This window comes from Channa argus, chromosome 14 (genome assembly GCF_033026475.1).
Source record: "Channa argus isolate prfri chromosome 14, Channa argus male v1.0, whole genome shotgun sequence".
NCBI classification, from domain to species: Eukaryota; Metazoa; Chordata; class Actinopteri; order Anabantiformes; family Channidae; genus Channa; species Channa argus.
Window position 1 is genome coordinate 9460597 of NC_090210.1, and position 123864 is coordinate 9584460.

The following is a 123864-nucleotide window of genomic DNA, read 5'->3' on the forward strand; positions in this document are numbered from 1 at the left end:
TTCCCACCCTAAATGTGCGCAAGGAAATTTTAAAATTGTGACTTTAATCAGTCATTACTATCACACATTGTTCATAGGGCAGGAAGTAGTCTGGAGGAAAATCAGAGCTGAGGAGTCTCCTTGTCCTCCCACACATCTAGTTTCATTGGCTGAGAGGTTTGATGTCACAGTGTGCACTACCCTATAAAAAGTCACTCTGCCACACTGACGGCAGAGCTGCTCAGAGCTAACTCGCTCACAACAAGGAAGGAGCTGTGTAACTTATTGCACAAACACTTGTTAAATCTTTGGAAATATCCACCAGTGAGCAGAAAGCAGCTCATCATGTGCAGAGGACTCGAATCACTGCCCCTTACGTGCCTGGAGAGGTGAGATCAGTCAGGGTGGTTGCTTTGTTGGTGTGTTTAATATTAGAGGAAAAGTCTTTATTTTACATTTCTAGACTAATTAGACATTTGGATTTAATTGACCTTAAATTGTATCCGTGCCCAACATGTTGTCTTTATGTTTGCAGGGCAAAGGAGCTGAGAGCCTTGTTGGGAAGTTTACTACAGAAGTCAGATCACAGCCTCCCTGGGCAGTCAAAGAAAAGTGATAAACACAGGTAAGACATAGATAAAAATTCCCTTTATGAGCATGTCAGAGAAATCACTGTGAATAATGGTGATTTTTGGAGCTTCTCCTAATGAAGTTTTTTTCTGCCGCTACAGGTTAAGTGTTGATGAGCCTCTGAAATGGAAAGAGTCGTTTGACAATCTGCTGTGCAGCCAAAGTAAGTACTGTCCTCCAAATTACACTTAGTGTAAATGTCTCAGTCACTGCAGATGCTTTGGGATGTTAAGCTACTATCTTTTCTCTCTTCCACCTGTTTCCAGATGGCCTGTGCCTGTTCCGAGCATTCCTCGTCTCAGAGTTCAGTGAAGAAAACATTGCCTTCTACTTGGCCTGTGAGGACTTCAGAGCAACCAAACCCACAAAACTCTCCACCAAGGCTAAAAAGATTTACGACGAGTTTATTGGATCAGATGCACCACGGGAGGTAGATATCAAATAACACACTGGAATGCTCTGGGTTTTTCGTTGCTTTCGTTGAAGTGCTGATAACCACTTTTCTCCTGCAGGTAAATCTGGACCACGTAACCAAAGCAGCCACCAAGAAGAACATGGAACAACTCTGCCAGTCCTGCTTTGACCTGGCTCAAGCCAAAATCTACTCCCTGATGGAAAAGGACTGCTACCCACGCTTCCTCAAATCCTCCACTTACCTGGAGCTCTCCAGAAAGGCCAAGACAGGCTAAAAGACAGTGTCTTGTCATAACTGCCCAGCAAGGAACGTATGTGATATGATCACTCGTCAAAGGACAAAACATGTTTACTGATGCACAGCGAAGACTGGAAAGGTTCATGCGGAACAAATACCTCAGTCTAAGGAGTTCCATGGCAGGCTGTGGTTATTCTGTTAAGGTTCCACACAGGTTGGAGTCCAAGCTGGAAGCTAAAGAGTTTATGACGCTGTGGGAGGAGACTGAGCTAGAGACAATGTCTGTCTCTGAAAGAGACACGTGTCTGTATGTGCAGCAGCCACACTGGCACAAAATGTAAAATTCAGAGAGACAAAAAAGTTCACACAACACAACTACCACTGGAAGAGACTATATGTTTTGTTCTGTAATGTTAATGATTATTTATTCTTTATTTATTTTAAATTAATTTGATTGTGAATGTTTGATGTGCAATATTTGTATTTTATATGTTTTCTATCTGTGCAGTATACAGTCTGTAAGACCTGTATCTGAAAATAAGTGCATGGAATAAATGATGAAGTATTTTCCAGAGACAAAAGATTACTGTTCTGTTCCTTGCAAAATACAGTTAGAGACGTGGATATGCAGGGATCTGGTTACTCAGGGTGGGGAAAATGTAGCAGGAATGAAGTGGACGGGTTCCTCTTGTCCACTGCGGTGGGTGCTGTCTCATCCTGTATGTGGCCTCAGTCGCTCCACTTCACATCTGGGCTAATGAATGACTCTGTTTTGCTGGAGTTGCAGTGAATGGGAGATAGGAAACAAGCGTGAACATGTGTGAATATGTGTCAGCTCTTGTGATTTTATCAGTGTAAGATAAAATATTTTTGAGACATGAAGAAGGATAAAGGGAGAGGTCATATTTAGGGAATTATGGGAGATACGTATCATAGGCAACACCTTTTCTATTACCACTTGGAAAACAACTTTGGTCACCTAGCTACAGTCACAAACAGGAGACAAGTCAGGCTAGTCATAACAGAAGGCATATAAATGACAAATTTACAACACAGGTAGGTGGATTTTGGGACCTGTTTAAATTTTGTGCTCCTTGTTCTAGTTTCATGTTTAGTAGCTTCATAAGTGGCATCAGTCTTCTCATCTAATGAAACAAAACACCAAACTATTTACTTGGGAAGTAAAACAATAATCTAATGACAACATGTTATAGTCCATCTGTTAATGAAGTTTACAGCATGTGAAATATTTAAAAGCTCCAGTGCAGTTACTAAATAGACAATGAAGACTGATTAAACAATCACACTTAATGTTAATAACATATTTGAAACATAATTATGTTATAACATATATTTATACAGTCAGGGGAGAACTGATGGGCTAAAAAATAAAAGTTGAATAGGAAGAAGATTTTTGGTTGTACTGTAGTTACATTTACTAAGGTATATACTTGAGAATGGCATTGATATGTGCTTGTAAACTATCAGCAAGAGAACAAACAACCAAATTTCCATAAATGTTAAACTATTCTTTTAGGATTAGTAGATTTAGGTAAAAATATATGAAATATATGCATAGATTCAGTTCTGAATTAAGGCATGGAGAGAATGAATATGGAAATATAAAAGTGTGAGTGTGTGTGTGTGTGTGTGTGTGTGTGTGTGTGTGTGTGTGCGTGTGTGTGTGTGTGTGTGTGTGTGTGTGTGTGTGTGTGTGTGAGTGCGTGTGCATATGCGCACGTGTGTGTGTCCAGAAAAGTTCATTTTGCCAGGAAGCATCTGAGTATGAAGGCCAGTCGTCATGGAGACAGCAGCCACCTACTGAGAACCTCCACAGGCAGGTTTGTTTACTACCTGAGCCGCCACTCACAGCCTGTTACTCACAGCAGCCTCTTCTCCCTTTTTGTAAATCAGCCCCTTTCCTTTATTCTCATGCCATCCATCATCTCCACCTCCTCACCTCTCTTGTCGAACACTCATTTTCCTACGCTCTTTGTTTTTTACAGCTATAACTGAGGACTGTTTAAAGACACAAACCCTAAAGATAAGAGGGCAAAGTCATTACGGCCTCTCTCACACTCGTTGGAAATGAGGCTATCTGTCCTCTCTGGCATTGTCACCCAGACATAATGTGCAATAAGGTCTCTTCTGAATCTCAGTATACAGTAAACTAATTGAAATTAACTGAAGAAACCCCCGGGTGTCTTTTTAGGCTCAGCAAAGTAAAGCTCGTTTCGTCGAGAAACACATGGTTTTTAACTTTTTTTCAGTCTCATTGTGGATTCTTTGTGCACTAAAAAATTATTTTTATTTTGTGTGCAGCATTTTGTTTGGGCAGATGTTCATGATTCATTCATAGCTTAAGCTTTTAAATGTCAGATCATACCCTGGAACAGTAAGAAGGAGGCGTGTAGAGACCTGATCAGGCAAGGCTGCGTGTGGATGAAAAGAAATTATTTTAGGCTTCTTATTTTAGAGTAACGTGACTGTCCCATCACGAGGAGGTAATTTTGGACATTTTGACCTTTTGGAAATACTGTATGTGAAAACTAATAACACTAATAATCAAATCTACCCAGATGGATTAAACTGATTTTGTTATGCCTGGAGGAAAACAAGTTCACTGTGGCAACAAAAATACCTAATAAAACCAGAAAGCTGAACTTCTGGCTGTAGGATTCCTGCACTAATAAATCCAGGGAGGAAAATTACGATGCCAAACAGTGAATATTTGTGTGGTGTGTGTAACTGCATACAGATGGGTGGACAAAAGAATCTGAAAAAAGTAAATTGTAGGTGAATCATACTGACTTAAATGCCAGCTTGTGACTGGACTTTCAGCTGATTTCATATCCTCCGCTTGCTGTTTTTTCATCTCTTTTTCCAGCCATATTGGCTAACTAAATATGTCCATTTACATACTTATAACAAACTAACTTTGGACTTATATATAGGAAAATCACCCAAAAACAAAAATACACTCTACAATGTACACGATTGGAGCTCAGTGTTGTTGGCCTATTTTGAGCTGTTGGAGTTTCTGCTGGCACAAGACATCATCTGCCAAGCCAAATTAAAAAAATGGAAAATCCATTTGGGGCTTTTCATAATTACTTACAGTAAGATGTGAAGGCAGATGACTTTTTATGGACAGCTTTACAGTAGCTGAGTGTAGTTTACAGATTAAAGCTGATAACAATAATATTTTAAAACCAAAACACCTGTTTATGTAGGTGTTACTAGCTGAAGGGATTTATTTCCCCATACACAAAGCTACATAAACTAGAATGAATGCATAATGTGCCAACACAGTGTTTTAATGTTGGCTGAGATTTCATACAAAACATAATCTTCATAAATGCACAAAGCCACAATCAAAGGTTCTAATGTACAATAGTGGTCCAGTGTGTTTCCATGGCAGACTGGGTGATAATATTTAGTTCTAAGATGATTAATTAGTTTGTTATTTAAATCGCCATAATGTGCGGACATGGTGCGTTTGCATAATTATAAAAAACAAGAAGAACAAGTTTTTCTTCAATACACGTGTTCTAAACAATTTGGATTACACTGTTAACATAGTCAGGTCCCACACCTGAATGAGCTGGCATGGGAGAGGCTGTTTTTTTCGTTTGTTTTTTTTTTCCTTTTCCTTTACACTAGTGTTTCTGAAGCATGGATCAGTTTAAATGGACTGCTTTAAATGTCACAAAGGCAGGAACATAATGTGGCACAAAAAAGGTGGGGTTCTGTTCAACTGTGGCTCTGGGTCTACTTCACTGGTAGAAATGAGTCAGTACCATCATATTAAAACATATTTCCAGTGTGAGTGGTGATTAATACTGTCGCCAACAGTGCTTGAACTTGGTAGAGTGGTGTAAAAACAAAGATCTGCAGTCATGGTTACCAGGTTACCAAGGGAACAAACCCATCATGGCTAAGTGGTCTCATGCCAAAATTCACTCTAAATTATGCTACGGGTGCTTAAAATCATTTACATTTCATTTGGTTTCCCAAAGAAAAAATAGGCTACAAATAAACTCCTTTACGTCCACTTGCTGGAAATAGCCTCTTGAAACCTCTGCTGTGGAATAACTACTCACGTATGTTGTTATGTCAACATCTGGTCTGCATTATGTCATTACCTGATATCATATGAATATTGCTTGACAAATCAAGCAATATACAGTAAATAAAGATGACTCGCTTCATGGTGAAGCCACATGTTTATTAGAAGTGTAAACATCTAGGAAAATGATGCAGATGGAGTTCCTGTGTTGGTGAAGTCTTCTTCTGGACATGCTGATACAGTGCAAAGATCTGTAAACCAGATGGACTGGACAGGGGAAATTAAGAGGTACGAATAAAGGAGTACTGTGTGTGATGTGGTTGTCTTTTTTGCCCGTGCAGGGGGTCTCCCTCTCTTTCAGAGTAGGCAGAAATCCTAAAAGCATTCTATGACACATTTATATTTAAAACTATATGCATGCAAAGCATACAAACCTTAAGATGAAGTGTTTGTTTTTAGGAGCCTTTCATGTTAGAATCTCCTGATGTGGTAATTACCGTGACCCAAGCAGATGTTCTGTCTCTGTAATTTATATGACTTCCTTATGGTAAATTCAAGAAGCAATGAAATAAGCAAATGTTCTTCTTTTCTACTAAAAACAAACTTCAAGACAAATGACTGCACCGACCCCTTTCCCACAGTCTTTCTGAGGAGTTTACTTTAAACATTCAAATAATTAAGTGAGTAACTGTTACACTAACTGAACTGTTTGCCTGCAGAAACACTTCCCAGCATGTATTTGTCTAGTTGTTTACTATTTCTTTACTTATTATCCATTAGTAGGATTTGCCTTGAAGTAATACAGTGAAAGTCATGAACCACTAAATGTCCAATGACAACAAAAGAGGTTCATGTGACACTGATTGAGAGTCCAGTTAATAGTGTTAGGATCAAAGTTGGCTGATGGTGTCCTCATCAGCAGATTATTTAAGTGGGAAGATAAAGCTCTGAGTTGAGAACAGCCACAAATGAAACTATTTGCAACCAGTAAAACTAAGGCCAACATGCTCACTAAAGGAAAAATTTGACATTTTGGGAAGATGTTGAAAAATAGATTTACTCGAGTGCTTATACATCAGATTATGACTGATGAGGATGTGTTGGACCATCTTCTGACTGTGGCTAAATATTTGTCATGCAAATTGTATGTAAATAAGATGCAAGTTCATGCAAAAGGTTATTCTGAGCACAGTGTCCTCTACCGTCTAAACTTTGTATGCTTTACATTTCCCCCATTCCCCATGACCAGACTCCTCTGACTCCTCTGACACTGACAGATTTTTTTTCACAAGGGCTGATGTCTCATCCATCCAGAAAAGGGAAGCAGCGTCATGCTGCGCTATAAAGGAAATGTCTAAGACTACTGCTACTTTGAAGATTCTTAGGAAAAGAGAAGCATGAATAAGCAGATAGTCTTAGATACCCCACGCCCCCTGCAGTTTGTTTATTATAACTACTGTCAGTGTTTGTTTATTGTAACTATTATAACTACTGATGTAGTTCTGTTACTTCATTACTGAAAGTTATAGTGCGCATCGGACGGTCTCTTCTGTATGTGGAGCACACTGAAGACACAGGAAATACGTCCACCACAACTAAGTGAAGTGTTTTGTGGCTATACGTAACTGTGTGGCTTCCAGAGTAACCAGATAATTGAGTTTGTGGGAAGGGCAGCTTTGTACTCAGCAAGCTGAGTTAATGACCTACAAAGAGCAACAAATGCCTCAAAGCAGCTGATCTCATGGCAGCCAGTTTGTAGATCTCAACACCTGATTCGTGTTTGCTATCGTGTCAGTAAACACAAAGAGAATTTATGTCCACTTTTGTGATACATCTCAAAGGGCAAAAATATGTTTCTGACAGTCAGCACAGTGAAACCGATTCAGCACCTTCCCTACACCTGAACAAGTATTAGATTTGTAGTAGACAGACGTTAATGTGACATAAGAAGAATGGATTAATGAAACACGAAGCATTTCTGCCACTGGCATTTGTTCATTTACAAAACTAATGGGCAGAAAGAAGGTGTTACAGTACGTGTTACAGTACGTGAGTGCACGCCCACCCAGCGGTGTACACCGCTATACGAACACATCATCAGTGATGAAAAACGTAAATCTCTTTCCTCAGATAGCGAGTAGGCAGCATCACAAATGAACATAAAATATAAATACGTGGCATCGTCTCTCCAGCCATTATAGCTGTTCAGACAAGATGGGATGTGCAGAAACCATTCAGGTTGCATGAACTGGATGCACCGAGCAAACACTGGTAATAAGACAATTTACTTCCTCGAGCACATGATGCAGTATCTCTGCAACATGACCTTGGGACACTCTGTGCCCACAGAACAGTGATTAAACACTTGTAGTCTGAAAACACCAAGTCAGGGAGGTGATTTTCTAAGGTGACAGAGCACTCGGAGTATTTGGACATTATGGAGTCTCTTTGTGCCTTAAAGTGAGACAGGGAGTACAACAATATCACTGAGTAGCCCCTGACATGGGTCAGTGAAATACAAGCAGCACCAAATGGGAACGAACAGGGAGAATAAAGAGGAGCAGGCTTAACACATCAAGGGGATGATTGACTTTGTTCAATTTGGGTTTGTGCTGCTACATCCTCTATAATGCAAAGAGTTCTGTTGCCACCTGCTGGACAGAAAATGTGACTGACGTTTGATCACACTGCAAATGTGTTAGCACACTGACAGGTGAGAGCAAAGCAAGCATCATCTGGAGGGAAAAACTAATTTTCTACAGTCTGAGGCTGAAATAATCTGGTTCAGTGGGCTGAAAAGAGATAATGGGAAGCACACATGGCAATCAACTCATGTATTTTCCTGTATCTAAATACTTTCCAACAGCAACAGGCAGATGTTTTCAGTGAAAAATAACTCACCATGGTGCCCAGTATGTCTAGCTAATAGGCATTCATACCATTTAGCCACTTAAGGGACAAATACTTTCCTCAGAGGCTGATGCAAAGCTAAGAGAGTGAATCCTCTTCCCTTCATGTGCAGTTGTTTATTTAACAGTGAATACAAATGGAGCAGCATAATCTTTTAATTCATCTTTGTAGCCACCTGATGAATGTCAGTCCAACAGTCGCAGTCTTTTTGTTGATCTGGTTTTGGTCTTTTAAAAACTCCAGTATCAAATATCGTTCTCTTTGCTACTGTTCCAAAATCTGCACAAAGGGTTTAATTTGACAACAAGCCAGTTCAATGCTTTACTGCATTGCGCTGTAGAAACAACTGACCCTGTGGTATGTGGACGAGTGCCTTATCAACTGAGCTACAGCCGCCCCCATCTTTATATACATTTAGAAATGTATATCTTTCTCTCTTTTCCAAAATTACCTCTGATCTATTTTCATACCATTTGACCTAAAGGAGGTACACTGTTTCAGCTCTGCTTCTTAATAATTTCCCTCCCTTCCGATGGAGCTACAGATGCAGACTGTGGCAGCCCCGATCCACACCACAAAATGTGCCTTATAGGTTTGGGCATCACCAAGTTAGATCCTGCCGTTCTGTGTCAGCTAGAACTTGTGTAATTGAATCAACATCATCTGTGCTGTGCTGTACTTTCTGGATATATTAAATGTTTATTAGGTGCCCTTTAAGGACCCCTGGGGGCTCCTGGAATTAATTGGGGACAGTGATGTGGGGATTTGTCTATTCCCTGTGAAGCCACTAGATGTCACACAACCAAACACACCAGCTGAAGCTGCCCTGTTCAGCCTGTCTTCATCTCTGAGATCTTAATGACAAACATGCGCCCACAGCATATGCATATTGATTCCTCTCCCCGATAAACCTCTTCACACACCGACAGCTCGGTGCTTCAAGAGAAAACAACCATGTGTTGAGAACCTTGCGTCATCGCGACCCCGGCGGCGGTAGCGGAGCGCATTGGTTCTCCGTCGTGCCTCAGACCGGAGTAAAGGAGTCATTGACTGGACACACCTGATCATCGATCAGCGTATTTACAGCATCCATCAGCCAATCAATCTGTCGCGAGCGGAGAGCCTCAACCCGAGTGACCTCCGGAGTGACGCGTTGAACAGAGCGTGGGGAGCGGTGCCGGAGGAGATGCGCATATCTGCAGGTCTCTAGCGCTGTCGTAAAACAAGAGTCTGGAGCAAGTCAGTAAGCTGTCGTCTGAGCGATGCCAGGGGTAACCAAGTACAATTTAGTGGATGACGCGCACGATTTGAGGATCCCCATGCACAACGAGGAGGTGTTTAAACATGGGGTCTCCTTCGAGGCAAAGGTAAGGACGCTCTGCAACAGATATTTCTGAGTGGCAGGAGGCTTGGGAACCAGTATCATTGTGATTTAAAATACTCACTACCAACAAATTGGACTGTGTTTTTCTTGTGTCATCCTCTTTTTCATAATTATGTTTTAACTTCTGTGCATGCGTGATCTCAGAGGATCTCTCTGACCTTACAACCCTTGGATTTTTGTCTACTTTGAATGAGTTTCAAATGTTTCTAATATAATAATTCTAATCGTGTTTAAGGCTGAAGCAATCGTGTGATGAATTAAGTGGTTCAAGCACAAGATTGAAATGAATATGTGAATCTCTTGTCTGTCAAACTCCGATGGTCATTTTTCTCCATTTTTAATTCACTTGATTTATTTGAAGCATAATTTAAAACCAGCAGATGAATCAATGATGAAAATCATTATCCCTAAATGTTTACAATAATTGCATGTGAAAATTATTGTATAGCTGATGACACAATTTATTTACCTTTTTATATTATACAGAGAACAAGACAGTATGTATATTTAAATCAGTGAAAGTTTTAATGTTTGGCTTCTGGTCCCAAGCGTGTAGTCAGAATTCTCCATATGAAGGGGAAAATTGCCAAGAATGTAAAAAAAGGTTGTGAACACAAGAACAATAAAAATTCTACCAGTCCAATATCTTACATATGTGTGGAATAGCAATGGCAAAAATCTCTGACTTCATTTCTTTAACATTTTGCAGTACATTGGCAGTTTGGAGGTGGGACGCCCCGCCAGTCGGATGGAGATAGTTGCTGCAATGAGGAGAATTAGAGTAAGACACTTACACCGAAGAACTGCACCACTGAACTTGACCCTTGTGATAATTGCAGTCCAAACGCATTAACAATGACCTGTAAGGTGGGGCACATACATCAATCCTCTGTCTCTTTTCCTCTCTCACCTTGTGCACGGTGCTTAACTCCAGTGCCTCAACCTCCTCTTTATAGATAAATCACCAGTCTGCGTAAAACCACACACTTGGCAGATTCAGTGGGCTGTCAGGAGAGGTTTCACTCATTGCAGGATTCATGGGGCAGATATTTTATTTGTATTTATTTATTTATTTAATAGTTGAGGCGAACTACGACACACAGGGTTATATGTGATACATATACAAAAACGAACATCACTCGAGCCCCCTATTTAGACCAGACAAGGCCACTGGAAACCCTGTGATGTTCTGTCACTATACATCGTCGCAGTTTTACTGAAGCACAGGGAGAGGATTTAGCTGCTTGTCAGCTGTTAAATCTAATCTAACAACCAAGTTATCGTGTCACTCAGAGGTTGGCCATATCCTCAGTGACACCCAGGAAGAACTTAATCCTCATCCCTCGAGTACAGTGCAAAACTAATGTCCATTTAATTGCATTGGCATAGATTTAGTGGTGCTGTGGGTTTGATTTTTTTTAGATGGTTTGTATATTGTACCTTTTTCACCTGTGCTTATACAGATTTGAATTACGTATATGTATTATGTACCTCTCATCTACAGACTGTGCTTTTTTTAAAAGGAGATAAATGTGGGGAAAGAAAATACATTGAGACAAATATTGCTTGAAATAAATTGCACAACACAATATTAAACATGGACTTGATTAAAACATATAAACAAAAGGAGGTATATAAAAGAGTCGTGGGTGTTTGTGAGCTCTGTAATGGAACATTAATAAAGACTCTTGGCTCCTGGAGGACACAGACTCTAAATATTCAAAAGCTAACTTGCCCTCAAGTACTCAAAGTGGTTTTGCGATAAGACTTTTCAGGAGTTGAACTGTAGACCATTGGTTGTGTTCTGTGGCTGTGTCAATCTGAGGTGCTGAGGCTGACGTGCATGAAAATGTGGCATGAACACTTCCTGTGCTCCATCTCAATGCCCTCTGACAACTGTGTGTGTTTGTGTGTTTGTGTATGCAGATAGATTACTCTATTGCCCCCAGTTACGTAGGGTTGCATTAGCCACACTGTGTGTTTTGAACTGGATAAGAGCGTATGACAAGAACAGTAACTGAGAGCTGATTTTTCTGTTTCCATCCTTTTCTGCTGAGTGTGCAAGCCACAGTCTTGTAAACTACAGGAAATGCTCCAGATTCATTCAGGCTAACATCATCAGTTAAAGACCATGTCATGTTTTAAAACATGAAATCGCTAAAAATTTATGAAAAGAAGGTAAAAATAAAAAAGCACCACTAGTTTGTTATTTTTACACAATCCAAAGTAAAGACAGACAGAGACGATCCAGCTCTGTTGTGCAGAGCCTCATTATTTCACCAAAAACCTCGTTCTTAGATCTCTGCGTCCTGATATTTGGAGTCTGCGCCTGCGGTGGAGGCACAGGGTACAGGCTTTAGCATTAATCATGGAGAAGGATGAAAGTGTCCCACACACGTCTGCCTCCCTCTGGGAAGTCTGCCTTTGAAAGCTTAAAACGCTCCCAGAAACTGACAGCTTCTCAGTGTTTACTCAATCACGTATCTCCCCTGAGAAGAAGATCTCCCTGTCTGTATGATCCCTTCTCTCGTTTCCAAAACATCATTTAACATGTCTACAGAGCTCCATCTCAGCGGCACGATGTGATATTTATGCAAGTCAAACCACATAGCAAAATAATCCATTTGGTTCACTTGAACTTTTGCATCACTTATTTGGCCCACGTTGAATGTTAATATGAATATCTTTCATCCTCCACAGTATGAATTCAAACTGAAGAACATAAAGAAAAAGAAGGTAAACATTGTTGTATCCACCGATTTTGTCAAAGTCCTTATGCGCAAAAAGAAAAAGGTAAGCTGTAAAAATGTACAAATCCTTTGAAATCATATCTTTTTTTAATTTCAAAACACACCTGATGCTGTCAAGACTTTGGTTTTGTGTTGTAACAGAGAAAAGGGTGGTCATGGGATGAGAACACCATCTTGGTGACCCAGGATCCCATCTACAGGTTAGTGTGGGCCCCCTCTAACGGTGTTAAATCAGAAGCTATGACACAGAAGGCAAAAAATAGACAGTTTGTGTCGAGGACAGCCCCAATAAAGACCCACTAACTTTTCACGTATTGTCTTACCCCAACAGGATTTTTTACGTTTCTCATGATGCTCAAGACTTGAAGATTTTCAGTTACATAGCGAGAGAGGGACAGAGCAACATATTCCGCTGCAATGTTTTCAAATCCAAGAGGAAGGTAAGTTTACATACTTGGATCCCATTAAGTGGGCCTACTTAAAAGATGAATCCATCTACAAACTACTGAAAACACATTAATGAGTCAATCCTTTGCACTGTATGACAAGTTGTTTGTTTAGCTTAAAAACACAGGAAGTAGCTGCTATTTGTAGCTACAGATATGGGAGTGGTATTTGGTCATTATCTAACTCTTAAAGTGATCTTACATATGACGGAAATATTTGAAATGGTTTAATGAAGGTGGCCTGGTGGCTCAGTGGTAGCATGGGGTTGGGCTGCGGGCTCGAAACCCACCCCACCACCAAGGGCCACCTTGGTGCTGGGAGGGTTGCGGCATGAAGGGCATCTAGCATAAAAACAAATGCCAAATCAACGTGTGGAACACATTCCGCTGTGGCGACACCTGAAGGGACAAGCCGAACGCCGTAGAACTTTTGATCGTTCAAAACGGTTTAATGATTTTGAAATGATGTGTACACTAAGCTATGGAATAACAACTAAAGCATGTATTTTCTTCAACCACTCTATTGTATTTTTTGTTTAAAACTTAATTAAAGGTACATTTAAGGTAACTTCATACAGAATCACCCCCTCCCCATTTTTATAATATTTTATATTACAAAATATGAAGGAAGAAACATGTTAATGTAAGTGTTAACATGGATTTTGTTGATTTTAGCACAGAATATCTCAAGCTTTATCTTTAAAGTTGACTGCAAAGAACAGACAGCATCAAGTCTGTCACTGTATTTTGTTTTGAGCTCCATGCTTCATACATAGGCTCTAATCCTGGTATTTATGCCCACTGTTGTAGTGATGTATTGTAGTAGCACTGCCCACACAAAAGACAAATTCATCAGAGAGTTGGATCCTTTGTATCTTGTGGTAACATGCTTATGAAAATGAAAGACATTTTTTTCTCCACATATCTGCACATTAGGCACAGACCCTTTTTTCCCTCCATGACAAAGACAGAGCATCCGTAAGGTTGACTCGTGTCCCTTCACCATGGATACCAGACAGTGTCTTAGTGAAGTTGAATACTAATCATACTTGTGAAGAGACAAAAGAAGAGGGGCTTTTTTCCATCATCACTTAGATATTTTCACTGGTGCTGAATGAAAACACCCACCACATTGTCAGGGACATGGCCAGTAGTGCTTTGTTACCTCCCCGGGGATCTGGTGCCTTATCTGGGTGCTGCAGACCAAGCATGTGTGCTGAGTAGGAGGAGATGGACCAAATGATAAAAGGAGATTTGATTTATTTTCATCATGGCATCTTGCAGCCCAGCAGGGCTTAGATGTCAGCTCAGCGCACCAACACAGCCTTTTGTTGTTTGGCCTTGGGAGAGCTGGCTTTTTCACTTGACAGTTTTAAAACAAAATTATGTTTTGTATTTATGGAGCAAAGAAAATCCATCTCATGACTTCATTCCTATTTTTTTCTAACTGTTGCACTTGATTGAACTACTTTCAAGCTTGAGTTACCTTGGCATATTGACTGAATGCCTATAGAGGCAGGCTAGTTCTCCTGAGGCAGACAGCAATAAATTTATTTCAATTCTGCTTCTGCTACTATTCAATAAAGAAAACACAAAAACTCACCTTTAGTGAGACTGAGGAAGGACACACTGGATAAAGTTTAATTTGAGAGGATTTAGGATGCTACGAGAGGATGGAATATTAAAGCTTTAGGGAAAAAGGGAAACCCTGAAATTGATCAGCGAAGTCCTGGTGCCTCGAAGGCCTTAATGAAACACACTTAATTTGATAACCACAGTGAGAAAGATTTGTATAGGACTTTAATTCTTTACAAACAATAAAGAAAGAACACAAACACCAACACAAAAAGACAAGGACTTAAATCTGTTGGTCTGTGTAAGTCATCAACAGTGAAAAATAAACAAAAATGAGCCCAAATTAATTGATGTTATAAATTGTAAATTGTTTATTTAGTCTGATGAACAACTTTAACACTAAAAATTTTGAAAGTTTAACAACTCATAAGATAAAGAAAACCAATAATGATTCACTTAAACTTAACATGTTTTTTTCTTTTGACCAAATCCATGTTTCCTCTTTCAGTGTGTATGTAGTATCTATGTCACATTTTTTTAAATTAAGTTAACCACGTGAACAACATTCTGGTGGAGGTACACTCTCCCAACACAGCAAGAAAGTTCTGACCACTGGCAAACTTTTGAGTTAATGCAAATCAAACATTCTTTTATTGATCATTTGATGATGCTGATATGCCTGCTGAGCCTCCTTCAATACCAACAAACTTTATCTTCACTCCCACTGCCATCAAAGTTACTTGCCTCTGAAATAGACCAATCCATCAGCTTGACGGCAGAGTAAATACAGAGCAGGACAAGCAGCTAAAGCTCATGATATCTTCTGCTGTTATTTGGTCCTGGTCTCCCTTGTTGTTTTCCTCTCTCTTCATTTTCACCTCCCATTCTGTTCCAACGTCCCCCTTTTTCTTCCTTCTACTGTTGTGTCTATTTTGTATCTTCTTTCTAGTTACCTGTGCAGAACTACAAACACTGTGCAACTCCTCTGACACCTCATTTTCTCTCCTACTGTGTTCCTTAATTTTTGCACCCTCCCTTACTGTGCTCCTGCTGCTGCTTTCATCCAGCCGGGCTCTTACACAAATACAAAAACACATTAACACAGTTTCTCTGTGTACTTACTTGCAGTCTCAGGCCATGAGGATTGTGCGTACGGTGGGTCAAGCATTTGATGTGTGTCACCAGCTGACCCTGCAGCAGACAAACAATGACCAGGAGGATAAGGAGAAGGGGAGGGCAGAGGAGTCTGAGGCTGTGCCAGGTGACTCACACCTCCTCCCCACAAACACACAAACACACACACACACAGTCCCACACTAAATTCAAATATCCAGTCCGTTCCCTTCTCTGTCTCATTTTTGTGCTGCCTCTGTATCTCTCTCTCTCTCTCTCTCTCTCTCTCTCTCTTTCTCACACACACACACACACACACACACACACACAAACTCACTTTCTTGTATTCTACTCACACATAAACTCCCCAGGACCTCTCTTCCTCTCTCACTCTTGCTTTACACAAACAAAAACCCAGAGCCTCCTGTAGAAATAAACACTGGCAAAGCACACCTCTCTGAGAAAAGATGTCATTATCCACTGCAGATTGTTTTCTTAGTAGCTTGCCATGGTGCCACTGCAGATTGGTTTGATGTGCCATGTGAGCCATTGATCAAAGACCTTGCTTATGGTCTTCTGCCAGCTCTTTGCCCACTTCTGCAGCCCCTGTCACTGATTGTAGATGTGTTGTAAACCATAAAAAGCACACAATACAGACAACATCCCCCCCCACCCCCTCATATATATATATGTATCTGGTTTCTCTGCAGCAAAGAAGAGATTTGCACTGTCAGAAGAGACGGACCTTGAAGCCACTACAGAGGAGAGCATTGAATGTGCTTCTTCATCTGACCTGGAGAAGAACAAAAAGGACGAGGCTCTCGTTAACGATGGCAAGGTAGAGTATAAGGGCTGTCCTTGATCATTTCTGTGTCGCGCACACAAAGCTGTTCTATTTTCTCAATCCAGCAGGAAAAGGTTTAGAAACCCTGCAGAGATAAAGCCCTGCAAAGTGTAGCACTTATCATAATCAATTACTCTGCTTTTATTTTAACAATTACAAAAAAATAGCTAGTTTCTCGGTCAAGAAAGTCTCCAAAGGTCAATAAAAAGTACACTTTTACAAAGCTCAAACACATTTTTTAGATCACTAATCAATTGTCCAAAAGCCAGAAATCTTTCATTTAATTTCATAGACTATTTCACATTTTTATTTTTCCGACAACTACATTTTTGCTGTTAAAAAATTATGGTCATTCCTCCAATTTTACCATCATTACAACAGTGTTGTAACAACAATTGTTTTCAATTGTTTTTTAATTGAAAACAGTTGTATGATGTCTTCTAGTTCTCAAGCTCTAAAGCTTGATAAAATAAGCCTGCTGATGTCAGGTCAAATAAAAGATGCTATCAAGTTGTATTATGTTAGAATCCAGTGTTTTTGGAGCTTGAGCCATACTCGGGACTGATCTGTCTCTTCTGACTGCCCCATCTCTATGATTTCAGCTGGTTTGCCAGTTTAAAGGAATAATGAACAAAGCTGCAACATGTCATACTCAAGTTTTTTAATTTCAAACAGGACAAAAGGATTGATCTATGTTTAACTCAATTAAATAATTTCTGAGGACATACAGGGGTTATTTTGCCGCTGCATAGTTTCCAATATTTTATAAATGTTTGACCTTAAAGTTAAAAATGTCCACTTAATAAATACTTCTGGGAGACTCACGGCTCACAGGGGACATGATGAAAGTTTTGCTTCATTAAAAGTCGTGTGAAGATCTGAAGACACCACTGAGGGATGTACAGTACAATGAGTCTTATTAAGTCGCTTATTAAGAATGTCCACAAAACTACACAAATTAATATTTTGTGTGTGTGTGTGTGTGTGTGTGTGTGTGTGTGTGTGTGTGTGTGTGTGTGACAGCAAGGTTGCCTGCTAATCCTGCCATGTCAAACAAGCAGCTGTGTTGCCTGACATGTGTCAACCTATTTCCCAAAGGGGTCTCTGCAGCACGGTGAGCTTCATTACTCGGGAGACAAAACTAGTGTACTGATAAAGACTAAATTAGTTTGAATTTACTGGATATTACATCTAATTGGAAGGTTAACAGAGAAAATTAGCTCTTTGTTTTCCTTGCCTAAAGCAATTCTACCACATTAAAACAATAGGTTCACATGCCACTTCTCCTGTTGAAGGTCAAGTGTCCTTCACAGTCTAGTACTAATGAAAAGACAGTTCACAGTATTGATCTCCCATCTCAGATAGCAGAAAAAAGTATTGATGCTCCCAGCTGCTCTTCTCACTGTAACAGTCTAAAAGAACTTTGTGGTTGCACCATCCAACAGCCCGTCCAGTCAATCTGTAGCTATAGTTGTAGCTACACACCCTTTAGATTCTGTGTGATGCCCATATTAGCAAACTGCTAATATGGAATCAATGGAAAGGATCCACATGTCTGTTCAGGAGTCACCTATAAGAAAATGATTGAACAGACAAACGGTGTCCATGGCAGGACACCACTGAGGAAGCTGCTGCTTCCAAAAAACACTGAAATTTCACTCCACAGTGCTACTGGGTTTTTTCTTTATAGCTAAGAGTTCACATAGTTTTTCTTTATATTGTACAAATGGATGCTGTGTATATGTTCTAAGGCCAGGCCCAGGCAGTGATCATGTCTATAATACTAAATCAAAGAAACAAACAATACAGAGAAAAATGAAAATGCACCGTTATCATCTAGTTATCATTCTGTGATTCCCTTTAGCCCTACACACTGTTTTTCAGCTCATTGTTTTGATTTTATTTTACTGTTTTGGTTCAATGTCACCGCTCTCTATAGAATCAGATATTTTTGTCAAGAGTTAATGGAGAGAAGAAATAAAAGAAGCAAAACTATTCCTCAGATCACCAGACGCATAACTTCATTCTGACACTTTGACTATACTTTACTATATAAATCTGACCTTAACCATATGTCAGCATTGTGTTTGCAGCTGCCCCTATGTACCTGTATTGTAGGATTATGTACTATATGTTTGTGACCTAATGTGATGTGATTGTGGCCGCAGAAAGGCCTGAAACATCATTACATGTCATTCATCAAAGTCAGACCCTCAAATTCAAGCTCTATACTCATCTCACAGTTTACCTGTAATTGAAGTAGACATCTATTTCAAAAGCATTCAGCAATACGGTCCTCTGTCAAACAGCAACCACAGTTTATTTCTTGAGTTTGGTTTGAAATTCTTTATTTACACAGCTTGACATAGTAAATATAGCAGTGAGCTGTCTCTTCTCTCTTCCTAAAAGCTCACTACACTTTACTGTGTCGACCTTCACTACAGTAGCATTGACTTTGGTGCTTGAGTTGGAGCAGTGCATACATCATAACGATTCATCACTAAATTATAGCTCAAAGGCATCAAACATCAAGAAGGGATGATAGGATCTTGTAGAGATATCTGTAAGTATCCATCTGTGGATTTTTCAGCTAAGAAAAAAGAAGAGCAGCTTGTTGCTGCCAGCACAGCGTCTCGTTGCAGTTGCTTCTTAGAAGAGGTCCAAGTGACAGAGAGCAGCTGTTTTTTTAAATCACTTTCTTAAACGCCATATATTTTTCTTTGTACTTTTAATTTACATTTAATTCTGCATAACATACAGATCATCTCATGTTTGCTTTATTTAAATATTTATCATAACTTGCAAGCTTTGATAGCAGCATTGCCCTTTGCTGTGGAGGTTTTCTGTAGCAACCAAGAACATTTTATTTATTTATTTATTTTAATCTTTGTACTTTTTTTATGAAACATGAGCTTCTGTCAGTGTTACTGTCTGGTTGTGGGGGCTATCGTTACAACAGCTGCCAAGACCATCTTTTGTAAAACAGATATTTGAAGAAATTTCACAATGCTGTTTCATAGAGTAAAATCCAATTTGCTGTCACCTCTGTTATAGGTGTCCAATGACCCGACACCTCTACTAAGCTCTCCCATCCTTGGAGCCTCTGTGCTGGTTCAGGTGGCAGCAGAGGGCCCCTGCTCTGCAGAGCACCAGGTCCAGCTCCTCCAGAAACAGCTCCAGCAGCAGGAGCAGCAGGCCCTGGCAGCTGCAGCACAGGTACATCTACTGTTTTTTTTCAATAAATCAAAGCTTTATGCCACAATTATGAATGCAGATAAAAATGTCTTTTAAGCTACCTCTGGTACAGCACATCAAATTGAATGATTTATATTTATGCTTAATATTGCACAAAATATAAAAAATAAAAATATTGTCCATCAACAATGGTTGCACCTACTAGTCATAGACAAGAATCTGAATTTAACAAACATGTTTGATGGAATTCCCAACAGACAAGTGGCAATAAAATGCACAAAAACACCCTAATTAAGATCATTGGAATCTTTCATTGCTTGAAATGAAATTTTTCAAGCACATAATGAAGAACAAATCTGGTATCCTAAAAAAACACTCAGGAAAGAGTCACAGTTTCATTTAAATTGGAGAAGGATAATCATAATGATGCACTACTTCCATTTTCAATCAGTGGTGTGTTAAATAGGATGTGGCTAGGTATTTTAGGGTGTTAAATTGTCAGCACTTTGATTCAATGTTTGAACACTCTCACATCAGACTAAATGTGCATAAGCAGTGGTTTTGAGGTTTAGAAAATGATTTGGAAGAAAGTCCTTTTTGGTTTCCAGCTTATTTTGGCCAATTTCACTGTAAGGTGGTTCGTATAAACACGGATGAGTTCTCTTCCAATGTGGCTTCTAAACTAAAACCCCGAGCCTTACCTAAAAGTCATAGTGAAACATTTTACTTAACAAACTCTGAACTTAACAGTCACTGTGGAACTTTATTAATCAGTTTCCAACAGGATGTGTTCTAAGGTATGATTCACTATATAAAAATAATAAAAATTAATAAGAAGCTATAATGAAACTTTACCTTTTACTTTCATTTTTTGGTTTACACACACCAGCTAATGCCTACTGTGTGTGTGTTTGTGTGTCTACTGGTATGTTTAGGTTAATGTACTTCAAGACCAGTTGTCAGTGGAGGTATGTGCAAGGACCGAAGCCCAAGCCAGAGTACAGAGGCTGCTGCAGCAGAACACGGACCTGCTGCAACATATTTCCCTGCTGGTCAAACAGATCCAGGAAATGGAGCTCAAAGCTTCTGGCCAGTTAACGTCTAGTGAGTGGAAATCAGCTTTGCTCCTGACTTATCATTCTTCCTCCCCTTTTCATTTTATTTTGTTCGCTTTCCTTGGATCTTTCTCTGTTCCATTAATTTCTGTCATAAAATCTTTTTTTTCATCATCTCTTTTCTCTTAATCAGTTTCTTACCTTGCTCTTCTCGCTCCTGTCTTTACCACTCCTTTTTTCATCCATTTCTGGCACGCAATTAATTATCCCATGGCAGCCCTCTCAGAGGATTCAGTTCTCTCCTCTCCCCTCCCTGAATTTAGCCTCTAGCAAAGTGCTGCTATATAGTGATGAATTATCAAATCCTCTCAGCACATCCTCCTCTACATAATCTCGTCTGCTTTGCTCAGTCCTCTCTTCTTACATGTCTCACATCACTGTTTACATGTGATAGCTTTAATTCCATCCATTATCTTTGACTGCTTATCCTATTTAGGGTTGCAAGGGGCTGGAGTCTCTCCCAGCTGTCACTGGGTGAGAAGCAGGGTACGCCCTGGAGAGGTTGCCAGTCTATGCAGGCTAGCTTTCATTCTTTCTGTGGTTTGTTTTGATTCTATAAATCTGTCTCTTACTGTTTGTTTTTATCTCTTTTTTTTTCATCTGTGCTCAGTGGGCTCCCAAGACAGTCTTCTCGAGATCACTTTCCGCGCCAAGCCCCCAAATGCGCTCCTTGAACCCCTCACCCCCTCTTCATCAACGGGCCCATTAGCAGCTCAGTCCCCACTCCAGAGTAGTAACAGGGCTTGGGTCTCTGCCCTCCCTGGACCCTGTTCGCCTGGCACCATGGGCACTGACACCAGCCCTCTGGGGCTCACCGGCAGTGGAGTTCGTCTCGAATGCTTCCGTTTCTCTTTCCAGAGGCCAGACAGCCAGGAACAGGGCCAGGACACGGGGGAGACCCCCACTGATGGAGCACCAGATGAGTGCTCAATGCTGGGGGAGCAAGTGTTGGGAGCCCTGGAGCTGCTTCGGTTTAGGGAGTCAGGGATTGGATCAGAGTATGAATCCAACACAGATGAGAGCGATGATCGTGACAGCTGGGGACAAGCAGAGGGTGTAGGGGCCGACAGCGCAGCTCGACTCCTAAATGTGCTTAATGTAGAGAGTCTGTCGGACTGCTTAGGGGATGAGATGGCTGTCTAGTTTTGCTTATACAGTTTCACTAGGGAGCTGTATACTAATGCCAGTCTGCCCAATCTGGAGGACTTCATCACACAGGAATCATGTACAATGACATCGTTATACTGCATTGTCTGCAGGTATAAATCATTCAATTCACAGAAAACCGACAACCATTCTGGGAAAAGTTTAAACTTTTACTTTTAAGTTTTGATGTATCACTTGCTTTGCTCTCAGAATATGTTCCATATGAGTGGACCTCATGAAAACCGAAAGGTTGAAGGTATACAAAAACATTAACTGAAACGTTTAACGTGGCTTCATTTCATAACATTTTTATGATTCATCAGGTTCCTGTGACTGTTGCCTAAAATGAGTCTACAATCATGTTAGCAGTGAGCTCAATCTAAATGCTAACATCACATTAGCAACATGTACATACAATACGTACCATATTTATCATTTACTTTAGCGTGTCAACTGAACAAAAACAATTAGCACTAAACCCAAAGTGCAGTTATTAAATATTTGTTTTGCACAAATAGAAATTTTGAGCTGAGAACTAATTTCTATGTCAATTTAATGTAGAATTTGACAAAGATTTTCATGTTTAAGTCTTTTTAGACACATACATTCACTATAATTGGAAAAATATAAAGTGTTCCACAGTGCATAGTGGTGTAATATCAAAGAAATAATGCAGTGATGTAGGGGTAATATCGAGCTAAAAGCAGTGAGTAAAATCGTATCTATAACAAAGTCATAGGAGATAATATGTTTGTATTTACAAGACATTAAGCCATGGTTGCTGCATGAGTCATAAACCCCGTCCCTTCCTGTTTTAACTTTTTAGATAAATATTATTATGCTGAATCGAATTTTTGTGGCCGTTTTTCCACTCTGTATTCCACTCTGGGAACAGTTGACTACTGTGTCATGTCAGTTTACAGTGTTTGCAGCAAATAAATGAAAATGTAATTGATTTAGGTCTTGCTTTGCTCTCACCGTTCCTGTTGTGGCTTGCCAATCAAAATAGTCAAGATATAATACCAATACCAATACCAACATACACCCTTTTTATATCATCAGATAACTAATCCATCTGTGGATGGGGAGGGGTTTGTGACCTATACAGCAAAAGGGTCACAATTACAATGGCTTGATTTCTTGGGAGCTATCATGTTGTTCACCTTTTTCAATGCAGATGTTACCATGAAATTAAGTACAACCCCAATTCCAAAAATGTTGGGAAGATATGAAAGCGTAAATAAAAACAGAATACAATGATCAAAATCTCATCAACCCATATTTTATTCACAACAGAACACAAACAATATATCAAATGTTGAAACAGACAATTTATTAAAATATTAGCTCATTTTGAATTTGATGGCAGCAACACATCTCTAAAAAGTTGGAAGAGGGGCAACAAAAAGCTGGAAAACTAACTGCCATAAATCAAAACAAATGGAGGAGTGTTTGACAACAAATTAGGTTAATTCAGGGACACTTCCAGAAATCACTGTCTGTGAACACAATTTACTGTACAATCCACAAATGTTAGTTAAAGCTGTATCATGCAAAGAAGAAGCCATAAGTTGCCGTATTCTCTGGGCCAAAGCTCATTTAAAATGGTGTGAGGCAAAATGGAAAACTGTCCTGTGGTCAAGTGAATCAAAATTTTAAATTGTTTTGGAAAACATGTTTGTCCTGTCCTGTGGACTAAAAAGGAGAGGGATCATCCAACTCATTATCAGCGGGCAGTTCAAAGACCGTCATCTCTGATGGTGTAGGGGTGCATTAGTGCCTATGGTGTGGGCAGATTACACATGTGGAAAAGTTCCATCAATCCTGAAAAGGACATAGAGGTTTTAGAGCAACACATGCTCCCATTCAGGCTTCTGTTTCAGGGAAAGCCTTGCATATTTCATCAAGACAATGCTAAACCACATACTGCATCCATCACAACAGCATGGCTTTGCAGGAAAAGAGTCCGGGTGCTGAACTTGTCAGTCTGCAGTCCAGAACTTTCACCTATATCATTAAATAAAAAATCCAGCAACAAAAGTCCAGGACTTTTGAGAAGCTCGAACCCTGCATTAGAAAAGAATTCTCCAGCCACTGGACTCCTCACTTCCCAGACATTTACAGACAGTTGTTAAAAAAAGAGGGGATGCTACACAATGTAAACATCAATCCGTTCCAGCTTTTTTGAGAGGTGTTGCTGCCATCAAATTCATAATGAACCAACATTTTTCATGAAATGGTAAAACCTATTAGTTTCAACATCTGATGTGTTGTTTATGTTCAATTGTAAAGAAAATATGGGTTGATGAGATTTGCAAATCATTGCATTCTGTTTTTTATTTACATTTTACACATCTTTCCAACTTTTGTGTGGGGTTGTAGAAACAGTTTAATTTTACAGCTCTGCTCATAGTTATTACACAGGAACTACTATTAGTGTTTTCAGGTAATTAATGTTCTTGGTGTTTCCACTTATTATCCATGGGTTTTAAGAATCATGTTACATAGATATATCCATTGCTGATACCAAGCTATTACTATTCAATAATTAGCATGATTTTACTATATAATTTGTATTATCTACATAACCCTGTTACACTCTTATTACAGTAATATAACACCCCATTACCTTGCTATTAACAAGATATTGCCCCATCCATTATATCTACTACCTAATATTCAGCGCCATCTTCAAGATGGAATAGCAGCCAGTAAAAGAAGCTCTCCTCGCTCTTTGCTTCTTTTTAGCTTTTTTTATTGTTTACTGTAGTGTCTTATGGTTTTCATTAATGTGGTTCAATCCTGTTACTGCTGTGCACACAGGGAGACTACTTTTACTACTTGGGAGTTCAGCTTTTTAATGTTTTGTGAACTTTTGGGAATGATGTGGCTGATGTGAAGTGTTAAGGAACAACTCTGCACTAAGGACATTGAGGTACTCGCTATCGGTATATGACATTTTGACACATATAAACTACTGCTCGCAGCGGTGACTCGCATGCAGACTTCACACTCCCTTCTTCTGATCAGTGGGGAATTTAATCACACCTCGCTCTTTGCCACTTTTACCCAGTATGTGAAGTGCCATACCAGGATGAACAAGATGTAGTTCAGCATAACAAGGAGAGTTCAGCATAAACTCAAGTACAAGATCAGGCAGGCCAAAGATATCTACAAGAAGAAGCTGTTGGAACAAGGAGCTGTTGGAACAGAAAAACAGTGGAGATGTCCATCTCTGGTCATTGACAGAGCAGAGTCAAAAGGAACAGCTGAGGCGCTTGGCCAATGAACTGAATCGGTTTTTCAACAGATTTGATTCGAAGCCCACTCCCTGTGTCACCCTCCCTCCCCCCTCTGCACATATGTCCAATCCAGTGGATTCCACCACCATCCCCCAATCTTCTTCACCTTCACCTCCCTCCACCTCCCTGTCTCCACCACCCTCAACAACCAGCCTTTCACAGCCCCTTGCTGTCCATCTTTGGCACCCCCCTCACTCCCCCTTCTCCCTAACATCAGACCAGGTAAGGAGAGAACTGAGACGGCTGAAAATCAGGAAAGCTGAAGTACCAGACGACATCAGCCCCAGACTGCTCAGGGATTGTGCTGATCAACTCGGTGAGGTTGTCAAATCATTTACAACCTGAGCCTCAGTCTCGAGAAGGTCCTGGTTCTGTGGAAGACCTCCTGTGTGGTTCTGTTTTCGAAGACTGCATACGCCAAGGAGCCAAACCAATATAGACCTTGGAGAGGTTCATCCTCACCCATCTATGCTATGTGGTAAGCACAGTGATTGACCTGCTGCAGTTTGGCAACAGGACAAACATCGGGGTGGATAATGCTGTCATCTACCTGTTGCACTATCTCACCTGGACAGTGTTGGAACTGCTGTGAGAGCATGTTCTTTGACTTCTCATGCGTTCTCAACAACATTCAGCTGGCACTACTATGAGGGAAAAGGGAGGGAGTGGGAGTGGATAGCCAACTTGCTAAATGGATAATTGATTATCTCACAAACAGGCCAAAGTACGTCAGGCTGCATAACTGTACAGGTCAGTCATCATGGACTTTGTGAACTGATGTGTGCACCACCACTTGTGCTTAAAAACCAGAAGGAGATGATGACAGACTTCCAAAGAAGGATGCTTCCTCAATCACTGGGGAACATCCAGGACTTGGACATTGAGATAGTGGACTGGACTGGATTGGTACCCGGGTGTACACCTCAGCCAGAAACTGGACTGGTCTCACGACACCATTTTTTATTTATTTTTTTGTTCTTTCAGCTTATCCTGTGAGTTCAGGGTCACCACAGCAGATCATTCTCCACATATTGATTTGGAAAAGTTTTTTTAAGCCGGAAACCCGCCAGACAGAAGCCAGGACCGGGATCAAACCACTGACCCTGTGGTCCGTGGACAACTGCCTTACCAACTGAGCTACAGCCGCCCTGGTCTCACTACACCGATGCCCTATAGAAAAAGGCAAAAGTCGCCTGCACTTTCTGAGGAGACTGATGTCCTTTGGAGTATGTAGGCCTCTGCTAAGGACATTTTATGACTCTGTGGTAGCTTTGGTTGTCCACTTCGCTGTTGTCTACTGGGGTGCAGGCAGCACTGCTCTGTCCTGGGCTGCCCGCTGGACTCTGTGGAATGGGTGGGTGAAAGGACGAAGTTAGCCAAGCTGACATCCATTATGGAAAATACCTCTCACCAATTGCATCTGACAGTGGAGGCTCTGTGCAGCTCATTCAGCAGCAAACTGATACACCCTCAGTGTAGGAAGGAGCAATACCGCAGATCTTTCATTGCCACCGCTATGAGGCTATGCAGCTCAACAGTTCAGCTGAATATCTCTGGTCAAGCTTGATTACTGTATTCTCTTTTTGGTTTTTGGTTTAGTTTCTGTTTCTTTTGTTTTTTGAAAAGTGTATTCCCCTTTTCAATTTTTGTAAATATTCCAAAAACTGCTTTTTGCACTCTACACCATCGCTGTGAGCTGCTTAACAAATGAATTTCCCCACTGCAGGGGTCTGCAGGGGTCTTATCTTAATATTGGCCCTACCGTACCTTGTTATTTCTATGGTATTATCCCACCACTAGGCTGCTATTACTTAGCTGTAAAGTAAAAGTGCTACAATTAAATGTACCCTCAGAATCTGTTGCTCAGCTTCAGCAACATGTACTTTCACATAATTTGGCACAAGCTCGTTTTAAACCTGTCAGATACTTTAAACATTATGATGTTTCAGGCTCTGTATCACTGAAAAGCTCTGCTGTCTCTGTGCGTTACATATTGTGTGCGTGTCAGTCTGATAACTGTGTTTGGTTCCCTGATTCGATGCCATTGCCACTCGCTGGGCTTGTTACACTGTGGTTGTTCATGTGTTTATGAATTTGTGACACATTCAGCATGGACATGTTCATGATTGTTGTTTTTAATGAAGATCTATAGAGTAAAGACTTTTTTGGCAAAATTGTTGACATACTAACATCTTCTTTGGAGTGTGAAAATTAAATCCTTGCTGTGCTTGTTCTGATGGTCATTATCTGTAAAATACACATGGATTTAAATTGAGCATGTATCTCTCACTGTCTGTCTTTTCCTCTTTTCCCACGTTATTAGTTTGAATAACTTTGTTGCATTACATAAAAACTTGATGTTATTTGTATGTTTCTTCATCCCTTTATATTACTGAGGAATACCTGTGATTAGATGATCTTGAGTCTCAGAGATAAAAATGTCATTAAACAGGTGCTGTTACATTTTTGCCTCTGCTGCTTGTAGCCACCCAGTACTGTAAGTATTATTTAATATTGCCGTACTGCGACAGCAATAAACTGCACTGTCACTGTTGCTCCACTCCCTTGGCCTTCAGGAACACAATCCTGAAGGACCAATTTAAAGAGAGATGGAGGCATATTGGAAACTTTAGCTGTCGCACCAACACCACCACACCGAGTGAGAGCCAACTATTTGAATCACTGAATTGGGAGCATGTTTTTGAGCCCTTTCCAAAATCAATTAATCTCTTCCTGGCCCCCCTTCTCCCTCTTCCTCTCCCTCACTTACATTCCTCCCCTATTTTCCCTGAAGCTTGTCACCTATTTCCTGCTCCATTGCACTCACAATCTGTCTGCTGCATCCATTTATCTATATTTCTTTGTCACTATGGCATTTCTCTCCAACATGGTGTCTGTTCACAAGAAGCATACTGAAAATGAAAGTGCGCTTACATCAGTGTTTCTTCTTTTGGGATTAAATGCACTTTTCCAAATGTCATCTGGTGTCATGGTACAGAAATCCACTTAATTCAGTATGACTTACTAATTGCCCAAATTTGCCCAAGGGCTATTTAAAGTGAAATACTGTATGTATCTAACATAAAGAGGAGCAGCAATGATTCCTGGGCTGACCTTTTCAGAAGGTGTTTCTCGTTAGTATTTATAACTGCTTGAGAAAATGAGATGTGGGCATGTGGAAGGTCTTTTGTGAGGGTGCTGGCTCTCTGTTATCATTAGCAATTCACCAGCTGTGGTCATAAAACAGGTTCAGCTCCCATTAAGCTTGCTGTGTGTGCTTACAGCAGCAGCTTGATGAAATGCTGAAGATAAGCTAGAAAATATGAATAACATCAGCCATTTACCCACCCACATCCAAAAACAACACCCTGCAGCTTCACTAGTACAGCTGCTGCTGACGCTGATTGTGGGTGGCCTCCGGAAGTTGGCCTGTACTTTTCATTTGCTTAATTATAAAAAAATAATGATCTGGAGTTTCATTGTGGTCACCCCCTCAGTGTCTTTTTAACTAGACTGTCCAGACTCGAATATCTCAAAAACTAATTTCTTACTTGCAATAATCCTGTACAAATAATATCGACTTTGACAGGATCAAAACTAATAACTTAGTTTGACTTATTGCACTTATTGCAGTGTATCCTTCAGCTCTAACAAATGTGTTGGATTGTGATAAACTGATTTCATCTACAGTTGTTTGCAAAAGTTTGGTCACCACTTGGCAAGTTACATTTTGTTGTTTGTGAAGAAATAAATATAAAAAAGCAGTAAGAGGAAAAAAAATTAAACTTCATTCTTTACTCAACACTTTATTGATTGTTTTTTTTTTTTCATTTGAAACACTCGTGAACCCTTTATTGATTGAGTAGGACTAACAACGAAAGAAAGGAAAATAAATTGAAAATATGGTCTTTTGAATTGACAGATGATGACATTTCCAGATTCTGATAAATTCTCTGTGCTAAAACTCAACAACCATAGGCTCAGTGGCGATCCTAGAGTTTGTTGGGCCCCTAGGCAAAAATGTATGCATCATAAAACCGCTATGCTTAGTATATGGAAAATACAATAAAATACACACCACAGCACACTGCACATAGCACAATAACTTACAGCAATACACTTGTGATTTATAGATCACTTGTCCAAAGTCTAAATTTCATAACTTAGCATTCATAGCGTGACAGTTAGCGTAGATGGACACAGCTTTGATCCGTTTACTACATAAAAAGTATTGTCCGCATTAGCTGATTATTGCAGCCTGCTAGCTAAGCTAACAGTTGACTTCTGGTGACTCCAGAAAAGCTTGACACATCAGGCTGCTCTGCTAACTTAGTTCGCTAAGGTAACTCATGTTAAATGTCAAAGTAAACAAAAGAAACAATGCGATACCAGTGGAAGTTCTGTTATTCAACTGTCTCTTTACCACGTGTACAGCTACACTAGCAGTGTTTAGCTAATGTTACTTAGTTTATTATATTTAATCATCATTTTCGTTCTTCTTTTTTCGCTCCCAGAATCATAACTCGTCTTCATTTTCGTCAGCTGGTTTTCCTTGTTTCACCTGTTTGTTTACGTTGAATCATGCGTTACCTGCAACGGAGTGAGAGTCGGGGTCCTCTTAGGGAGGTCTGTGACTGGTACTGTCATTGCAAATTTTGCACACCCTCAGTGCTGTACATAGTTAAAATTTTATCATCTTTCGAAGGCCCCCTACTGGCCTGGGGCCCCAAGCAGTTGCCTGCCTTGCCTGCTGGCATGGAGCACCTCTGGCTCTGCTAAGTAACTGACTGCAGATCTGAAAACGAAGCTAATTGAGGACTAGAGAGCAGGAGAGGCTCTAAAAATATATCAAAGCCTTTCCAGATTTCAACTTTCCACTGTCTAAAATGTCGTTAAAAATTGCATGATGGCAGAAGGGAAGCTGTGGAGGTCAGGAGAAGATCTGTAACACTGAGAAAGCCTTTAGACAAAACTGCATGTCTGCAGGGCACAAAGGCAAAGCAAAACCCTAATCCAGCTGCAGAAATGATAAGCTGACACTAGAGTAGTGGTTCCACTCTCCACAGCACAGCAATGATGCACAAACAAGGTTCATGTAGAAGAGAAGGAAAATGATACCTGTGACTACATCTCATAAATCAACATCTGAAATATACAAAGCAGTATGTGGAATATAGGCCAGATTTGTTTTGAAGTGAATGTTATTAGTTACAATTGAGCTCCCTGGCCAGAGTCAACAAAGGTTTGTTCGCAAGGAAAGCATTTGATGCAAAAAAGATGTTAAGCCAGCCATTAAATACTGCAATAATGGAAATACTCAACTTTGGAGTTGTGTTGCAGCCAGTGGCACAAGAAACACTGCACAAAGAGGGAAAAAATAAATTTCCATTATCAGTCAGCACATTGTGGAAGCAAATGTCCTGCAGCCAGTTAAGAAACTAAAAACTAGGACCAGGACATGAATCCAAAGAAAACTTCTAAATTAACCCAAAGCTCCCTGATTTGGACATCTGAAGGTAGATCTTAAACATGTTAAATATGCCTAAAGTATCTCATTATTTAAAGTTACCTGCAAGACAAAAAACAAGAAACAGACTCTGAAAATGTGTTTGCAAACTGTGATATCTGTGGTGCTCACATTCTTTCACATGTCACAGTTAAGTTTTTCTGTTTTGAAGCTCTTGGAATAAAAAGTCACAGTGCAAAGTACTTTTTAAAGATTTGTTTGTTGTAGGGGCTCCATTCACTTCTTTTCATTATAAAAACCAACAAATTATGCTCATCATCATGCTTCTATAGTTTCACAAAGCCAATACTCAACCATAGAATTACACTGATTAAAACTCAAAGTTCTTCTATGGACAAACTATAACTTCTTATACACTGTGTTGTTTTCTGGTTGTTTGTTCCTTTTGACCAACAAAATGTAATGAGGTCATTGTTTTTTCCTTGTGGATGCTTTTGCCAGATTTGAAGAAATACCATTAAGGTTGTGACATCCCCCACTGGTGGGTATATGTATATAATGGAATTATGTGTTCTGCTGCTGGTCTCTCAGGCCTCTGCTGTTGCTGTTCCCTCCCCCATCACTCTCATTAGCCTATCCCTGAGCACTCAAAGTCCATCATGGTCCACTGAGACATGTAAGGACTATGGAGCTGCACTTCTGGGTCTGTAGTCCACTAATCTTGCCTACAGAATGTGCTTTTTGTTTTCCCATCAGTTTTAATTACAGATTAGGCTGTTTGGTTGGTTGTTTTTCCCTGAAGTTAACTTATTGCTTCAAATAAACAACACAATACTAGAGTGTCCAACATTTTCTTTGGCTGGGCAGTCTATGTTCTCAAGAATGGGAGGGAAATTTAAATGTATCCTTGACTTCAAGTGGATGTTTGCAGAACATTTGCAGAAAAGTAAGATCACACCGGCCTCCTAAATTGAGTCAGTTCATCCTTGAGTCCTGTTAGATGTTTGTGTTAATATTGAAGAAATTCTTTAAAAGCATTACCGCAATATTGCATTCACAAGAATGGAATGGAGAAAAGGGACAAATTCGAGGAAATTCACTCAAGATATTTCTGAGATATTATGTTCACAAGAGTAAGACAGACTGACTCCGAACCTAACAACACAATGCTATACAGTACACCTACTGACCAAAATGTCAATGCCTTTATACCAGTTATCTCTTACAAGATGTAACAATTAACATTAGGATAGTAAATGTTATCTTCAACAATCAGCAATTACCAGTCAAGAATCAGAGGTACTAAAAAGCTATCATTACTGCAGAATAACGTGTGTGGTCTTGAATATAGTGTAGCAGCTACTGAAAGTCTTTAGTCCTTTTACTTTGCTCCAGCCATTTATTTCTCTATGGAAACTTTTTATTGCTGTAGAAGCACTTGTGAGTTCACTGTTTTTATACTGTGGTAAAATGAGGAGTCCTTTAAGTAACATTGATGTCAAGTGTCTGGACAAATGTTTATATTGTAAGTTTTATTTTATATATGCTGCTTTGTTCATTTTACTACTAATCCCTAGACATGACTCATATTATTTGTATCCAGTGATAGTTTTTTTATGTCTCCTTCAGTAATTATCAGGTTCTCCTTTACAGGAAAACGAACACTACTTTGTTTTTTTTTCAGTAACTCTTGGTGGACATTGCTCTGCTGCTCTCAGCTACCCTGTGGGCTATAATTGAAACCATTTGTGGATCAGGTGGAATTCTATGATTTTGGTCTCATCTGAAAATCCCAAAGGGTGTTATTTTCTTTTTTCTTTCCTCCAGTGAGAAAGACTGTTACATCAGCCTTGGTTGCCCTCTCCTTCTCTCTCTCTCTCACTCTCGCTCTCTCTCTCTTTTCCATTTCCAGAAAGACTTTCCAAGGAAGAGGTCAGCGACTTGCAGTGCTGAAGGCATCAACTCAAAGTAGATGTGGAATATTCCTTGCGACAGATGGTGTCATAACAACAAAAGAAGAATTTGTAGACGTAAGTCAAATCCATATTGCTCTCATGTGACCGTTAGCCCCAGTGCCCAGGTTGAATTCGAAGTCACTTACCTTAAAAAGTATAGAGAGTGACAGCAAACAGGAATATTCATCACAAAACTTTAAAATAAATAGATGTAATTGGCACTATGAGAGTTAGATTCATACTTGCATTTTTAGCTGTATAGAAATGGTAACTCATGTAACAGTTTCAGACAGTTTTGACTTTACTGGTGAGATACAGCATGTTTAGTTCAGGGTACATTTTTCGTCTCTTTTATTTCCTTCATGTTTATAGGTTAAAACAAGTTACACACAGTCATTTTAGTGAGTTTTCTTTTGTGTGTGCATATGTTTGTATTACTTCTGTAATGAGTTAAATAAATCCAGGTACTGTGTTGGGAGAGAGCTGGACTCCTAGTTACAAGTAGGACTGTGTTTGCATTTAACTATGTGGAGTCAACAAGGCTTTGTAGGATATTCAACTCTAAAATCAGTGGTCACATCCTACTAATGTTATTTATTGCAGCCTAGTCTTATATTTCAACCTTACAACCATACAGGTTATTAACAACTTTCTTGAAACTTGTAGGTTTGCTGCTCCTTGAGAAAAGAGATGAAGGTCAAGCAGGTTAAACTGATCACATATGATATCTTCTTTGCTCTACTGGCTGCCACTGTACGAACTCAAGTCAACCCAGGTAGATATGTATTTTTTTACAATTATGTCATATTGGAACCTTTTGGTTGTCGCAACGAGCAAACCTCAAACATTTTCAACTGCGGGACAATTTCACAAACCATTAGTCCACCAAGCTCACTGCACATGTTGCTGGTTAATCCATCCTAGAATGAATCATTTTAGTTTTTAGTGTATGATCAAAGCAAGAAGTATGATTCACTCATGGTGGATATGACATATTTAAGCTTACAATACACTAACTTCTTTATATTACTGAGGTAAAGCATCTTGCCAAGACTGCAAAGGAAAGCAATTTTAGGTGGGTGGGCTTAAAATGTAAGAATGTGTATGTTTGTGTTTATGCCTGTGAGAGTTTGTGTATGTGGTTTACCTAATGGTCAGACAGCAAATATCCTCAGAACAAGCAGACCTTTCAGTAGTGAGTGAGCATTCAAGGAAAGAAAAAATTTGTAGGCATAGTTGTAGGTAACACATACACACACATGCACTTATTTTACTTGCCTACTTAGAATATTTTCACAGTAAAAGGCTTATTTGTTCTGCTGCTTTCTCAGAGTACACATCAGGGAGTTCAGTGGGAAGGCGAACAAAACACAGACATCCCTAAATACCAGGTATAGATGGTAGGAATAAACTGTGACCCTCTGGTAGATGCAATAAGCAGCTGTTCTCCATGGTCACTTAAGGTTGTTGCTGTCCAACTTTTTTTTTTTTTTTTTTAATAGGAATGTTGGTAAAAAAATTCCGAGGTTTTAAACATTTCTCTGGTAGAAATTTTGAAAAGGGTTGAAAATTGAAGAGCAGGCTGGTTCCGAGGCCACTCCCGGCTCATTTTGCTTAGACTGGCACATACACAGTGATGCCTCTGTTTGGCTTTAAGGCCTTACAGCACTGCAGGAAGGGGGCTGGGATGAACTGACAGGCCCTGACCACGCTCACAAAAACACTCAAATATACAAACATATGAAAGAGATTTTCATAATCTGAGTGGTAGGTGTATCAGTGATTCTTTGTCTGTGTGTAGAAATTTGCCGTTATCCTCTTGGTATGACTGGAGGGCAGATTCAGGATGAGGACATCTCTGCATCCAGTCAGTGGTCTGAGTCAACTGCTGCAAAATTTGGAAGGTTTGATTGTAAATTAATTTTCTAATTAATTGTTTTGTTTTGTTTTATTTTGTTTTGGGTTTTTTTGCACTGGGCAACATACTACAAACCTGCTAAACCTCAGACAGTAGGCTGAGTTTGTTTAACAGCATGATAACTGAACTTTAGTCCCAATTATTACTATACTACAATCTTCTTCCTCAGTGCTGATCTGTTCTATGTTCAACCATGGTGGCCATTGCTGCTCATATCAAACTTCTTATTCCTAGCTAAGCACTGCTGTGGTTTCATTGCATCTTTTATGCACAGATACTTTTTCCAGCCTGAAACCTGCCTTAGATTTGGCATTGTGAAAGTTAACAAAACAACTTCATCTCCAGTTTCATTTAATACCTGCTATGGAGTTTTTGATCAAATTGTCTGATCTTCATTAGTAGATGAATTTGGCTCAGTTGTCGTGGAACAGTAGAGCAAAGTCAATCTACTGATTAAGATCATATTACTGAAACAGCGAAGGATGACCCTAGGGTGAGATTGTTTGGTCCCAAGGTCCCAAAATTATAATTTGGGATTTTGATACATGTAGTTAAGTTGTTTATTGAGAAATAAACAATAAAGGCTCCCACATTTCAGTAGAGTAAAAATGAAGCCAGAGCCAGCAGGAAATTAGCTATAGCTATATGTTGAATGATAATAGAGCTGTTTCACAATTTGACCAGCAGCAACATGAAGTAGTAGAAGCTTTTCTCATGCAAATATGAATACATTAAAATTGAAAAGAACATACATACTGTGGTATATACTTCTCCAACTCTTATTTTGTCCCTTCTCATCCTCTCAGTGTTCATGCTCCTTCCCACTCTACCTGAACTCCTTGCCTTTCCAATCCTTCACTGTATCCTCTCACATTTCTCCACCTCGCCTTCAGACTTGACTTTGACAACGGAGATGGCGATGGGGCCTGGTGTCCTGGCATCATGTCCAACGCAGATGGGCTCAAAGAATACCTTCAGGTTGATCTGCGTTCACTGCACTTCATCACGCTAGTGGGCACCCAAGGTCGCCATGCCGACGGAATGGGTAATGAGTTTGCCCAGCGATACAGGATTAAATACAGTCGGGATGGCAGCAGCTGGGTGGGCTGGCATGATAGGAAGGGAAGGCAGGTGAGAATCAGTATGTCTTACTGTACAGTATTGTCTGTCGACTGTTCTCACACTTCAACTCATTATTGTTACATGTTGAGTGGATTAGGTGTAGAACCGGAGGAAACCCTGATATGATAACTACGCCTCAGTGGCTTGTTTGGTTTTATATCACAGTATAGTTTTAAACTGTTAAAGGAACTGATAAAGGAAAACTGATCCATTACTAATTTAATTTATTAACAGACCAGAGGCGGTATGTAAGTACATATTTATTACATTTACAGTATTTCTCAAGTACTATATTTGAGTAATATTTTATCCTACCTGCACTTAGCTGGAGTATTTCTATTTAGGGCGACTTCAACTTGTTTCATGTGGTTATAGTTTGGTAGGATGTCATCTGAAGTAAAGTAAATAAGCTACAAGTAAAGAGATATTTTGACATAATGTACACAAAGAGAAGTTTAATATCATGTGTCTTATTGTACATGTACTCACATTTACTCCACCACTAATGCTAGACAAAAAAAAAAGAAAACGACTTAAAGACAAGATCATTAGCAGATAACAGTTAATGGGAAAATGTCAACGGCTCACAATTTATTTGATCACACTGATGATTTATTAAACTGCCTCACATAGCAATTTTGTCATCAACACCAGTTTTCTGCAGCTTTGTATTAACAGTATAGTATTAGGTGCACATATATTTACATTAGGTCATTATCTGTCTTACTACTGTCATCTCACTCTTCTCTGTCAGGTAATTGAAGGGAACAGGAATGCGTACGATGTGGTCTTGAAGGATCTAGAGCCTCCCATAACAGCTCGTTTTGTTCGCTTTATGCCTGTAACAGACAACTCCATGATCGTGTGTATGAGAGTGGAGCTCTATGGCTGCGAATGGCTGGGTTAGTCATCACTTTCCATTTTATAGTTATCTTTATGTGTAAATCATCTAGCAATGTCTATTTATTTTTTTCATTACTAAAGTCTGTATTCATTTTGCTTTTGACATACTGGGAATTTGGTTTAGTTTCATCATATCCGACATGCATCACTAATCTTTAAATTGCCTCTTTTAGATGGCCTAATGTCTTATAGTATCCCAGATGGGCACCAAATGATATACAGGGGTCTCGATGTCTTCTTTAACGACTCTGTATATGACGGAGCATCAGCTGAAAGGTCTGAGATTGTAGAACTTTTATTCAAAACTCATTGAGGATATGGATTTGTTTTAGCCAAAATTAGAAGCCATGAATCTTTTCAATTCCTCCATCCACTAGGCTGTCAAAGGGCCTTGGTCAGCTGACAGATGGAACCTGGGGTCTAGATGATTTCCTCCACAGCCATACCTATAGCATGTGGCCAGGCTATGACTATGTGGGCTGGAACAACAAGAGCTTCCCCAGAGGTTACGTGGAGATGATCTTTGAGTTTGACCATGTCCGAAACTTCACATCCATGAAGGCAAGAAGTTCAGGGAAAACTTTATATGCAATTTGTTGAACAGCTTAGTGGTGACAAAGTAGAATATGTTAAAAATTGCTGAACCAACACTCTGCTGAACTTTGCCATGCTGGGCAAGTATCCATTCTCTATAGCTGCCGCAAATTTAATTGGGATATAAAATGCATTAAAAAAATAAAGCAAAATGGCCTAAATGGCTTTCCTTTTCTGAAAAGTACATTTTCTGTATAATAAGTCTATTTGTCAGTGGAAATTACTGTGAGTAGAGATCCGGGATGTAAGATAATGTTTTGCAGTGGCAGAAAGATTGATTAGTGACCACACTTGCTAGTGCTTTGTCTTTCTCTTTAGAGTCTGACTTTGTATCTTTTAATTGCATCCGTTAACTGCAGCAGAAAAACACATATTTATAGGTAGATATGACAGATATGAATTAGAAACTGGACTATTTAAAAAATATTTTTTTTAAATCTTTAATAATGCTTACCCATTTAATCCACAGGTTCACTGTAATAACATGTACAGCCGAGGGGTGAGGATGTTCAGACAGGCCACCTGCTACTTCCGGTCAGGATCAGACTGGGAGGCTGACCCGGTGACCTTTAGGCCCACTGTTGACCGTGCAAGCCAAATTGCCCGTTTTATCACCGTGCCCCTCGGGGACCACACAGCCAGTGCCATTAAATGCCGTTTTCACTTCAGTGACCTTTGGATGCTGTTCAGTGAGGTGGCCTTCCAATCAGGTAAGAACATGTGAGGTGTGGGTTTCGTCTTTCAGTCAGAGCTTCATTAGACACTTTAATTTGATACATTAATGTTAAACCATAGCTACTTCCTGTTGGACTGTGTTTTTCCCTCATTTGTTCTTTCACTTAAGGCTCAGCAGTGTACAATACATCTCGGAAAGGAGGAAACCCCACAAACACAGTACCAGGTCAGCAGATGAACCCTTTGTGATGTTTTTGTTTTGTTTTTTTCTTGAAGCAGTAGCTATAATTTTTTGTGAAGTGCAGTGGGAAAAAAATCCTGGCAAGAGAGAGTGCAGTCTGGTTTGATAAATGGCTGCTGGGAAGTGGTGTGGCTGTAAATGAGCTATGGACAGACTTCAGTGTACAGTGATCCACAAAGACAATCACAAGTTATAAGATGTAGTCAGAAGATTATTCATTTGTGATTTTTACTAATTTGGCTTGAATTAGTGTCAAACATGGTAAGCCTAATGATTGCTGTCATTCTAAAATGTGGGTTACCACCCCATTTTTGATTAAACAGTGCCCTCTTCTGACAACACCAGAAATGTCTTATTATTGTGATAATAAATGCCCTGATTCTATGTGTAGTTGTATTCAAACATGAGGCGGATTATGCAACAACAATAGTTTTTATTTTGGGATATACTGTAATAAGAATTTAAACTGTGATCTAAACAAAATCTATCCCAACTTCTTTGATTTAACAGGGGATGATCCTACTCATAAAGTTGATGACAGCAATACCAGGATTTTGATTGGCTGCTTGGTGGCCATCATAGCCATCTTATTGGCCATCATAGTCATCATCTTGTGGCGACAAGTCTGGCAAAAGATGCTTGAGAAGGTGAGAAGCGTTCTTTTTTTTCTCCTGTGTTTGCATTTTTACTATGTTTAGGGTTGATAGTCATTTCTTCGTGTTCAATTCACTCAACATGTTCTTGTCTAATCATCAATGATTCAGTTGCAGTTGCTCAATTAAAGGAACAGTTGTCCACATATGCAGTACACATAGAGAAACAATACATACAACATAGCGATTATACACAAGAAGAAATAAATAAGTAAGTGGTCAAGGCTTTGGGTTGGCTCCATTGGAGGCATATTATCAAGGATGGGGTAATGGAAAATTCATTTTTACTTTTCACACGAAAGTTTTTACGTGTCATCAGGGGGCTGGCAGGCAATGCCACCGACATACCATAGTATATGATGTACCTGCTGAAAACTTTGCATCGTTTTAAGAAATGCTGTATTTTTTGAATTTTAGTGGGAAGAAAGTCTTTCTGTTTTACAAATTTGACATCTTAGAGTGATGCCTCAACCTAAATTCACTTTCTCAGGCTTCTCGACGCATGCTGGATGATGAACTCACAGCTCGTCTTGCGGTCCAAACCCAGGCCTTCTCCTTCCACCATTCCTCTTTGTCCAGTGAGGGGGGCTCCGCCTCCAACTCCACATATGAAAGAATCTTTCCCCTGTGTGCTGACTATCAGGAGCCCTCACGCCTCATCCGAAAGCTGCCTGAGTTTGCTCAGTCCACAGAGCACTTGGAAAATATGGAGAAAGCCCTTGCAGGTGGTGGTTCAGATGGTGCCCCCCACTATGCAGAGGCAGATATCATTAGCCTGCAGGAGTCTTCAGACTGCAGCACCTACTCCATCAACATCAATCTCTTTGCTGGCACAGATTCATCCATGAAAGAGTTCCCCAGACACAAGCTCACCTTCAAGGAGAAACTGGGAGAGGGCCAGTTTGGAGAAGTATATTCCTTTTTGTTGCCAATGATTTACAATTTTGGAAACATTTTTTGAAATGTGTATTAAATTCATTGGGCTCTTCTCTCTTTGCTATCATTATGTTGATGGTGCTTTATAGATCACATTTTAAAATAAATGACAGCTATTGCTCTGTGGCAAAAGCACCAGAGTGTGAAATGCAGTGACTAAACAGTGCATGCTGACAAATAAGCAACACTTAGTGGTATTAAAGCTAAACAGATTGTTTGAAGTGGTGCCAAGTGGATGATGGACTGACAAAGTGCCTTTTTAAACAGGTGCACTTGTGTGAGGCAGAGGGCATGCAGGACTTTTTGAATGAGGACTTGTCTATAGAGGGAAACAATGAGTCACCTCTGCTTGTTGCTGTTAAAACGTTACGGGAAGATGCCAATAAGAATGCAAGGTAAAGACACTAGTGAACAGCTTTGTTTGTTATCTTGATAATTTACCCATCAAAGAGGCAGAATATTTGTAGAATTTGTACAGTGCTTGTGATTATGCACATCAGTCTCCAGCTGGTTATTATTAATTCCCCGTCAATCAAGTGATAAATTACAATTGTTTGTCCTTGGTCTGCTGCAGGAATGACTTTCTGAAGGAGATACGAATCATGTCTCGCCTGAGAGACCCCAACATTGTCCGTCTGCTGGCGGTGTGTGTAGACACAGATCCTCTGTGCATGATCACTGAGTACATGGAAAATGGTGACCTGAACCAGTTCCTATGCCATCTCAGGCTCAAGGAGGCTGCAGATGAAGACAAGACAGAACAGGAGGAGAAGGAGGGGAAGAGCATTGTCTGGTAGGCTCATATCTTGAATTAGATGGATGACAAAGGATGGGATATACAGATCCAACAAGACAACCCTGTGTATAAGTACACAATACTTTCTTTGTCTCCTCTGCCCTTTAGCTATAGAAAATTGATTGGCATGACAGTGCAGATTGCATCTGGTATGAAATATTTGTCCTCTCTCAACTTTGTCCACCGTGATCTGGCCACCCGCAACTGCCTGGTGGGTAAGAACTACACCATAAAGATTGCCGATTTCGGCATGAGTCGAAACCTGTACAGAGGAGACTACTATAGGATCCAGGGCCGGGCTGTCCTGCCCATTCGCTGGATGTCCTGGGAGAGCATCCTACTGGTGGGTGATGTGCAGAGTTGGGAACATGTTTCATGTATGTCAAGGAAAAGTTTAAGTCAGTCCAGCTGATTTCTGTTCCACAAAGGGTCATTGTGAGGAGCTTTCCTCAAAGTATAATTTATTTGTTACTTTGGACTATTTATTTTTGTAATCAATATATAAAAGTTTTTCTACCTGATTTGAATGCCTTATCTAGGTAATATGGTAATATGAATCACATAGGAAAGGCTTACAATTTTGATGTTTGGAGTTTGGAAAGCCAGATAATGCATTACTATAAATTACTACTAATTGCTTTCATGCTTTCTGAAAGTGGCTGCTGATCAGTGGGTAATGTTGTTGAAAAAAGAATACCTTAATGATGGTGAGAACTCAAATAATGACTAAGACAAGAGAATTGTCTTTTTTAAGTTTTTTCTATGCATGGAAGGGCAGAAAGTCATACACAGTGCTAAGCAGTCTGCAGAGTGAGACAACGTTTCAGTGAAAGTAGTTTCCTTTTGTAATAGCAGAAAAGCATTCCAACAGTTTTGGTTCCTCCCTACAGAAGAGTACAAGCTTGGCCTCTATCACATTTGTGGTTTCATCCACAGTACATACAACTTCAGAGGCATTGAAATGAGCCATATTACCTTGAATACCAGGCAGAGGAACTAGAGATTACTGCAAGCACGAAAAGCTCACATAGAGAGATGACAAGAGTGCACAAAACAACAAGTGTAACAAGTCATATTTAACTATGTTCATAAACATTTTCCATTACAGTAATCAAGAGATTTTTTTTCTTCTTTCCATGCAGTGTAGAACAATACATAACCACAGGGGAAAATAACTCAAGCTGTGTATGTCTTGACCTGACAACACTATATATAGTACTGATTTTGTGTGATGCCACCATCCTATGTCAAGTCCCTTGCTATGCCAGACTTTATTTAGATAAAGTTGTCTGTTCTCTCAGGGTAAGTTCACCATGGCCAGTGATGTGTGGGCATTTGGTGTGACTGTGTGGGAGATTCTGACTCTGTGTAAGGAGCAGCCCTACTCCCAGCTCTCTGATGAGCAGGTCATTGAAAACACAGGGGAGTTCTTCAGGGACCAGGGCAAGCAGGTAAGCATCATGTGGGTTTAGGCTACCAGTATAGTCTGTTTAGAATATCAGCTATAGTCAGTCATGCACTGTTTACAGTGATTACACAAAGTATCATGCAATTGTAGTGTGTCATACTGTATTTGTAGTAAATTTCTCATCAATCTAACTAAAAACAACATCCATAGCCCTCATAACATTACACCTGCACTGTGATTATTTTGTCTCATGCTCATAGGTGTACCTACCAAAGCCTCCCTGTTGTCCTGATAAAGTCTACAATGATCTGATGCTGAGCTGCTGGAAGAGAAATGCCAAACATAGACCAAGCTTTACGGAAATACACACTCAGCTGGTGGAGAGTCTGGAATAGCAGAAATAATAGATAATTAATGTTATACACTGTTAAATTTGCATTATGTTTTTTTATACATTTAAATTAAAAACTTTTAAACTTTTTTATTGAGTAGATACTTACTTGCCCCAGTTGTGCTGTAAATAATGAGAACTGATGATAATGTATACACTTCAATAGAGCCTTATAGTAGTAGCACTACTCAGTCAGTGAATTCACACAGCTGTTTATTTATTGCCTTTGTTTCATTCCTATGCTGTGCCTATTTATAGCTATTTATATCTATTTATATATAGTATTCTATAGTAATTCTAGGTTTCTAAATAATAATTGTGAATGTTTTCAAAATGTTTACATGCATTTAGCTATTTCTAGCTATAGCACGTTTTTCCGATACCAGTAGGGATGTGTGTGTAAATGTTTTGATTTTTGCTTTGTAACAGAAAGTTACTATAATTAACTTTTCTTTATTGTGTAGAAAATGTTGCCTGATGATCTTTGTGCTTTTGAAAAAATAAATTAACTTATTGGAGTAGCAAAGAGAGACGTTTATAATCGCTGTCAGACCAAAGATGCCTGTGCATGAATCAAAATAGTTGTTATCTAGTGTTAGTGTGATTTTACAGAAAGTGTTTATTTTGTTTTTTGTTTTGTTTGTTTTTTTACAGAAAATAGTTATTAGACCATTTTTAACACTAAATATATTTTCTAAGCGACTTTTTCTAGGCGTTCTTTTTCTTGGGCCTCCCCGCTCTCCGTAGTGGAAGCTGATTGGCCAGCTGTTTGCTGACATCCAATCACACCACGGATCTGCTTGTGTATAGGCTGGTTTGTTTTCTCGGGTATCGGACGAGGGGTTGTACATTGCCGGTTACAGTAAAACCATAGCTGGTTTAAAACTTTCGCCTGTTTCTGCCTTATCTGCAGCCTTGGTCAGACATGGAGAAAATTGTCATTGTAACCGGCGCGAACAGGTGGGTGCCTTAAAGTGGATTCTAGCGAGTTTTATCCTCGGTTTCCCAGTTTGTTACATCGTGACAACGTTAACATGAAGTTATTCCTTTTGTTAAGACATTAAGTGATTTTTGGGATAAGCTCTGCGCCCAAACAGTAGAAAAACGTACCAGTTGTTTTTATGTCTTCCTTTGGTCTTTTGTGTGCGCCGGACATAACGTTAGAGAAAACGCACTTGTAAATAAACAATTATTGTTAATTAAGAAAACAAAATCTATTATTATAGAATCAATTACAGAAATGGCAAAAGATGTATAAAAACAAAATAAATGAAAAATCTGAAATTGCATTTTGTCCATATACAGTCATGTATTCAGTCCCCTTCTCTGTTTGCACATTTCACTGGGTTGGATTTTAAAATGGAAAAAGATCCTATTTGCCCACCAATCTACACACAATAACACATAATGAGAAAGCTGAATATTTCCAAAATAATGTGCAATACAATTGAATAAAACCTTTAAAAAACTAAAATTTCTCAATACCACAAGTATTTATAATTCAGTACTTTATAAAAAGCCTCTTTGGCAGTAGTCTGATTCTTCATGGGTGCATCTCTACAAGCTTCTCATACCTGAAATTAGACAGTTTATCTCATTCTGAAAGATTCTCTCAGGTTAACAGATTTTTCTTTTCATGTAGTAATAGTTATCAAATTAAAATAAAATGTAAATCTATAAACTTACTAATCAGGCAGAAATTGTTGCTCTTTTCTTATTGGTCAGTAAGGTGAGCCTAAAGATGCTTTTAGAAGCAAATACATCTGCACCACTGCCATTTCTCTTCAGTGAATCTGTGTCACAGTAGACTTCTATAGCACCACTACACATTTAGATAAGTTATGTAGCATAATTCTATTTAAAAAGATCTGATTAATGTTCCACACTGTAACATTAAGTCTGGGCTTTGGTTGGTCCATAATACACCGGTTGTTGCCCCTGTCCTAAAGTGAAAAAACACAACAATTGTGTGTTTGGCAGAAAGATAAAAACTAGGCAACCATATTCCGCTCCTCAGTATGTGACATTATAAGGTAATGTGTATTCTTTACTTACGTGAAATAAACAGGAGAGCCATAATCAACAATAACATATATAATCATATCAATAACCTCGACAGCCAGCACATGTTTCTTGTCTGCTATTGTGTTTTTTTATGTATCATTAGTCCAACATAATCTCTTGTGTGTACCAGTGGAGTTTTCCTCTTCTTCCCTGGGAACTTTATTTACATGGATGTACTGTCTGCTATCTGTCCTTCTCACTCTCTCTTTTTCTGCAGTGGCATTGGCCTGGCCTTGTGTGAGAGGCTGCTGACTGAGGACAGCCAGCTTCGACTGTGTCTGGCCTGCAGAAACATGCAGCGAGCTGAGGCTGCCCGCTCTGCTCTGTTGACCTGTCACACCAATGCCAGTGTAGACTTATTACACCTTGATGTGGGCTCTGTGCAGTCAGTGCTCACTGCTGCTCAGGAAGTCAAAGCCAGGTAAGAGACGGTTAAAACACTGACCCCATGAAGCTGCTCTGTTAGCTCCTTGTTCTTTATTAACCATTAAATTGACTAACCATGTGAAATGGAAATGTATCTGATTTGATTTGTGTCTTCCATAGGTACAGCAAAATTGATTTTCTGTATCTAAATGCAGGAATTATGCCCAATCCACAAGTTGATATCAGAGCTTTCATCAAGGGGCTGTTCTCCAGGTAAACTATTTGGATTTGTTTAATATTAACTTGAATCTAAATGGCTGTTATAACATATTGTACCCTCTCACTGCAGGAATGTCATCAACATGTTTGCAACAGCAGAGGGGCTCTTAACTCAGCAGGACACGCTTAACTCAGATGGTCTGCAGGAAGTTTTTGCAACCAACCTGTTTGGTCATTTTCTTATGGTACTGTCTCACACAGACTGCACACTTACATAAAATTAAATCTAAAATATGATTACAAATCCCATAATCATACATAATAGCGTAAAAACTTATTATTATATGTATGTGTTCATACAGTGTACAGTAGACAACAAAACTGAGTACACATTTTGTGCAATATCAGTAAAACACTTAAGTTGAGGTGTGAGTTATTTGATTGCATGTGTAAATAACTACAAACAAGTGGAAAAGTGATTTACACCAGTGATTTTCAGTTAAGGCTATTCGCATGTATACATTTGTAAGAGTACCTACCTAAGTAATGAATGAATAAGCCATTAATTAAATGTTGAGGCATAAAGGAAGAGTTTTATGTTTACACTTGAGCAGTGGAAAGTAAATCTATATAATAGAAAGAAAGAAGAGCAAAATGCCAAAGACAGCTCTGGGACCCTATACTGGGTATTTCACATCAGAAAATGTGTTGTGTTGTTACGAAGTACACTGTGTTCTCTTGGATAAGTAAGACTTTAATCCATAGGAACCATACCAGAATACGCAATTTGTTTTCAGGCTTTAAGTTTCACGTAAACCAGTCATGATTTTTAGCATCAAAGATCAGCAGGACAGGAATTATCTAATATGACAACAAACCTCAAAAATGCTGCAAACATCCCAGTTCAATAAAGAAAAGAGTGAAAATTATGAGCTGGCCTACTTTCCCCCCTGGCTTGAATTCAACAGAAAGACCAATGTTTTGTAACAGTTCTTATGGTAATTTTGTCCTGTGGACGTTGATATTTATATCTCTGTGTTACAGATCAGGGAGCTGGAGCCTCTGCTGTGTCAGACAGGTCACACATCCAGGGTAGTGTGGACCTCCTCAAGTAATGCCCGCCGATCGGCTTTCAACATTGAGGACATGCAGCACAGAAATGGGACAGAGCCCTACAGCTCCTCTAAGTATGCATCAGACATGCTTAGCCTGGCACTCAACAGACACAAGAACAGCCAGGTTTGTCTGTCTTACCCCCTGCAGACAAGTGGAACAGTCTTCAGTGTGTCCCTGCTTTCACTTCACTCAGTAGAACACATGGACATAATGGACAACACAATGAGCTCTTTTTTCTTTACTGGTGTATATAAATATGATGTTTGTGAGACTGTGGCGCAGGAAGGTAGAGCGGTTGTCCACCAATCTCACAGTTGTTGGTTCAATCCCCGGCTCCTCTGGTCACATGTCGAAGTGTCCTTGAGCAAGACACTGAACCCCAACTTAGTTGCTCCCGGTGAGTGTTGGCCAGCTGCATAGCAGCTCCCCCATCGGTGAATGAATGTGTGTGTGATTGTGAGTGTGAATGGGTAAATAAGAAGCAGTGTAAAGCGCTTTGAGTGCCAATAGGTAGAAAAGCGCTATATAAGTGCAGAACATTTACCATTTACATTTAGCAATTGCCACATTGAACTAGATTGTTCAACCTTGTAACTTTGTTGTTGCTGTGAGAAGGTGCTGTTGAGTTCACCACTCAGTAAGGAACCGTCAAAGCTTTGGCTCAGCTTCAAAGACTACAACCTTGGAAACATTGAGTTGAAGATGTCTTTCTTTTGTCCAACTTCAGACATCAGAGAGACAGGCAGAAATGCCCTATGTGGCAGCGAGGTCATGCGCATAAGTGTTATTAGCATAACAATGCTCAGAAAAGCCATGTGTGCAGATAATAGAAGAGGGTCATGAACAAAGCCCTGGGACACACCTGTGCAGAGATCACGGGAGCTGGATAATTGCCCTTGCCAAGATACCTTAAAGGCTGGCGACTTGCCCAGGCTGTACCTGCCTCTCACTCACTAACAGCTGGGATAGGCCCCACCCACCAACCCTAAAAAATGGATAAGCAGTTGATATAATGTATAGATGGATGGAAGATACCTTGAAAGTTTGTCCAGATAGGTAAGACCTAAGCCAGCCAAGAGCTGCAACAGAAATGACCAGCTCAAGTGGTTGCAGAAAGAAGGATCTAGCGGTTTACAGTGTGAAAGGTTTATTACAATCCACATTATCTCTGTAGATGCTCTTCATACTTTTGAAAACAATGTTTCTGATCAAGACTCTATGATTAACTTTGTTATTTATAAGAAAGAACCAGATAGTGCACAGTGAGAGTGGCTTTTAGCGTCATCACATCTGTTATTTGTCCTCTTTACAATAATAACAGTAAGCTATATTTTATTATTGGAACGTCAGAAAGTCCAAATGTATCGTTTCGTGTAAAATTCATCTGTTATATTAAAGATGTCTTTTTATTTGTCTTTGTTACAGGGGCTGTTCTCCTCAGTAATATGCCCAGGACTGGTGATGACTAATCTGACCTATGGTATTCTGCCCTCATTCTTCTGGAATATCATTATGCCCATCATGTGGTTGGTGGGTTGTTATTGATTGACTAATTTAGTAACTAGCACATTTGTTCATGTTTTTAAACATTTTTGCAGTTATGTATGAACTGTCTAATTTCCTTGTGTGCTGAACAGATCAGGATTTTCACCAACACATTCACACTGACACCGTACAATGGAGCAGAGGCATTGGTATGTTTTAAGCTTGTGATATTTATGTTTACAGTATATGAAAGATGTGTATAGGATTGCTATCCCTAACAAATAACACACTATAAACATAGCTTCCTTATTTATTTCACAGCACTGGCTGTTTCTACAAAAGCCAGAGTCTTTAGATGCAAGAGCAAAGTATCACAGCTTAAAATCAGGACTTGGAACAAATTACACTCAGCCTAGACCTGTGAGTAACTAGTAACTTCTCAAATTTTTCTTGTAGAGAAAAATGATAAAAACAATGTATATGGTGCTAAAGATACTTTATTTGCATTTAATTAATTCTGATTTCTTTGTATATGTGCATTTCAGATGGATGTCGACGATGAAATGTCTGAGGTCCTTTATAAGAAACTTCTTAAACTTGAGATAGTAGTCAGAAGGCAGCTGAGTGAGAAGAATGCTGATAACCAAGCTCATCAGCAGTACCTCAATGAGACAAAGTAAAAGTAGAGTCTCTTGTAATGGTTTTCCAAAAGGGTGAGGTTTAAATTTTTCAGCATCACTGACACAATTATCACTGATCCACTTGTCTTATTTTGAAGAACTGTTTGAAGGCCAGTGCTTCCAGAATATCATTGTAAAAGCATTTGAATACTAACTCTAATGGACACATTATTCATTCATACATGTTCATTAAAGCGCTTAAGAATTATTACTAATTTGGTAATGATTTGTATTCATTTGCAGTGTTTTTAAATAAAATAAAAATTAGTGAAAATGTGACCTCCCATGCTAATCTTCACACAAGCTGCATTCACAGTACTCCAACATAACTTGGTGGCAAAAAGAGTGTGTTTTCAGTTCGTGTGTTAATAAAACATCCATCCGCACCATGTGGTTATGTACTAGGCTTGAAGGCTCAATTCTCAGGAGTTGCTGTCTGTTTTTATTGTCAGTCACCTGGCAACAGTGCTCTAATAACAATGGTTACGTATTGTAACCGTAGCTTCTATGGCTCTGGCTGTAGCATAATAAACCAATCCCTGTACGTGTTGCGCCAACTGAAGCAGTGCAGTTCATGCCAACTTGGAGTGGGCCAAAAGTTCCTACTTTTCGCTCTCATGGTGCGTTCAATTACATCGACAGTCGCACCATAAAAGAGCGGTGATTGTAGCACTTGTTCCCTCAAAGTGACCTTTTACCTTAAGCCAGCAAGAGGTACTAGCTGTGCCAAAAAAGCCAGAGGGCTGCGCAACATAGTCATAGAAGCTAAGGTTACAATAAGTAACCATCATTAATTTCCTATGTTGCTTGACCTCTGCCAGTAGCATAATGAATAACATGCTACAGCAGGATGTAGTTCACAGTCCATTAATGCCATACAGCAGCTTGGAGCAGAAAAAACAGCTGGAATGACCCAAACCGCGAAAAGCACAAACATCTTGAAGATAGAACTGGACGAAATAGTAAGTGGAGGACCATGATGCCGCCAGATAGATGTCCTCCACCACTGGTGGAGTGTGCCCTGATGCCCCGCCCCCAGAGGATCAATAAGCCTGAAAAATGGCTTTACACAGTCAGTGGGCCAGACGCTGAGCGGAAAAAGGGAGTCCCACACAGCCCTCCCAATCTGCACAAGAAGGGGCAGACAATCCCCTATTTGAGCACCAGCGCTGAAATGATTACCACTTGGCAACATAAGAGGAAGTGGTGGGAACCACTCTTGTGGCCTGATTGGTAATCACCACCCGGGGCAAAAAGGTGCCCCCAGTTGCCTCTGGGCTATAAGAATGACAGTGTAATGCTCTTCTCTCATGTGGCCCAGCAACTGGGAAATAAAGGAGCCGTCTGGGCCAAGGGAAATGGAAGAATGCATCAACCCCTAATGGTGGAAAATTCCAAAGGCTGAAGGGGGCACTGTCATTGCCCTGGGCTGCAAAGAGGTCCACCTGCTGAACCTGCACCAACCCTGTTGGACCAGTTCTGTGTGGCAAGGATGGTGCTGGAGAAATTGCTGATCTCATCAGCGTATTTAGTGGGAAGAGCTGGCTCGGAGGTTGCATTTCACTCCGAAGAGGGCGGTAACGCTTAGTTCCAGGGTTGGGACTGGCAGATAGCTGTCTTTGGTGAGGTCCTTCACCTTGGTGATGGGGCAAAGATGAAACGTGTATGATGATGTCATCAATTACATCACCTATCTGCCTTTAAAGTTTGCTAGTCAGTTGTCAGGGAAACTGTTTTGTTTACAGCTAATGGTGTGTCAAGATACAGCTACTGGTACTACATGGTAATGGAGGAGCACAACAAGGTAGTGGTGGAAAGTTGAGTGTGTAGTTGTGGAGGTAGGTACACAGTTTCTTGTTGTGTTTTGTGTACTTAATTTGTGGAATGTGAATGTTTTGGGGTTTTTTTTTTGGTTATCATCTCAGCGTTTTCTCTGGAATTACTTTATCTGTTATCAGCTCAATTGTGGAACTGGGAATAGAACAAATGCTCAGTGTTTGTAATACAACAATGTCTGGCGTGGATAGTTTTTGGCCTCTACAATGGGTTTGCTCACTCAAATGTATTTATTTAGTTCAGATGGTCACACATTATTTACGTTCCTGCTCCTCCTGCTGTTTTCTAAGAGTTAGTGAACCAAATAAGTTAAAATTAGCTCAATTTCAAACAGCTACAGCATTAACAAATTGCTATGCTATTTCTATTTTATTAAAATATTAATGCATTGTTTGCAACCATCTGATCTTGAGTGCAATAATCTCTAAATAACAAATCACTTTAAAGCAATAAAAATGTATCACGTGGAGTTTACTAAGTACTACTTTGCGAGAGAGTACTCTTTTTTTTTTTTTTTTTTTAAACCGTGGAGTAGTTGTTCCATGTATCCATTGTGTAGTTCTTACTTATCCCATCACGTCTTAACAAAATGATTTGGTTTTCTGCAGCCACATAAGTCACTTGCCTACTGTGCTGACTACTCTTGCACTTCGCATCCTGTGAAGCATTAAAAGCCGGATTATTGCAGGACGACACGAGCACGTCGTTACATAATGTAAATAAAAACATTAGAGCCACGGTGTGCTCAGATTGGTGTGCGCGGCACGATGTCCCGGATGGTGCTCGCACCGGAAGAGAAGGGGCAGCTCTCCCAGCCATCTTGTGGCAGCATCCAGCGAATTGTTCGCATCAAGCCTCGTAGAATCGGAGGTGAATCCCGCAGAAGGGGCGCCATCATGCCCGGACACCTGCAAGAAGGCTTCGGCTGCGTCGTAACCAATCGATTCGACCAGTTATTGGACGATGAGTCCGACCCGTTTGAGATCCTGAAAGCTGCTGAAAACAAGAAGAAGGAGGGGGCCGCCGCTGGCTCCACTAAGACCGCGGCTCAAGCCGCCAAGCAGCCGAAGAAGGAGTCGCAGAAGGACAGGAAGAACCCGCTACTGGACAAGAAGGAGGAGCCGCAGGCTCCAGTCCCCCTGAAGAAAGAAGGTACGAATTTCACCTGTTCTTTCGCTTGTGCGTTGCGTGTTTATTTTCGTCTGTTTGCTGTCATGTGCAGCTCCTGTTAGCTTCGTTAGCTGATGCTGGTCTGTACGAAACCCAGCGTGAGGTCAAAACGGACCCCAGTTTTTGCTTTTAGTGGAAGGAGCAGTTAATTCCACACGCGAGAGTGTCACTACAAAGCTCATGTGTAGCACACCAGCGAAGTCCTGTGTCGCAGAAATGTTTTCCACTAGCATCCGACAGAAAGGTGGTGTCGTGGGTCACTGTCTCCATGCACCGGCTTTGCAGCTCCATCACCAGCTGCAGGCTTTGCAAAGCAAATGTGCTTCAGTCACTCGTAACGTTGTACTGGAAAGACTGGACAGATCGGTCTTTGTTTGCTACATGGAGACATCACCTATCCAAATATTAGACTGCATTTTAGAGTTTAGTGCTGCCAGAAACGATCAGACGTAGAACTGGGTAAGGGGTCTTTAAAGATTCGTAATTGTGGAATAATTGAGTTAAAGATAAATAGGGCAGCTACCTTGGTAGTTCTTTTGTTGTTCTTTTTTAAGCTCCCAACTAGAGATGGGACTGGAAGTACATCAGGAGCTTAAGTAACTGCAATACATGGCAATTGGTGTGTCCCTACATGCATATGCAAACATGAAATGAAACAGACACAGACAATGAAAGTGAGTTTACTGTTGACAGAAGTGACTAATTTTGACTTTGACCTATGTATTTGCAAGGTATCAGGCGAGTGGGCCGAAGACCAGATCAACAGGGCCAACCTGGTAGCCAGCACCAGGGTGGGCAGGGTGAAGGCCGACCTGGAGACAAGAGGCAGGACCGGAGACCTCCTCGAGAGCGCCGTTTTGAGAAACCAGCAGAGGACAAGCCTGAGGGTGGTGGAGAGTTCTCTGTAGACAAGTGGGTAGCAGTGATGAATAAGAATATTTAACATGCTGATAAAGCCGGGGCTGTCTGGTGTGATCAGTATGGGGGTGTGTGCATGGATAAAGTGTTTGCAGCTGCTGATATAATTTTAGTTCGCTCACATAAAAAAATTATAGTTTTTAGTTTTGAGGCTAAGCTGGTCTTTGATATTTGTCTGAACACCACTGACATCAGGAGAATACAAGTTTGTTTTAAAAGGATAAATATTGATCACCCTCACATGCTTCATTAATGATGTGTCTGTCTGTGTCCATTAGACCCTCTGGAGACAGGCCCCCGAGAGGGCGTGGTGGCGGCCGGGGCGGGCGTGGTGGAAGAGGACGGGGCATGGGGCGAGGAGACGGCTTCGACTCCCGTGGAAAACGAGACTTCGACAGACACAGCGGCATTGAGAAATCGTGAGTCAGGTTGAACGTGACACTGTTAAAACTTCTGTGTTTATTGGAGATAAAACATTCAAGGCAGTGTTTCTTTCTGATGTCTCAGATGAGGATCAGTCCTTCAAGTTCTTTCCACTAATCCATATTTGAATATAGACTTGAGAGTTGTTGGTTTTAGAATTACTCCTGATGTGGGCTGTGAGTATTTTACACAACCATGTGTGTTTTTTATGTATTTATTTATTTTCTGTCTGCTCCAGCAATCAGAAAAGTGAGGAGAAACGCAGTGGCAGTGGCTCACACAACTGGGGCACTGTGAAGGATGAAGTGAGGTGAGTTTTCATGAGCAGGCACATGGCCTGTTTATCTGACAGTTACTGTCTACAAGATAATGATGCACAAGTGATATTTGCCCAAACTTTGCTCACTGCATGTAGTCTAAGTAAAGCCCGTTGTCACAGCATACTATTTGGTGAATACCCTGTGTTTGTGACGAATGTTACACTAAATAATATCATTCTAAAATGTACACACATTATTGTTCGTGAGCAGTAATGTTACTTAAAATGAATGCAACAACCTTAAGTGCATTTCTGAAACTCTTGGCCAGCTTGGTAAGGTAATACGTATAGTAGGAGGTGCTGTTTCAACTGAAAACAATATGTACTTATTTACCAAAATGCCAATCTTTGTTGCGGTGGAATTGTGGTGCAGCTTGAAGCCTATTTCAAAAATGAACTGTCCAAACTGTACTGTTTAATATAAAAATGGCAAGTCAGCTGCGTGTCTCTGTTCCCAGTGAGGCTGAACAAACAGCAGCTCCTGAGACGACCCCAGAGGGAGAGGAAAATACACCTACCAGCTCTGAGAACAAGTGAGTGTCCACTTCCTTCCAGGTGATATCTTGCTGTTAAGTAAATGAATCTTACAGTTGTCTTTCAGAAAAAACAGTAGATTGAATCTACCGAACTTTGTCAGCACAGAGTAATGCTTCCCTTTGCGTTTTTACAAAAACAGAATTTCAGCTTGTACATTTTTGTGACCAAAGCGTTGGTGCAAATGGGATAAACATTTCCGTTGCCCTTTTGGCCTCAGGATTAGAGAGCATGTATAGAGCTAAGAGGATTGTCATTTGAGGCTTTAGTTCCTACATTGTTGTGTGCTGTCTTTACAGGGAGAATGAGGTCGAGGAGGTGAAAAACGAAGGCCCCAAAGAGATGACCCTAGACGAGTGGAAGGCCATGCAGGACAAAGAGCGTACCAAGGTGGAGTTCAACATCCGTAAGCCCAATGAGGGAGCCGACAACCAGTGGAAGAAAGGATATGTTCTACACAAGTCCAAGAGTGAAGATGTAAGATTTGTTGTTATGAAGAACGGAAACATTTTTCTCTGATATGACCAGTTTTCTCTTTTGTTTCTGCTGCATACTGTTACTGACAGAAATGCGAATACTGGTGAAGAACATGACTTCTACTGCTCATGTGCTGATTCCAGGATACAGGTTTTAAATTTTAAGCCTAATGCAGTGACCACTAATATGAACAGATAAGTTTGTAAATGCCACATACAAGCAATTTAAGATGGTTTATTTTATCAGTCAGAAAGTAGCGGTTCCCGACAAGTTTGTGCAATTAAGAGAGTTTTGAGAAGCTGACATGGAGCACTCGATAAGGAAGAAGCCGAAAATTAGGTTAAATCGTAAGATAAACACCTGAAAACCGTCTCTCATAAAGCTCAATGTGCTGATTTAAATGAAGAACGTGTCGTTAAAAGTTGACACCATTGGGACTTTGTTGTCTTTTCCTTTTAAGATATTTTAAAGAGCTAATCATTATAGACTTCACTGATATACTAGTATCTTTTCTGTGTGGTTTAAAGTCTGTCAAACATGCGTAACCTGATAATAACCATTTACATCTGTTAAGTAATTTGCTTGTATGTCTTGTGTTGATTTTGCAGAGGCCTGTTGGCGCTTTGATCGACGCCTCAGAGACGGAAGCAGAACCACACACTCTGTACAAGGTGCCTTTATTTATTTTTTATTTTTTTTATTATTTTATTTATTTATTTTTTTAATCTTTACAGTCCATGGTAAAGTTGTGTTAAAAAATCTATGTAGAAAGTAGTGAGTTGTTAACAATGACGTATGAAGATGTCCACAGAAAAGGAATCGGAGAAAAAGCACAAAAACACTTTTGCCCCTTCATTATTGTTTTCAAAATGGTCTCTGCTGTGCACAATGTACAATTAATCTCCAATCATTCTTTTCAGCCGGGCACCACTGATGAATCTAGTGACCACCATTTCCGCAAACCAGCCAACGACATCACATCTCAGTTGGAGATCAATTTTGGAGACCTTGGTCGCCCTGGTCGCGGGCGTGGTGGAGCACGCGGAGGGAGGGGGGGCCGCAGTGCAGGAGGCAGCAGGACAACACGCGGGGGAGGACGCTCCGAAAAGGTAACAAAAGAAAAGCTGTTGTTGCTGCCAACAACAAAGCTTTAGTGTCTCTCACAAAAGATTCGGCCCAGTGACTGAACAGGCTCTAAAAGTACTGACTTGGAAAACCTGCTGTGGAGCACTGAGGCAACAGCAGCAGACCAGTGACCTCATCCTCCATGAAGCACATTTCTGCTTAGTTTTAGGAATGAAAGCCCAGCAGCAATAGTTTGTGTTGTGCGAACAGTTGTCAAAATCCTAAAAAAGTTACAATCATTGAAAATATGACAGGAAGCTGGATGCAGTACACAACTAGCATTTGTTGAAAAAAAAAGATTATAAAGTTCTGTTTTGTGGTTTGTCACAGTTGTTGACAGCTAATTCTCTTATCAAAATGTTGACATGACAGCTATATTTTAATCAAACACATAATTATAATTCAATATTATAATTATAGTATAAACATAGTTATACATAAACATAGTTATAATTAAACCAATTTTAAGTCGTACTTTTTATTTGTATAGCTCCTGTGGAGAAAGTAAACTATAAAGGTGTTTAATAAGAAAATGTTGTATTTAGCACTAAGATAAAAGTACTAAAATGCTGAGAGGAAATGTAGAATAACTAATGTGAAAATTGCTTATACAAATATATTGACAATAGCTATTTTAATATAACCACTTTGTTGTGGGTCTTGTGTGTGCGTGTTTTATTCATTCTTTCTTTTTGGTCCAGGCTAGTGGAGTGTCAGTCCCCAATGTGGATGATCCTGAGGCTTTCCCTGCCCTGGCCTAATGGCTCCTTTTCCACCACCAGCCCACCCATCAGCCCTTCCGGGCCCCTCCTCTACGAGGCTTGCATGCTTACCACATCTTCAAGTATATAAGAAAACAGAGAAGAAAAAAAAAAGATTTTATTGATGAAAAAGACTGTCATCCCATACCACTCCCACCAACAGGGGACTAAATTTTCACCTGTTTTAAAGAAGAACAAAAGACAAAAAGGCGGAAAAAGGACCTCTTGTTACACTGAAATTTTGTATTTAGGAACATGAAAGCAGGGATGTTTTCATACATTTTTTTTCCTCCAGAGATTATGCATACTTCATTGATATTTTTTGTGCTGCTTGAATTTATGCATTTCTGCAACTAGATTGAAGTGTGTCTATTTCTTCCCCTGAAGCTTTTGTGCTTTTTTATTTTTTATTTTTTCCTCGATTTCAGCTCAGTATTATGGGGTCGTCTTAGATTTTCTACGGGAGTTGTTTTCCCCAGTAATACACACTGATGTGGTAGCACTACACTACATAGAAATCTTGTACTAGATACATTAAGTATGGCTTAACATGGATTTTCAAGTGTAATTACTCAGATCCTGACTGCCCATCCATTTGTGAGGTACAAATTGAGGATGGGTAACCAGGCAAAGTGACTTCCCACTAAAGCTTGGTATTTTTCTGCTTATTGTGCAGTGAAAAGTGAATGCCTCATTTCCCTTTTTTGATAGCTTGCCTTTTTTGGTGGACCAGTGGTTAGTAATGCTTTGTATCCCCTGATCCAGATGTGCTACCTGTGTTTCAGGGTGTCCCAGGGTCTAATGTTTATCTTTAGGCTGGTCCTTTTAGGTCATATAGACTATACTACTTGTAAATTCAGGACCACTAAGCAAATATGGTATTTTTTGTTAAGTGTGTGCGTGTGTGCGTGCAAGGCTGGGTGTATGAACTTGACAAGTAGTTACTTAGAATTTTAGGGTTTAAGTAATCCTCTGCAACAAATTTGCCATTTTCAAACAAGACTGCAACTACTGCACCTAAAGTAGTTCTTAATGTGTTTGAGATGTGATTGTTGAAATTTAGGTGAGATTGATACATACACCGTGAACATATCTTGCTCTTTGAGTATCTGTAATGTCTTTCAGATCTGAAAGCACTTGGTTTTATCAGCGCTTGTCCACTGAAGATTTTTTTTCCTCCTTTCCTTTTTTGTAAGCAACACACTGATCAGCCTCACATTGAAACCCCTCAGAGGTTTTAATGTTGTGGACAGGGGACCCATTGGGGAAAAATGTAATGCTGAAACAAAATATCCACACAAAATTCTAATCTCCAAGCCAGTTTTATAATAAAGCAACATTTCAGTCTAATATAGAACTTTGTCAAGCAGTGTGGATCTTTTTGTGTTTTGCCTTTTGTGTAAATTTTGCACCTGCAGAAGTTAATTTAAATGTGCAGGCCTAAGTCTGTTTTAAAATGTTAATGCTAGCCATGATCGGCAGGTGTCCGAATGCACGGTGCATTGAGCTTGCTATGTAGCCGTAGAACATTCAGAGTGCCCATGCTGACCCCTGTCCACCACAACATTAAAAACACCTGGTTGTTCAAATGCTGTGTCAGATCTATGGATTTATTGTTATTTGTATTTTATCCGCTCAGCAACACCAATGCATAGTTTTTCTGAAAGAAATGTGAGCTGTCATTGTGGAACAATCATGAGCTACAGAATGTAATGTGAGCTAATGGTGCTTTTAGCCACCTGTGTCACCATATCCAGTAAGCATTGGGGTTGGGTGGGAGGCTTGTACTGAATTGAGTGAATTTGAAGCTTTACATGCTGCGTTCTGCAAAGACTTCCTGGTGATGCACTGATACAGACAGCTGGAGCAGTTTTTTGTAGGACTGTTTGAGCCACATGACGGTGAAATGCTCTCTGCAAACATCCCTGTTCTAATAAATTACTTTAGAGGTGTTATGTCCTGCCAATGGCTCCTGGCTTGTTTAAAATCGTAACGTTTTTTTAAATTTAATTTAATTTTTTATTTTAAAGGTGTAAATTGACGTGAAGTTATTTATTGCTTAAACTTAACAAAGCTCCAGTGTTTTGAGGGCTATGCTATTCGTTCATCATCAACACTCTGGAAAGGTTTAAATTATGCTTACTGGGTACAACTAACTAAAACTAATGTATGTAATGCAAAAGCCCTGCAGTAAACCTTACCTCTGTAGTTGGGTGGCTATGGTTAATGAGGATGTATTTTGAGGTGCCTTAAATGTTCTGTTATACTGAAAGGTGTGTGTGTGTGTGCGTGTGTAACATTTAGGTTATCATTTACATCAATTAACTGTATAGCACAACTCTAATGAACTTACAACTTAAGAAAACAGTACCACAGACTACATCCTCCATAATAACACAGTTATTAGCTTTTAAACTGAATCAACAAAAGCAATTACATATTTCACAAAAGGAGGGTAACTGACAAATTGGTTTTATTCCATCTTCCATGTGTATGTAGACTGTAGTTTAACTATTTTTTGACAGAAAATATAAAATTTATAGTGAGTAGGTAGCCTTACCTGATACAATGTGACTGAGTAAATAAAGTTGAGCTGGATGAAAATCTTTTGAAAAACTTTAAACTGATGTAAAAGTAAAAAGTCGTATTCCATTAAAAGTTTTTCTTAAACTTGTTGAGGCATTGTCCATTAGTTTATGGGGTTACGCCGTAGATCAGTGGTCAGAAGTATGCAGTACTCATTTACTTGCCTAAAATTCTCTGCTTCAAATACCACAATCAAATGTAAGTACTAAGTACATGCTTTAAATTTTACTTTAAGTACAAAAATACAAGCATTCCACAAAAAATAAATAGAAACTAATTAGATGACAAATATAAAAGATTTGTTAAACACGTGCCTCTTAAACAAGAAATGTAATGTTCAGTTTGAGTACTGATTCAACTTTACATTCAGGAATTTAATATGAAAACTTTCCTTTTAGAAATTGACTCTTTGGTAACAGAAAAATCATAAGTTGGAGCTATACGTTATGAAAATAATCTTAATATTTGATTTAAATTATATTACACTTGCAAATAAACGCACAATATAAAGGGAAAAAAACAAATTAAATGTAAGAGCAAATATAATTGGTGCCAAACAAAAATGATGTAAATGTGGACCTCGTAACCACTTTGTACGTTGCACTTTGTACAGAAGTGTGTTTGATCTAAAATTAAGTATAATATCTTGGTGATATTATACAGTATATAGTATAATATCTTGGTGATATTATACTCATCATATTTCCTGAGAATCTGAAAATAATAAGTAACACGCTGTGAAGGTCCTAAAGGTAGTCGTAGGTAAGTATAAACACCTGAAAATCTGTAGTAAAAGTCACATAAAATGGGCGTAATAAAGTAAAATACAAGTGTTTTGACTTTGTATAAAGGTACATTACTTAACCACCTCTATTTTCATAGATCATTTTACAAAGAGTAAATGCTCCTCAAAGTTGATTGTTCGAGATGTTTCACTACTTTGCTTTTCCGCTATCGTCATTTAAGATTGTTGGACGCATGCGCAGAGTGACTCGTCGGTTTCCGTTGGAAGTTCAGGGACACTCGTCGATACGTAAATTATGGCGGCGCTCCCTAAATGGCGAGCGCAGAGCTCTACAGGCGAACTCGGCGACGGAAAGTTGTCGCCTGAAGGAGCCTCTTCCAGAACCAGAACAGAAACATCCGGTGACAGCTCTGCGGTGTTTGTGAAGCTGTTGGCTGCGGGATTTTACGGAATCAGTTCGTTTTTCATCGTTATAGTCAACAAAAGCGTCCTCACCAGTTACAGGTAAAGGTCCAAAGTCCAACGTCCAGGTACCGGACAGTGATGCAGCTTTCTATAAGGAATTTTCTCATCCTTTGAAAACGAAGCTGTCTTTACTGTGTTTGGATGTGTGTACAAAATAGGAAACGCTGTAGCTTTAAAAAAATTTAATCATAAAATACTTTCATTTATATATTATATTAATATGTTTCAACGTTTACCAAGGTTTATCTGAAAGGTAAATCGTTTTCCGTGTTCGTATAGTATTAGATTAGTTATAATAAAAGTGTTTATTTAATCTTTATAGTTAGGATTTTAATGTTAAGAGTTTAAGATAACCTAATTTGGGCTATTTTAAAACTGTTATATCGTGTATAAAAAGGCAATTTATTATTTGTAAATTGTAAAGTGATCAACAACAAATTAAAGTGTCAGAAAAAAAGCAACGTGCATGGTATTTGCCACTGCACTGCAAAGTATAAAGCTGTATCTAGGACAGAAATCAATTAAGGACCCTCAGAAAAGTACATTAACCACAGGTTCCATCACTAGTCCTTTATATTCTGTTGCCTGGTGTACAGCGTAGATAAAGAACACAAAAATATTTACATTTCAGTTTTAAGCTTTTGCCCGACAGTCTGATTTTAAATATATTCTATATATAATCAGGTCCAAACAACAACATAGCTAACATTGTTATCAAAGAATGTAAACTCATATATAATCAAATAAGAGCAAGAGCGTGATTGCCTGAAAGAGGACCAAGGATTGACCTACAGCTAAAAAGCATGTGTTTTTGTATTTTTCCTCCCCCCTCATTTCTTTCCTCATTGTCTACTTGTTTTTCAGATTCCCCTCATCAACATGCGTCGGAATCGGCCAAGTAAGTTTTTCTGAGGTGCACTCAGCACTACTTTATGTTGGTGTTTGATTAACAACAGAGTCGGACGTAGTGTTTGAACTGTTCCTGCTTCAAAAACTTTGCAGATGCTGGCCACAGTTGTAGTTTTGAGGATTGGGAAGATGTTGGGTGTCATTTCATTTCCAGATTTGGATCTGAGTATACCACACAAGGTGAGGGGGATATGTTTTGGGTGAAAACACAGACAATGACATAGTTCTCGTGGCAAGGATAAAAACTTGACATACAGTATCTCCTGTCTTTCCAGATGTTTCCGCTGCCTCTACTGTATGTTGGAAATCAAATATCAGGTCTGTTTGGGACCCAGCGACTCAAGTAAGAGCTTGGTAACCCTCGCTTCCCTTATCATGCTGAAACATAATTATATCAAATATAAGTAGCAAAGCCGACTGTTTTTCCTTCCTTAGTTTACCCATGTTTACAGTATTGAGGAGGTTCAGTATTTGTCTCACCATGGTGTTTGAGGGATTCTTGCTGAAGTAAGTTAAGCTTCCTCTGCACCATTTAATGGTGTTGCACCTGCCAGGAGTGATTTTAATAACAGCAACTGTTTCCTGTGCTGACAGGAAGACTTTCTCTACATCGGTTAAAATGACAGTGTTTACCATGATCTTTGGTGCTTTTATTGCTGCCAGGTAAGAAAGCCACATACACCTATGTACATTTTATCAGATTGCCTGCTTGTTTTTGTAAACATATTTGTCATTCTCTTTTAGTGCTGATTTAGCTTTTGACCTTGAAGGATACATATTCATAATGTTGAACAATGTTCTGACAGCGGCCAGCGGCGCGTACGTGAAGCAGAAACTTGACTCAAAAGTGAGAAGAGCAGCTAGTCCTACCTCATTGTGATGCTTTGTTTTGACCTAATTTATAATTTTTTTTAAACTGCTGCTGTCACAGGAGCTGGGGAAGTTTGGGCTTCTCTACTACAATGCTTTGATCATGATTTTCCCTACTGTGGCATATGCTTATTTGTCAGGAGACCTTCAAATAGTAAGTGCATTTGTTTAGCACAGATTTGTGTGGAAAATATAGTGTCTCACGTCTTGATTTCTGTTGTCTGTGTAAGGGGTTGGAGTATGCCAGCTGGTCTGATCTGCTTTTTGTTGTGCAGTTCGTGCTCTCCTGTATCATGGGGTAAACTAGATACCTAACGCCTGTTCACTTCATTTGTTAATAGCCATAACCCACCATGGCTGCTTTTGTCTAATTCTTCTTAAATATGTGTTACAGCTTCATTTTAATGTACTCCATCATGCTGTGCACTCAGTACAACTCAGCACTCACCACCTCCATTGTAGGTTGTATAAAGGTGAGTTATTAAAATCTGGTTCTTCTCACATTGGCTAATGTAGATGAATCCAGATGTGTTCAGTGACTCTCACTCTCTGTGACTCCTGCAGAATATCATTGTGACATATATTGGAATGATGTTTGGTGGGGACTACATATTCACCTGGACTAACTTTATAGGACTAAACATCAGGTAATATAGCTGCACTGTATAAATATCTGTGTTAGGCCTTTGTCTGGAAACAGATTTTGTCATCCTTTCCCCACAGTATTGCTGGGAGCCTGGTGTACTCCTACGTCACCTTCACACAGGAGCAGACAAGTAAGAATAGAAACATTTTCATAATTGTTAAAATCAGGTTTTTCTGCAAGGATAGAAATATCTGCAATGTACTGTATGCAACAAACATGCTTCCTGTTTCTAATATGATTTGTATCATATTAAATAGAAAAGGCATAAACAGTGGAGTCGTGAACCAACTCTGAAGAGCTAAGACTATCAAGATCACATTTTATATTGTGTATGTGGAGAGAGGTTTTTAGAGCATGTATCTGGTGCTATGCAAATGTATTCACTTTTTGCTGAAGTTATTGTTTCCTTTCCCACTTATTTTTTATGTCAATATATAAAACCTTATATTTTTTAACTTTAGGATAATTTTCTATTCTACAAAGCAATTAAGTGAAATAATTTGGATTTTTCCGATTTTAACACATTGACCCATAAATCTAAATGTGTATTAAAACAGACCAGAATGGCTTGTTTTCTATTTGAATTTTTCACTGTCGACACTAATATATCAACTTCATTAATACATGTATTAAATATAGCCAATGTTGTTCCATTCATAGCCAATCTCGGAATACACTTCATGTTTATTAATGTTTTCATTTACGAAGAAAAAAAGACATTGTCAAAAGAAAAAAAAAACAATTATATAGACTAAGATTTGAGACAAACCTTTCTTAATTTATGAAAGTAAGAGTACAAAGTAAAACACGTAAGCATTAAGTTCAACAGTTACTGTACCAAAACAAGTTAAGGTCTTTCTAGTCACCTCCCTGGTCTGATTCACTGTTAGAGAGAGCCACTTACTGAGAACAGATGCTAAATGTTGGTGAAATTAAGCACTTTGATTAAACAGTTTCTAAAACCTAGATAAGCAGTGCAATTAACAATTTTGGGTCCAAAAAAGGCTCTTTGCTACAAACATTTTGGACTGTGCAGGGCCACACAGGAATGGGAAGTGCTGCCAAATAGAGAGCAGAAGAGGAATGGCTACTCATTTTATTACATCCACCCCAGAGCAACATAGGTGAAAGGTTTCTCAACAAACAGCACAGCCTACAAGGAAGACCAAAAGATACAGAGATGAAGAGAGTTATTAAAAAAATTACCAACTTCTCAAGGTAAGAAATCTATACAAACTTTACATTAAAAACCATGGACATTCTGTCTAGTAAAAAGAAAGCGTCAAGCAAAGCACTGACTATGAAAATCCGAAAATACAGCAATCTTCTACATGGTGAGTTATAATACAGGACATCACTGATGCCAGCTGCTTTACACAAAACAAACCTTCAAGGTACTAACCCAAGGGTTTATTTATCATAACAAAACAACGCCGTGATCAAGGCCAGAGCAGGTTCAGGAGAAAAGGAGTAAAAATGCAAATCTGCTGGGTTTTCTTATCAGTAAAGATGTGAAACGTACAATCAAAGTGCAACTAAAGTGAGCCGCTGACAACGCCATCCTACTCTTTGTGTGTCTGCCTACTTTGTCTCCGTCCTTATTGAAAATGTGAGCACATGACCGTTTAAAACATCCTGTTTCATCAAATAGCTCAAACAGTAATAATAAGCCACCTTAGATTTTCTGTTAAAAAATATAAATATCTCTTTGTGTAAAAAAATATCACAGGTGATTTATTCTTTTAGTACAAATAGAAAAAGAAAAATCTTGGAAAAATGTCTCCAAAAAGTGAAAAAAAAGACAATGGGTAGAAGATCTTTCATGGGACACGATGGAGCTGTGGTACTTTGGGATGAGCTTTGCAGGCAGTCAATACATGGATGGAATGGAGGGGCATGAAGCTGGGAAAGCCACTGCCCCTCCTGGACGACCAGCTGCAGTTTGGTTGGCTGTGTTCTTCAAGGTGTGATTTTCAGTGACCTTTGAACTTACTTTAGAGTGAGTCTTTGCTCTTAGGAGATGCCGCACTAGCATGAGAAGTAGGGATCACCCCCCCCCCCCCAAACTCTACCCGCTAATGGGTGAAGGAGGGACAATCGTTCCCACCCCAAATTAGCATCTATATATCAACTGCACCAAGCACAGGAATCTTCAGTTCTCCTGTGTTCTGGATGGTTCCACCTCGCTTTGGCCCAAAGAATCTGCCTCCGTCCTGCACCTCTTTGCTAGTCTTTCATGTGCCATCGCTGCCATGTCTCTGTGGAGTGGTGGAGGCTCAAGAGAACCATTTCTGTCATGGCTGGGTGCAGTGGGTTGGCTGCAGCCATTGGAGTTGTCTGAAATGGGAGGAGGAACTTCTACTAGTGGATGCGAGGGACCATTAGACTGAATTGACTCGGGTTTGACTTGGTTTGCTTGGGGCAACTGAGCACCATCCACTGATTGGCTCATATTGTGGCTCGCAATACCTGTCCACAAAAACAAAAAAGGGCGCAGTTAAGTGGTTTTATTTGTAGAAGTTGCAGATTTCAGTACAAATAAATAGCCAACACAAATGTGCTGATAATGCTCGGTACCCACTAACAAATTCACAGCTAAATGAAAGAGACTCTGTTGCTGAATTCCCGAGTTAATTGTTAATGTTGTGAGCGCCACATATTAAAGTCTGTTCAGTTTTACTACTAGATAGTTGTGGAAGAAAGAAAAGAGATATTTTAAAATTAGTGGGAAAACCTAAATTGGTTATAGATACCAGTAGTGGCAAATGACAAAAAAAAGGAGTGTTACCGTATTTTTGTGCACTGCACTAATTATCACATAAACTGTCTTTTTTGTAGCTTTAAAAAAAACAAAACAAATATGTATAATTATTATTATAGTTTTACTTGTAAGCATAATTGATATTTATTAGATCACCATTCTGACTGCTGCTGTCCTCCTTCTCAGAGTGACTGGTGCTGCTGCTGGAGGTGGTGGGCGGAGGTGACGCAGCTCTGCTGGACGTTGCACTCTCTGTCTCATCCAGTAATCTGTCCATGTAGTCCCTGATTACACACAGCAGCACAGGGCCCATTACACACAATCTCAAAGTATATGTGGTCTGGTGTATTTTATAACCACTGGTTGCAAGTAGATTGTAGTTATAGTCTGAATCTATACTAAATTACACTGTTTTATACACGCCTCATTTCATGTAGTCAAAAAAAAAAGTGCAGCACTGTAGCAGCCGCCACATCCTCTTTTGTCTAACAGGCCAAGAAAGCCGAGCTCTGCTCGGCCTAACCCTCCCGCCCTTCCTCTGCTATGTTCTTCCACTGCCTGGTACACTGTACAATCTTTTACTTATTACTCATTATTGAATTACAATTATTAAGAATGGTACAAAATAACAAACTGAATGGATTAAAACTGCGCAAACTGAAGCATGTCTCTGCACTTTAAGTTTTATCAGATTAGTCACAATTGGGCACAAACTGCCAGTTAATCAGGTAAGAGCTACCCATGGATTTCCACAGCAAGAAAAGGACACATTTTAGGAAAATGTTTTTTCCAGCTTTAACATAACTTCATTTAAAATATTACCCACAAATAAAACAAACAAAAAAAAGCATACTATTTCTTCCATTAAAAATTTGCAGTTTATATACTAGCAACACCTTTCACAACTATATGTACAAAAAAATAAAACTCACGTGACACCAGGGTGAAGGTTGTATTTCCTTTTCCCAAGTCTGGTTTGCTGTGCAAAGAAATCATAACGCTCAGACTTCTTCCACATGTAATAAAAGGCCACACATTCTCCTACAGACCTAGTTCTCACCTGAAAGATTTAATTCAGCAGACATGAAATGACAGTTATTATCGTCTGGAAAGGCACCGTAGGTACAATTACAAATATGAGACAAAAAAAATAATTGTCTGCGACTTTGACAAATCATTGGATTTACTGTAACTAAAATAATAAATACTGTATTTGATTTGTCGTAAAAATACAGCTAGGTTGAAACGGAGCACATTGCAGCCTTTAGCATATATACAAGCCACAATACAGGAAACGCATTCATATAATTTTTAAAATGAAAATAATGTTCACATTATCAATAAAATCTGAAAATGAAATGTTATCAATGTAGTATGGTTGTGACATATTCATCTTAAATGGCACTCTTACCTTATTGGCCTGTATTAAATGAAAGTCTTTCCCATAAGCTTTTAATCCTTGTTCAAAGTTTCTACATTCCTCTTCAGTCCAGACAGATAGTTCCTCTGTTATAGAGAAGTTGATAATTAGTGTTGCATCTGTATTTAGAGCCTCTTAAAGATAAAAATGGAAAGGGGATTTTAGCAAAAGCCAACTTACCTCTGGCTGCTTTTACATTGAACCTAAGTCTTCTTAAAGCTTCTTCCGTATCAAAGTCACATTTTACAAGTTCATACAATGCCTGCAGGGAAACAATTACGCATAATCATATTAGCCACATGGAAAGTTTTAAATTCAAAACAAACAGGAGCATCAGTTTTCAATATAACAAATAAATATGTCACTCAGTGCAACTGTCCCTCACGGATGTGTGTTTGGTAGTTTTTTAAAAATAACTATGGCAATCAGGAATAAACTAAATAAGGTTTTGGCTATGTAAGAAATACTTGTCATGGTCAATTCACTCTTCATTTTATTATTTTTATTGAATTTCATGAAAATAAAGAGAAAATACAGAAAGTTGTCAGAGCTATCCTTCAACATGTTAAAGACTCTACAGTTATTTTTCCTCACCTGTTCATTATCTTTGATATGAGATCCCTCTGGTATTGCATCTACTCCCTTCTCATCTCCCGTCCGCCTTGATGCTTCTGTCAAGAACTCTACTACTTTGCCTTCAGGAAGACACTCTGGATTCCACAATAACTGGTCATCATTTTCATAAACTGCAGTACAAATTCATAAAGAACAGGAAGTAACAAGTTATTCTTGTGTCACCTATGTGTACTTTACTTAATGAACTTTGTATCTTTGGGTAACTCACAAAAAATAAGGTTCAAATTATATTAAGTGAAAGACAAACTTGCCAGTCCCCTCACCTTTTTCATTATCTTTATATTTACACAGACCAACAGGGGTTTCTGCTTGATACATGGAGCCCACCATAATCTCCTGATGGAAGGAGACGCACACTTTAGATTTGGTGAAGACTGGCAGACAATTACATTTAGTATAGATGTAAAACTATCAGTGCCCTATAAAAAGGATTTGACTACAATAAATTGTATTTACTATAAAAACTGCGCAATTGTTCAGAACACATTTTTGTGAACCCACCTGCACTGTAAATCTAATTATTGACTTAGAATATCTCTTCTCTAATTAAAAAGTTCAGTATAGTATTCTTGCAGTTGGCACAGTATTTTGACATATTCTCAAGCCAAAAATCCACCATGACAGTCAACTCTACTAGTCGTTTCTAAACAAACCTGAAAATGACATTTTATAAATTGAAAAGGCTTATATACACCCATCAGTCACAACATTAATATTGTGGTGTACAGCAGGTCAACAGCTACACAACCCTATACATACACATAACACAGCTGCGATGCACTGTGTATTGTGATGGCTGGAGATCCAACATTATCGTGCCCACCACCACATTAAAACCAACAGATGAATTTATTGCTTTGACTGATCAGAATGACTAAGCAGTTTGCAAACCATAATTTCCTAGTTCAGACAAATATCTGCAGCGTGATCTGACAACACAAGTGTCTGACAAGCAAATGAATGAAGTTGTTACGTACCTTTTTCCAGTCTTCAGATGGAACATAGTCTTCATCTTCATCTGACTCCTCCTCAGCATAATTATTACCTGAGACACAATGTGATATATATTTAACCAACTAATCTTTAGAGACATCAACACAAAATTTGCAACAAAGATGCAACAAAAGCAAAGATAATTGAATGGCACATACTTTCAAAATATATTAATTTCTGGGGATGAATAAGTTCTGCTGTACCAAGAGACCTGACTGAGCGTGTGCGACCCTCAGAGGTTTCCTGGACTTCGTCATTCTGCCCTGATGAATTCTTTATACCGTCCCCCTAAAAATACCAACAAAAAGTCACAAAGGTTACAGATTAGGGATGTCCTGACACCAATTTTCCCGAGAATGAGTACAAGTACCTTTATTTCAGTACTGGCCTACACCAAGACAATAATATCCTTGTCAATCCACAGCCCAGTTCAGATGATGAGACATTAAACAGGCACTGCTGGTTCAAACGGCAATAAGACTAAAAGGTAAGGACACACCTGAAGACTAAATCACAATAAAACCAGCTTTTTCGGGGTAATCAGCCACAAGTTTATATACACGCAAGAAACCATGTTGCTGGAAGTACACATATACATGCATATTTTTAAATTATGCCTCAAAGATTTTAACTGCACAGAGTTTGTGTTGGTGCAGAGACACAGCACAGGGGACAGCCGAAAAAGGAGGGGAGAACCATAAAGCTGATACACCACACAAACTGTCTAAATAAGTCGCGTTCTTCCTGGATATTTTTTATTCAGTTTAATTTTTAGTCAAACTTTAAGACGGCATCGCTCTGTAACTGATCACTCCTTATATTTAGCCCTTCACTTTTCTACTTGCCCTGTCTGGAGCCTTTTGTCATATATGCTGTTATGTGCATGTGCTGTTGTAGAAAGCTGATTATAAACCTAGTTATGCATATACATGGTTGAGTCTACATGGAAATGGAGGTAAAATAACTAAAATGAAGCAAACTTCAGCTAAAGGTGAAGATCTCCCTTGGTTGTCGCAGATATCACTCAGAAATATTAAACATTTATGTGTAAGCGTTATCAGAGAAGCTACACATGAGGGAACATCTGAGCTGATACTTTGTATTGATGTTAGGACATCACTATTACAAATGTTGATGAATTTACATAGAACAGTCAACACAACAAAATATATATTAGTATATGGAAACGATGGTATTCATCAAAACTGTGCAAGCAGCAACAACACACACTGTCTTATTAATTGCGAACAAACAAGCTAAAATAATCTTACAGCTAAGCAGCATATACTTTATTCTATAAAATGACATGTTAGCATTAGCATATCTATGGACAAAGAAGTATCAAGAAATTCAAAACAATATCATCATCACCTCATTTCTTTTCAACTCGCCAGTGCTTCTGCTACTTTCATCATTGTCAAGGTCCTCTTCATCATCCTCTTCCTCATCATCCTCTTCTTCCTCAGGTTCCTCCTCCTCCTCTTCATCCTCATCGGCTGGTGAACCACCCCCATAACCATACAGACTCAGCAGCTCATGAATGGGCATCTCCCCTTCCTGTTATTGAAAAAGTGGCACTGCTTTCTCAAATAAATAAAAGCGGGAGAATGCACTACTCTGCAGGGCTAGTAAAACCAAATGTGTTCTCAAAGCCAGAAATTCACCCGTGCAAGATCTTCAATCTCATTGGCATTGGTCTCATCTGCTGCCTCCAACATTTCCTCTTCCTCCAGGGTACGTTCATCGTCGAAATCATGAACAAGCATATCTGCTGATGGGTCAAAGTCATGGTCATCGGAACCTGCTGAACCTCCTAGAAAAAAGTCAGTAAAGCATTTACTCATGGAAATTATTAATAAATCCATGCTTGTTACTGTTCAAGAATATCACAGATATTACCTACCTTTACACCTCAATTCATGCAGAATATATTCTATTCCAGTTTTGAATTTTTCGATTTGCAACCTCTATATAATTTATGACATTTAAAAATAAATCAAGATTCAACAAAGGTAAACTAATCAAATTAGCAATTTGTGCTTTGGCAAATCCAGCAACCTGACAAGCAATATTGAAAAACCTTTTAAGCCCCAATATAGAAACTTTTGCAGTTCAAAATTGTCTTGATGGTACACCGACTTGTACCAAGGCAAATGACATCCCTCCTATCTACGCCAGCCACTCCACTATGCCACTTTGAAATTCTATCCCACAGTTGCATAAGACTTTACCTCACCACAAAGCTTGTTATTCTTGTAATATATTCATGGGTTTTCTTAGAATGGCTCAATGCAGATGTGGCAAGAAGTCGAATAAGCAGGGGTGCGAAAAAAGAAAGTGGCAAAAGACAACAAAAGATCAGACTGTTACTCAATGGCTTGCTTTTGGGAACTAAAAGATATAAGGATGCAGAACATGTGCAGTTCTGGTGTTGTTGCTGCTGGACTACTATCTTGTTAGCTGGCTTGCTAGACTTGCTAGGTTTCACATTGATGGGTTATCTTGGTGTTGATGTGGTTGTGTTAGTGAGGTTTTAGTATTTGATAATACACATGTCCACAAAGGTTCAGCAAAGCTAGCAAACTTAATAGACAATAGGCTAACATTCACTTTAAATTGTGTTCTCGCCTTGGTTGGTATTTAGCTGTCTAGTTCTCCAATCAAGTTTCACTTTTTGTGAAGGTGATTCAGGTTTTGTGTGGTTATTTTAGTTGGCTGGTTGTTCTGTTTCTGAAAATGCATGGGAAGAAAATTGCCCCATACATATATTTACTTCAAGATACTTTGTTATTTACTTTTCTACACTTTTTAATGAGATTTTTTTGTGGTTATCACACATCATACAATTGATAAGACTGTTACAGAACACTGGGATTACATCATAGTGTCACAAATAAAATTATGCATCCTCATTTCTGCACAAAATTCTGTACTTCTTCTGACACTTTCTTTGCCTGGCTCAGTTATTACATAAAGCAGTCACTCGTGGCTAAACTGCATTTCCCACAAATTTTATCATCTCTGACAGTATACATATGGACTCACAATTATCTTATACTCAATCCTATCCAAATTTTTGTTATTTTAACATTTAAAATAATCAATATCAAAAATATGTTTAACAATTTGTTTATATATATATATATATATATATATATATATATATATATATATATATATATATATATATATATATATATATATATATATATATATATACATACATATACACACACCATAAACCACGGACAACTAATTTCAAACATATGCCATGGACCCAAAAAACATCAAAAAATACTTTTTATGTACCTGGGCTCGAATTCCCGAGGGAGGGCTAGAAAACGGAAAAAAGACACATAAATAAAGTTTGAGAACATGTTCAGACAAACATATCAATGGTTGTACTTATAGAAGCGGATCTCCGCTGCGCATTACAAGACAAGCTGCTATTGAAGAGGGGATATAGATTGGAATTCAGAAAAAGCGCGCCCGACCTTGTGCTCCAAGTCCTGACTGCGGATCAACATTAAAAAAAGAAACAAAGAGGGCTTTCGCCACTTCCTGCAGCAAGACGTTGATCGCCGCTAAGTAATGTGAACACCGTGGAATAGTGGACCTTACCGCTTGCACTCGATATCACATTTTTCTGGAACACGCGAGTGCTGCCTATGTTAGTTTACTCCACTGGCTAACTTACAATACAAGTTGTAAGCTAATTCTTCTTTATACGTTTAGCTAAGGCGCCCAAGTTAGGCTTGGGATAAAGCCCCTGCAAATAATCAACAAGAACCAAAATATCTCTAGCCACAGAGTCAGCGCTCCATATCTAATTAAAAACTTTAATTTGGCCAGTTAAGTATTCTCAAACGAACCCGCAAAGTAGCATCGCTAACGCCGCAGCTATCGTCCGTCAGGGCTAGTGCAGCTAACCTAGCTAAATCCGAACTTTACTAAACATGTTTGTGACGGAATATGGCTATTGTTTAGCATTGCAAAAATCTGATTGTTAATTTTGTGTACCAAACCTACAATACACACATACAGAATACATACAAATGAACCAATTCTGCTCCAGTAAAATTTTATCTTTAAGAATTATTTATTTCGCTTTCTTACCTCCGCCATGTTTGCAATCCTGCAGGGTCACGTCAGGGGTCAGCAATAGTTCCCGGATGTAGCAACCCCGCCCACCTGCAGTATGGAGACCACTACTTTTCAACGGAGCGGCGAGATTTAAATCGAGGATATTCAGTAAGAAATAGGAAGCCTCGTTTCTATATAGTAACTCTACTCTAATGCTGTGTTTGGAATTCATTCTAGTACAAACTATAATAGTTCTTCGCATTGACTAAACGTGTTTTATCTTTTTAACAATTTTGTTGTTCCTGTGTTTTATCTCACAGATTGAGGTTAAAATGGGACCTGTTTACAGGTTTTAATTAAACACAGGTGCCTCATCTTTGAATGACTTGGTGTTTAGATAACGTTTACTGGAATAGTCTACATGTGAGGTTTTAGAACCTGAGAGATAAAGAATAAATTATTCTAGAATGTGAAAAAAATAGAGAAGTTACTGTGGGAGAACAGTCAGATTCTGATATATCTGAAGTGATACAGTACAAGACCAGATCTTAGTCTTTTATGGCAGCATGTACAACATTTTTTTAAGATACAGTATAAAAACACAAATTATCTTTGCATCCATCCATCCACTAGCTTAACTGATCACCCTGCTATAATAGAAACTATAATTTTGGTTTAGGTTTTTAGCCCTACCGGTTATATTTAGACGTGGGCAGTAATGACTATTTTGAGGTCAACTCTATTCCATGTCACAGTTTGCCGGTTAATGCAGTCATCTTTTCTCAGAATTACTGATTTATGTTCATGATAGTGCCCAACCAATCCATTATGTTGCTATGTAGAAAGCCATCTCCTCAGTTCGTCGCTGTAGGGATATCTGAAGTGTACCATTAAGAAACACTTTGCTAAATCCATGGCAATAAAATGTGGACATAAAGGAACAATTCTTTCTCTTTAACATTTACGAAAATGTAGTCAATCAGTGATTAACACTGTGGCCTGGATTCCCACACATATCCAAAATGGCCTTGGTGACATCCGTTGTTAAAAGCACATGATAGTTACCCAAGATAACACAGACCATTTCCTTACCTGGAACAGTGTGTGACATCACTAAGGATTCAACATAAAAGGGCTGATCAGCACAGATGTTTTCTGAGGATTAAGAAGAGGATATTTGTATCTCTGTGCACTATCACAACATTTTGCATCTCCATGAGATCCCTAGTCTTGCTTGCAGTGCTGCTCTGTGCATTGTGTATGACAGAGGTTCAGACACAGGATAACACAGACACACTAAAGTTGTGTGGCCGGGCATTTATGCGGGCGCTGGTGTATACTTGTGGAGGATCCAGGTGGAGAAGACTGATGGAAGAGGATAATTTGCCAGATGGTCAGTACATACTGTCTTGCATTTGTTTTAGTAACTGTGGTGTAAATACCATAACTCTAGACTAAAGCTTGTTATCTCTTCACAGGCAAGAAGCCAAACCTCCAAAAGACGACAGAGATGTCAGCCGTGAATCGTCATTTGCGTGATCAAGACCAGGTCTTAATAAAAGTGTGCTGTCAAATAGGATGTCGACGGAGTGACCTGCTTATGATTTGCTAGAGGGAAACATCCCAAGAAGGTCCTATCCTTCATTAGTTTGAGAAATAATCATCAGAATTGTCAGGCTGATGTAATTTCATTTTCCATTTGAGCATAAATAAAAACACCATGAATTTTGGTTACAAATTCTTTGTAATGTTTTATCATTTTATGCTTGGTAAAATGAACAATGTATGAAATGTTTTTACACAGCAGCAATTTATTTATAACTAAAAAATTCTAAGCTAAAATGCCTTATGTGTAATCATCAGATTACATGAAATGTCTATGATTCACTCGAAGTATACAGCAAAGACAGTTGCCAAACCAAACAGAGAGCTGTTCTTGAAGGAGTACGATGCAAAAGTATCATTAGATGCATCCCATAGACAGCGGCTGCTGATTTGCATGCTCTGTCCAGTGAGCTGGCCGATGTGGACCAGGACGACTATCTTATATCTGGGAATCATAAGGTCCTTCACACGAGCTCTTATTACCTGTGAGGTTAAATCCGAAGAATTGACTGTGATAAAAGCATAATTTTAAAGACTTTTGGAAAGTGTTCAACAAATGAGCATTTGATTTCAATTTACCTCACTTAATGTTTTTGTCATTTTTTGTGACCACTCAACTTCATATTTTTCTTGTTGGAGGTAAGTGGTAAGTACATCCTTCAGTATATCTGTGACAGCAAGGACAGGGAAACGTTTGTAGGGTCCTGTGGTACAAAAACAAAAACAAAACACAATGCCATAAGGGAATAAAATTGCTTAAGTAATTGCTTTCATTAACCATAGAAGTTAAGGTTTGGTATTTTATACCAAAACCTTTGCTCGAAAAATGTCATTACTCAAGCGAAGCTGAAATGCCAACATGTTCTACTTGAAATATATATATTCAAATTATGGCTCAAATCTAATATATTTGATACAATTCATGATAAAAGAATCTAATACGAACTGGTGTTGTGTTAAACTGTTACTAAAGTAGATGAGGATAATGATGCTGTTGTGTATAATTGTGTCTCACCTAGCTGGTAGGTATTCTCCATTGTTACAGCCATGCGAGCATTGTCATCTTGTTGCACTAGTTCATCTATGCATGACACAGTACTTATAGAGCTGAAAGACACGATCAGGACACAAATGCAGAAGAGACAGAAAGGAATACGGAAAAAATGACTGTTGTAGCTTACGCTTTTTTTGATTGACTTACAAATAAATAATATTTTTAAACATCTGTCTAAAACTTTTCAACAAATCATGTGATATTTGGACTGGTTTTTTACATATCCGTGGCAAAATATGCTTGTCAAGTATTATTCATAAAGACGAATGATGAAACGTGGAATGTGTTTTATCTGCATAGACAACTCACTCCTTGGTCCTTGTTTCTTTGCCTCTGGCTCCATGGCCTCCTTCTGAAGGCACCTTGCTTATCCTCCTCTCTTTTCTTTGGAATTTGTCTTTAAGCAGATCAGACATGACAGCTTCCCCCCTCAGGAGAACCTTTACGTTAAAATAAAAAAAGACTTCGCTAACAAACGTTAACTACTAAATCCACTGCTGACATTAACTGTACAATGCTTTAGTGTTAGATGATATCTTTTGTTAAACCGGGTCACTTGGAAGTATTATTTAAGAAAATTAAAAACATTTTTACCAACTTCGGGACTCTTTAAACGAGGCAAAACAAATTAGTTAGTTAGCTCCACGGCGCTTGATGTCGTCATGGCAACCACAAACCTCAGGGTAAGGACTCAAGCCTCGTGAGAACTTAGCTGCTGCAAAGCTGCAACGTGAATTCAGGAAAGAGCCGTTTGCCATTATATGGAGGTTAGAGGTCTAAATTGCTAATGGATTGTGATTTTAGGACGTGTCCTTTATGAAAGTAGGACAAAACTATGCTATGGCATATATTTCTATTTTTTTAATTATTATTTATTAATCCCACGGGTACATGCGGTAGTAGGTAAATGGTCCTTACAGATGTAAGGTACGTTTTTCAGGCCAGTTCCCACTTTACTTTAAATCCATTAAAGTGAACGGTAATATTTGTAGAACTTCTTTTTAGTACACATCTTAACCCTAGTACAGTATTAAGGAAATGATTCACATAACTAGCCCACTGTGATTTTCTCCCAAAGTCTGCGACATTTCACTGTGGTTCAGCATTTGTTTAGCTGTCAGTTGTGATCGTCATACCGTTTTACTAATTTATCATTCATTATTCTGTGTGTCAATAAAGGTGATAACATGTGGTAGACATCAAAAAAGCTATTTATGTATTTTTATTAACTAGTAATGCAAGGTTCATAAATCATTATTTACCTTCAAAATAGATATTGAAAAACATTTTTCACAAATGCCTGTTTTGCAGCTTCCAGTCATAACATATAACCTTGATGAACATAGTTTTGATGAAATTAAATAAGTTCAAGATATTTAATTGTCTTTATTTCCTGAGCACTTTAAAGACTTCGTCTGACACTAATAAAAGGTCAAAAAAAAGAACTATGAGCTTTTAACCTTGATTAAATCCACCCTGTGCACCCTGATACTCTCTGAAGTGGCAGTTGAGCTGTTATATATGGTTTAGTAGAATGTATAAATCACTACAAATAAAATAATTACAAAGTAAGTAAGGTTTTATATTTTTATAGAAAGAATTGGGAGATAATAAGTTTATATTTCCTCTTCTTTATTACCAAGTAAAACAGAAATTACATTATATTGACTTTTTTATAGATTTCAAAATCTTTGGATGGGAAATTTACATGAAATGTTTGCATATTCTGTGTCTAATGCAGTGAAAAGAATATAGCCAGGACATTGTAGAAAAAATAAACTTACAGAAACCCTCCAATAAGGAGATCTTTGTGTATGCTATAAAATAAGGCAAAGAAAAGCATAAGCATTGTTCAAAGAAATACTATAATGTCCTCTTTCTACAAACCAAATGAAACATTAGATCCAGGACCAAACTATGAGTCATCACATCAAAACATTCTATAAAATGTGATGTTCAAACCCATATCAACATGTTACATGTGACATAAAGCCATGAATTGTTTTATGAATGGCAATTAAGGTTGTATTTCGTGTGCAAGTCAAACACAACTGCATGGAATGGGAATATCAGTGAACACATGCCAAATTTACTGACAGTGACTTTCTGCATCAATGTGCATCAACAGCAAACAGAGAGTAGAGGTTTAAGTGAAGGCAAAAAATCTCCTCTCTTGTCACGATTATACAATATCCTACAACACATATCCTATCCTTACTGAGATGGATAAATTGGTATTGCATTGATAAGACTGGTGATGGAGAAATGCAGATTTCATGCGGCACTGTTTGGAGTTATTTATCAACAGTAACACTTGTTTTGTACAAGAAACCCACATGTAAAATAATTGATGAAGAAAGTTGTGTGGTTGTTACATAGAATCAAATGCATGAGTGTTGACATTAAAGAATCAAGAGACAATTACAGACACATCCATATGCCCAAACAAATAAACATAGGTTTTATGTACACTTTTTACATTTAAGATTTTAAATATTGCTATTAGAAAATGATAAAACATTGGTGGAAAAGGAAGAAAATATAACAGGGACATGAATAATGCTGACTTCTGACATTTTTTTTCCATTACCATGATCAAAGGAATGGGCCAAGTTTTAAAGCAGCATCAATGGCAACTCGCATTATCGTCAGCACAGGTCCCTCTAATATAATATACATATATTTTGGGTTTTTTAATGTTTTTTTAACCTTAAACCCCCTATACTGCACAGTATGGCACTCACATCTGGCTTTGTAAGTATTTGACATCTTAAGGGCCTTTCAAGCATAAATAAATTCTGCAACATTAACAGAATAATTTACCCAGACTGTTGCAGTGATAACACCAGCTTCCATTACAAAAGTTTTGTCTTGTTACAAAATCTGACCAATCCCACAGTGCCACAAACACCACTAAAGTCCGGTGACGTGTCTTAGCGTTACACTTACCCAAAGTTTAATGCTTTTGTTCTTCAGCAGGAAAAAGGGCTATAACTTTATATGCAATAGTTTCCTCACCCTTGTTCACATGAATGTCAATGGCAAAATGCCATCAGTAGTAGTAGTATTGGTGTTAAGAGCTGCATATGTAAAAGGCATAATGGCATTATATACCTGCTTCAATCCTAAACACATATATTATATTTTGTAGATAAATCATCATCATACAAAGAATACTTTAATTTGAGCAAACAGAAAACATTTTATGTACTATATATGTTTGCTATTGGCAAGAGAAAATTAGCTACTACTACAGGAAAGCAGAAAAGGGCGGAGTTACATACAGTGTATTTTAAACAATGGTTAATGGTAATTATGGCAAAACATGTACAGTAATTAGTAAATAAATAAGAATCACTGTCGGTAAAGGTGGAGCTGATTTTAAACACTGTGTGCTGGCAGCTGGGTAATCAGTTATGATACATCAGCATTTATTAGTTCATATTATTTTGATAAAAACATTATATTTTTATAATAAAACAGATATTACCGTTATGGCTAATCACTGTAACTACTAACCTTAATAACCAACTAATAACCTTAAAAAAAAGACCATTTGGAACCTGATGTATTTAGTCTTGCTATTTTTGCTGTCCTCTAACTCCTCAGGAAAATAGCCCCTTTAGTGGCTCAAAGCCACTAAATGTTCACCTCTGTTTGCTCAAATGTAATTTTTATTTTTATGACTTTGCAAAGCATAATATATGTGGTAGTAGAAAATTGTTTCCAGGCTCAAAATATCCCACCAAGCAATCAGGATTGAGGCACAAATATAATTCCATGTATAAAGCACCTTTAGATTAAGTGCGCTGACTTTCAACGCTGCAGGTCATTTTGAACTGTGAACTAACTGGGCACCTTTAATCATAAGAGTGATAGAACAGGCTGTGACATATGCAAAGCTTGTCTAAACAGAAACATAAATTCTGCTTATACAAAAATAAAGATCGGGCACACATGATGGGAAAAAATAGAAACTAAAATTTGAGGTGGCAGTGTAAATCAGCTTTTAATACATAACCGATAACTTATTAGAAAAAAGCTGCAAATAAACTCTATGCTATATATTTTAAAAAATATTTCCATTCTTTTCCACCTTTTTTAAGATTGTTTTAATATTATATAATCTATTCACATTATCTTTTACAGTGCATTTGCAAAGACGACCATTTAGATGAAAGATACTGAAATGAATAAGGCTGAATCACTGTATAAATCCACAATTATGTCAACAAACACAAAAAATCAGGACTCTCCTATTTTTTACTCCATCTAGGCCGATAAGTGGTCCAAGTGCACAAAACTAATGATTTGTATTTACTTGCATAAACTCAGCAGCAGTTAGTCTACTGAACATAACGTGATAAAGTCAAATATCATCTGTTTGTTTGTGTGTTATAATCCTTTATTCTCTTTAATCTTAACCATTATGTATAGAAACCAAAAGAATTAAAGTTTTAAATGCACTAAACATGGGATATAACTATAATCATATTCACAGTCAAAAGCCATTGATTTTCTTGCTTTCGTTCACAAACAGGTCCACTAATTATCTGCCAAATATTTCCCTGTGAAGTAAAATGAAACATATCAAAAAGTCAGAAAACATATCAAGAAAATCAGTCTTTGTGTTTACATGACTGAAGACAGTCAGTCACTATTAGGTCTCATACATTTCATACTGACCTGCAGCAAATCTCTTCTTGACCAGTGACAGCCGGTAGCCTGTCCCGACTAGCTGGATGTCACACCCTGACAGAGTGCTTCCCTCACTAGTGAACTGGACTGTCAGCTGTGAGGGTTTACATAAACCTTCTGTCATCTGGAACCGGCCCAGGAGAGCCCCTACTCCTGTAGGACATACAGTGCAGTAGAAAGCTGTTAGTTGAGTATGCTACATGGTATTGTAAGATAACAAATTTAAATTTTGTTAAATTAAAAGTATCAACCAATTTAATTTATCTACTAATCCATATAATCAGGCACGAAGGATGTTGATCATAGTCAATAATACTGGCAATGGTAAGTTTTTAATTTTACAAAATCAGGTTTTAAAGTAGGCATCTTGTCAAGAGTGGTATACAGAAGCTTGACTGATGTGAGCAGATAAAGACTATCAAACAATAAAACTCCAGCAAAAGTTGTAACAGTATCTCTAATTTAGGAATCTAAAGGAGAGATAAGACTGTTTAATTAAAGGATTTTATAAGAACATGACAGAAATAAAAACTTACCTCCATTTTCAGACCTATGAGAGAGGCTTTTAATCTTCCATTGTATGGTCTGCTGCTCTGGATTCCTTTATGAGATAATATTCCATGTTACAGAAGATATTCTGTATGCATTAAACTAGTCCATGTCCAAGCTGATACAGAAAAACTTGAACAGTTTACTCGTACAAAGGCTCATGTCTACAGTTATACAGTTTACATACCATCTATACACCACATAATTTCAGTGCAGGGGTGGGAAACTGTGTCTTACTGTAAAGAATTCTCACCAGGTGGCAGGTGGGATCATGGCCTGTACTTTGGCTGGGCCTCCATCAACAGGAACCAAGAAGTGGATGTTGTGAAGTGGTACTGGGCTGGCCATGGCCTCGGTGTTGTATTTGTAATCTATTCTAAGGTCTGTGTTGGTGGCATCTCCTCGCCAGCTCACTGCCAGATTCAGTGGAGTGGACTGAATCCCCTCAGCTGAGACCTGAGGCACAGAAAGAGAAGGGAGTGATATATTTTGATAGGTGGATACAATTGAAGACACATAGTCAAAAAGATAGTTGATACCTGATATTTGATCATATCCACATTGTAGTATGTTGCCTGAGGCTTCTGTTCAGCTACTTTCTTCAGATGGCTCATCAAGTTTGGCATATTTACCCAGAACTCCTTGGTGTATACACTGTCTGCTGTGGAATCGCTGAGGGATAGGAGGGAAGCATTTGATTAGGAACTTCTCAGCATGAAATTGCTCCACAAATCTATGAGCATCACACTTAGATACATGTACCATTCAGGTATTATAGATAATACTATTCCTACCAGCAAAGCAGCTGTGGATTGGGGAGGACCTGCTCCAGTCGATTATAGTTGCTTATGCTAAAGGTGAGGACAGGTTGAGCTGGGTGGCTGGCAAAATGCCTGGTTATGCCTGCAGGGAATGACAGCACCATCTCCCCAGTGATCTTCACAACACATCTGGGACAGCGGAAAAGAAGAGGCAGAATTCATTGCCAGAATCCTTTACTATCAACATTTGAAAGGTAAAAAAGACTTGTGGATACCAATAAGAATTCAAATTGTCATAAAGATTTAAAACTTTTTTAATCTTTAACTGCCAATATTATTCTCACATTTTGATACAGATGCTTCATGTGCCTAATCACAATAAAATAAACTTGAGTTGCATTTAATCAGTACTTTAATTCTTATTTACATGAACAAACATGTACTTATTGCTTTTGTTATGTGTCAGTGTCTACAGGTGCTTTCACACCCAAAATGTTTGGTTTGGTTCAATCAAAAGTCTAATGTGTATTCGGTTAGCTTGGCTTGTTTGAGCTGGTGGAAAGCAGCTGTTCAGTGAACTTTGGTGGGGTCTGAACAACCAGACCAAAACAAGATGCAGTTCAATTGTGGCAAGAAAGCCAAACAAACTACCTACAGTATTTTAGAGCACAATGCAAATCTAATAAAAGGGGATCTCCCGCCTTGTATAAGCAAATTATATTCTACATTTCTTGTAACCATGGTAACGCAGGTGGATTACTTACTACAAGTCCAACTTGTATGTGGCTGTTCAGAATAAATGAATGAAATGAATAAATGAACCACAAATCAACTACTGTCTTGTAATTTTAAAGAACAAGAATATGATGATCCAGTTTGAAGTAGGCAAAATGATGCAATCACCAAGTTAATCTGTCAGACAATATAATTTCATGTTTACATCTCACTAATTAAACCCAGGGCAAAAACGAGACTACAGATTTAAAAAAATACTGCAGGTGTAAAGGCAAGAGAAAATGTGGGCCTACTTGCTGGGATCAGCGCCTTTAAAGTAGGCATTGATGGTTTCTGTGAAGGCAGCTGCCACTGGCAGAGTATCCTGGGGTCCCATGGTTAGTGGACTGGGTCCTCTGGAGCATCCTGAATAAACACACATACACACAAAAGGTTCTTCTAAGTAATTCAAGTCATAAACTGTGTCTGGTCTCCTTGGTTGCTCTTTATTTATTCAATATGTCAGACATGGGTTACGCACAGAGGATGGGAAAGTATAAACAAACAAAAGCAAACAGATAAAAGCAAAATTGAATCCTCCATTATGAATCTGGTTGTAGGTGAGTGAGCAGGACATGGGACGGGAGAGGCAGCAATAGTCTTGCTTGGTAATCAAAAGCATAAGGTGGACATGAGGTAAACACGGGGCAGGTGCTCTCAGTACATGCACTAGTGGGACTACAGTCTGTTCTGGTTCAACTCACCTTCAAAAGCTAAATAAAACCTGCCATGGTCAAACCATACCAGAGGCAGTGAGACCTCTGAGAGCAGTCATGAGGAGGAGAGAATCATGGAGAGGAACAAGACTGTGAGGCAAGGAGGCAATGATGTGCGACAACATGGACTCAGACTGAGATGTAAGAAAAATGAAACTGGTAGTGTACCTGTGGTGGACATGTTAAGGTCCCTTCCTAAGGTTGGAGTAGACGCTGCACTCTGTGAGGTAATGGAGGAGATGGAGGAAGAGCTCTCTGCCCGGGCTAGAGGGGCAAAAGGTGGGGGACTGCCTGAAACTGGTGGACTGAAGGGCCGAGTCTGGAGACAATACACAAACAATGTGCTGCATATGAGTGAGAGTGAACAAAAGGAATTCATAATAAAGTATCATCTACTTAGTAAAACATAAGAGAATAGGTTGTCATGTCAACGGAGAGGAAGTAAAGGATGACAGTCAGAAAATTAAAAGGACACTCGACATGTACCAGATCGGTGATTGGTTTCCCGGGGGGCAGCTTTGGTCGTGAGGATGGTCGAGGAGGAGGAGGTGGAGGGACTGGGCTGCCTCGAGACTGAGGTGTGGCAGGACGAGCAGGAGAGGAAGGGCCTGCAGCACATACCAGTGTCTGTTGTTAGCACTGCCCTCAGATCATAAAGGAGATTTTTATTGTACTTCAGCACCAACATTTTTAGTAATGTTTTCACAGAAGTATCAGGCTAACAGCCTAATGAAAATGTGATTTGGATTAAATTTATGATCAAAATTCTATGTATTCAGTTCTATTAACTCAACACAGCTCTGATATTCCCAGCGTCATAGAAATCAGATATTTGTGCATATTTACCTTCCACTGTCAAACTGGATCACAACTGGTAGCATTATTAATACATTTTAGAAGCAAAATATAAATAAATAAAAAACTAATCAAGTTTTACACTCAACCTGCTCTCACTCTCTTGACTCTGTAACATTTGGATCAAGAGGTAGCTTTATACAGTTTACTTAAAGTCCTGATGTGTAATCCAACTAGTTGTTTGGTAATTTCAAGTTAAGCTTTTTGTCACCCAGGAGTATACATATCGTGTTCATATCCTGTGCACTCTATAAAGATACCTTGAGTTAATAAAAAAGAATGTCCCGTGTCCTTCCATTAACTAAACTAAAAAGCAGAATTACACCTTTTGATCATGCTACTAGATGTCAGTAAAAAAAACTATTACCTTTAAGCAAAAAGTTGACAGTAACTGACAATATGTCAGACAGTTTAAACCTTTTGACAGCCTGGCTTAACATTAATTTACATGGTCACATTTATTGCACCCTAAAACTTGACATGTAGTCACTAGGCAAATGATCATATCCAAAGTGACTTACAAATGAGTGACGTAAACACAGAAGCAACTTGGGGTTCAATAACTAGTCTAAAGACTTTGGACCAGTGGCGCTGGAGATTGAACAGTTAACCCAATGGCTAATAAACCTGCTCTATATCCTGAGTCATAAAGGGTTGCATCTGTCAGGATGCAGCTATATTTAGCATATAACTAATTCATGAAATGTTATTTAGGTTTACACTATTTTTTAACATTGTTATCAGCGTTTTCCAATTATGGGAATTTTGTGTTACGTTACCATTAAAACATTTATCTTTGTTTACAAAAAAGCTGGATTATATTACATTAGAAAATGATGTTTAAATGATGTTTAATGTTTAATTTTAAACAGGGTGGCCAAAACTGTAGAACCACCTCTTTTGTACACTCCAGTATGACTCACCTCCGTCTATGACCTCAATAATAAACATATAGTAGTATTATTACTTTTCTGACAGTTTTAACCCAAAAACTAAGAAATTACAACCTTGTAATAGCAGAATTTATAGCAGATTTATTATTCACAGGTTTACCTAATGAGGTGGCCAGTAAGTGTAAATATTCAAATTATCACTTAATTTCCATTCATGCGAGTTAGATGTTGTAGTAGTAGTGAGGATTTTGTTTGCATCATTAGTTAAATGTTACATTGCATTTGAATCAGTATTTTTGTTGACTGTAATAATATGTTATTTAAGTATTCAAAATAAAATCATGGTAGGAGGCTATATTACATTCTAATTTACTTCAAAAGGCCATTTTATCAGGGTAGTAGTTGCTCAACAATGAGTCAGTTGAGTCACAATAAAGTTTTAATCTAAAAAACCAAAAAAGCGAGAAAAGATTAATTTACTGAGAAAATAAAAACAGTCTTAGAGCAGAGAGTGTTGTCATGGAGCTAATTGTAAAGCCCATCAGATTATTTGATATGACACAAATATTAAAAGAGTGACTGTGAAGGGTTGACCAGCGTAACACTCCTACATTTCTGTAGCTGGCTCAGATTACTTTCAAACATCAAACAAATTTGATTTCCAAAGAGAACTTGACTTTCAACCATTTCTGTGACTTTTCGGTGGCGTTGAACACATTTTCAAACAACACAAAATAAACCAATTAAATGCTTCAATCACACTTTGTTTAAAGGCAGTATAACTGACCGTTGTAAACATTTAAAAAGAGATCAGCGTACTCACTGCTGCCTGAGTACGGGCCTGGTGAAGACATAATAGATCTGTAGGTGGTCGGAGGGAGAGGAGGAGGTGTGCCCCTGAAGCTTGGCGTCAGCTCTCTGGGCGAACCCATGAAGTCTGAGATATCATCTCTGAAATATCCACCCTCTGGAGTCCTCTTTCCTCCAACACCCCCCAGAACTAGGGGAGAAGTGATTCCTGTGCGAGGGGATCTCCGTTCTGCTGGCAGAGGAGGCACGGGGCTGATGGGGGCAGGGGAAGAAGAGAACTCTGCAAAGTGCAGCACTTCTTCATCTATCGCCTCCTCGTCAAGGCAGATTGGGGGTGAATTAGAGTGGGAAAAGTCAGGTGGCAGGGGGGGAGCTGGTTCATCTGGGGGAGGAGGTCCAAGAACAATAGAAGGGGGTGAGTCTGGTGGTGTAAAAGGAGGGGGAGACCCAGGAGAAAATGGTGGAGGCAAAGGAGGAGGCTCATTTGGTGGCGGTCCAGGAGAGAGTGGGGGGGTGGAGGGGGTAGAAGAGGGTGTATCTGGGGCAGGAGAATCCGGTGGTGGAGGGGGAGCAGGTTCATCAGGTGGCGGAGGTCTGTCATCAGTAAAAGTAACCCATCTGGGTGAAACTGTGTCCTCGCTGGTGCGAGGGCTGTCCACAGGGCCAAACACGTCATCCAGGTCAGGGGCCGGAGAGCCTCGGTAAGAAGCAGGGGACAGGACATTTAGGTAGATGGGGTCAGAACTGCGAGCTGTCCTTCCATTGGGTAGATCAGCTACAAGGAGTGTGAAGAAGCTTAATATAATAACTCTCATAGGATTGAACTGTATTAATGATGTACAACATTATTTTAAAAGCTGAAATTACCAGAGTAGTCTATAGAATAGCTGTAATGACTTCTTGATGGAATGTTTTTTGGAGGAAGTGGAGGAGGAGCTGAAATACCAACAACACATCGAGTCACTTCAACACTACTGCATAATTACACATGCCAGGGTATTTATGAATAAAACAAAGAGGTTCAATAATGCCAGCTCACCTCCTGTTGGGAAACTTCGACTCAAAGGTGATTCTGACTGCAGTCTTGATTCCCCGCATACATCCGTAGGGACTACTGTGTGTTGAGAGAGAGAAATAATCAGTTTACCTCAGTAAAGTAAATCTTATATTTCAGTAAATGTATGTCCTATTAATAGAGGACAGACCATCATATCTGGCATATTTGGTCTCTGAAGGCAGCCCAAAGAAGGCAGAAACATTCTGCGGCAACCTGTCACTGCAAGACGAGACATAAAACAATCAAAAGCAATCCCTAATATACCTTTTCTGTCCTAGGTGTTACTGAATGCACATCTGCAGCAAATGACTTTCAAAATGTAGCCAATATTGCTAGAGGAATTGCAGTACCTTGGTGTGTCTGGGGCAGGACTTGGTGTGGGGGTAGAGCGTCTGGGTCTAGCCATCTCCTCACCTATAAGACACATAACAAATACTTAATTGCTGCTCTGATATACATTTAAACTAACCAATACCACAAAAAAGCTTTTTTCATGTTCCCTTACAAATTAACTTAAATCAGCAGCCAAACCTTAGCTTTTCATAACATGCCATCATCAGGTAAAAACTCTGTCTGTCCAAAAATCTATCATGAAACAACTGAAAAGACTGGTATCAGCATCAGCTGTACTTTGTCTTTAGCTATGCTTATCAAATGTTAGCATGCTAACATGATAAACTAAGATAGATACGTGAACATAGTAAACACTCTACCTAAAAAACATCTGCATGAAGAAATCAGATTTATTTAGGCCAAAGCATGGCTGCAAATTAAAGTGCAGGGTTACAGGCCATACTTTTATTAAAAACAAACAAAAAAATCCAAATAAATGTACTTACAGGACAAATTCCTTTTTATCTGGCACTGTAAAAGATAGGACCCCAAAAAGACACAGATAATATGTTGTTGAAATGTACACAACAAGCAAATGTTCATCTTAGAATTCATGAAGTAACAAATATAATTTATTTTCACCTTATATAATAATATTATAATATTGTAATTTCCCGATAAAGACAGATCACTTCAGTCATATCACAATAATATAAACTTGAAACAAGTTTATTTGCATTGGAAATATATAAACCACCTTTTTTGTTTTAACATTTTTGAGACTTAATGTTAAATCGTGATTGAGTTAAAGGGATTATTCTATATTTATATGTAATTCGCCAAATTTGGGGATTTTCAAAACAAGTCAGACATCAGAGATCAGAAATGTGTGTGTAGGCTGTCTGACATTAAACAGCCAGCAGAGGGAGAATAAAACTCACCGGGCTGCGTCTCTGAGACCAGCAAAAAGGAAGAGAGAACAGACCTGGGTCAGAGAGTGAGTGACAAATCAGTCAAATGGACACCAACTAAAAATGCACACACCGGACCTCTTTACTTTCACTGCAAAGTCTTAATAACGTATAATAAAACCATAACACCCTTGAGATAATGAAGACAATACCAGCATGTACTGTGACCAATGCCCACAGAGCCACAAAGTGAATGCAGGATGTTGCTTAGGATGTAAGCTCCATAGAAATCAGATCAATAAGTATGGTGTGTGTTATGATTACTGTGAATTATGTAACACAGGCTTTGCCAGAAAGGTTCAAGTAAAGCAAGAAGTAAGTTCACAAAGGGCACAAAGACAGAGGGTGAGACAACATGCAGAAATGCTGTGAGGCCATTCTGTAAATACGGTTAAGAGGTAAAATATGACAGGATACACATTAAAAAGCGTTTTCACCATGTTAACTCATGCCATGGAACTTCTCTTGGTGGTGATACAAAGATGAAAATCAAAACAGGCTTACCGGACTTCTCTTCTGCATGATGCAAACAGATGAGTGAGGGTAGAATAAGACAAACACAAAGAGAGTTAAACAGGCTGGACACATAAATGATACAAATGGACAGCCTATAAAATATCTAAAATTCTGATGCGTGTGTTTTGTTTCCTTTCATTGTGTGCAGCACAACAGTAGTGCCGATCAGCAGCACTCACCAGAGATGGCGAGAGTGCCAGGCCTCCAACTGAGGCTTTTAACTCATCCATTGATGGAGGGACACACTTGGCACTGTCTGACACCAGTGGCTTGATCTTTATTTTGAACTTTTTCTTGCTGTCCTCATCGTCCTCTGAGTCGCTGGAGGAGAAAAAGTGCTTTCCTTTGGAAGCTGGTGAATGCTTGTCAAGGACAAAATGGAATAAGTACATTATACAAATGGATGGAGGCCAAGTCAACCTCCAACCAAACATGTAACTTTGTCTGAAATACATAGTGTGCACGTGCAGAGCAATGCCGCATTAAAGAAATGAGACATCAACTATGTGTCTCTGTCTGCTGTGTCCCAGTTAACAATATTACACCTGCTCTAAATGGCACTGGTGCTCCGTCTCAGCTAAATCATCCAGCTGAGTGGATGTTTCCACAGTGCAAGCTCTCTGTGGCTGTAGCTCAAACATATAGCTACTGACACTTGCGGGAGCAGAAACTTAAAATACCAGTGAAGTGTGGGTCCCTTGTTAATGAGAACAGTGGCTCAGTGACAACTGACAGGCCAACCCAAATGTAACATGCCTCTTTCCAGTTGCCCTCATCCTCCTTTTCTTTTTTTGCTGCTGCAGGGACAGACATGTGATGTGGCAGGAGAGGGAAGTACTATTGATTTGGCCTATTTAATGCTAAGAAGCACTCGTCCAATAAGTCACTCTGCCAAATTGGTCAATAGTTTTGCAGCAATTCCAAGACTGCTGCCCCCACTGCTTCTGCTTTTGACTAAAAGAATATCATCACCATCATCACCGGGTCGGAGGCTGAAACCCTCCTCATCCACGTCGGGAGAGGCCTGCACAAGAGAGAGACGAAAGGTGACAGTAATAACCAGTCAATCACATGCTGTAAGAGAGGTACAGATAAAATCTACCCTATGAGCAATGCTGCATAGAAATGTGGATCAGATTTCACAGCTTCCTGATTGAAGGTCCTGCTGACTCACAAAATATGCAGAATGACACGGTTTCCACAGTAATTTTAAATCTAGTGTTACATGATACCGATTGCAACAGCACATCGTATATTTCATGCACATAGCTGCAGAGTCCCTGATCGGTCTAATCAAAACAACGAGTAGGCTGTGGGTACTTACATATCTGTCCCAGTCAATCTCCCCATAGAAACCATTAGGTGCCCCATTAGCCTTTTTCTACCAACAGACAGACAAGCGATAATGCTACATTCAACATTAGTCATTTAACAAAGCCTTTAACAAATATAAGTATTTAATGAGTGAGTGAAGTCTTAAAATGTATAAATGCAAAATGTTGAGAAACTATTAAATCCTAAAAAGAAGAGTCTAATTTGCTATAACAGACGTAGGTCTTAATTGATAACATCTAGGGAAGCAGCAAAATTCCATTAAATAATTTAGGCAGGGGCACAAAACACTAGCAGTTAGAGGATTACACAAGTTGTTATCAAAGCTCCAGGTGAGCATAACACACCTGAAAGAACAAAAAAATGGTAAAGCAAATAGTAAAATTATTACCTAAACTTTTACCTACCACTTACAAATTGACTTAACTTTGACCTGCAACCTGTGTGCACACTTTTCCGGCTCATTAAGACACTTATACAATAAAACACTGGCTTGTTTTTAACCGTGATGATTGCATAACATAAGGTAATAGATTAAAAATGATTTTTGAAAAACTGTGAATTAGTAGTAGTGGTAGTACATAAATTTTTATCGGTACGTACATTTCCTTTTTTTCCACTTCCAGTTCCTACTTTGTCAGGTGAGCTCCTGTTTGAAGTGACAAGAAGAATGGACATTTTTTTAAAATATGCATCAATCTTTATTGTTTGAAACCATAATTATTAATGAATATGTTTTATTCTGAAACGTTAAATATTTGAATGCAAGTAGACATATAAGAACGTAAAAAAAATGAAATATAAGATGAGCAAAATTAGGACTGAGTTCAAACATTATCTCAGAGAAAGAGTAAAATCTTGTTCTTTTCAACTGTTCTCTTTCAGGAGTCGCCACAGCGAATCATCTGCCTCCATCTAACCCTGTCCTCTGTATCCTCTTCTCTCACACCAACTAACTTCATGTCCTCTCTCACTACATCCATAAATCTCCTCTTTGGTCTTCCTCTAGACCTCCTGCCTGGCAGCTCCAACGTCAGCATCCTTCTACCGATATATTCACACTCTCTCCTCTGAACATGTCCAAACCACCTCAATCTGGCCTCTCTGACTTTATCTCCAGAACATCTAACATGAGCTGTCCCTCTGATGTCCTCATTCCTGATCCTGTCCATCCTCGTCACTCCCAAAGAGAACCTCAACATCTTAAGCTCTGCTACTTCCAGCTCTGCCTCCTGTCTTTTCTTCAGTGCCACTGTCTCTAAGCCGAACAACATCGCTGGTTTCACCACCGTCTTGAACACCTTTCCTTTCATTCTCGCTGATACTCTTGTATCCAACAACACACCTGACACTTTTCTCCACTGGTTCCAACCTGCTTGCACACGTCCTTTCACCTCTTTTCCACACTCTCTGTTGCTCTGAACCGTTAACACTAACTACTTAAAGTCCTGCACCTTCTTCACCTCTGCTCCCTGTAACCTCACCGTTCCCCCTGGGTCCCTCTCATTGACACACATGTATTCTGTCTTACTGCGGCTAAGCTTCATTCCTCTGCTTTCCAGAGCAGACCTCCACCTCTCTAGTTTTTCCTCAACCTGCTCCCTGCTCTCACTACAAATCACAATGTCATCTGCAAACATCATAGTCCACAGACATTCTGTCTAACGTCATCTGTCAGCCTTTCCATCACGAGAGCAAACGAGAAGGGGCTTAGAGCCGATCCCTGATGCAGACCCACCTCCACCCTGACCTCCTCTGTCACACCTACAGCACACCTCACCACACCTAACATACTTCTCTGCCACTCCACACTGACTGCTCACAAATGCTCACCTCTGCCCTTAGCCGAGCTTCCACTACTCTTTCCCACAACTTCATTGTCTGGCTCATCAGCTTTATTCCTCTGTAGTTGTCACAGCTCTGCACGTCTCCATTTTTCTTTAAGATTAGCACCAGTACACTTCTCCTCCAGTCCTCGGGCATCCTCTCACGCAGTCCTCTCACTCTCCAAGGTCTTGTTAAACAAACTAGTCAGAAACTCTACTGCCACCTCTCCTAAACACTTCCATACCTCCACAGGTATGTCATCAGGACCAACTGCCTTTCCACTCTTCATCCTCTTCATCCTTACTTCACTCTTACTAATCTGCATCGTGTGTACAGCTGCTTCTCCCTGTACTCGTGTCTACTCTCTTCAGTCCTCTCAGTGTCCCACTTCTTCTTATCTAACCTCTTTCCCTTTATACACTCCTGAACTTCCTTGTTCCACCACCAAGTCTCCTTGTCCACTTTCCTCTTTCCTGATGACACACCGAGTACACTCCTACTTGTCTTCCTGATCACATTAGCTGTACTTGTCCAGTCATCTGGAAGCACCTCCTGACCACCCAGAGTCTGTCTCATCTCCTCCCTGAAAACTACACAACATTCTTCCTTTTTCAACTTCCACCACTTTGTCCTCTGCTTTGCCTTAATCCTCTTCATCTTCCTCACTACCAGAGTCATTTTACACACTACCATCCTGCGTTGGCTGACTACACTCTCGCTACACTCACCAATACTTCACTGTCATCAATCTCTTTGAGATTACAACAGTCAGATTCGGTATGGATGTCATGATTTGCATTTTAATTTGGCATGTGTTTTACATTGGACAAAACCCTCTGCATTTATCCAGACTTGGGACTGGCACAAGAAGACACTGGCCTGTGCCCCCTTGTGGTTGCATTAGAGAAAGAGTAGAATACACTAAACAAATCAATGCTTAATTCTATAGGCACAGTTCAGTCAGTGTCCTAAAAGTATTTGGGTTCATATTGTGTCGTACTGATTGACATTCTCAAACTCTCTCAAGCTATATTCAGAGCTGGACAGTTACAGTACAGTCCTGCATATTCATTGTGTTACGAGCGTGTCTTAGCAAACTCACGTTGTGTCTGTTTCCCTCTCTTTCTTTCGTAAGCCCAGGGCTTTCCTTGTTCGGTTTTTCAGTCCTAACATAGAGAAGGAGAGAGTAAGAACAGCATCATGGAGTATTAGAGTCTAACATAAAATTAGCAGTCTTGTCATTAAAGTGCAAATAACATAAAAGAGTAACAGGCTGATGCACAGTATCCCTGTGCATACAGAAAACACTGTGACCTCAGGACACTGATCTAAATTAATGTATAAATTCAGGATAAAAACATGCAACCTGGAGATAGAGATAACATAAAATGAAACACTGTAGATCCAATCCCTTCAGGTGTCACCTCCCGGACAACATATATTGGAAAGGAAACAAAAGCAAAGGCTGATCAGCATGTACACTTCATTAGCGAGATGTAAGAGGGGGCAGGGAGAGATCCCATATAGCAGTCCATCAGACAAACTGGATGCCAAAGCCCCTGCAGCACTGATGGTTGGCACCACGCAAAAAAACTAAAATCAGGAGCACTGGGAAAACCAACAAAGAAAAAAAAGTGTGTGTAAAGCCGAAAGGTTTCTTGTAGAAGTAAATAATCCTGGATGGAATTTAAGTGTTAAATTCATCTCTCATTTTCAGTGTTAATGACGACAAATATTGAGATAAATCAACAAACATTTTGAAACTATACAATAAATAAAGTAAAACTAAGCATTTAGGTGGAGAACTGCATTAAGTTAAAACATAGAAAATGAATCAGAAATCATTGGTTGATGAATCAAAACTGATAAATTGTTGTATCAGAAGGTGGTACGTGTTAAAATAACTCCATGCCAGGTCCCAAGAACCCCAACAAAATGTGGTCTAGATCATTATATCATGTTCACATGATATAAAAAAAACATGATTCATCAGACCAGGTCACCTTCTACACTCATGTGACCATTATACGAGCTTTCTGTGGTTTGCAGAGGTCAGTACAGGCACACTGTTGATCATAACCAGCATTCAATTTTTTAATAATTTGTGCTTCAGCAGCTCTTCTGTGGGATCAGACCCCATGGGCTACATTTCACTCCCCGCATGCATCAATGAGCTTTGTGCACCCACACCCTTCTTCAGCACAACCAAAAAGACGTACTGTTTTGGAGACATTCTAGATATATCACAATCTGGTTATTCTCATTTTTCCTGCTTCCAGCACCTCAACTTCAAGAACTAATCGGCTGGCTAATATATCCCACCCTTAGACAGATGCCATGTTAACGAGACAATCAGTGTTATTCACTTCACATGTGGCTCATTTATGTGTTGTGTCTGAAACAGACAGGTGGTTTGCATAACAGGGGTTTAGTAGCCAAGTGAGCACAGTTTATTCTCACATCCATATAAGAGCAACAGGGACACGTGTGATTGACAATTGGGTGGTTGAACATTTTGTGCTATTCAGAAGCAGTTTTTCTTCATTCATTATCTATCTTTACAACAATGATTAGACTAAGACATAATGTGTGCCCTAAACAGACACTTTTTAATGTTCATGGCTCCTTTATGGTCAGATTAATGTCTCTACGTCCTGTGTCTCTATGTCTATGTCCTATGTCCTCTATGTCTATGTCCTGTACTAAATGGTATATGGTTTAGAAGCTCAACTAAAAATGAAAGTGACTTTGAACAGTTGGTTTACTTAATCATTACACTCACATCAAAATCAAAATAATAAGTAATAGATAAAAATAAAAAGAAGTAGACTGGTGCTCAGTACCACTGTCATGGGAGGAAGCTCTCCTGGGTCCTGCAGGACATGTCAGGGCCCCTGATATATTAGTAGCTAGCTGGGCTGCTCAGTTGCTCACATTATTACTGCATCATGGCTCTTCATCAGCTGGGAAAGCTCTGTAGAACGAGCCTTGTTTCTGGCCATAGCCTGAATGGGTCTTGTGTGATAAGGACTAAAAATTGTGAATCGATCCTGACATTGATAAGGAACCAACCTGCCGATCTACATGGTAATGCAGATCACGTAGTGCATCCGAGAAGAAGTTTTGTTTTTGTAACCCATTTACAGTTTGCCTGAGGAGAGCCCTCAAACACTCATTAAACAGAGGGATCAGAGTAATTAAGCATATTAGCTGTAAATAAGTCTAAAATAGAGTTTGGATCTTTTTCAAGCTACTTCACAGTAACAAGACCTTTAGTTACACTTCTGCTAAACCTTTAGTAAGAGCCATTATTTCACATTTTCCTACAAGTAATGTGACACTTTTGATATAGTTTACGGAGTGTAAAGTGATGGTCAGAATCGTGTCAATTTAAACTAAATATACAACACTACAGAGTGTGTGCAAAAAGTCAGTGGGTGTAAACACTTCTTGAAGCAAATGTTGACCTTTTCTCACTACACAGTAACTTTGGTATATGATATCCAAGATTTATCCATCCAAATATTATCTAAAATCACTTATCCTCTTTAGGGTTCTGGGGAGGGGGGACTGAAAAGTACAGATAAAAATGTATAGTAGTGAATGAACCTCCATTTAGGATTTTATTTCTTTTTTTGCTAAATCATTATTAGTAAGCTCAGGAAACCAGCTTAGATATGTTACGCTTTGTATGCTGTTTGGTTTTCTGAAAACACAGGTCATTAGCAGCACGCATTTCAGTGGCCGACAAGTTTCTAAGAACAATGCAGCAAGAAGACCTCGGAAAGTGGTCCCTTTCTCACACTGCTTCAACAGAAATGTGTCGCACATTTACAATACAACAAAAGTCAGCAAAAGTTAGCACGATATAGTTCTGAACAATGTCCACAACAGATTTTCTAAATGTGGTGAAACATGCATTCCAGTACCTACTCTTCATTTCCACATCAAAACATACACCAAGAAATGAATGTGTGCGCTTCCTGTAACTACAGTGTGACTTGTATTCTATTTTTAATTTGATTAGTTGAAACTGTATGTTGCAGCTTAACATCTTCACACTCCTACAGGCATCTATCCGCTAAACCTCTTCATTTGGCAGCTGGCAAGTACTGTAAATGTTACTTTACCATAACTATAGTTTAATTGTGCCAATAAATATTTTTGGTTTATAATATATAATAATTCAGAGTTTTTTATAGAATGCCTACCCTTTTAAATATGATCAGATAATGCATTGTACAGTCTTTCTTCTTTTTAATATTCCCTGCAATGGATCTCCTATGATGATTTTAAGATGGTTTTCAACAAGTAACACATGTACTGCAGCCATGTTTGAAATAACGTGTAGCATATATCGTAACCACACCTGAAAGACTTAACTGTTTAATTAGCAATGCACGTGTAGCTAACAAAGGCTACGATAAGCATGTGACATCTGTGTTGAGTGTGGATTTCCTCGAGCTCATGAACTGAGTACAATATCACGGCAGGCTGACTGCAGGCCTTTTGCTAATAATAGCCAACTTCCATTACCACGTTGGCATTAATGGATGATAAAGGCCCCGCATCTGTCATGCAGGGTCAGATCTATGATTGAGATTCTTTCTATCATAGTGTAGAATGCACTTTACTTAATTCCACTACTGTTAACTTTGGTTCCTTATCATTTATGCAACACAGGTGCCAAACAATGTATGGTTTAAGAATCACTTGTCCTAATATCATGATGTAAGATTATGCACAATTAGCAAGAAATGATAGAGCGCAGCTTCCTGAACTCCTCAAATCTCTCTTCAAATATACATTTATAGACTGTGTGGTGACTAATCTATAATCTGCACATGCAAACAGAGACACTGACATATATAAACACACACACACAACAGGACATCAGCAAGTGCAGAACCACACTGCTGTGAATGTCTCTTCTTCCTACTTTACACTCCTTTACTTTCACCTCACATACATTTTGTCGGAATCTGTCCGACACAAAAATCATCACACAAAAGCTACGCTGTCACACCGGTCATGCATATAGCTCAGCTGTAGCCCAAGTCCTTCCAGCACAACAGATCACATCACTGGATTTACTAGCTTTAATAGCCCAGCAGGACACAAGAGGGCAGAAGGAGGACGCAGGGGAACAAAACATGGAAAATAAAGGATTACACGGTATGAACAAATGATTTACCTTGCATCATGACTGCAGATTTTCATCCTATGTTGCCTCTAGTGTACAGGCAGAAAGAAATTACGAAATCCAGCCGGTCTAAAGATGCCTGGGCAGGGCATAGCTAATTCTGCACAGCTTCCCGGAGAAGCACGATGTTGATTCCCTCCACCCCCAAGGGCCCAACCCCCAGACACCCGTACAGGAGGCGCAGGGGGAGAGGTTTAAGCAGCAGCAGTGGTGGAGGACACAGATACCCAAGGAATATGCAGCAAATTGAGGGAAGAGGGGTCTTCTGTGTGTGCGAGTTAGGTCCAGGATGCCTGAGCACCACCAACACACGCCATCTCTTAGAGGGGGGATGCTGAGAAAAGGCAAAGGAGAAAAAAAACTCAGTGGCACAGAGAGAGTGAGAGAGACAGAGAAAGACTAGAAGAGAGAGGGGAGGAGGGAGGGTGTGGGAGGCTTGCTGATGTCACATCTGCACTAAACCAATCCCTGCAACCATGGTCACATGGCTGCTGTCCCCTGATGTCTTAGCACCTCTCGGCAGGCCTCAAGCAGACATGCCACAGACGACTGCATACATATTATACAAGATGTCACATAAGATAACCACTATTTGATCAAATGTTTTCATGCTTTTAAAGCAGTTTGTTTAAATGTTCCCTTTGGTGTATTTCAAATATCAATTGTATAATCCTCCATAGTTCACTAAAATTTAATAAGATTTATGCTTATGTTTTAACAGAACTTCGGCTCTACAGGACAGTGGTGAACAGGGACAAAATACCAGAATCCAAAGGGAGGGACAAATACTTCACAACAACAGAAATATAGACCAACAGATTGATTGAAAACTGAAAAAGTTTGACACACATATAAGGAAAGAGGAAGTCGTTTCAATAATTTTCAGGGAAACTACAGAATCATACATTTTTGTTGATGAATCTACAATCTTTATTTGGTCTTGTTAGAGGTCATGCTGCAGTGTTCTATTTGCAGAGGCTGAACAGAGAAGCCTAACGGGTACCAAAATATACAGTACTTGATTAGATGAGAGACTCTAGATATAACACTTTTCTGAGTGAAAAAAAGCCAATTCTAAACAAATTCAGCTTTAACAATCTGCATATGCATTTTTGTACATGGTTCAATGTAAGGTACTTTCTTTAAAGGTACCATGTGGAATTTGTGATCAATAGCAACACTATGAAGCTATGTTTTAAGAGTGCAGCCAAGGATCAAAGACTGGAGACAAAATGGTTGAGTTTTAATCTCACTCTACCTCATTAACACAGCCTAACCATAAACAGCTTTGTCTTAAGCTCTAGCTTTTGCCGAGTCTAACAACTTCCAGCTAATATTGATTATTTATTACTTATTTCACATCACACTTCTTTCTTTGAATCAATCACACTTTACTGTAAAAACCCATCCAATAATCAAAGAGCTTTACAATGTTGCTTCTCATTCACACACTCTCACACCATTGGCAGTGAAGGTGCTCACCTGACCCACCAGGAGCAACTTGGGTTTCAGTGACTTGGCCAAGGAGACTTGGACATGAGCCAGGACCAGGGATTGAACCACTGACCCTGTGGTCTGTGAATTACTGCCTTACCAACGGAGCTACAGGTGACTAATGTCCAGTGCACAGTAAATCTGTTATGATCAAAGCTCACCAACATGATCCTGAAGACATAGGCTTTTTGAGTGTTAACTCAATAAATCTATTCTAAAATACTTTGTTTTGACTGACTTTTGCTCATCTGGGCATGATTCATTTTTCAGAGCAATACTTTGGAACCAAGTGTTCAGCAGCTGTAAAGAGAGATTAAATTGGCATCAGCTTAATAATGGAGAAAGATGTTGAATAATAAGGACAAATAGGGAAAAGATGGCAGATTGAAGTGACAGTAAAGCCTTAGGGTAGTCTGCTGGATATGGACGATGAGGACAAGCAAGAATTCCCTGAGAGGCCTGTATGAAAGGTTTTTACTGGCTACATACAAGGAAAACCAGTCAAAAGGAGGACCAAAGGATACACTTGTGCTTTGGCTGATATGTTGGAATATTGTGGTCAGTGCTGTCAAAGTCTGAAGTTATGCTTTGCAGAAGAGTTAGCCAGGAGGAGATCATTTGTCCAATTTTAGTAGGATGGATTCAGTTCTGTGGAAAAACTCTGAGGACAGAAATGATTTTTTAAGTTAAGCTGGGGGAAAAAACTACTTTCTCTCACTGTCTCTTTACTATTTTGGAGACAAAAGAGGAATGGACTGATTATACACAACCGTATCTTGTAGGAGTGTTTCCATTGTTAACGATGTGTCACACTGAAGGACAATAGTGTGGTAACTACTGCAGAGCACACACTGTCGGATATAATTCTAATGCAAGGTTCACTTTGAGGAGGGGCCTCACATTTTAGCCTGGAAAAAAGGAAGAGAGAAGAATGGTCTGTTTCACGTACTGTTATGGGAACGTTAAAATTTAACAAACTGAACACACTAAACAGAGATACTTCAGTAAAATCTATGGTATGATTATTCTGCTGCTTTAAGGATGAATACTGGACTACTGGAGCAGAGTGACTCATCCTCACTGACAGGGAAAGGACAGATGGAGGAAGGCAGTGAAAGGATATTGTTGTGGTGTGTGTGTCTGTGTGTGTTCGGGGGTGGAGAAGTTTCTGCTGTGGAGGTCATGTAAATTTAAAAAAAGGACAAATGTGGCCATTAGCCTTGCACATGCTTGTGTTTTCTCTCTCTGTGCTGTTTTCCTTAGGAGAGGAACTGTTAATGAGCTTACCCAACCCAGCACAACAGTCCATGGACTGCTCCCGCGTGCCTTCCTTTACCAGCCACTTACATAAGATGACATCCAGAGGTCAGAAGTCAGGTAGGCTGGGATTAGCAAAGAAGAGCCTGGACACAAGGAGAGAGATATGATTCTGAGTCTCGCATTTCTGTTACCAATGCCGTCACATACACACAGGTAAATGGAAAGTAAATAATATAAATGTAAATAATCTTGAACATCTCTGGGATAAGATAACGGAGACAAGCAAAAGAAGTGTAAGCATTAATTATGTCTCCAAGGTAGCTTAGACAATATTGATACATTCTCAAATACCATATAATGCAAGTTCTTTGATATAAAAATGCATTACACTAATAACAATGGCCCTCGCACAGACCCACAGTGCCTGGATTATGAGGCACCATGAATTCTTTAACTCTGTGGCTAAACACTGCCACCTAGTGAGTGAAGGTACTGAAGGTTTACAGGTCCAAGCACGCTCACTTGGAAGCTCATTAGGTATACTTTGCTAAAACCAAAACAGTCTATCCTTCAATTACTTTTCTTTCATGAAGGTGATAATGTTCAGTTTTTAAAAAACTAATACAAAAATGTAAAAGCCCAACCTACCCTAGATTGCATTGAATTTCTTAGTTTAGATCAAAATATCATTAAAGCATAAGAGTCATTGTCATTTGCTCATCCGTTTTTGACACATGTCGTGATAACATTTGTTGCAATTAGCAAAAAATCATAAAGTTCTCCATTGTATAGGACAATATTTTAGTGAAAATATAAAGACTAAGTAAGAAAGTATATTACATTGCTTAGTGTTTAGAATTTGTCATGGGGGGTTGTGCCAGTTGGTAAAGCAACTTTCCATGAAGCACAGGGTCATTGGTTCAACTCTGGCTTTCTTCTGCCCACATGTTGAAGTATCCTTGGGTATGCCACATGTGTAAGTTGCTGCAGAAGTGTCCGCTAAATGACCTATTGTAAACATACAGAATATCTTCCAACAGCTCATGTTCATGTCTTTACCAGGTGCAACAAGACTACCCACAGGCTGACAGAATCATTCTAGGTCATGTCGGTGCTGTCGCCCATAGGTACCTGGTGTAACCTTGCGACTGCACCTCCTGTGCTGTCGTAAAAGTTGACTGTCACTTCAGAGTGACACAAAGAATACAGAATGAGAATTTAGATAAAATTAGCGTAGGTAAGGAAGCAATACAACATTTAGGTAGTAATGGGACACTTGCTTGGTACACTTGAATATGACACATATCTTACCAATGATGTGAGTGCACTTTCCGCTCTAACTTTCTCTTTATACTGTTTGGTTCTATATCAAAAGAGAAATATGTATTATTTCCACTTTACTGCATTTGGAAGTTTGAGCTAAGAAACATCAAAAGCTACACAACTGTCTACAAAGCATTTCTGTACTTCTCCATAGGTAGGATAAACCAAATGAAGTCTACTTTGCCATCAAAGTACTTCGCACAAAGCAAGGATCCAGTGATTTTTGCAGCTGCATGGTAAGTTACATTATGAAGGTAAAAAGGCTATGTTAAAAGAATAAAAAAATCAAAGGGAATTTCTTTCACTTTACATTTTATTTGTTGGCATTATGGTAAAGTTGGGTCAAAAAACACTGATTACACAATAACTGTATATTGTTGTTGTTAGCTAATTTAGAGTGATAATCAAGGGGCATGATCACTCTAAATGAGCTAACAAAAATATACGGTTAATATACGGTCCCTTCTCATAAATGCCTTTGTGGAAGTATTCTTCTAAAATGTGAGGTCTAAAAGCTTTCCTTTGTCAGATATGATAGCAAACTGAATGTCTGCAGTTTTCCATTGATGGTACAGTAAAACTTGAAACAAATTCAATACATCAGTATTTGTACAATATGATAGGGTATTCCTACAATTGTGTTGGACAACTTAAATTATTTAAGACTTATTGAGATTCATTATGAAATAAAACGTAAGTTTCTAACACATATTTCCCTTTCTTGAAAGTTTCCTAAACAACTTCTATCCTCACATACCACGTTTTACAAAAAGACAGAAAGAAAAGATCACAGGCAACTTTGTTTACATTGTAAAGGAAAACTGTTCTGAAACAAAGTTTCTCTGTTAAAAAAACGTCTCCTCCATCACAGTAAGTGTTCAAGAAATTATGACCATATCATAAGTCACAGACTGCAAGAGAAAGAACACATGAAACATCATGTGCCTGTGTGACCTACACATAAAAATGAAAACATTAAACGTTTACGTTTATCAATAAGCAATAAACTAAAGTTTTACACCGCACATTTTGGCTGAGGATGTTACAGTATTCGTGGATAATAGGTAAACTCATTCATAGTATGACTCCAGGGAATGGTCCGGTTTTCTTACTAGCTTCCTGCCATTAGATGGCACAACAGCACTATCAACACACACTGTGCACATTAACGTCATCTTCCAGTCAACCCAGAATGGGTTGGTGATGAACATGTGACAGTTCTATCTGTTCCACATTTTCTTGAGCACAAATGATCATCATTTGATGATAAAAACTACAACCAGTATGGACAGCTGTCTCTCTATTGTGACCTGGTCAAAAAGGTGTGACAAATATTGTTAAATGTCATGACAAACTAAATGTGGCACTGGACAGTGGGCTTCACAGGCAGCGATAGTGGATCAGGAGGTGGCAGTGTTATACACTGGTGAATTAACCAATTGTCTCTGGGCAGAAAAGGCTGAACACTGAGAAATGTGGTGGAGGAGAAGAAAGGGGCAAAGAGGATGATGTAATGCTTTAAAGGGCCATTGCCAAAAAGAAGGAAAATGGCAACAAAAGACACAAAGACTTGGTATAGCTGGTACAACCACAACATACAGCTGTTGATGGCAATGTACGGATGCTAATAGCGAGTGTTTTGTTGATTAAAATGTCAGAAAACTGTAAAAAATATCCATCAGTCTTTCCTAGATTCCTGAATGACGTCTTCATATTGTGCTTGCTTTGTCCAACCTGCGGTTCAGCACAAAAAGACACTCACTTTACAGTGATCTGTGAGAAAAAGGGGCAAATCTTCACATTTAAGAAGCTGAAACCTGGAAATTACCTGCACATTTTGTGTAATAAACTATTAACAGAATAGTTGCCCAATAAAGTTAAGTCTATAAATTTAGTGAAAAAAATGTTTTAGCTCTGTATTGAGTGGTCATAATTATCTACTTGCTAATATATGTATATCTATGACTGTAAAACACATTTTAATTAAAAGTAGAATTTTAGCTGCAATTAGGACACTTAATAAACTCCCATTATTGACATCTTCACATCGCAAAAATGATAGCCAGGGAGTTATGGACAGAAATATGACATTGAACTTTAAATTGAATAGCTCACAGTTATGCAAGTTGCTGGTAAAAATAAAAAAAAAGTTTAACAAATTACTGGCATTCAAGGTGTGATATTTTCATGGAATAGTCACCAAATTTGTTTAACTGGACAAAAGATGAGGGAGTTATCATATTCCCTGTAGTTTCAATGAATGTGGTATCATGTGGCAAATACACGAGTTAATGAGGATCTTTGTAGCATCGGCCCCATGTTTGGAATAAGAAAATTGATGGATGTCTGTGAAAAATGTTCCTTGTGTAAAAGATAACCTCTATAGTTAAAAAAATAAACACAAACATGAATATTAGGCAGTCTGTAGCAGTCCCTTATAACCAGTCACATTTTATGAGATCCTTGTTTAATATGTGTAAATTAGCAACATTTGAGTGTCGTTGAATTCATGAAAGTCATCAAACGCATGGACCAAAACATTATGCACTATATAAAATTCCAAGGCCCAGGATCTGCCTTGTTTGCATATGACCTTAGCTCCAACGCCTTAGGCTAAACAGAAACACCATCCATTATGAGGAGCGGTTAACCAGCTTTCTCCCAAATTACAGTGACTCTTGGTTCCCATTTTACTGATTTAGCGGTTGTGTGGTTCCCCATCTCATGTTACGGACTGTTATAGTGAGATGTACTCACGCAGTCTGTCCTCCCCTTGTAAAAAGCGAGCTAGGCATTTGTTGGCCAGTTAACAAGCACCAAGAACGCACCAAGTAAAACAATATTAAAGATCCATGACAACACATTAAATGCTTATTGTACACATTTATGTTTTAAAAATAATAATGGAGATTGATTATACAGATATAAACTGACCATTGATGTTACACTGTTGCTTTACAAATGCAGCCACAGGCTTCTCGGCTGAGATTTAACCACATCCTCTGACAAATGCAAGAGGAATATTTTACCACCCTGACCAAGAGGCTATTGCACAACATTCTCAGCAGAGTCGGAACATTTCCTGAGCATGTGTGACTACACTGACCGAGCTTCCATCCAATTCTTGTTTAAAGCTGCTTGTGACAAGTTGTTGGCCTCGCTGCGGTACAACTGTAATTGACAGCTGCGGAGAGGTATCCAGACAACATCCTGGTTATACTGTAGAGTTCACCCTGCCTTTAACCTGCTGGCATGCCTCTTCACCCCCCACTGCCCACCCAGCCCCCCAACCCCCACTGTCCTTGCCAAACTCTGGGTCAATACTGAAAACATTTACCCAGCGCCTTGTGCACCACTACGTGACATCTGTTCTTTTTTATTAGTGATTTTGACCTCTTGAGCTAAAGATACCATAAGATAACTTCTACTACTATGTCAGTGCATGTGCAGTATTGGAGGCTGAAGAAAATTAGGTCCAAAAGTTTTTGTCTGTTGTTTGTCCCTACTAAACTGTTTAGTTTAAAGAGTCAATACTTTGAGTTTAGGAGAGAAACTTATGAAAGGAACAAGCTTTGTGTGAAGTGTGAATAGCTGCAATACTATTTCCTTCCCTCTCCCACCCTCCTGCCAGCGCCAGTCAAGGGATTTTCCTTTCCACCATCTCCGGCTGGAACACTATTTCCGGATTGTGTCGTTCATTTACTTAATTCGTAGGGCACTCGGGAATGAGAGGCCATGGAAAACTGAGTGTGGCAATGTGGCCAGAGCAGTTGGGAGGAAAAGGCAGAGAAAGGGAGAGGTGTGTGTGTGTGTGTGTGTGTGTGTGTGTGTGTGTGTGTGTGTGTCAGAGAGCGAGCAAGAGAAAGAGAGAGTAGAGAGTGCAAGACAGGGCTCGAGAGAGCTGGATCATCAGAAACAAGCCCAAGCAACAGCCTTTACCAAAATAGCACAGGCAAGAATCTGTGTGGGTAACATAAATTTAAGTATGATGAGTGTAATCAAACTGAGAAGGGTTGGACATGCAAAATAAACTATCTCCACGACCATGTGATGTTGAGGATTCCTTTGTCACAACTGTGTGTGTGTGTGTTTTGCCTCCCTGCCAGTCTGTTTGTTTATCTGGCCTTCTCTACATCTCCTAGAACATCATATTACAAAACTACATCTTTGCAGTTAGGGCTCAAGCATAGGCTGTGAATGACCTGTTTACCTTTTGACATTTTCTCTGTTGATAAAAACTAACCCTATGTGACAGGCATAAGTGTAAAAGAAAGGTGGTCAATTCAAACTCATGAGGTTCCTGACCTTCAGGCAGCATGCTCTAGACTCATTATATGACTAAACAGCATTGAATTGATTCACTGAGCTCATCTTGTCTTGACTCCAAGGTGCTTAACAAAAAAAGTGGGCCAACAAGAACAAATTGCATTTGAGCTGGCTTATATCCCTCTTATATCTTATATTTTTTACTTGACCTGTTGTGTAAATAATGTAATTGTATGAGAACATAAACACTTTAGCATGGATTTTTCTTTTTATGTACGTATTTTTTGTGTATAGGAGGTGGTTGTGTTTTGGCCATCCCTAATAAAAATGAATGAGGGGGCAAAAACATTAGAACTATCTGTTAATATAATGCACTCCATCCACGGCTCCACTATGACCTAAATAATAGAATAGAATTATCACCATTCTGACTGTAATTTGAAAACAGATATTAAAATTTAAAAATAATTACATCCTTTAAAAGTTGAATTTATTGCGGAGGTGTTTTGTTTTTAAATCTCAAACAGTTTGTTATTCTTTTACAACATTAAACTAATACTAATAAAGCAAATATATACATAAACAAATGACACATATTGAAAAACTTTATTTTTAGCGATGTTATGGCAATGCTGTATTTGATTATAGCCTTACCAATAAAGCTTATTTGAATTTAACTTTTCCTTTACAGAAAAATCCATCCCTGTTCTTCTATGAAGGAACTAAAAATGACCAATGAGTTACATTAATCAGATGACATAAGCCTCTGACATCTTCTTCTTGGGTCACCATGACCATTTGAGCTTGCGCACTCAGAGGTTTTACAGTTCAGTCGCCTCTTGAGCAAAATATCTTGTACCAAGGTGGTGAAAAGGCCACAGAGTGCACGTGTGGGTGAAAAGATGACAGTAATTTATGTTAAATGTTATGAAAACACATTTAATCAGTATTTTGGAACACAAAGCATTGGTACAAGCTGTATTAATAATGTAAATTAGGGTGTGTGTGGGAGGGAGCTTATGTGCCATAAATCATCCAGAGTGTATCCAGATTGTTGCAGAGAGGATTAGAGATTTTGGAGAACATAATGATTCTTGATAATACCAAAATACACTGTTCTTTCATGTCAGAGAATGTTTTGTTCTCTCTACACTATTTCCTAAATTGAATGAATTATTTTGGCTAGAGAGGAGGAGAGGAAGAGTCATGAATTGGATAATTGTTGATTTATGTACAAAGTTTTGAAAGTTATAAAGACCATCTTTAGTGTCTTTTGGATGCCTAAAATAAGGGATCATTTCAAAAGTAGTTTAATTCTATAACCAGAGAAAATCAAGACACAAAGTAAAGTCAGACATTAATAATTTAGGACATAATACCCCAAACTATGGCATTAAAGCACCAAGGTAAATCCCAACACATGACACCGAAAATGAGTTTACTTGCTTCCCTCATGGCTCAAGGTTGTCTCGTTTTAACGTCACTGATGCTGTTATTGTTTTTATGGGAGTTTTGTAATCCTAGATGCTTTTGTCCTATCCTCTTATTGTTATGGCTCCTCACAGAGTACTTAACATATTCTTAAATAACTTCCTTAAGACCTATGTAAGCAAATACCACTTAAAGTGTTTATTTGAACATGTGTGTGTGTCCGGGTGGGGGGGGCTTGCGTGCGGGACAGGGGTGGTTTGTTTTGTCAGCAAAATGTCAATCTGTCTGTGCGAGGTTATACCATATGATCTTCCTAAATACATAGGGCTTGGTTGTCCATCTGGTTGGCCCCATTAACGCCCACCACCGCAAGCCTAGGTCTGGAGGTCTTGCCTTTCTACCTCCCACTGAGAGGATATGAAAAGGCCGACAAAGCTTTCCATTGCCTTCTTTTACTGTCAGGTTTTTGGATCAGTGTAATCCCCAAGTGGCTGCAACACGTGTACAGTGGTTTGGTTGCTCCCTAACAACGAACTTAACAACTAAACAATGCAATGGATTTTACTGAAAAGGGAGACTCAAAAGAATTTTGCACGTCCAGAAAAGATTTGGACTCTCCTACGTGCGCACACACACACAGAGCCAGGCAACCACCCAACATCCCCTAAAAAGTCCAAAAAGACAAATCCATTCCGAGTCCAAACTGCCCTGGGCTCTTCCTATTCAGCTTGTGCAAATGAAAGATGTGTCTTGGAACAGTGTGAGCCTCTAGGCAGAGCAGAACTAGTCTTGCACACAGATATACACAGCAGCCCTCTGGACAAGTTTGGCACCCACACCAGTAACTGTGGGCCAAAACTCATGTTGCGTGCTAACTCTAACCCTCCCCCATCCCCTCATGCTATCCCGCTCTGCAATTATATGCTACGCTCCCACCCAAACATGCAAGAATAGGCCTTCTCAGTCAACAGACAAACCAAGTCATTCTGTCCTCAAACCATGACATCATGACCATTTGACTTCAGCATGAAATTCAAGCTTAATTTAACTTTGTTAAGAAAAAAAGTGATGTTTGTTACACTGGCAGAATCCTACAGTGGTGTGAACGGTAACTTTATGCAATTCTGGGATGGTACAGCTAATTTATTCTCAAGAATAACAAACTCATGAGAAATATTGGGGTAATAAAAATTTCCCACATCCAGTATTTACTGTAAGAAGTGGATCAACTGTGCTGGTGCTCAGTATAGAGCCAGACAATACCCTCAGGCTCATGTACTGTCATACCTTGACATACTATTTTGGTACAGACAACACAATAATATTTTGGGTACGATTTCTCTACAACATGCAATGCAGATTTCAGTAGACACTAGTAATGTTGACACCATATATACACACTGAAAGCAGATCAACTAAAAAACAACGCACAAAATCCAAGGTAATATCTTGACAATAATTTTATACCAACAAAGGCCAACTTTGGCTTCGAATAGTTTCGGTGGCCTCCACTTTTAAGAAGTTTCATGGGGTTTAGACGCCTGAGAGGCATACATCAACCTGCTGACAGCAATTGTGTGCAGCACACCTCATTTTCCAAATCTGCCTCGCAACAGAGTCCTCTCCTCTGTCCTTGCAACTCTGGGAGGGGTTCTTAATAGTGTGTGAGCACTTGCGTGCGTGCATGTATATATGACAGAACCGAACCAATGACAGGCACCTCTGCCCAGCCCAGCCTTCACAACAAAGAGGGTTGGTGGGTTTCATTGCAGCCCCTCTTGCTCTCCCACACACTCATAAATAACCATACAGAATCTCAGCCCTGGCCAGGGGGAGAAAAAAGAGAAAAAAGAGCCATTTAGACAGCTCCTCTCCTCTCATGCCTTCTCAACTGACCTTTTCTTGGGGTCAATCAGTATAATCAAAACTCCATACCCTAGACCCCCCCTACTTTTCTGACACTAACCTGAATCATCCCAACACTTGGTGCTGTGGTGAGAAGCTACTTAGCAAGCTTGACTCATTGTAACGGAGCATTTAAGACCTAGAAGGCATAAAGCCCCACAAGCTCTCAGCCCCAGAGCATGTGAGATGGCAGCTGGGGTCAGAGGTGAAGGTCACAATATGGGAGGAGGGGAATAAATCCTGTAGCGTGAACAACAATGGCTGCAATTCCCACTGACAATGTTACCATTGTGGGCTGCGGGTTACTTAGTGTGTCCTGGAGCTGTGGCTAATAGAGTTATAGTGCTGATGTGATGGCTGCGAAGCTGAAGAGAGTAGCTTTCAATTTTGCTTTGCATGAAAGCCTGAAATTGTGTGCATTCATTTGTGTGTACTTGTTTGTGTGTGTGTGTGGAGAGAAAGTGATGTTACTAGCTTAACTTCAGAGTTTTTAACAATTAAACCATTGGTTGAGGGAAAGCATCACAGAGGGATGATTTTAATGGAAGGTGGGGTGACTGCAAGGTCACTTTTCTATTTTTGAACAATTTTGTTCACACTGTACCAGGAATAATAAAGTTATTATTTGCAAAGCAAGTGGGAATTTCAGCTCTTAGTTATGACTAATGCTACAATGATAAGTAGAATGTTTTTAACAGTATCACTTTCTTTTATTTGGATAACACAAGCCTTGTACAAATGCCACTTGGCAACTGTGGTTGGCATTTTCTTTATTTCTGACATTACAAACAAAACAATTCCTCATATAACAAATAGGAGCAGATATTTTTAAACAATGAAAATAATTATTAGTTGCAGCTCTACAACTCTTTTTGATCCAAACCTAATGATACAAAGAACAAAAGACTGAGAGCATCTTTCGTATATATATCCCACTTAAGCTCTTCATGGTCAGGCCATTATGTGATGCTCCTCTTAAACAGAGAGGTAGGTTAGGCCTCTGGGGATTCATATTACATACTTGGCTTAACTCACACATCACACTCAGTTGGTAGGCAGCATGTGGCACCACCTCACCTCTGTTAGTAAGATCAGGCTCTGACAGAGCTGAGTTATAGATGATGAGTGGTCGGTATGACCACTGAGTGCAGAGGACATAGAACAGGGGAGAGACAGACACAGAGTCAAACATGCTGAGACTGGAGCATATAGAAGAATTGTATTTCCATTCTGTTGATGCCTATATTAACAATAACTTCCAATTTGACATTCTCTCCACCAAACATTGGTTTTCTGTTGTTTTATTTTTTCTTCTTTTTTTTTTTTGGCTTCTCTTTGACCTTCTTAAAAGAACAAGCTATGTTTCCCATGGCCCAGCTATTTGAAGCTCATAGTTTTGGTCATCTAAAGTTTTCTGTTCCAACTCAAGCCGTTCAGACACTGTCCCCACTACATTTCCACAATGGCAGGGTCTTGGGGGCCAGACCATAGCCGCCCTACATTCTGCCCACAGTTGAGTTGCCTCTGGCAGACCTACTGCATGCTTTGTGTGCTGGTTCTGGCTGCTGATCAGGGAAACCCCACAGTCTCTCCATGGTGAATGTTGAATGCCCTGCCAAGGCTATTATGCATCCCTTCAATGGCCGTGAATAGCAGCACACCACAGTACAGAAGATTTGAGAGATGTGCAATTCACCCAGATCTACAATGCAAGTCCATGACACAGATACCCACATTGGCATGCCAACTAATGCCTGACATGGTTTCACTGTGCTGCATCTTTCAGTCTTGTCTTGATGGACAAACAAACAAAACAAATCCTGATAAAACGTGACCTGGATTTCACTACACAGCAAATAAGGAAACAGTTGACGATTAATATTCCTTGACATAGTAGTCTAAATCTAAACAAACATTAATTCAGAAAGCTGAGATTATTCCACTCATTCTGCAAATGTTTATCATTGTGACTTAATGTGGCTAAATGAATAACAGCAGGAGGCTTATCATGTATATATTTAACACTCTTAAATATGGGGATTAATGCTCATAATTTCACCATGTCCAACACGCTGAACCACACTGCCCTAATACTAATACTGAGCTCTTATCTGTATTTTATTCCCTGACACTGCTTTCCAAACCACAGAAATAGCCAAACTCTAATGTTTCTAACACCAACTCTCATAAATATTTTCTACATTATTACTTCCTCTGTAGTCATCCATAATTGCTTGAGTGATCAGTGTCAGAAAGTTAAATCTGAATCTGATCAGAGTTAAAGTCTTATCTACTTTTAGGAAAGGGGAACATCTGTCCATAAATTTAAAAACTCTGGCAGAGTTTCCCAGCACTCCCACTGTCACATGTGGTACTGGATATCGAGATGAGTCACATCAGCTAGCAGGCAGCTGGCAGGTATGCAGTATCAGCCCATCCTGTTAATCTTACGATTAGCCTTCACTTATCCCATCAGGACTGCAGAGCCTAAAGGTTTATCCTACAAGTCAGCCCTCCTTATCCTGGCTACTTGAGGTACATGACACAAATAGGGGCACACATTGAAATACACAGCACACCTCAAGTGTTTCTGCTTTTTCTAATATTAATCACAGAGACAGCATATTCTGATTCTAGAGCCTCAATGCTGCTGTGTTTAAAGAGGGTAGTGGTAGTGAAGTGTGTCACAGAGGTCAGACCCAAAAGTTAAAGGGGCACATTCTGTGCTCTTCTGACACTGGGATAGGGAGGGGGGTTGGGTAGCAGCCAAGTGACATGCAATGACAGACTTCAAGGCCTTTCAAAGAAGGGAAGCATGGAAAGCACACAAGCAAACATTAATACAATGTACCCACAAACAGAAGCTGATCCACGTGAACACAGTCACCCAATGTGTGCATACACCCACGCAATTACATACCTGTCAAATGGTGGATCTAATACCTAAACAAGGCATGCCAACATCCTACAACTAGCATTTGGCATGTTAATCAGCATTTACATGCAACATTCAAATGATAGTCTGATTGTGATTTAGTTAGATGTTAGTTGATCAAATTTTGTTTGCATGACGTAACCATGTACACATGTGAGTGTGTCTCAAATGTCTGTGAGACATGGTTGTGCTGTCGTGCCATAATATGCGCCATCATGGTGGTTAGTTTCGGGTGTTTTGTGAGCATAGACTGAACAAGGAAAGAACGAATGGGGAAAAGGAATGCTGGAGGCAATAACCTCCCCTGACTCTCTTTTCTTAGGTCAAAAGGGGACCAGCCATAAACGCCTGGACACCAACAGAGACAGACCTCTGACCATACAGGCCTTGTTTCACTCTCCCTGCAGCCACAAATGTCAGCTGGTGGAAGAGGTCCTGGTTGTTTAAATTTACAGCACAATGTCAGTCTGTGTCATAAATGAATAACAATGCATATATTCATGAAACATGAGTGCATTTGTAGATAGTACTTGTAATACTGGCACATTGTTTCCATCATATCATTACCAGTCCTCTCATTCATGTTTATTCACTGTATGTACACGTGTTAATACGTATGATTTTACCAACTGTGCCTTCAGCAGGATGATCTCAGAGCAGGAATAATTATAAGGGGAAACATTTAAAATGCCATTTTTGCTGCAGAACTTGTTTGACAAGCTCAACAAGAATATCATACACACTTGCCAACTAGGCAATTGCCAACCTTGCCACTCAGACAAAAAGATGTAAGCCTGGTGGTCTCTGGATGCCAAATAGATAAAAACTGTTTAATTATCATAAAGCGTGAACCATGATGTCATTTTATTGCAATCTAATCACTCAGCTGTATATTAGGGAACACCTAACTGGCAGAAAATGCATTTAACCACTGCTTTAGTTAAATGTATTTAAAACGATTGAAGGATAGGTTAGATGTAGATCACATTTAATGGTTCCAGCTAAAAGACCAGTTTTTTTCCTTTCCATTCATGCCCTGCAAGGAAATTTTCAGCTGTTACAGTGCTGCTTTAGGTAAAGTGAATGAAACGGTCTGGAATGTACCATTACACTTTAGGGGTTAATGATGTCTACCACACAGTGCATCTGCAAATAGAATTCAGCAAATTAAACGTTCTTTTAGATATTAAAGTTAACACGCACTGTGTTTTCAATTTAGGTACAATACATACGTGACTGTGTGTGTTTGTTGTGACGGCGAATAGTGCAAGAAAATAAATTCCCCTATGGCTGCAGCAGGTTGGACCGTGCCAAGATGATGTTACGAACAGCCCTTTAAAGTCGCTTCACTTCCGAGATGAAGTTAAGATGAGCTCGACCACAAGAAGACAAGGATTGACAATCGATATCTTAAAACAGAATCCCTGTTACACGGGCTATGCTGAAAGAATACATTTGGACTTTGGGGTTGTTTTATGGACTCGGAATCGAAGGAGGAGTAATTTTCTCTAAATCAATGTAGGACGTGGCGCCTGTGACTGCATTGAAGTAACCTAAATTTGGTTGATTTGCGTCAGACATAAGGTGCATTTTTTATATTGCGCTAAAAGACAACAACAGCAACCTGGACTACTCTAGTGAAACAGGAATGGTTAATCCTCCCGAAGGATTATTCTATATCGAAATGGATCAAGCACCACCAGGTAAATTAACTGTGAAGAACAGTCATTGTCTGATGGGGGGGGGGGGGCGCTCGGGACACATTTTATTCATTTGCTGCTGTCTTGTTTATTGGCATAATCTTGTGATAATGTCTGCAATAAAGCTGACATGCGATAATGACAGTGCAGGTGCTAGTAAAACGGTATAATGGTGCTGCGCTCCCTCGGTGGCATTGCCCAGGCATGTATAGCGCAATTCACTTGCCAATTACGTAATACCTTTCGGCGGACCAGGCGCAGTGGCTTGCCTCCTTTTCCTTTGTCCCAGCACATATGACTAACTTGGACAGAAATGCGCAGCTCTCATGCATCTGCTCATAAAGCACAATAACATTTACCAATTGCGGATAACGGCGTAAAGAGTGAATGTTTAAGGGGATACAGATACAGTCGATGGTGCGTTAATGAGCGCCGCATGAAACGACTGCTTTGTTCTTGTCTGCAGCCAGCCGTAGTTAATTTGTGTACTAGCTCGGAAAGTAGGCTACAGACAGGCGGACCAGATAGCTCGTCTCATGACTTAACTCCGGCAGCACACCAAACAGTGCGTTTTTTTATTTACATTTGTCATTTGACCAATGCGTTATTACAAGGTCCCCACAGTGTATGACACATTTTCTGCGCTGTTACGTCACATTGTGAATAAGTAGCCAAACTAACTGACTTAAAGGAAAAGAAACGGCATCATGTTAGTTCCTCACAGATGTTAAAATACATCGGAGTATGGATTTTAAATGCTGCTGACACACCAAAAGAACAATATGCCCTCTGTTGAAACGCTGTTTTAGACACATTTATTGGCCGTTTATCTTTTAAAACAGTTTTTGCTTTCATTGGGCACCATACAAAAAACAGTGCTGAGCGTGTAGGATTTAATCATTTTTGCTATTCCATTCTTAAATTAGCTACGTGGATCTCGTGTGCACTGCTATGCGCATGTGGGTTTTGGAAGCCAGTAGAGTTTCTTGGCAGCAGGCGCAAAGCGGAAGGTGTGCAGATTTAATTTTGCTGAGTCCAGGAGCCGCTGCTTCTCGCTCTGTGCCCGCCACTACGCTGCTGCACCTGCCTTTTGTTTATTTTAAGGTCAGAAAAAGAGGAGAGCGGGTGGTGCGAGAAACCCACATGTTCTCCACTGTAAGGGTGCTCTTGTATTCTCCCCAACTGCCTCATGAAAGGCACTTTTGTCCTGCAGTGAAATATATCGCCCTTTACTTCCTCTTAATGCGGTTTGCCCTCCTTCATTCTTAGTCTTTAGGCCAGATTTTTTTTTTTTTAAGGTTCATGGAAAACGTATGAAGAGCTGTAAGGGTGCAGTGATTATAAAATCGGAGGATTGGTCCAAGAGGCTTTAAAAATAATTTACGGACTATATAATGCCTCTCATGCAGTTCAGGACAGTGCCAAAGGCTGCAAAGTTTGGAGATTGGACCTTAATCTACTTTGCAATAGTTTCAGGCAATTTTAGGTTTAACTGTGAGAATGTCAGGAATAAAAAAAAGATGTTTAATAGTTAATGACTGATGGCGCTCAGAAAGGTGTCCTACCTGTTACATTTCCTTTTTTTTTTTTGCACTGACCACACTTAGGCTCTTGGTGAGGATTTGGCAAGTGATACCCTCTGGAAACATGCCTGGGCTTGCCTCAAATCTCCATCAAGCAAGGGTGTGACAGAGTGTGTGTGTTGGCGGTGACAGGGTATACACTAAGAAATTTATTTCCTTAACAAACACAACCTTTACTGCACTTGATCTGATCAGAAGTTTACTATGCCTGATCTCTTTTTGTTTTTTAAAGAAACTGTAATCCTGATGCTTTGCATTTCATTTTCATATCGTTCTTTCTCTTTGGCTTGCAGCCCTCCCTCCTAGGTCAACAAAGCCAGTGTCTTCCACCTTGAACAATAACTACCTTTCACCACCTGCTTATTCACTACAGGATGCTGAATGGTATTGGGGCGACATAACCAGGTAATTTTAATTTTCCAATGTTATATATTCCATCGGTCCTACAAACATTTGCACGTTGTTTGATCTTTTATCATGTCAGTATGTTAGGGGCGTCAACTGTTTTTGCTTTTATCTCAGGGAAGAGGTAAATGAGATGCTCCGAGACAAACCGGATGGCTCCTTTCTGGTACGTGACGCATCCACAAAACTTCAAGGAGACTTTACACTGACGTTAAGGTAAGCAGAAGAGCACTACCACAATTATTATTAGCAGAGTTTACATTATATTTTACACTACTAATTGACTGTTGGTTTTTGCTCTTTCACAGGAAAGACGGGCACAACAAGCTGATCAAAATTTACCACCATGATGGGAAATATGGCTTCTCAGATCCCCTCACATTCACTTCAGTAGTGGAACTCATTTGGTACTATCAGCACCATTCCTTGGTGGAATATAATGCCACACTGGACCTAATGCTCACACATCCTTTGTCCCGCTTCCAGCAGGTTAGTAATAATACTATCTAGATCTATCTACATTTTATAATTGAGTTTTGTTAAATACGTGGAATTAATTGTGCATATTTGAATAAATCGAATTTTTTATATAAGGTGAAGGAGGACAGTGTCGACGTCACTGGAAGAAAACTGAAAGAGGTTCACTGTCAGTATCAAGAGAAGTCAAAGGAGTTTGATCGTCTTTATGAAGCCTTCACAAAGACCTCACAGGTAAGAACTATTTCTGTATAAAATTTTTAAATAGTCTTTGGTAAATTTATCAGCCCACTGAGACCCTTCATACTAGATGTGCTCTTTGTAATGCAGGAAATCCAGATGAAGCGAACAGCAATCGAGGCTTTCAATGAGACAATGTTGATCTTTGAGGAGCAGTGTCGTGAACAGGAGCGATACGGAGAGGGGTTCGAAAGAAACAATCAGTCTGAGGGGGCCAGCAAAGATTTGGAGAGGTACTTCATTCCATTATGGTCAAAAATAAATAATTTTAATCTCAATGACATTTCGTTTTGTGCATGCAGCACATTACACTATTCAGACCAGCAACTTTTACGTTCCCTTTTCAGCTTTCTGATAAACTATGAGAAACTGAAATGCCGACTTGGGGAGATCTATGACAGCAAAATCCATCTGGAGGAGGACTTGAGAACACAGGTGGATGACTACAGGCAGACAGACAGGAAAATGAACAGCTTGCGACCTGATCTCATCCAGCTACGCAACATCAGAGATCAGTATCTCAAGTAAGTAGCATTATAATTTAGTCTAGTAAATCAATGCAAAAACAAAAAATTATCGATAAATCAATCTAGCTGGAAGAGTTTCACAATAAATGTAATCCTTTCTTTACACCTTTCCTTACAGCTGGCTTAATCACAAAGGTGTACGGCAAAAACGGATAAATGACTGGCTGGGAGTACAAAGTGACAGCCTAGATGAGTATGTTTCCATCAAAGTATTTCAAGAAACTAAAAGAAACTTAAAAATTGTTTTTAACTTGTAAATGAATTGTTACGCAGCTCTTACAATACTACTGTTGTTTTGCCAGCACATACGTGTTGAAGGGAGATGAGAAAAATTTGCCACATCAAGATGAGACGAGTTGGTTTGTTGGTGAACTGAGTCGGACGCAGGCAGAGGAAATGCTTCAAGGGAAAGCTCCTGGAACATTCCTGATCCGTGAAAGCAGCAAACAGGGATGCTACGCATGCTCTGTTGTGTGAGTACATCATATTAGAACCATATGAGAAATGGATTAGTTTTAAAATTACTTATACACACAGGTTTGCATACTCATTCATTTTTATTTATTAATTTCAGTGTAAATGAAGAAGTGAAGCATTGCATGATCTACAGCACACCACACGGTTACGGCTTTGCTGAGCCCTACGACGTCCACTGTTCACTGAAAGACCTTGTCCTGCACTATCGCCTGCACTCCTTAGCGCAACACAATGATGCACTGGATGTTCGGCTGTCCCATCCAGTACACGCCAAAGCTGCAGCCACGCCTTCGCAACATGCAGAGGAACACAAACTCTTACAGACTCCAAAACACGCAGCGGGACTGCCGCCTGCTGCACCGGAAATGTAATCCAGTGGCGACAGAAGAAAGGACATGTTTACAGTATCCTGCGAGAACGACTGCATTGAGGTGCATTGTGTAAAATGTTGCACTATGATTCCATCGGTTTTTGTGAATGGGATTTCACATATTGAAGTGGGACCGGAACTTGAATGTCAGCTTTTTTTATTTTATTTTATTTTTTTCAATTAGACTGTTTAAGCTTTCAGACAAATTTGTACTTCATTTATTGCAGCTTGTTTAATGAACACCATTTCGGTGGGGATGTTGACAGCCAGAAAACTGCTCAATAACATCAGGTGTTGCACCTTTATTTGACTTCAACTTTTACAGAGTTGATGTCGCTGGAGATGTCCATTATCCTGGTTAAAGTTTATTCAGTTAAAAAAGATATGTATTGGGTTACTACTACTTAGTGCATTTTTGAGAGGGAACAACCTGTGCTATAGACAGACTGATCCCGTTGTATCAGTTTTGTGGACCAAAACAATTGCGAGTAAATGTCACGTGTAAATATGAATATAATTCGCGATGTATGTTGACAATTTGCCCCTTTCTTAAGACATTCTTACACAGTGGATAATTATGTAGCATTAACATCCTGTAGAATACCATTGTAAGAGCATACTTAATGTTATTCCCATTGACCAAAGCACTTAATTGTGAGCAAACTACATCCCTGTTTAGGTTGGTGATTGCATCTGGGCAAGGGGAAGACAAATGTATGTACACCTGCTGATGTGCTGATCAAAACATAATCTGAAGTACTGTATGTTATATTCTGTTACTCAAAGAAGTATAAGCTTTTTGTATTCTATATATATTTTTTCTATAAACATGCCACAAAATGAAAGCTTGAAGAAAGTGCAATCCAACAGTATTTCTATTATTGCAATGTATGAGGATGATGGTGGTGGTGAAGGTAATGGTGTTATGAGAGGTTGACATTTGCCACAAAAATGCACTCTCTTTGGTGGTGCCGGTATGATGTGGCCTCCGATGTTTGTGTGAACTGCCAGAGATCCGGAAGTATCCTGCCTCCAGTACTTGAACTGTGGCAATTCCCGAGCTATGAATGTTTTTCATGACATGCAGTCTACATAGCTTAAGAGGAAAGGAATCCATGTTGACCTTGGCACATTTTTCAAGCTTGCAGACAATACATACTCTGTACACAGAAGCTGTAAAATGTATTTCTGAGGTTGGTTTGTGGAAGGAGGGTGATTAACTGTCTTGTTAAAATATAACTCCACTGTGGGACTGGGGAAACTCCTCAGGTGAAGCTAAGCAATGTGAGATCCTGACCTTTTTCTTGCTAAAAGACAATAAACTGATGAGGGTTTTGTCAATTTATGCAATCCACAGTTGTCTTTTTTCAGAATGTATTGCCAATTCAGTGCATTGCTTGGACAGTCTGATGTTTTCATTATTTAACGTTGCCATTTTAGGTTATTTTTTTGTCATTTTGTAATAAGTTAAAAAATGACCGAACACAGGGCACAGGATGACTTAAAAGTGATCAAACTTGTTACCTAAAACTTACCATCAGTCTCCGGTGGAGCTATTGTTGTCTGATGAGCTTATCCGTGGGTCAGCAGAGAAAGGGAGCAGTGAGTGCACTGGAGGACACACTATGGACAGATGGACGAGAAAGGAAATGATAAAGACAATGGCAGGATGTGTGCAGGCTGCCGTTGAGTCACAAGAAAAAAATGTTATCCAACCTACTTCACTATGAATGTACAGTGTATTCAAACAGCTTTAGTGAAGCTCCCATGAAACAACTGCAACTTGACAGTAAATATCTGGTAACAGCCAGCCTGAGAAAAGTTTGTCTTCTCAACTTTACTACGCAATCGCAGTTGTTATCTAATTACACAAAATATTTGTGTTTAGCGTTTAACCTAAACCAAGCTCTATTACAAAGAAGTCTTCCAGTAAATCTTAGGATACAATAGGCACTGTTGATGATTATGATCATGACCCTCGGTGACACCACTATTAGCAACAGGTGGCCTCTTTGAACTATCATATAAAGTGTGCGTTAGATAAGGATTATTGTGGTAGAGAGGGCAGGGATGTACTGGGGGAGAGCCTCAGTTCCAGGCCATGGATTACTCCCTCTTACCTGTGTCAGCATAGAGACAGGCAATGTGCACGCTCTGCTACGATGGACCAGATGCAGTGCAGATAGACAAAGGACAGACTGTACCAGTGCTGAGTCACCGTCAGTGTGAGTGTCCGAAAGACAGGGTGAGAGTGGGCAGAGAAAGTGTAGGGGGGGTAAAGTGGACAGGATGAGGAGGGACAGGAAAGATAAGTAAGCTTTTTTCTAACTCCAGTACATGTTGATAGAAAAAATGAAAACTGGAAAAGTCAGGTAGGACCTTTCCTACACTTTCTCTAACCTGAAACACACCCATCTGGCTATACCCCAAAGCTATTTGCTTTGCAGCACTTTAACTAGCATTGTTCAGTTCTCTTTTCCTTAGCAGGCTGAGTCTGGGTTTAATCCATGTAAAAGCCCAGCCCCCATGCCTAGTTTTGTCTTAAGCAAACATACAGGCCTTCTCTACTTTCCTTCCTTTTTTCACTCCCTGTCAGCAGATTGCAGTCTAGAACTCGCTTGGTTTAATTCCTAGTCATTTTGCTTTATAGTTCTCACTTTAAATAAGTCTTGGCTGGGGGTGCAGTGGGGCGAATTACCTTTGGAGTCACGCCTAAAATACACACACCATCAACTGTCTCGCAGGCTTTCAGAGAAAGAGGTTTACGCTTTCAGTTTTGGGCGCAGCCAATCGAATCTCTCCTCCCCGCTGTCTCCGTCCGATTCCAAAGTGTCCATGCTGCCCGAACAGCCAATGGCAGGCCGAGAACGTACCGAGTGTTAGCCAATCAGAGAACAGTTGCTATGTTGAAGGCAGAATCGATAAGACAGGGCTTTTTGCTCTATTTTCTTTAAAGGCTCACATTATAGCTAGTTGCTTATAGGCTGTAGGCAAGAGATCCGGTTGCTCTTGAACAAATATGTAAGTTGCAGACTGTACCTTCAAACATACCAGACCCACATTTTCTTTGAAGCTTCGCTAGTTCCACCAAAAATATAAGCTAAACATGTATATGTCTTGATGTTGCGGATGTATAAGTATGCATTGGTTTGCGATATGTTACAGATTGATGACCCACTGAGTCGTTTAGGTCATAAGAAAGCTAAAAAATTAAGCTTAAAAATGCTTTCCAAACCTGGGGGATTTAGGGTAAACAATACACACTGAGAGTTACACAGTTGAAATTATGTTGTGAATATTTGTACTGTTTTTCCTTAATAACTTCCTACATAATTATATAATAATTATGTATTATATTAAATATAATGTAATTATATAAAAATAACATAATAACTTAATATTCTCTTAAATAATATTACACATAACAAAAGGCTTGATTACTGATAAGCAAGACATTAAACACTAATTTGGGAACTGCATATTAAACAAAATATTAAGGATAATACTTAAAGTGTCTGGAATTGTTAAGTCATGTCTTCCTAGTGGCAATCCTGCCCGAACTCTCTAAACTACGTTCTAAAGAAATAAAATAACATAAAATAAAAAATACTCACCAGTAATCCGGAATAAAATTAATTTAGAAAAAAGGCAACAAATGAGTTGTACCCTTAAGTTGTTTTCTTTTAGTTGACGAAAGCAATAATAAAATGGGATTAAACAATTTTACTGCAGCAGTGATTTTTTTTTTTTTTTTTTGTCCTTTCGACTTATCCTGTGAGTTCAGGGTCACCACAGCATGTTGATTTTGCTCAGTTTTTTTTACTCCGGATGCCCTTCCTGACGGAACCCTACCCAATTTCTACCGGGCTTGGACCGGCACTGCACCGCTGGGGATGGGAATGGGCTGTTAGGGGTTCAGTGTCTTGCCCGGAGACACTTTGACATATACACTATATTGCCAAAAGTATTCGCTCACCCATCCAAATAAATGAATTCAGGTGCACAAAGCAAGGTCCATAAAGACCTGGATGAGTGAGTTTGGTGTGGAAGAACTTGACTGGCCTGCACAGAGTCCTGACCTCAACCTGATAGAACACCTTTGGGATGAATTAGGGCAAAGAATGCGAGCACTGTGTATTATGTATTTCATAAACACACTCCTAAACCTCGTGGAAAGCCTTCCCAGAAGAGTTGAAGCTGCTATAGCTGCAAAGGGTGGGCCGACGTCATTTTAAACCCTATGGATTAAGAATGGGATGTCACTAAAGTTCATATGGGTCTAAAGGCAGGTGAGCGAATACTTTTGGCAATATAGTGTAGCTGGGACTGGGGATTAAACCACTGATGATAATATGAGGTATTTCTGACTGTTTGGTCACTTGTGGTACTTGTACTTTGCCAAAGTATTGCCAGTTTAGGCTTATTTAGGAAAGTATTGTGCTACCACTATATTAATTATACAGCTTTGTTTACTAATTACTTTTTCAAATATACATAGATTCTTAACAAAACAAACAATTAAACAAATAAATTATGATGTATTATTGTGCCCTGACAAGTGGTCAGAGCACAAGCTTTGCTAGACGTGTCGTTTCTGTGCCACATAAAGTTGCTGGGTAAGTTTGGGCCTTAATTTTAAATAATAACTAGAACTTTTTTTACAAGAATATTCACCTTTGAAAGTGTGTTGAATAAATCTGGACACAACTTTGGGCACATTCACTGGGAACATTTATGCTGTCAACAAAATCAAATTCAATACTATTTAAAATTTCTTTCTTGGCAGAGTACTTTTTGTGAATTTTAAAGTATTTACTTTTCCCTTCACCTTGAGTGGTACATCTACTTGCAGTGGAGCATGTTTTTAGGCAAATACTTTGCTTACTTGAATATTGAGTTTGTGTACTTCTACCACCCATGGATCACTGAATGCTTCTGGGTTTAAAATGATGATTCAGTGGCTTTGTCAGTGACTTGTAGTGACAGTTATTGGGTGAAGGGGCTCAAGTCACACTAAGGTGAGAGGTGACACTAACCAGCTTTTCAAAAGAAACAACACATGAACCATTTGGGAGAAACGCTAGCGCTGATCCAAAATAAAATCAGTTTGTCAGATACATGCTTAGACAGCAATGGAAGATGATCCCACCTCTCTGAAACAGGTAGCACAAGACAGTGACACAACTCTAAAATAATTATCTAAAACAGTTCACGACTTTTTTTTATTTCAACCATTGACATTATGTTGTATTTCTATTTCTCAAGCAGACATCGTGATTTCAGCAGTAATGAATAAATGATCCCAGCATCCCTTTAACATCTTGGGACAATGTCATTGCAATAGTTCAACTTTTAAAACGATTTAAAAAACAACTAGCAGGCACATGGCCAGCATAACAATGGGCAAGGGAGTGACAGACACCACCTCTAAAATAGATGGCAGAAAAGCTTCAAAGTTCCAATTAAAAACCAGCTCTGTCTGAAAACATAACACCATGTGTAGACTGCACTGTACAGGGTGTATTCCACTAGGATAAGGAAGGGTTACAGAGTTCACAATTCCTGTCAGGTGAGGTCTAGAGCTTTGTCTGGCAATATTACAGCAAACAGAGAAACATGATAACATTTGCAAAAACAATGTATATCCATTAAGATGGTAACATTGAAATATAAAATGCTTTCATCACCCAACATTTATAGTTTAAGCACTAATAAGGGACTTATAATGAAAACCTCTACAGAAATGCTGTAATTTCATGTTATCTCAACCCTCAAGCCTCGAGCTGTCAGTTTCATCTCATGATGTTTTTCTTTCCTGGTGAAGAGGCCTGATGAAAAAGTCAGACATACCATGCACTAAAAACAGAACTGTAATTACAGTGACCACTTTCCATAGGATGATCCTCACATTATTTACTTTTTCTCCCACAGCATAGGAGATTGTGGGAGCAAGACAAACACTCTGCTTCCCATCATCACAGTGGAGACACATGATAATCAGTGAAAATAATCATGCTCGTGACAAGCAAAAACATTGCCCTGAGGAGAAAAAAAGTGTAAAACTACAGCCATCCATAACAAAAACGGTGTAGTTACACTGCAACAGAACCACTGTAACTAAAAGTCTGTGACACTACATTCAAATGCATCTTACACCTCACCTACTTATTAGAACCTGTTTTACAAGAGACACCTGCCCAGGCAGTAGCATGAAGAACAAAAGCTAAGAAAAAACCCAACACCTATACAATAAGGATAATGCATTGTAATTCTGCTATTCAGTTAAAAAAAATTTTTTAGCAGAGGCATACTTTCTACAAACAAATGTGAACATAATGAAACATCTTCAACCTTCTTAAGTTCTTTGAAAAAAAGTTGTTATTTTGTTTAGCTATTATCAATTAAAGATTATGTTGTATGTCTCTTGTATGTATCATCGGTTAATTAAATCCATAAATTGAATGAAGTATGCTCTTTCTCTTTAATAAAACATGAATGATACTCTTGAATTGCAAAATAGCACTGAACACCTCACAACAGCTAAAAATATTTAATGTGATTAACACGTATCTGAGCCTAATGTGGGTAGTAATTGTAGCACTATTTAGTTTTATAATAAAGTTAAACCCATGTTAAGGCCAACGATTGATATACATAACAACACGATACATTTAACAGGATACTTTCTGCATGTGCTTACGTCACATGCAGAAATGGCAGGTTAAAACACTGCTGAGCAAGTTTACTTAGAAAAGGCTCTGCACTGAAACTCAATGTTGAAAAACCAAAATGCTGAATATGAAAGAACTTAATAGTATTGCATCAAGTATATTGTCCTTTCTTTTCTTTGTACTTTCTTTCTTCACTTATTTTTTGGCAAAACAATCATATTTTCATGTTCACAAACTCCCTGTAGCTTTTTTGGGTAGACAAGAGACATATAGATAGATAGATACTTTATTGATCCCTGAAGGGAAATTCTTGGGTTACAGTAGCTGTTACATGCAATGACACAGTATATATACAAAGTAATAAGATATCAATAACATTTTAAATAAAACAATTAAATAATATAATACTAATATTAATACACTAAATTGTGCATATACACATATACAGTGATGTTCAAATTTCTTCAATAATTTTTCTCTGGAAAAGGGGACATTTTTGTAGTGATAGTGGGCATGGTTGTTGTTTTTTTTTTTTTTTCCCAAAGGTAAGACAGTTCAAAAGGTGAATTAACTTTACTAAGAGTCTTTTTAAGCTGTACCCAATAAGCTGATTATTTTGTTATTTTAGGGCCATCGTAACACAGGGGAAATTTAACAATGCAAGGCAACAAGAGTGAAGCCCAACCAACAGTGTTGACAACAGTGGTTTTAATTGGTCAGCGCTGGTGCCACCATATATTGCTTTGCACACCATTGGCTGTTTAACGCTGAGTGACACACTGATAAAGCTGGAAATACAAATGAAGTGACATCTGTTACAAGACTTGTATTTCAGGTGTGTGACACATAATCTTACTGGGTGTTACAATTATTAAAGCAGATATTTCAGTGTAGTCCATGTATTTTTTTTTAACCTCAATTCAGGAACAGTTTAGTGAGCTCAAGCAGTGCTAAAGATCTGAATGTAATAACAGCTTTTCAAAAATATGTTCAAACTAATTAGATCCAAGGTGCTGATTGAAATAAACCGGACTACCCAAATGCCACTGTCAAAGAGCAGGCTAGCTTGT

The 123864-nt window shown here is 39.2% G+C and overlaps 10 protein-coding genes across 20 annotated transcripts; 7 read left to right on the top strand and 3 right to left on the bottom strand.

Annotated features, from left to right (window-relative positions):
* The first annotated feature begins 217 nt into the window (after nt 1–217).
* Nucleotides 218–1836, top strand: rgs5b (regulator of G protein signaling 5b). The gene is made up of 5 exons (XM_067475566.1): nt 218–368; nt 515–604; nt 711–772; nt 876–1039; nt 1122–1836. Exons 1-5 carry the CDS (start codon nt 325–327, stop codon nt 1296–1298), a joined length of 537 nt encoding a protein of 178 aa, XP_067331667.1. The 5' UTR covers nt 218–324; the 3' UTR covers nt 1299–1836.
* A 7211-nt stretch (nt 1837–9047) lies between these two features.
* On the top strand, nt 9048–27573 carry LOC137098728 (carboxyl-terminal PDZ ligand of neuronal nitric oxide synthase protein-like). The gene is made up of 10 exons (XM_067475265.1): nt 9048–9607; nt 10334–10405; nt 12325–12417; nt 12516–12574; nt 12706–12814; nt 15524–15656; nt 16219–16346; nt 19407–19568; nt 20483–20651; nt 21273–27573. Exons 1-10 carry the CDS (start codon nt 9503–9505, stop codon nt 21803–21805), a joined length of 1563 nt encoding a protein of 520 aa, XP_067331366.1. The 5' UTR covers nt 9048–9502; the 3' UTR covers nt 21806–27573.
* Nucleotides 27574–32502: 4929 nt separating this feature from the next.
* Nucleotides 32503–42734, top strand: LOC137140601 (discoidin domain-containing receptor 2-like). The gene is made up of 16 exons (XM_067528977.1): nt 32503–32607; nt 33199–33307; nt 34334–34436; nt 35344–35581; nt 36327–36474; nt 36649–36751; nt 36853–37036; nt 37539–37779; nt 37914–37970; nt 38496–38632; nt 39129–39548; nt 39842–39969; nt 40149–40367; nt 40479–40713; nt 41672–41821; nt 42039–42734. Exons 2-16 carry the CDS (start codon nt 33223–33225, stop codon nt 42171–42173), a joined length of 2583 nt encoding a protein of 860 aa, XP_067385078.1. The 5' UTR covers nt 32503–32607; nt 33199–33222; the 3' UTR covers nt 42174–42734.
* Nucleotides 42735–42971: 237 nt separating this feature from the next.
* On the top strand, nt 42972–48492 carry LOC137140605 (3-keto-steroid reductase/17-beta-hydroxysteroid dehydrogenase 7-like). Of its 2 annotated transcripts, none has more exons than XM_067528985.1 (9): nt 42972–43129; nt 44451–44654; nt 44780–44872; nt 44949–45063; nt 45863–46057; nt 47360–47414; nt 47572–47628; nt 47741–47839; nt 47965–48106. In XM_067528985.1, exons 1-8 carry the CDS (start codon nt 43095–43097, stop codon nt 47833–47835), a joined length of 849 nt encoding a protein of 282 aa, XP_067385086.1. In that variant the 5' UTR covers nt 42972–43094; the 3' UTR covers nt 47836–47839; nt 47965–48106. The 2 variants fall into 2 exon arrangements, with proteins under 2 accessions (XP_067385086.1, XP_067385087.1); XM_067528986.1 differs by having other exon boundaries at nt 43080–43129; nt 47360–47464; nt 47965–48492.
* Nucleotides 48493–50687: 2195 nt separating this feature from the next.
* serbp1b (SERPINE1 mRNA binding protein 1b) lies at nt 50688–57628 on the top strand. The gene is made up of 9 exons (XM_067528982.1): nt 50688–51087; nt 51837–52017; nt 52302–52442; nt 52685–52756; nt 53224–53298; nt 53599–53776; nt 54385–54447; nt 54697–54885; nt 55603–57628. The coding sequence occupies exons 1-9, from the start codon at nt 50703–50705 to the stop codon at nt 55660–55662; spliced, it is 1344 nt and encodes a 447-aa protein (XP_067385083.1). The 5' UTR covers nt 50688–50702; the 3' UTR covers nt 55663–57628.
* Nucleotides 57629–58085: 457 nt separating this feature from the next.
* LOC137140604 (nucleotide sugar transporter SLC35D2-like) lies at nt 58086–62449 on the top strand. Of its 2 annotated transcripts, XM_067528983.1 has the most exons (13): nt 58086–59497; nt 60323–60356; nt 60461–60547; nt 60643–60710; nt 60803–60874; nt 60962–61030; nt 61112–61214; nt 61299–61391; nt 61468–61535; nt 61632–61710; nt 61802–61884; nt 61961–62013; nt 62141–62449. In XM_067528983.1, the coding sequence occupies exons 1-13, from the start codon at nt 59289–59291 to the stop codon at nt 62149–62151; spliced, it is 1029 nt and encodes a 342-aa protein (XP_067385084.1). In that variant the 5' UTR covers nt 58086–59288; the 3' UTR covers nt 62152–62449. The 2 variants fall into 2 exon arrangements, with proteins under 2 accessions (XP_067385084.1, XP_067385085.1); XM_067528984.1 differs by lacking the exon at nt 60803–60874.
* A 98-nt stretch (nt 62450–62547) lies between these two features.
* On the bottom strand, nt 62548–71884 carry mier1b (mesoderm induction early response 1b, transcriptional regulator). 3 transcript variants are annotated; one of them, XM_067528978.1, is made up of 13 exons: nt 71810–71884; nt 71003–71027; nt 69358–69506; nt 69065–69250; nt 67852–67981; nt 67678–67745; nt 66964–67036; nt 66659–66810; nt 66245–66326; nt 66056–66150; nt 65577–65704; nt 64801–64928; nt 62548–64352 (listed from the first exon to the last, which is right to left on the bottom strand). In XM_067528978.1, the coding sequence occupies exons 1-13, from the start codon at nt 71816–71818 to the stop codon at nt 64036–64038; spliced, it is 1542 nt and encodes a 513-aa protein (XP_067385079.1). In that variant the 5' UTR covers nt 71819–71884; the 3' UTR covers nt 62548–64035. The 3 variants fall into 3 exon arrangements, with proteins under 3 accessions (XP_067385079.1, XP_067385080.1, XP_067385082.1); XM_067528979.1 differs by lacking the exon at nt 71810–71884 and having other exon boundaries at nt 67897–67981; XM_067528981.1 differs by lacking the exon at nt 71810–71884 and having other exon boundaries at nt 65577–65623.
* Nucleotides 71885–73427: 1543 nt separating this feature from the next.
* dynlt5 (dynein light chain Tctex-type family member 5) lies at nt 73428–75102 on the bottom strand. 3 transcript variants are annotated; one of them, XM_067528988.1, is made up of 5 exons: nt 75034–75100; nt 74745–74875; nt 74397–74488; nt 73961–74085; nt 73428–73864 (listed from the first exon to the last, which is right to left on the bottom strand). In XM_067528988.1, exons 2-5 carry the CDS (start codon nt 74849–74851, stop codon nt 73661–73663), a joined length of 528 nt encoding a protein of 175 aa, XP_067385089.1. In that variant the 5' UTR covers nt 74852–74875; nt 75034–75100; the 3' UTR covers nt 73428–73660. The 3 variants fall into 3 exon arrangements, with proteins under 3 accessions (XP_067385089.1, XP_067385091.1, XP_067385088.1); XM_067528987.1 differs by having other exon boundaries at nt 73429–73864; nt 75030–75102; XM_067528990.1 differs by lacking the exon at nt 75034–75100 and having other exon boundaries at nt 74745–75023.
* Nucleotides 75103–75752: 650 nt separating this feature from the next.
* Nucleotides 75753–96135, bottom strand: sgip1b (SH3GL interacting endocytic adaptor 1b). Of its 4 annotated transcripts, XM_067474367.1 has the most exons (24): nt 95722–96135; nt 91630–91693; nt 89304–89349; nt 88693–88749; nt 88335–88392; nt 87548–87723; nt 87357–87368; nt 86823–86834; nt 86388–86412; nt 85899–85962; nt 85697–85767; nt 85531–85605; nt 85359–85427; nt 84505–85266; nt 82420–82541; nt 82102–82252; nt 81922–81978; nt 81472–81583; nt 80477–80632; nt 80222–80354; nt 79936–80138; nt 79670–79734; nt 79122–79286; nt 75753–79003 (listed from the first exon to the last, which is right to left on the bottom strand). In XM_067474367.1, exons 1-24 carry the CDS (start codon nt 95729–95731, stop codon nt 78981–78983), a joined length of 2688 nt encoding a protein of 895 aa, XP_067330468.1. In that variant the 5' UTR covers nt 95732–96135; the 3' UTR covers nt 75753–78980. The 4 variants fall into 4 exon arrangements, with proteins under 4 accessions (XP_067330468.1, XP_067330466.1, XP_067330465.1 ...); XM_067474365.1 differs by lacking the exons at nt 88335–88392; nt 88693–88749; nt 89304–89349; nt 91630–91693; nt 95722–96135 and having other exon boundaries at nt 75754–79003; nt 85359–85454; nt 86823–86866; nt 87548–87603; XM_067474364.1 differs by lacking the exons at nt 87357–87368; nt 87548–87723; nt 88335–88392; ... (2 more) ...; nt 91630–91693; nt 95722–96135 and having other exon boundaries at nt 75754–79003; nt 85359–85454; nt 86823–87319.
* Nucleotides 96136–111688: 15553 nt separating this feature from the next.
* Nucleotides 111689–117473, top strand: LOC137098282 (phosphatidylinositol 3-kinase regulatory subunit gamma-like). Of its 2 annotated transcripts, XM_067474369.1 has the most exons (11): nt 111689–112047; nt 113652–113760; nt 113921–114032; nt 114150–114248; nt 114341–114521; nt 114627–114743; nt 114840–114982; nt 115097–115273; nt 115395–115469; nt 115579–115749; nt 115851–117473. In XM_067474369.1, exons 4-11 carry the CDS (start codon nt 114166–114168, stop codon nt 116122–116124), a joined length of 1221 nt encoding a protein of 406 aa, XP_067330470.1. In that variant the 5' UTR covers nt 111689–112047; nt 113652–113760; nt 113921–114032; nt 114150–114165; the 3' UTR covers nt 116125–117473. The 2 variants fall into 2 exon arrangements, with proteins under 2 accessions (XP_067330470.1, XP_067330469.1); XM_067474368.1 differs by lacking the exon at nt 113652–113760.
* Nucleotides 117474–123864: the final 6391 nt, after the last annotated feature.

What these genes read in the sequence shown, in the direction of transcription:
- rgs5b (XM_067475566.1), top strand. Translation starts at nt 325, where the DNA reads ATGTGCAGAGGACTCGAATCACTGCCCCTTACGTGCCTGGAGAG. An exon ending in CCCCTTACGTGCCTGGAGAG is followed by an intron (nt 369 to 514) that starts GTGAGATCAGTC and finishes TTATGTTTGCAG; the next exon opens with GGCAAAGGAGCTGAGAGCCT. An exon ending in GATCAGATGCACCACGGGAG is followed by an intron (nt 1,040 to 1,121) that starts GTAGATATCAAA and finishes TTTCTCCTGCAG; the next exon opens with GTAAATCTGGACCACGTAAC.
- LOC137098728 (XM_067475265.1), top strand. Translation starts at nt 9,503, where the DNA reads ATGCCAGGGGTAACCAAGTACAATTTAGTGGATGACGCGCACGATTTG. An exon ending in CTGCAATGAGGAGAATTAGA is followed by an intron (nt 10,406 to 12,324) that starts GTAAGACACTTA and finishes CATCCTCCACAG; the next exon opens with TATGAATTCAAACTGAAGAA. An exon ending in TTTTCAAATCCAAGAGGAAG is followed by an intron (nt 12,815 to 15,523) that starts GTAAGTTTACAT and finishes ACTTACTTGCAG; the next exon opens with TCTCAGGCCATGAGGATTGT.
- LOC137140601 (XM_067528977.1), top strand. Translation starts at nt 33,223, where the DNA reads ATGAAGGTCAAGCAGGTTAAACTGATCACATATGATATCTTCTTTGCT. An exon ending in CTATGGCTGCGAATGGCTGG is followed by an intron (nt 36,475 to 36,648) that starts GTTAGTCATCAC and finishes TGCCTCTTTTAG; the next exon opens with ATGGCCTAATGTCTTATAGT. An exon ending in CCCCACAAACACAGTACCAG is followed by an intron (nt 37,971 to 38,495) that starts GTCAGCAGATGA and finishes TTGATTTAACAG; the next exon opens with GGGATGATCCTACTCATAAA.
- LOC137140605 (XM_067528986.1), top strand. Translation starts at nt 43,095, where the DNA reads ATGGAGAAAATTGTCATTGTAACCGGCGCGAACAG. An exon ending in TGTTTGGTCATTTTCTTATG is followed by an intron (nt 45,064 to 45,862) that starts GTACTGTCTCAC and finishes TCTGTGTTACAG; the next exon opens with ATCAGGGAGCTGGAGCCTCT. An exon ending in ACAGACACAAGAACAGCCAG is followed by an intron (nt 46,058 to 47,359) that starts GTTTGTCTGTCT and finishes TCTTTGTTACAG; the next exon opens with GGGCTGTTCTCCTCAGTAAT.
- serbp1b (XM_067528982.1), top strand. Translation starts at nt 50,703, where the DNA reads ATGTCCCGGATGGTGCTCGCACCGGAAGAGAAGGGGCAGCTCTCCCAG. An exon ending in ACTGTGAAGGATGAAGTGAG is followed by an intron (nt 52,757 to 53,223) that starts GTGAGTTTTCAT and finishes CTCTGTTCCCAG; the next exon opens with TGAGGCTGAACAAACAGCAG. An exon ending in CCTACCAGCTCTGAGAACAA is followed by an intron (nt 53,299 to 53,598) that starts GTGAGTGTCCAC and finishes CTGTCTTTACAG; the next exon opens with GGAGAATGAGGTCGAGGAGG.
- LOC137140604 (XM_067528983.1), top strand. Translation starts at nt 59,289, where the DNA reads ATGGCGGCGCTCCCTAAATGGCGAGCGCAGAGCTCTACAGGCGAACTC. An exon ending in TTTGGGACCCAGCGACTCAA is followed by an intron (nt 60,711 to 60,802) that starts GTAAGAGCTTGG and finishes TTCCTTCCTTAG; the next exon opens with TTTACCCATGTTTACAGTAT. An exon ending in AGCAGAAACTTGACTCAAAA is followed by an intron (nt 61,215 to 61,298) that starts GTGAGAAGAGCA and finishes CTGCTGTCACAG; the next exon opens with GAGCTGGGGAAGTTTGGGCT.
- mier1b (XM_067528978.1), bottom strand. An exon ending in CCTCGGGAATTCGAGCCCAG is followed by an intron (nt 69,507 to 71,002) that starts GTACATAAAAAG and finishes ACTTTTTTCTAG; the next exon opens with GAGGTTCAGCAGGTTCCGAT. An exon ending in AACCTTCACCCTGGTGTCAC is followed by an intron (nt 64,929 to 65,576) that starts GTGAGTTTTATT and finishes GTGTGTAATCAG; the next exon opens with GGACTACATGGACAGATTAC.
- dynlt5 (XM_067528988.1), bottom strand. Translation starts at nt 74,851, where the DNA reads ATGTCTGATCTGCTTAAAGACAAATTCCAAAGAAAAGAGAGGAGGATA. An exon ending in AAAGAAACAAGGACCAAGGA is followed by an intron (nt 74,489 to 74,744) that starts GTGAGTTGTCTA and finishes CGTGTCTTTCAG; the next exon opens with CTCTATAAGTACTGTGTCAT. An exon ending in TGACAAAAACATTAAGTGAG is followed by an intron (nt 73,865 to 73,960) that starts GTAAATTGAAAT and finishes TTAACCTCACAG; the next exon opens with GTAATAAGAGCTCGTGTGAA.
- sgip1b (XM_067474367.1), bottom strand. An exon ending in GAAGTGGAAAAAAAGGAAAT is followed by an intron (nt 88,750 to 89,303) that starts GTACGTACCGAT and finishes GTCTGTTGGTAG; the next exon opens with AAAAAGGCTAATGGGGCACC. An exon ending in CCTGCCCCAGACACACCAAG is followed by an intron (nt 85,768 to 85,898) that starts GTACTGCAATTC and finishes CTCGTCTTGCAG; the next exon opens with TGACAGGTTGCCGCAGAATG.
- LOC137098282 (XM_067474368.1), top strand. Translation starts at nt 111,993, where the DNA reads ATGGTTAATCCTCCCGAAGGATTATTCTATATCGAAATGGATCAAGCA. An exon ending in TATTGGGGCGACATAACCAG is followed by an intron (nt 114,033 to 114,149) that starts GTAATTTTAATT and finishes CTTTTATCTCAG; the next exon opens with GGAAGAGGTAAATGAGATGC. An exon ending in CCTTCACAAAGACCTCACAG is followed by an intron (nt 114,744 to 114,839) that starts GTAAGAACTATT and finishes TTTGTAATGCAG; the next exon opens with GAAATCCAGATGAAGCGAAC.